Here is a 144,179-nt window from a genome sequence, read left to right as displayed (position 1 = left end):
ACTAATCATAAGCCCAGCTGAGTTACTATGGCAACATATGCAACATATTTTGGACAAATTTGCTCTGTATCCACATGATAGATGTAGGATATCAGAAATCTATCATATGTTTTGAGAAATAGCTTACCATTTTATGCCCCCCACCCCCCACCCCGATTTTAAGAAAATCTTCAATATTTTCCAAATTCAGAGCCAATATTTTGTAAAGGCAATTTAACACCACTGTAACAATATTCTGCCATGCTTCTTCTCAAGATTTGTTATAATTAGTTGTTGTTCAGGTGTAGTGAAAGTATACCTATATCTCCATTCAACTGCTTGTATATTGTGTGCTAGCATGTGAGCCTCCATTGGAAAATTCCGGCTTAAATTAGCGGAAATAAGTTGCACCTGAATTTCATCGATGAAAGGCACTGAGCCCAGGTTGACTTGTTACACTAAATCAAGCAAGGTTGTTCCAAATATGCCCCACTTTCCTTAGCTCAGTTCGTGGAATACCTCCCAGTTGTTGATTAAACAGGTATAGTTGGTTCTCCTTTCAATATCACATTCAAATCATGGAGTTCTACAATAGTTTGGTGTGCCATTCATGCGCTACTGACCAGAAATACTGTATATTAAAGTTTCCTTATGAAACTAACTTTAGAGCACTAAAAGAGACACAGAATGTCACCAGTTTAGCATCAAACCTCTTCATAGCCACACCACACTCTACTCTCTAACAGAAAGAGAGAAAGTTTACCTTAACTTTTAGAAGTTACACTATATACAGTAGCCAAAAGCATGTGAACACCTGACCATCACAACCAGATGTGCTTGATGAACATCCTTTTCCAAAACAATGTGCATTAATATGGAACACGTGGAGAAGTCCAAGCACAAATGCCAGTAAGTCCAAGACAAGTCCAAGTCACATCTCTAAATGAACTCCAGCCCTAGTAATAAATCTCTGGAAGAAATTCTGGCATGTAATCTGAGCTTTGTAGTAAGATCACCATGGCAAGTGTACTATCGTAAGATCCACACAGATCTTGGACCTTAAATAACATCTTTGGTGCAATGGGATTTGCAGTGGTTTGCGTAAGATAGTGAGAGCACATTCAAAAGCGGGTACACACACACTCATAATAAATTTGAAGACTTCAATAAATAAATCAATAATTAAATATGCAATCATATCAGCCACTGAACAAAATGTGAATGAGTAATAAAATACTTTCTAAAACAAGCTATAAATGGACCCTACACCAATTGTTTAATTTGGTCCTTAGACCATTTATGTTTCATTTTATTTCTATAGGGCATTTTATTCATTTATTTAAACCTTCAGCATTTTTTTCTTAGCATGAATATGGATGTAATAAAACGGAAATGTGACATTTGTTAAGTAATTCTGTATTTTATTTTATCAATCACATTTTTGATTTTGCACTTTGCCATCAACGCTTAATTACATTTTCATTGAGGTTCATAATTATCTTTATACACCCACGCATACTTGAAACAAAACTTGGAGCGTTATACACATGACACAAATTTAAAGCATTCATTTTATGAGATGCTAAAGGTATATGAGATGCTTACAAAATGTGAGCTATGCATTTTATGAGTTTAATAAAGTCAGAAATTAAGCACACAGTGATGCTTGTTAGAATGTTAGTTGCTGTTCTCGGAGTTAGCTACTTTCCCTTTTTTGCAGTGTTTTCACTCATTAGACAACTGATGGTGAGGACTTTTAAAAAAAAAAAAAAAAAAAAAAAAAAAGAAGAAAACTGTCAGCCGCACCCTGCACACACTGTCATTTTTGCTTTCTTTAAGTCCACAGCTTGTAAATGCAAAATGATCTGCAGAGAGAACTTCCATTGTGTCTTCTGTTCTCGTCCAACCACAACCTTGACGATGATAAAGCAATTAATAATGAATGAATGATACTGTAAACTATAAATAAAATACACTAACCTAAACCAACAGAAACAAACTTTAATAGTAGGAACTAATGTCAATAGTGCTGGATTTGCCAAATCAAGGTGGAATGAAGAAATAGCTTTTTGATAGAAAGGTCCGTGTAAGAGGTGCACTCACCCACCCATGTCTTGAATAAGTCCTGGAAAACAGCATGTACTCATTTTTCTGCCGGGTCTTGGTTATTCCGGTCCTGTGCCTGTTTCCTGTGCAGATGTTTTGTGTTTGCACTTTCATGTTGTGTTTTGTCTGCTCTGAGGGTGTGTTGATGTGTCTGAGGGTTCACAGAGAAGGCAGTGCAATTGTGGCATTCATATCAATCTGAAAGTATCAAAACACCTTCCAAGAACACCTCGGTCAGAGGTTTAAATGAAGGTAGAGCAAAGGTGATCATTTAGGCTACAGTATTTTGTAAAATATCGTATCGGGGGGAAGAAAGACAGTTTTAACTTTGAGTGAGCAATAAATATTTTTCCTTGATGGCTATCAACTTTTGCCCCTTGAGCTGATGTGTTCCATCTGATAAAAGAAAGCATGTTGGGGTTATAGTTAAGCAGAAGGTTGGTGGGTCACGAGTGTTGAAAGTTTCTCTAAGTGCACTCCAACATCAACAAATTCCATCCCATCACTGATGAAGCCACGGCATGTTACCAGGTTTCCTGTGGTATTTTCTGGATGCTCTTGAGATAGATGAAGTACAAAATAGCACTGGGTAACCCCACAGGGTCACTATTTGAATAAATGAGAAGCAAGCAAAATGGTCAGTTACCACCTTAACTGTGTTTATCATACCATATACATATCACACAAAGACTAGGAGAGACCTAGAGGCCAAGTTCTCTCTTTTGTTATTTTAGTCAGAGATGTTGGACATTAGCCATTTAAACACACTTAACAGCCAAAGAAAATAAAGGATCTGAGTTCAAAGGATCACCACACATATGGAACATTTAGGATACTGGTGTAGGTACAAATATCCCATTTGTACTGTATGTACAGATGCCCCATTAGCCAGCTACCATATGGCAGTTATGCGCTAAAACTGAAGGTCAGTCCAGACAGCTGTATCCCCAGCCACAGATTCCAGCTTCTCCTGGGAGATCCCCAGATGTTCCCAAGACAACTATAAAATATAATCTCAGGGGGATAATCCCACATCTTTAGAGGCATGCCTGATGCAGCTCTAGTGTGAGTCAACCAAGGGGCATATCTGTAAGGTGCCCAAACTACCTCAACCGGCTTCTTTCATTTTCGAGGAGCAGAAACTCTGGTCTGAGGTTCTACTGAATTTTCAATCTAATCAACCTATCACAGGGAGGAAACCAAGCAACCCAAGGGTTAGAAGAGCATAATTTCTACCACCTGGAGTTGCATTCTTAGTCTTTCGGTCACTACCCTCAGCATATGACCATAGGTGAGGATAGAAACGTAGATTGTCTGGTAAACATAAAGGGGAAAGCTACAGTGACTGTAACAATGCTGCTGCAGATGGAATCTATTTGTTAAACCCATGTTCTCTATCACCAAAACCCAAATCCTGGTTCCCCAAAGCCCAAACCCACACTGCAGCCTGCAAGACTAAAAACTTTATTAGACTTATTAAGACCTAAACCAAGACTAGACCCAGACCCTCAGATCCCAGACCACACCCCTCAAGATTCCGGCTTGACCAAAGGCAAAACCCAAAGCAGAACCAGACCAGCCCTTCAAGATCCAGACTATACCCAAACCCAAGAGCCAAAACAGAACAATACCAGAATCAGAACCAGATCCAAAATTAGAGCAAGACAAATCTTACAGGACTCACATTATACCACCCTAGCCCAGATTTATTTAAGTCCTATAGGTGCAGACCTTGAGCAAACTCCTCAGGTTCGGACTTAGTCCCAAGTGCATATCTTCCAAGACTCCAGATGCAGACCAGGTCGCTCTAACACCCTGACCCAGCCTTTGAAGTTTTCAAAGGTAAATTTATCCCAAAGACACAAACTCCTGTATGTCCAGATGACTTGCCAATTCAAACAGAACCTCATTTGACATCTTAGCATCACCGTTTGAAAGAATTGAAGGTCATTTGGTCTCATCTCTTTATCACACACAGGATGAGAGAATTACAATTAATTACAAGAGGTTTGTGTACATAAAATAATTTTTTAAGAGGATTTATTTAAACCTGCACAAACTGTGTTATCAGATGTTCTGTTGAGGATTACATTTCATTGCTTAATTGTAAAGCAAATCTTGTGGTGGCTTCAGTGAGTGTATTTTTCCGTTTCCTATGTGTAAAAAGTTCATCAACACCCGTGATTATATGGCCAACATTAAATGGAAACAAATAGAGGTAGTCTGGGAATTAGAGGCCCAAGTTGGTGATAACAAACTCAGAAATAATGTGGTTGGCTGTGGGTAGTGGTGGTGGTGAGGGTCGAGGGCGTTTTTTTTGTGTGTGTGTGTTTTTGTGTCGTATGCTTCCATGTATGTACAAAGGCATTTAAGATGTTCATCTCTTGTTGTAACATTGTTTTTACTTGTTACAATTCATAAGAGCAACTGGACTGTGACAGCATTTTAATATAGGCTAAATAACAATTGTCTTGGATTCCATCACAAGAAAATGCTATAAAAACTACCCTCGATTCTACGCATAACATCAATCAGTAGTCTTTCTCCATGTGAATTTGCATTTGCGAGTGGCTTTAGTGCACCTGGTAGACATTTAGTTGAAGAAATGTAAAGCATAATTTTACAACATTATTAAACAAGCCATATAAACATTATGGATCATCTTATACATGGAGCAACTTGGTGCAATTCACCAATTGTTACCGTCAAAACAGCAACTAATCCTATTGTGAGAGAAGACTTGTGTAAGACACAAATCATTGAAGGAAGGTGAATATTAAACTTTATGTCCTGTAGTGGAAACACCTGCAAAGAGAGCATTGCTAACACATAGTTGAATGGAAGAATGATAGTGTTGGTGTGTAACAACCTTTAGTAAATCACAACATTCCATCTTGCTTTATGATCTCTATGGAAAAGTCCAAACCCTGAAGAATCTGGGAACAAAACGGCAAAGGCGTAGTTCAAGTTCTCACTGTCATACATGCTTTCGAATGCTGAACTATGGTTTTTATTTGGAAATCATTAATCAGAAGGCCTAGTTTTGTCTGTAGTGGATATACTGTGACTAGTCCTGATGGCTTTAGAAAAACCACTTAGATATTTTTGTCAGTGTGTAGTCTCTCCAAAGGTGATTATGTAAAATGTGTGCTGTTATTCTGACATAACGAGATCATGGAAATTATATGTGCAATGTCTTTGGATAAATTAGATTTTTCAAGACTGCAATTGTTGTTACTATCCTTTATCTGATGTACTAGTCACATTATATATGATCTAAACATAAAGTGAATGCAATAAGGGCTCCATTTATGAAAGTTCATTAACTTTGTGTAAATAGGGTTAACCCTAAATGGAAACACATTGTGGCAGAGTAAAATCTGGATGTCCAAGTTGGCGGACAGACCTAGAGATATAATAATAATAATAATAATAATAATAATAATAATAATAATAATAATAATAATAACCACTAAGACTCTTCTTCATGATTCTGTCTCAATACAGGACGGCTTCAGTACAGGACTGCCTTCAGCAGAAGGCTATTGTTTCTTCTCAACCTTCTCAAGAGGAAAGTCCTTCAGTAATCGGATTGATCCGAGCTTCACTGGGTTCCCAAAGACTGAGTCAAAAGCATAATTGACCAAAGAGGGATCGAGCAGTTCAGTTGAGGCTTTGGGCCTTTTTATGTGATTTGAATTAGTGCTTAACTCGTACATTTTCATTTTAGGTCAGAGGTCAAGAAGCACTTTTAATTCTAGAAGATCAGAATGACATCTTAAAATAGCTGCGTGTCAAATTTTGCACAATTTCAACGGTGTTAAAATTCCAATAATTATTAAAAAATAAATTACATCAAATAAGCAGCATTAACATCGACCCAAATGTGATTTATTTGCTTTTCTTTTAGCAATCTGTGGCTTTCTCTTCTTACATGTTAAATGGGTTTGCCAAATGTAATATACTGTAAGCACACTCGTAAAAGAAGAAAGCATGACTACGGTTCAGCAGTATGTGACAGAATAAAACAAGCCTTTGACAGAATGAACAACCTCCAATGGCTCCAATGCTTAGCCCAAATATTATTGTGCACATTTAAATAATGACATAATAATAATAATAATATAATCTGAAATACTTTGAGAACCCCTGTTTTATAGTACCATTTTTTAAATGAAATATGAAATGGTATGGGATATCATATCATAACATTATCATGTTTTATTTCATGCAGTAAACTACATATTATATTTTGGTGTTTTATTAAAGTATATTAAATATTAATTTGATTTCGCAACAGAAATTTTTTATTAGGTGTACTATATGCTTATAATAACATTCACACAGTAGTTACATCTGATCATGGCTTTAATCACAAGTGGCATGTTTAGATTTTGATGTGAGACAAACCCTGTTTACTGCTGCAAGATCTCTTCGATCATCCAGTCAGCTACTCCTTTCTCTTTCTCTGTAGCAGCTCCCAGGCTCTGGAATAGTCTCCCTTTTCATATTAGATCTCCCCCCTCTATTGCCATGTTTAAATCTTCTCTGAAGGCACTTTTATTCGTTATCGTTTAATTTGGTCCGATGGTGTAGAATTTCCGTTTGTGTATCTGTGTTTGATACTATTAAATATTTGTTTTAAATCTGTTTTATACTAGTTGTACAGCACTTTGATTTCAACCTCAGTTGTTTTTGAGTGTGCTTTATAAATAAATAGGCTAAGCATTTGTAACTATAAAGTGCCATTTAGCTTCCATATCCATCCACAGTACTCATACTTGCAATTCTGCATGACATTTTGCACTATTATATAACTTATTAGAGGAAAGTGATTTTTTATTTATTTATTTTTTTTAAGTGATTTGAATTAGTGGTTAACTCGTACATTTTCATTGTAAATCAGAGGTCAAGAAGCACTTTTAATTCTAGAAAATCAGAGAGACATCTATCTTGAATTAGGAAAGCATGACTACGGTACAGCAGTATGTCACAGAATAAAACCTTTCTTAGCTTATAGTCCAACTTATTTCAACACACACCAACTCATTACAGACATTCTGACACATTGACTGCAGTTGCCTTGGAATGATTTAATAGTCAAATGCCTATAAGGCACAGCTCCATAATATGTATAGGGCAAGGGTAGCTCAGGCTTGTTGTTGTTGTTGTTGTTGTTTTTAGTTCTTTGTGGTGACCAGACTAATAACTTGACTTGTGGTTGAGATACATGCAACAGAAACATACTTCAGTACTGTTTTCAGAATTGTATACTAGTAGAAAATGTCAAATATTTCTAAAATAAAAATGTTTTCTCAGGCCTTCACACACGTGTATACATCTGTATACATTAGCCTTTCAGGAAATATGGCCATGTCGATACATGCAAACACCTTGTTTGTTCTCTATTAATCTGATAATTACGGTGATATTGCACTTAGACATCGCTCATAATCCTTACAGTCTGTCTCTGTCCAAGAAAAATGATTTGTATCAGATAGACAAGCGCACAAATGTCACACATGAGCACACTTGTAATAGTGGAAAGCATGACTCCATACTTGCAGCATTGCCAAGCAGAAACACTGTAATATCAAACACAGTGTAGCTCAAATGATTTTATCAGATCCCACTTTACTGGGCGTCAAGAGTTTTGTCTGCACTAGCACCTAGAGGAACTTTCCCTGAATGTCTGAACAACAGAATTGAACAAATAAATACTGAAGACTTCACTAAGCTTCCCTGAGCTATTTGTAAAAGCATGAGGATTTCTTTTTTATTTAGCCTACAGAGCATTTCTTCAAGTCACACTGGATATGGATTATTCTGTAAATGTATTAATATAAAATGTACTTAAGAAAATATGTGAATACATTTTCTAGGAACTTTCTTGGAAAGTCTCACTTGACATAAAACTTGAGCTTGTTTGTTTTCATTATGTAATCCTGTTAAGCTACTCTAAGACATGAGCAGATACTGCCTCCTTGTGGTATATGGAGGAACATTTGTCTAAAACATTTGACTGTGAATGTCCTGTACTGGTAGAATTTTGGCTGCAACTGTTTGATAGGATTATAAACACAGCTTCTTTTTTTTTTTTTTTTAGTACAGTCTATTAGATTTAGCCATGGCTCTCAGTGTGGGGTCTGGGTACCCCAATGGATCTGTAAAGCATAGCCAAGTGTTCCTCATGTTTCTTTGTTTATTATTGAGTTTTCATAGTCATTATTCTACAAGTAGGCCTGGACTTTTAATTTACAATATATGAAAAATTAACTCGAACCTAATATCAATTTTAATAGAAATGTGTTCTGTGTGGAAAGTTCAGGAGGGGGAAAAAAAACCCTCAATGGCTCTAATGCTTAGACCAAATATTATTGTGCTCATTTAAATAATCACATAATATGAAATAGTTTTATACTATATAGTGCTATATAGTATGATTGATTTTAAGGAAATATCATATAATATTAGGGATATCATATCATTATCATATTTTATGATATTTCAATAGTATATTAAATGTTAATTAGATTTTACAACATGTCAGTCTATAATTAGGAGTAGTACCTTTACTTATAGTAACATTCAAAGTAGTTACTGTACATCTAATCATGTCTGTAATCACAAGTGGCATGTTTAGATTTTGATGTGAGATATTTGTACAGTAAATAATAAAGTGCTGTTTAGCTTCCATATCCAGCTACAGTACTCGCAATTCTGCATGACATTTCACACTGTTATATAAGTCAGTAGGAGAAAGTTTAATAAAAGACTGCGCTTATTTAGTAGTAGGAAAATATAAGCATTCACTCTAATTCATAGGCTTCACTCAATGTCCTCCACCCTGAAAGGAAATGTCACACTGCAACTCTAAACACTCGCCACTTCCTGTGATACAGCAAAAGGGCTGACCTCAAAGGACCATTCCTCTGAGTCTTGAAACAGTCTCCTTTTAACTCTTTCTCTCCTCTCAATATACCATCTTTATATAAGGGGGGGAAAACTATTTTGCAATGTTATAGTTATATATAAGTTACTGTTACCACCATGAAGCTGATTTATTTTCCTATACCATCATGTTCTGAGGTGTTTTATTCCTCTTATACCACAACGATTTGCCATTGTTGATTTTCTTTATATATTATGAATGTACCCTTTATACTTTTTATCTATTTCTAGTTATATTATTATTCTGGAATGTCAGTGAGACAAGTTGGTTACAGCTCTAAACAGTCACTCCATTACAGTCAGCCTCTCTTTTTTCCTCTCTCTTGAAGTTAATAAAACAAAAACAAAAACAAAAAAATGCAGCTTGTTACCCAGAAACTACAAAGTGCAAAGTCCTCTGACCTGAAAACGTCTTCGTTGTGGAAAACTGTTACAAAGTCGCTGACACTCGAGACTCTATGTTAATAAAATACCTCCTTACAGAACATCCATCCATCCATTATTTTTCCATACTGCTTATCCTTCACAGGGTTGCAGGAGGAGCATGGAGCTTATCCCAGAAAACTCAGAGCAAGGGAAGCCTGGAGTACCCGGAGGAAACTCCTGAAGCACAGGGAGAAGATGCAGACTCCGCACACACAGGGCAGAGGTGGGATTCGAATCCCCAACCCCGGAGGTGCGAAGCAAAAGTGCCAACCACCAAGCCAATGTTCCCCATCAACCACCCACACCCCCACAACAGAACATTTCAATGTAAAATAAAAACACATTCTTAAACTGTGTATTACACACACACATGCACTGCAGTTGCTTGGAATGATTAAATTTTTTCTGTGAATTTAAGTCACTCCTCCATAATACACATAGGATAATGGTAGGTTGTGAAAGAATTTACAAATCTGATTCTAGGGCATTTTTTTTTATTTTGTATTTTTGGTTGAAATACGTACTGTACAAAAGTATTGAGATATATTCAAACGCGATGCAGGTCATACAAAAACGCAATTCAGTTCTATGTTTCAGTATTATATATGTAAAAAATATATAATAAATCAAAATTTCACACTGCAAAAGGTTTTCCCAGGTCTTCACACATATGATCTGTATACGTTAACCATTCATGAAATATGGCCATTTGTATACTTGTAAACACCTTGTTTACTGTCTTGTAATCTGATAATTACTGTGATATTGCACTTAGACATTGCTCATAGTCCTTACAGTCTGTCCCTGCACAAGAAACCCAATTTTTATTAGACAGTAGCAGTCTAGAGCAAGCAGACATGAAAGCTTAATAACGTCAATAACAACATGACACATGAATGACTCCTGGATCCAGTCTAGTTTTACGGCTTCTATAAAAACAGGACAGAGTAGTATTTAGAACGGTGATTAGAAGATGAGATGATATGAAAAGGAATGGGTGTGTATTGGTCAGGTTAGGGATTTAAGTGTCTGATAGTAGGATTGTTTACCTGACTGTGCCTGCCCATCCAGTTGAAAAATAACAAAACGGTTTATGTAGGAAGGAAAAAAATTAAAAATACAACTTTCTGCAAGAACTGGGGGAAGTGTTTTAAAATAGAAAGTCCTACAGTAATTACAGACTACATCTTGCATCTATAGTTACTGCAGATTACTGTTACAGTTACTGCTTTTTCCAGTCCCTGCATTGAAAATGTTTGGCTGAAATGAACAGCTAGCCCACTACAAATTCAGCAAAGTGTTTTAAAGAGCTGCAACAAGAAAACCGTCTGTATTTACTGTCTGTAGGTTTATCGTTATTGACTTTTGTCCATTTCTAAAATGTACCTAGTTCAAATGAATCACATGCTTCTGCTCAAGTATTTATTGTAAACTATTAACTTGTTGGAATACGCCTTTAACTCATGGGGAGAAAGTTCAATAGCGTAAATAAACTTTCCCATTCAATATAAAACACAGCCCCCTTGCAATACTACTACTACTACTAATAATAATAATAATAATAAGAGGAAGAAGAAGAAGACGAAGAAGAAGAACAAAAAAAGGTTTAAGCTGAAATGTCTTGGTACAAATATACATACATACATGCATGCATACATACATACATACATACATACATACATACATACATACATACATGCATACATACATACATGCATACATACATGCATACATACATGCATACATACATACATACATACATACATACAAATCTATTATTAATTTCTAAAAGCTCTTCTTTTTAAAGCAATGCTGATCTAGCATCTGGTATACTGTGAAAAGGACGATGACCAAATTACAGGTTTGCCATATAGAAATAGCTTCGCATGATCCAAGACAGCATTTAAAATATTCCATCATATTCTAAACAAAGAAAAACTACCCCACAAAGGAATGGTGGTGAAAAACTGAAGCTCCATGACTAGGTTGTATGGGCATTTAAGTATGATGGCAATTTTAAATAATGTTTTAACTAGTTAAATATATAAAACATTACCAACAAACCAAACTTACCACAAAACATATTTCAGTAACACTTCAGCTAATGTTATGTAATGCATGTGTTAATGTGTGCAAGCATGTACAAGACACAAGTTATTGATATATCTATTAAATATTTCACTAGTCAAAGTAGTCTAGTCCAGTCAATGCTGCATTAGTTAATGTTGTATTCATGTATAACACATTTTAATATAATCATATACAGTATGCAGTAATGTGTGAGGTAAATTAATTATGGTTATGTGTAATTAGTTATACAGACATATTAATACAACATTATTCAATATACCAGAAACTATAGAATGAAAAATCACTTTCTATACAGATTCTGTATAGTAATATTAGCATATTCTAGTAACACAATATGAGGACATTCGTTAAAATACATGTCAGTAATTTTTTCAGTAAGGCGTTAATATTTTATTATTATTACTGAATAATTACTGACATTAAAAAAACTAGATTTTTGTTATTTATAATAAAAATATTTAGAAAACAATGCAACAGGTAATAAAGTAATAGGCCATGTTTCTGATAAAAGCATCATGAATTTGTCTATTATTATTATTATTATATTTATTTATTTAGTTATTTTGCGACCAGAGTCTGCAGCAGGTTCTCCAAGAAACCTGGAAAAACTTACTTATTTCCTCAGACAACCCCATGACAGAGTATTTTAAATGCAAAGACGTAATGCTTCCCTATCTGAAAACTAAGCAAAGAATCTGTTCATTACCCCTTGAATCATTCTTCCTTTCATCATAAAAGAAGTCAAATCCCGTTGAGCCCCATCTTCAACTAAATATAAATTTCAATTGGAGTTCTACAGCAGGCTTTTTTTTTTTGCATTAGAACATTGGTACTGATGGTGGATGTGTATTCTAATGGCATTTAAATCAGAAGTTGCTTAAACAACTTGTTTAACATTGCTGGAGGTAAACTTAAAGTAGCCGGGGGATGACATGCGCAGTTGGAGATGACTCTGCCCGCCTTCTACTCTTTTGACTAACATCTGTGCAGGGGTGTGTGGGGTTATTATGCTATCCTGGCCACGTCATTTGTTCCCAAGCTGTTGCTTGGCCTGAATCATGTTTTAGAGGCCCCTTTACAAAGAGGGAAATAAGCTACGGCTGAATGGAGACTCTGCAGTATGACGGGGGTAGGGCCGGTTCTATTGAATGTCCTTACAGACAGGGGCAGGGCCCGGGGAGCCGAGGGAGGGGATTATGGTAATGGAGCGCACTGAGAGGAAGTGAGCAAAGAGCAGAGGAATGCACTTGGAAGTTGCAAGCTTCAGCTGAGAGCTGAGAGTCCAACGTTATCTTTCCCAAAAGACAAGACAGGCCTAGATAAAGCTGCTGGGCGAATGAAAACATGCCCCATTTTACTGTGGTTCCCGTGGATGATAACTCACAGTCCAACTATGACAGCCTGGAGGGAATTAGCTGTGTGGATTACAGAGACACAGGGCAAGATGGGTACCCTGGACACGGAGACACCGTCAGCTCTGATGGTGAGTTTCAAACAAGCGCACTTCTACAAATCATTTATATAAGACTCTTATGGTGTGCCTATTCTCCAAACTGCTATTAAGTGCTACTTTCTGACAGTTGGGAGTATCCGTGTGGGATTACATCAATTTTCCAGTCATGGAAAATATGGGATTTTTTTGACAGCCAATTTTTCCAAGTCTTTCCGAACTTGCCTGTTGAAAGGAAGCGTGGTATTTTTCAGCAGGAGATATTCCCATCAATTTGCTTCCATACCACACATGACTGTGGTGACAAAGAGAAAACAATTGGAGTGGGGGAGAAAAGGAGATGTAGAAGACAGGGCGAGTAGTGTAGTAGTAATCAGACAGGCCTCAAGTGCTCCCACGCCAAATATGGAGGTCCCAGAGTTTTTCTTTTCCCTAATGCCGCCAATCATGTCTCTCTTTTCTCATGACAACTGTTATAAGTTAGTCTCACACCCTCAATCACTTCATCTGCAGCATTTCTCAGCTGCTTTCTGCCTGTCTTCTGTGTTTTGTTTTGTTTTGTTTTTTGTATGCATAAAGTAAGCTATGGAGGAGTCACCACTAAAGTGAGAAAGAAACCGAGAGAAACATTGCTCTAGGGTATGATTTTTAATTCCAGGTCATACGGACTGGGATAGAGATCAGTATTTGTATGCCATCTGCATGCCTGAACTGGTTTTCTGGATGCCACTGTGAGCAAGCTGCACAGTCTTAGAGCTAGGAAAGGGAATGCTATTTAATACCGAGTGGCACATCTAAGTTTGGTGAAAGGATTTTGGTTACAAGAAATTGTTTTTGAAATCATCATTCAAATAAATCAGGATGATGTGGTTGGATTTTATGGGATTTAACACTGATGTTAAAGTTAAATAAGTAAACCTAATTCTTTGCGTAACCTTTGTATCTTTAAAATGGTTAAAGTCTCAGATGTGATAGAGCCTGATTTTCCATTCAGAAAGTTTTCTTTATATGTCTAATCAAACAAGGAATTAGTCAATAATTTTGCTATTAAATTTCCAGTGCAAAATGAATGTGTGCTATTATTCATTAAATTCTTTAACACATATATTCAGGTGATTGGGTTTGGCTTATCAATCTGATCATTCAGGAGGCTTTTACAGGCCTCGAAATACATTTCTGCACTTTTCACATTGAATATTGTAGTATTAGCATAGTTAATGTATTTGGAAGATTTGACCTGGACTGATGTCATCGATGATCGCTTATGCATCTGCAAAAGTATAAAATATCTTTACCTTATACAAAAGATATCATCTGGACCTATCAACAGTCAGGAGGAATCAGGATAACAATGGAAAAAGAGGAAAGAAGCGAAAGCGAAAAAAAAAAAAAAAGACTAATTTGTGTGTGCACATGCATATTTTTATACCAGGGATAGCTTAATGTATAGATGTTTGAGTTTAATGGTAAGGGTATGTGTTTTATGTGAGCGCTATCTTGAAGCTGCAGGAATGGGTGGGCACAGTGATGACTTTGTTCCTGTGTGAGCTGAATGTTGTGCTGGTCGGCAGTAGACAGTGCACACATTGTGTACTATTAAGGCTGGAATATCTACAGCAGCAGCTCAGAAGCATTTACACTTTCCATAGTAACAGCTAAAGACTTATATCATATCATAAAAAGTTGGTGTGTATACATGTACCTATAGTATGTCGCTCAATGATTTTGTCTCAGAGTATGAACTGACATGGTTGCCAAATCATAACAATTAGCATGATCCAATTTGTTCAAGTTCGGGGGTGGGTATAGGGTCATACCTTTCTTTGTAACTTTTTATATGAAAAAGAAGTTCCACTATCTTATTCCCCTCAAAATTGTACAAAATTTCCATAATATCAGGTTACTATCAATACCAAAAGTCATACCCTTGCCATTAGTGTAGCAACGTTTATTATAATGTATTCTTTACTCTATGTAATCTACGTATCATTTTATTTGGAGCCTTTTTGATTTTCCTCCACATATTCAACAGTTTTTATGACCTTGAACATAAATTCAGATCTGCACAGAACTCCTATCCCTTGCAGAAATTCATAAGAAGAACATTAGCCCAACTAAACATGTATTAAATCCAGTCATGGTCTGAGCATAACACCCTGCTGCATACCTCAAAACCAGCATTAGCCAAGCAGAGATAAACACATACCAGGGAATAGATGAAGGACAGGTATTTTGCGTCCAACAGCTGATTCCCAAAGATAGCAAGTTTCTCAAATGAAAAGATAAAATTGCGTAGTATAGTCATTGAATGTAAAGTCTTCTGTAAGGAGATGTTTATTTAACATTTTGGATGGAGTCTCCAGTGTCAGCGCTTTGTAACAGTCAGAGGTAAACCTGTTCCTTTAAGTTTTCCACCACAGGAACGTCTGAGGATATAGGATGTTGCATTTTGTAGGGTTGTTTTTTTTTAGTTACAAGCTGTTTATAGCTGTTATAACATAAGTGATAACACTAACTAGGCTAATTTGTTTCATGGATGTTCTACCACATGAAATATAAGTAACTATAAATGGATAAAAAGTGAAACTTGGGGCCTTAAAAATAGTAATCGTTGCTGTGGTGTAACAGGACTAAAAAGTGTTTTTAATTGAAAACTTCAGTGTGGAAACAGTAGCTCCACATTGCTTTGGGTTGCGTCACACCATCCCATTGTTGATTATTAAGTGCCTTACATAGTAAGAACTCTCTATATAAAGTACAAATTAAAATAGAAAACGGATACCACCCATATGGGAACATGCTGACAGAACCTTTCTAGAAAGTGCCTTTCATTGGGTTTTGTTAACATAACTATACTGCTGTGTGTAATTTTCAGAATCAGTGTAATGCCTAAATCAGCCCATGGTTTCTACCAGCAGCCAGCCACAGTCTCAACACTAACAGATCCAGTAGGCCTACTGTAACTAGAGAAGCAGGAGGTTGCCTTATTTGACCCAGTGGGATGGGACTTTCTAATAGAAAAGCAACTTTTTATCACTGAGGACTGCCTGGCTGTAGTGAAAACAGGCAATAATGTTGGGCTTTTCACCTCCTTTCTGCTTGAAATGATTAATTTTTGCTGAAAGATAGTAGTCTCTCTCCCGGGCACAGTAACTTGACTATATCCTTGTTCACTAAGCTGTCCCACTGATTAAGTTAAGAAATGGAAGAGGGCCAGAAAACTAGTTCTATAAAAGACAGCTTAATCCCTAAAACACCCTGATATAATCTAACTGCTCTCTAATCTTCCATTTATTAATACAGAGTCAACTTAATCTCAACTTGAGATATGAAGTTCATATTTTGGTGTTATGCAAATTACAGATTTGCAGGCACCTTGATATGAAAATATTAAAATAAAATAAAAAACTCCTTGGTGCAATTTTTACTAGTGTTTTTAAAATGTAAAATGATAATAGCTCAAAGATTTGCCTGTAGATACAGATCTTAGATTGATTCTGTAAAACTTATAGCGATAAGGATAGGATTGTAATGCAGTACTATTATATACAAAGCAAAAAACTAAGTACAAATAAAATGAAGATTAAAAAAAAATCAAGAGTAATAAATCAATACTACATCAGGAAAGTTATAGGTTAACAATTGTCACTGTTATAGATAACAGTAACAATTTCAACATTCAAAGGATGTACAAGATGCTGTTTTACAAAAATGTAGCTATATATATATATATATATATATATATATATGAGAGAGAGAGAGAGAGGACACTGTATAGGTTTGTTTTAATACAATTTTTTTTGTTTTCAAGCTTAAATGTTTATCTAAATAGTGTATTTTTTTCCCCAGCAAAACATTGGTTTTAAAATTACTGCCACATCTACATCAATTTGTGAAGCCTTCCCTACAGATAAGCAGAGCAGGTAACGAGCAATAGTGCACACTTTTTAACTTGCATTATTAGTTATATATATATATATATATATATACAGAAGCTCTGCACCACAAGTTGCATGTATAAAATAAAAAAGTTTAAAAATGAAGTTGCTATTTCTAGATCTTATGTTGCTATTTTGACTAGCAAATTCTGACTATTTTGACTATTAATTCAAAATAAGTTATTCAGTCACAATAATGAGTTAAAGTCAAAATAACGTCACAATTTTCTTTCACAGCTTGCAGTTCAGGGCTTCCCTATGTATAACATATTCATGGTTTCAACAACTTTACAGGAGTATTCACTTTAAAATAAAATAAGAGTCACATTTTTGTAAGCTTGACTCTGTAAATCAGAATTACATTTTGAACTAACATAATAAGGTTGGGGTGAACAAATATTTCCCTGTTGGTCCACTGTTCATATCTTATTTTACTCACCATTGTGGCCAGAGGACGTCTCCCCTCTGTCTCTGAGTGATGAATCACTGTTCCACCTGTGGCGGGAGCAGACAGGATTATAAATGCAGTTTAGTGGTTACTGCAGTTAGAAAACACAGACAGGTGTGCTTGAAATTATAAACAAGAACAAGTAATGGGTTTTGCTTACAGGAACTTAGTCATAAAAATCTACACACCACTGCAGAGAAAGCCTTAAGACACAAACACACATATATACAAGAACACGGTATTCATTACCATGACTATTACGTCAAGCTATGCAGTGTGCAGCCAAAACACAGACCTTTGGTGACATACCTCAGTGGATAATCAGCCTAAGCAGCATGACTTCCTGTCCTAATACAATCTTTAAACGTCCATTAAATGAGAACTTTCTGGAAAATAGGATTTCACACAAAATCCCGTAATACGATTGTACAATGTTTTCTGTGGTTAATCGGTTTAAGTGTTCTCTAATACATACACACAGAAGATTTTGAACCCTTGGGTAGTAAGAGAATTCGGATAATAATGATATATGACTTTAAGTGAATACACTGGTGATACATTGGTGGTGTGAGTATCAGCCGATATCAACACTCATCTGATATTTCTTTAAAAAAAAAAAAACCTACCAAGTTTTTAAATGATTTATTAAACACTTAAAAATACAGTTATATATATATATATATATATATATATATATATATATATATATATATATATATATATATATATATATATATATATACACATGGGTCAAAACATAACGTAAAACCACAGTTGTCCCACAAAAAGAACTTACTTACACTTAAGTGAAATCTCATACACAAATCCAATTACAGTCATTTCCATTTCTCACCGAATCGGATCTAATTCATGAATAATTTTTTTTCTCTGATATCCGATCCACCATTTTTTGTTGGTATTGGACTCATACTGATCCTGGATATTGGCTCATTGCCATGTCTAGAACATACACCTTCTCACAAGCACACATACTGCATGTCACAAGTATTATAACACATAGACCACTCTTAACGTACACATACCCATCCAAACTAACACAATAGGTCCGTGTAGGGCCTGTTCTCCGTGTGGTGAGACCAAAACCGTAGCTTTGTTGCCGTTCTTTGATCTCCAAAGCTGTGTGGAATTTTTTCACGTAGCGTTGTTAATGTGTTCAAACTTGTCAGGTCAGTGTGTTCCTTTCTCAGCTACAGCTGCACAGCGGGGGACACTGTGTGTGCTCTTAAAACATTTCTAAGGCTTTAATCTCTATAATGAGAATTCCAGTACAATGCTCTACACTAATGTTTAACATTTTCAGTTTGTGGCAAGATCAGGTGAGTCAGTTAAAAATTCAGAGTTCAGTGACACTAGTGCCTCGTTAAAACATCCATATTATAGAACTTATATTGTGTACATCATAAATCATGGTTCATTGCATAAATCATTACTGAATTCTCAAATCTAATTGGTCAGAAAGTGTAGATGAATTTTCTATAACAGCAGCCCAGCCAAATCACAGGTTTATATTAATGCTCTCATTCTACTACAATGTTGTTTCCATAGTAACAGGGATTTGTAGAGGATACTGACTTTTGCGGTTTCTCAGTCAACAGCTACATTTTTTCTAATTAACTTCACGAAGAAGTGAGGTAATCACTGTTTATCACTGACGACATAGCAGCTATAGAAATTGTAATCACGGGCAAATTGCTTCCGTAGAAAAATAATAATGGAATTTCAAAATGTCTGGTTTTATTCCTTACTAATAAACCTTTCAATTGAGTACACTGAGGACAACTACGACAAAACTATGAGGTCAGGACATAGGCAATAGTATCACATATTAACATTACTGTAATATTCAATTTATCCTGTTCTATTACAGTTTTTGACTTCTACAATGAACCTTTCTGTAAAATACACTATATGGCCAAAAGTTTGTGGACATCTGACCACAATCAATCCCCCTTTGCTATTATAATAACCTAAGCTATTCTGGTAAGCCTTTCCACTAGATTTTGGAGCGTGGCTTTTGGGAATTTGTGTTCATTCAGGCACAAGAGCATTAGTGAGGTCAGGCACTGATGTTGGGTGAGGAGGCTTGGGGTTCAGTCAGCGTTCCAATTCATGCCGAAGGTGGTCAGTGATGATTAGATCAGAGATCTTTGCAGCCACTCAAGGTCTTCCACTACAACTTTGGCAAACCATGTCCTCACTTTGTCCATTGTCATGCTGGAACAGGTTTGGGCCCCTTAGTGCAAGTGAAAGGAAATTGTAATTCTACAGCTTCCATTCCACAAACAAATGCTTTTCTTAACCACTGGATGGCCAAACCCAAGAATGAGACATTCAGGATCAGTGTATGAAAACATTTTTGTACAATTCTTAAAATACTGTTTATAATCTACAGTCTGATCTACTCATGCTGTCATCACCAATGAGATCAGAAGTTCTGTCATGCTGCTTGACACTAGGTGGTAGTATTAAACCATTTTTTCATTATCTTCTACCTCATCCGTATATCATTAACTGCATAATGGGTGTCTTATTTTCATCTTCCATTTCCAGTGTTTAATTGTGGCTTGTATATAATGTGGCTGAAATCTAAAACCCTTCCTCTGGTTAACGGTAAAAGGGTCAAGTCTGTCTAATGAAGAACTGAGCAGAATTGAAACACAGAAATGCAAAAAAGAAAAGAAAAAAAGACAATATTAAGGTAGAAATCAAGTTTATTGTGAAAGATAGTCCTTAACAATGATGGATGGATGGATGGATGGATGGATAGATAGATAGATAGATAGATAGATAGATAAACATGTGATTGGATCAGTTTGGTTTTCGCTCACTTTCTGATTCACATGATTGTAATGCATCAGTACTTTGTGTGTGTGTGTGTGTGTGTGTGTGTGTGTGTGTGTGTGTGTGTGTCGCCAGTCTGCTGCATTAGTATTAGCTCTCTCTCTCTCAATGTGAGGTAACAGTGGCCTGGCTCGTGGGTGACTATGGCCAGAGCTTATAACATTTCCCACCTCAGAGAGACATGCCGACCCACAGCAATGCTAACACTAACACTAACAGCAAACTAACACAAGACAAAGGTGAGTGTAAGTCAGCCTACAGAATGCAGAATGAAAGAGAGATGGAGTTGGTAGCATGAAATGAGGTTCAGATATGACTGTTTGATTTCTAAGGGCTAAACTCTGGGACATATTAAAGTCTGTTCTGATGCATCAGCTGTTGGGAAGGTGAAGGAGTTAGTGATAGGCTCAAAGTATTGTGTGGAATTGATTTGGCCTGTGAGTGTTTCTTACATTTAGGTGCTGCTTGTTTGTTTGTCTGTGTATGTATATGTGTGTGAGAGAGACTTTTTTTTTTTTTTTTTTTTTTTTTTTTTTTTTTTTTTTTTTTTTTTTTTTACCTTTGCCTTTTTTGGCTTGTTTTCTTGCATGCTGGCAGTTAAATGAATACGAATATGTTTCTCAAAATATTTATTCCGCCTAAATAAGGATATGCATGTTATGTTTTTGAAGTATAACCGGATAGATCCTCATACTTTTACAAATAAGGGAATACGTGTTGCTTTGACAAGGAATCTGGAATTGAAAAAGGGGAAAGTTTAACTGAGAGAAACACATGGCAAGTTTTGTGTATTTGCTAGCATAAAATCATTATCTGATATGATATACAGTGCATATCAGCATATAAATCTTTATTGCATATATGAAATTAAATATACATTTGATACTTTATGTTAAAATTCCCATAGCTAACATTATTTACTGTATTAGTCAGTATAAATTCAGTAATCTTAACAAATTAACAAAGTAAATTGGCACATGTATTACTTGATGTTAGTTTAAATGTTAATGAAACACATTTGCAATGGTGGTTTATTTAATTCCACGTAATTTAACAAAAATTAACTTAAAGCATGTTCCTAAATGCTGATAATTTAATAAACTCTGATCTCAAGTTGTAAATATTATATACAGTCTCAGTTCTGAATATTGCAAGTTAACATACACGAATATTCTCAGTTTCATGTTCATCGTGGGCTTTAATTTACTCACTGGTTAATGCAAGTGTTGATTGTTTGGTTTATTTTCTTTATTATAATAAAAATAGTTAGTGTTAGTTACTTTGTTAAGTATAAGCTGTAATATGTGTATAAAGCTGAAGTACAAATTTTGTTAGCATTAACTTATGTGTTGAATAATGTCAATTAAAGGAACCTTAATGTAAATCATAACCAGTAAATCTTGTAACATATCTTGGAGGACTACCTCATTTATTTTTCATTCTGGATATTCGGACCAACCACTCATAAACACGTCAATAAATACTAATCGTTGATTTTCTACACTGATATAAACTCTCTCTCTCTCACTTTCTTTCTTTCTTTTAGGGCATGGTAATCACAAAGAAGATGTTCCCTTCCTCAACAGTACAGATTCAGCAGCAAAGAGGAATGACTACTATGACAAGAACTTGGCATTGTTTGAGGTTATTGTTTTCATTTTTGATCTATTTAGAGCCAAGGTCCAAGGTCTCACATGATCTGTTCTAAAACCCTGGTGTGTGAGGGCATGGAGGAAGACTCAGTAGACAGGTGGAAGTTTAACTGAGCTCCAGGCTCACATTTATTCAGTCTGCACTTATCAGTGCACTTTCACAACGCAACAAAAGCAACACAATGGCACAAAACAGGTCCCCCGCCGCATACCCCCACTGCCCAACTCAGGCCAAGGAGCCATCCAGCCTGCAGCTGACTCACCCGTGGTGGGAGAGGTAATCCACCACCACCATATGCGTCCCTGTCCTGTGGAACACCATGAATTTGTATGGCTGAAGTGCCAGATACCAACGAATGATCTGTGCGTTGGCATCCTTCATGCAGTGGATGGTAAAAGAGCATGGTAAAAGGGAGCCCTGCTTGACACCCAGGCACTCCTTCTCAATTGTGCTGTGCTTGGTTTCCCTTACCATGAGTTTCTGGTTTTACATGACAGGGCGGTCCTCCCCCTCCACCACCTGGGACTAAACTGTCCCCAGCCCTCTGTCTGACACATCGGTCTGTAGAACAAAAGGGAGAGAAAAGTCAAGTAAATACAACGGTGGGCCCCCACACAAAACTGCTTTTTCCTGGCAGAGATCTGGCACCTCGTTTTTAGGGAGGTCAGTCAGCGGCTGGTGATGGCCAAAAAATTAGGAATAAACCTTTGATAATAACCAGCCAGCCCCTCCCTTTTTGGTCTTGGGTCTCAGGCAGGCTGCAAACACTGCTGTGTTAATTTGGAGACGCACCTGCCCATGGCCCAAGTGGCCCAGATACCATACTTCCACCCACTCAATTGCACATTTCTTTTGGTTTGCTGTGTTTCCTACCTTTCTCAACAATCTTAGGACAGCCCTCAGATGCCAAATGTACCACGGTCAATCATTACTTAAAATAATGATGTCATATAGATAGGCAGTGACATAAGCAGCGTACGGGTGGAGGATTCTATACATGAGTTGTTGAAATGTTGCCAGGGCTCCAAACAACCAAAATATAAGGGTGACAAATTGGTATAACTCAAACTGAGTGGAAAATGTCATCTTTCCCCTGAGATATTGGTGTCAAGGGAACATGCCAATACCCCTTGGTTAAGTCCAATGTCGAATAAAAGTGAGTCGGCCTAATCGATCAAGCAGTTCATCAATGTGAGGCACCAGATATGCTTCAAATCTAGACACCACGTTGACTTTCAAATATCCACACAAAAACGGACTGACCCATCAGTCTTGGGCACCAAGAAGACCAGGCTGCTCCAGTCACTGTGGGACTCCTCAATTACTCCCATGTTGAGCCTAGCCTTGAGTTCATCCCAAACCACTTTTTTTTGTGCTCAGGTAACCAGTATGGGCGTAGAACCACCCCAGGAGGAGTGCTCTATGAGGTCCGTGCGACTGGGTAGAGGCAAAAGCTCCTCCCTCTCAGGAACCATCACTGCGAAAGCCACAGGAACTGCCTCTCTACCCAGTTTCAGGAGATTGACGTGGTATATTAGAAGTGCATCCCCTCTATCCATTCACCTGTCCTCATGGTCGACTTGTATAACTCATAATGTGACCTCCAAGAGTCACTGCCACTTTGAGAGTAATTTAAAGCTCGATGTGGGTAGCAAAATGAGTACTTTATCTCCTGGTACAAATTCCTTTAGCCAAGTACCCATGTCATATAGCTGGGATTGATATCCTTGCGCCTGTAGCAAATTCTCCTGTGTTAACTGCAACAGTTTTGCTCTAAGGTCAAGAACATACTGAATTTCATTTTTGCTCTTAGAAGGTCATTCCTCCCAATTTTACCTAATGACATCTTAGATGCCACAAGGCTTGTATCCATACAATCATTTGAATGGGGGAAAACCCTGTATAGGCTTGCAGGACCTCTTCTACTGCAAATAACAGGGACTCAAGCCACTTATCCCAATTCCACACATCATCGTGAATCAACTTATGAATCATACTTTTTACCATCTGATTAAACCGCTCAACCAGGTCATCTGTTTACGGATGTTAAACACTGGTGCAAATTGATTTTATCTTTAATCTAACTTTAATCTAAATGAATCAAATTCTTATCTAAATTTGATTGAATAATTCATAGCGCTCATATAGCTTCACTGATGTACAGTAAACATAGTGCCTTGGTCAGTCCGGATTTCTTTTGGGATCCCGACTCAGGAGGTAACATGCAACGCTGTGCTGAGATGTTGCACAGAGGCATGGCTTCCAGGTATCACATTGTATAATCCACCAGGACTAACACAAAGCAATATCTCTGCATGCACCTTTCTAATGGCCCGACCAAAAAGGAAACCGGGTTTGGGGGCTGGTTCTGGATCCATTCTGCCATTCCTGTCTGGGGTCAAGTGACGAATTGCTCCAGTACCACTGGCTCAATGATCTGTTCCACATACCACTCCTCCTTCATCAACCACCTGTGACAAGTCCCTCAGCTGCTGTAGGTGAAGGGGAGGCAAACCTCGAAGAGCTGCAGTGACCAGAAGCACCGGTGGTCTCCCAGCGGTGCTGACTTGGGAGACAGGTGGAATTTAAACTCAGCTCCGGGCTTGCATTTATTCGGTCCATGCTTTTCAGTGCACTTTCAAAACTCAACAAAAGCAATACAACAACAGGAAACAGGTCTGTCCTAGAGTCATGGCATCCACTCTTTGAGGTTTAGGTTCAATCTTCTTGGTGTGTACGTGTGTGCAAGTCTCAGAAGCGCACTCGCTCGTGCTCTCCCTCTCTCCCTCTCTCTCTCTCTTTCTCTCTCGTGGCTTACGGAAGTCACTGAAAGCAAAAGTGACGCAAATAAGTAGACTATTGGTAATGAGACAGGTGAGAATCATCATGTGTTACCATGCCCCCACTGCCACATCTATAAATAATAAATCTGAGTATCTATCCTACTATGGATGGAGAAAGATAATCTAGTAGCAGAAATAATTAGAAAAGAAGTTTGGCGTATGTATCAAATTTCTCATGAAATTTCTCGGATGGATTTCTATCTACAGGAGGAATTGGACATCCGGCCCAAGGTCTCTTCCCTCCTCAGCCGTCTGGTCAACTATACAAACATTACTCAAGGGGCAAAGGAGCATGAAGAGGCAGAAAGTGCTGATGCTTCGAAGAAGAAAATGCCAAAGGTTCAAACCACACAACTACACACAACCTTTAGGACAATCATTTATAAAAAATATTTTTTCTAAATGTAAATAATGTAATACTGCTATCAATTGAGACATCTCATACAGTACGTGACTCACAAATGAAGAACATTAGTAAGCAACTACTATGAATTATTTAGCTGCTACAGTGAAACTAATAGGAAAATGATTTGCTTACAAGAGTCCTGGGATTAAATTTAAATGTGTTTAAATTTTTACAGCTCTTTTGAGTAAAAAAACAAACAAACAAACAAACAAAAACAATGACTGAGTCATTATTATTATTAGATATTGAGTCATCCACATTTGCTTAAACATATGGCTTGTGAAGTGAAGTTAGACTTGGTATCAGTGTCCGCTAAAAATTGTGATCCACACTGATCTTGTTTTCTCTTTTCCCTCATTGCTACAGTCTCCAAACATGGGCACACTGATGGGAGTTTACCTGCCGTGTCTGCAGAACATATTTGGCGTTATCCTTTTCCTGCGTCTCACCTGGATTGTCGGCACAGCCGGAGTCGTGCAGTCTTTCCTCATTGTCTTCATGTGCTGCTCTTGTGTAAGTTGCTGGTTGCTGTATATCAAACACCTACACATATACACACCTAGATCTTCAGAGCGTGTGTGTGTGTGTGTGTGTGTGTGTGTGTGTGTGTGTGTGTGTGTGTGTGTGTGTGTATATATATATATATATATATATATATATATATATATATATATATATATATATATAAAAATAAAATAGGGATGGTGTGATGCAGCCTGATATGTAGTTGATTATTTTCATATACAAGCATGTCTTAAAGTGTTTTATTCCTCTTATACTACAATAATTTGCTAACAATTACTTAAGACAATTCAGCTTACAGCTTACATTATAGTACCTACAGCAAATTATATGTCCCTTATCAGCGTCTCTCTGACAAAAAAATAAAATAAAATAAAACTCGTAATGTTACTCAGAAACCAGTGGGGAAAAAACTGTCCTGGGTTAAGGATCATTACAAAGAGCTGTCACTGGAGACTCCTTCCATAAATGTCAGATAAATATCTCCTCACGAAATACTTCAACATTTTTTTTCTTAAATAACAGCACATTTTAAAAATTTGTTAATTATTAATCTATGATTATCTGGAGCATCCATGATACAAGTTCCTCTTAATGAGTCGTTACTATAGAAGCCATAACATATTAGAACAAGTACTTTTAATATAAACCTGTGGTTTGTCAGCCAGCACTACTGTCAGAGCTGCTGTTATAGAAAATTCATCAACATTCAAGAAATCAGTTGCACAGTTTAGTAATTGAGATTAATAATTTTTGTCACTTGTAATATATTATTATTAATAATAATAATAATAATAATAATAATAATAGCCTACTAACAAGACATGTGTCACCAACTGAAAACCTAACCTTGATCAATATTATACAAAACATATAACTATATCAAGGTTATGTGTGCTAGCTTGTATAAAGAATTCATGTCTGTGCCCTTACCTGTATCAAAGAGTCAGAACTAAAATGATTGCAAACTAAAATGATTAACCACTTTCATACTCTTTTACAGACAATGCTCACAGCGATTTCAATGAGTGCCATTGCTACCAATGGCGTTGTCCCAGGTAATGCCTAAAATAACCTGCTGTATACAAGAGTTACCTTTTCTTCGGACAAAAAGACAAGAAAATATTTTCACTCTGTTATTTTTAATGTTCACATATCATGCATGTAGACAATGAGCTCACAATTAGTTTATCTTAGTAAGTATATCGAAGTGTTTGATTATTATGTCCATATCAGTGGTGTGTGGTCTGTTTTCCAGCTGGTGGTGCATACTTTATGATTTCACGCTCTCTGGGTCCTGAGTTTGGGGGTGCAGTGGGGCTTTGTTTCTATCTGGGAACAACCTTCGCTGCTGCCATGTACATCCTGGGTGCCATAGAAATATTTCTTGTAAGTCGAACCCTTGTTATTCTTATTTACATTAGGAACAATTCTAAAAACCTGTCCAGGGTTACATTCATACTACATACATACCTTTCCTCATGGTTGCATTACTGTTATGGAATAATTCATGGAAGTCAATATACCAGTATACAACATTAGGATAATTGTGTTCTAAAATCCACAGAAATATCTGGTGCCGCAAGCAGCCATATTTCATGCCACTGATGTCCATGCGGAAAACAGTGTCATGCTGAACAACATGAGAGTTTATGGCAGCATCTGCCTCAGTCTCATGGCTGTCGTGGTGTTTGTTGGAGTAAAATATGTGAACAAGTTTGCCTCACTTTTCCTCGCCTGTGTCATCATTTCCATTGTTTCCATCTATGGTGGGGCAGTGAAATCCATCTTCCAGCCCCCGGAGTTCCCGTAAGACTAAGTACACTCTAAAAACAGAATATAGCCAGATATATGACCTTATTCATAGCAAACTGTAGTAAAATGTTTTAAAGGAATGGGGGTGTATTGGTGTATTGGGTGTACTGCTTGATGAGATGAACAAATTAGCAGTGCAGTGACTCGTGGTAGTTGCCTAAACATTTATGAATCATCAAATGCACTGGACACTTAATGCTGTGCTTCCTGTTTTTAGTTTTTTGCTGTAAACTCTGATGAACTTTGACCTTTGAAGCCAAAATGCTGTGATAAAAAAAATATTTATTCTTGTTCAGGATTTGTATGCTGGGGAACAGGACGCTGGTGCGTGATCTTTTCGATGTATGTGCAAAGACCGTACTTGTAGGGAATGAGACAACTCCCAGTAAGCTGTGGAATAACTTCTGTAGTTCAGAGAATGGCAGCAGTTTTCACTGCGATGAGTACTTTGCCCAGAACAATGTGACCGAAATTCAGGGAATTCCTGGACTGGCCAGCGGAATTATCCGAGGTAGGAAGATCTACTATGAAAAGTACAATTGGACGTTTGTGCAAATATTAAAAAATGTAAGGAGATGATTTTAAAAATTGCATAAAATTGGTCCTAACGGCTATACTGTTTCCCTGCTATGAAAATGTATTTCCATAAAGTCAATCTTTTATACGGAGTGTGTGTTTGATGCAGAGAACATGTGGGGTGATTACATGGAGAAAGGGCAGATTCTGGAGAAACCCAGTTTGTCCTCTGAAGATGTCCACGGTTCTATGGAATCCTTCAAATATTACGTATCTGCAGACATTGCCACATCCTTCACCCTCCTTGTGGGAATATTTTTTCCTTCAGCCACAGGTACAGCCATTTCAGACAAATGATGATATTCTATATGGTGTACCACAGGGCTCTGTACAAGGCCGACTTTGGGTTTTATTGTAAACGCTCCTACTGTATTTAAACCTATTATTAAATGGAGAATTGAGTCCTTTACCTATGCTTATTCATTTAAATATTATTTTCTAATTGTATACATGTTTTGTTTTCTTTTTGTTTTGTGGTATTTTAGTTACTTTGATCTTCCTTTCACTTTTAAAATTGGTATTAGAAAAGTAATATACTATTGATTTTATGATTTAAAAAAGAGAGAATTAATTGACAAGTCTCTGTTTAGCTCTCACTAAATCATGCTTTCTCTTTCTCAATTTTACTCTTTTAGGCATTATGGCTGGATCAAACAGATCAGGAGATTTGAGGGACGCTCAGAAGTCTATTCCTGTAGGGACAATATTGGCCATTACCACCACCTCCCTTGTCTGTATCCTGCGTGTTGTTAATTAATCTGTTTATTTTCATTTACCCCATATTGAATCTCATAGCATCTGTAGCAAAAGAAAATACCCACAAATATTGGCAGACAAAACATCTTATGCATCCCACTCAATCTAAAACAACCTGCAAAATCTGTTTGTTCCTGAACTATCATTGTCAGATTTCAGTTCAGTGGTCTTGTTCGGGGCCTGTATTGAAGGAGTGGTTCTCAGAGACAAGTAAGAAAGATTGCTTATCCAGCATTTCAGAAAAAAATTTCACAGTTCACATGCATTTAAATGCCTTCACAAGCAAATTTCATATGTGAATGTACAGATTTGGAGATGCAGTTAGTAAAAACCTGGTAGTTGGCACGCTCTCCTGGCCCTCGCCTTGGGTCATTGTGATTGGCTCGTTCTTCTCTACGGTAGGGGCGGGGCTCCAGTCGTTAACTGGAGCGCCCCGTCTCTTGCAAGCTATTGCAAAAGACAACATCATTCCTTTCCTCAGAGTAAGACCTTGACATTTTCTAAACATTTAGTAAACATCCCAAGGCATATGACTAGATTAGACTTGCATGTTCTTTTAATTACGTAGCATTGCATGTACTCTTGGCATATTTTTTTTTACTGTTGTTAATTTACAACTGACTTTTGCAACTACTGTAGCTACTGGATAACACTTAATAGTTTCTGAATAATGTGCTTCAAAATAATTAAACAATAAGTTGGGACTATCTTAGAGGCTATCTGAATAATTATGATGATCTGCTGTTCTGGGAAGTAATAAACAAAGATAGATATATTTGCATGTTACTATGCAAATTACTGTACTTTGTATAATAAGTATTGTGTTTGTGTGTGTATGCGTGTGTAACATCTAGGTGTTTGGACATGGTAAAGCCAATGGGGAGCCTACATGGGCCTTGCTGCTCACTGCACTTATAGCTGAGCTGGGCATTTTAATCGCATCACTGGATTTGGTGGCTCCCATTCTCTCCATGTAAGAACATAACACACAATGCATAGAATCACACATTCACATACATGCCACATTGTACAATGACACTGTAACTGATATCCTTAAACGTCAACAGATCAGCGTGTGTGCACATCTGAATCCTGATCATTTTACCCATTCTTTTTGGCAACATTGTTCAAGCTCTATCAGATTGGATAAAGTCTTTTAGTGAACACCAATTTTCAAGTCTTGTCACAGACTTTGACTGTGTCAGTCGAACTAATTCAAGCTATTGGTTTTGAGCCGCTGCATTGTTGACTTGGCAGCATGCTTATGGCCTTTGTCATGTTGGAAGGTAAATCTCCACCTCAGTCTCAAGTCTCTTGCAGACTGGCACAGATTTTCTTCCAGGATTGCCCTGTATTTGGTTACATGTATCTTCCCCTCAACCCTGACCAGTTTCCAATCCCTGCTGATGAAATTCATTCCCACAACATGATGCTTTCGCCATCATGATTCACAGTAGCGACAGTGTTCTCAAAGTCACAAGTAGTTTTGGGTTTCCACCAAATTTAGCACTTTGTGCCAAACCTAGGGAACCTTTTCCAATGTTTTATGAGTCTCCAAACACGATGCTACCATCTTGTTCATCATGGCAATGGTGTTCTCAGGATTATGACATGTTTTTGGTTTCCACCAAATATAACAGTGTCTCCAAACTGGATTTGTTATGGCTTTTTAAAAGTTTATTCCAGCTTTATGGAGTGTCTGGGCTATGGTTGTTCAGTGAGCAGGATTCCTCACAGATAGAATAATTATCCTAATTGATTTTTGTTTTGTCTGCTTCTCTTGCTCTTGTACTTGCTTGTCTTATTGTTAATAATGTGCCTATGTGCTGGCCTCCTCAGGTTTTTCTTGATGTGCTACCTGTTTGTAAATTTGGCTTGTGCTGTACAAACTCTCCTGAGAACCCCAAACTGGAGGCCACGGTTCAGATACTATCACTGGTGAGTGTGCATGCCGTCTGGAATTGTCTTCAGTTATGACATTTATTTACAACCACAATAGGGTTGGTAAAAAAAAAAAACAACAACAATGCAATAATGAACAGCATTGTAGCTTTTAAATAGAACAGGAATATATATCCAGTGCCCTATTTGTCTATTTCTCAGGGCGCTGTCTTTCCTAGGAATGAGTATGTGTCTGGCTCTAATGTTCATCTCGTCCTGGTATTATGCCATCGTAGCCATGTGCATCGCTGGCATGATCTACAAATACATTGAATACCAGGGGTGAGCGGTGGTTCAAACACTTTGTTTAATTCACTGAGAGAACTGGAGTAGCACCAAGGTATATGCTGTCGTATAGGCGCTTTATCTCACTTTCTATCTGCCTGTGTCTCAGAGCGGAGAAGGAATGGGGAGATGGGATTCGGGGTCTGTCACTCAGTGCTGCTCGATATGCTCTGCTTCGTTTGGAAGCCGGACCACCTCACACCAAAAACTGGAGGTTTGTTCTGTTATTATATCAAACAAGGGCAATCAGCAGGATCAGGATATCGTAATCCTTATGTTGCATGTGAGGTTAAGGGTCATAAAGTTAAGCTGCTTAAAAACTATTATTATTTATTTATTCATTTATTAATTTGTATTTGCAAGCACTCCTGACGGCAAGAGAGTCCGATATTTCTGGTTAAAATATAACATAGCATTGCGTTGAATTAACAGTTTGGTTCTAACCACATTTATAGACCACAGCTGCTTGTGCTGCTGAAGCTGGATGAAGATTTGCATGTCAAATATCCCAGAATGCTGACCTTTGCGTCACAGCTAAAAGCTGGAAAGGGCCTGACGATTGTGGGATCAGTAATCCAGGGCAACTTCCTGGACAGCTATGGTGAAGCTCAGGCCTCGGAACAGGTAATGATATGATTAGTCACTGAATGTAAATTTAATTTCTAAATGAATGCCTGGAAGCATGACACTGACCTGGTGCTTCATGGTCACAGAAAAACTGTTGTGTGTGTTTCAGGCCATAAAGAACATGATGGAAATAGAGAGAGTAAAGGGATTCTGCCAGGTGGTGGTGGCCTCAAAGGTGCGCGAAGGAATTACCCATCTTATTCAGTCATGTGGGTTGGGTGGGATGAAGCACAACACAGTAGTTATGGGTTGGCCTTATGGCTGGAGACAAAGCGAGGATCCTCGAGCATGGAAAACTTTCATTAGTAAGTGCCCTTCTGTTACTCTCACATTCACTCACCACAAACAAAAGCATTTCTACTTCATCACTGAACATCAAACTGCTTATATATAGGCCTAATATAAACTTCTTTTTTGATTATATTAACATTAACTAGATATGAAATATACTACTCTACAAAACTATTTTTCTGTGCAATATATACTACTTTTTTGTCAACTCATCTTCATTTAAAGGTTTCAAGGGTGTACTGGCCCTTGAATTCGACGCGAGCAGCGTGGGAATAGCTGGATATAATCGGCCCTGATCATCTGATGTTTTTAAACTATCGGCCGATAGCAGGAAAAATAGCCTTTTTTGTCCGATAACGATTATCGGCCGATACATCGGTGCATCTCTACTATTTTTATTTACGTCGACTTACGTCAAAACATAAGCTCAGTGTACATCAGGAAAGTTTTTCTGAACACATGGCAATAAAGTTTCTTTTTTCTTTTTATAAGATGGATATAAAGCGTTATGACAGTGCTATAAAATCATAACATGTATGGTTATGTATATTTTCATTTGCACTTGGGTTAAATTAGGTTTAAAAAAGATTTTAAAGAAAACCAATGACAGTGTGGTGGTGCTGATGGTATGAAATAGATTTGATGTCTTTTGACAAAAGGCTGCTTTAGGACAGTTAATGTCTGTTGGAATAGGCTTTTATAGTATAAATGGTTATCTAGGTCTATGCAGGTCAGATTAAATAGTTTGTCAGGGCTTTGTAGATTGTATGTAGCCCTATGAACTCTATACTTAAGTAAATATATCATTAATGGAATTTTCTGGACAATTAAAAAAAACAGTTTGTTTGTTTTGATTTTTAGATACAGTTCGGTGTACCACGGCTGCCCACCTGGCACTGATGGTGCCAAAGAATGTGTCGTTCTACCCCAGCAATCATGAGCGCTTCACTGACGGACACATCGACGTATGGTGGATAGTCCATGATGGGGGAATGCTCATGCTGCTACCCTTCCTTCTCAAACAGCACAAGGTTCAAATTTGGTCTTTTAATACAATACATAAACATTGAACACAAACGCTGAGTATAGTTAATCAATATTGCCAAACTAATGATAAAATGTGGGTCATATTCATTTGCTATTACCAAAAGGTTTGTATAGTTGTCTTAGGTTTATCCCCAGCCTCCTTGTTCATTGGAACATTCCATGTTTATTGTATACATGGAGTTCATTTTCAGCACTATGGCTCATAAATGTAAATAAAATGAAATGCTCTCTTATATTACTTCTATATGCTAAATGCATCTTATGATCTCTGTGTTGTTTAGGTATGGCGCAAGTGTAAGATGCGTATTTTCACTGTAGCCCAGATGGATGATAACAGTATTCAGATGAAGAAGGATCTGGCAACCTTCCTATACCAGCTCAGATTGGAAGCAGAGGTTGAGGTGGTGGAAATGGTAAATAAATCACCTTTAGCTAATGAATTATCCAAAGCTGTTTAAAACCATACAGTTTGAACTGTGTTAGCTTTATGCCATGATTGCTTGGGCTTGGCCTACCTACGTGAAAGCATGCACATCCCTGGAACTATTCTAAAATCATGTTATTTTTGCTGTTATTTGTAGCATGATAGTGACATCTCTGCATACACCTATGAGAGGACACTAATGATGGAGCAGAGGTCTCAGATGCTGAGGCAGATGAGACTCTCCACAGCTGAGAGGAACCGAGAGGTGTGTGCATAATATCTATTCAACAGACTGCCATCTTATTCTATGCATTATATAGCTTATATAGAAATCTCTTGAAAGCATGATGCTTTTTAGAAAATAAACAATGATGGGGTGGTAAGATGTGGCCTGAATGAATGAATTGGATGCAGCCTGACCCTGAAGCTGATTATTTTCAAATAATAGCAGTATTTTATTCCTTTTACACCACAGCAAATTGCCAACAGTTGGAATTTTTTCATTTATTTAAAAATATATACTTGTTTTCTGTTTATAGTTAAACTAACTTGCAATCCGTTACAAGTTCCTGTTATCACATAGACCCTCACCAGTCACGTTTTCTTCTTTTTCACGTCAATTTAAACAAAGTGCAGCTTGTTACGTTGTAAACCACAACGACCTGAAGTCACTCAAAACCCCTTCTATAAATGTTAAACATACGAGTCATCACAGAAAACTTTATATGATTACACATATTTTGTCTCCTATACAAGTCCCTGTGTATGTTGTTACTATCATATTAACAAATGGTTGTCTCTTATAATAAACATGTGCAGATGAGACGTCTCTTACCTCAACATAACATTGATGACTAAAATCTAAAGTAGTGGTTTGGTGCTGATGTCCCAATTGTTCCTAATAGGCCCAGCTAGTGAAAGACAGACACTCATTGGTGCGAATGGGCAGTTTGTACTCTGATGAAGAAGAGGAACCTCTAGATATAATGCCTGAGAAGATCCAGATGACGTGGACCAAAGATAAGCTGGACACAGAGAGACGAAACCGCAACAACGCTCCAGAAAACTTCAGAGAACTCATTAGTCTTAAACCGTGAGTACTGAAGCAAAAGTGCATTCGTTTGTTTCTAGTTTGCTCTGAATCTCTTGTAGGAAACACTACACTTAACTTGAGACAGTATTGGTAATTGTAGCTTTTTAACAAAATGTTAGCAAAAATGCTTATGCTAATTTCCTTATAACATTTTTATCCCTTTGTGCTCACAGAGAATGAGCTTGTATATAAAGTGCATGGCATTATAACTGCATTTATGTGACACTATGAGCTGTTTTATTCGGTCTCTGATTTGTCTCTTGCTTTATCAATGGTTTTCGTCTATCTGCGAGACAGAGATCAGTCTAATGTGAGACGGATGCACACAGCAGTGAAGCTCAACGAAGTCATTGTGAACAAGTCCCATGATGCCAGGCTGGTGCTGCTCAACATGCCTGGGCCTCCTCGCAATCCTGATGGAGATGAGAACTGTATCCTTAACATGCTGCAAAACACTGACTCAACAGTACTGAATAAACGCTCGAACAACTTTACACAGTCGTAATCAGTATCCCGGCTCAAAAAATAGTAAGCCGTAGCAATTTTGATGGTGTGTAATGCATTTGGGAGTACTGGCTTCTCAGCTATTAAAAGCTTGCAATAGTGACCAAAAGTTTCCTCTTCCCAATTTCTTCATGAGAAATTCATACAAATTAGAACGAACAAGGATAATGTGATTGCGTATCCATCCATCCATTTCCTGTACCGCTTATTGTACACAGGATCACGGGGAGCCTGGCGCCTATCCCAGTGGCCTCAGGGCACAAGGCAGGGGACACCCTGGATGGGGTGCCAACTCAACGCAGGGCACAACTGCACACACATCCATTCACACACTACAGACAATTTTGAGATGCCAGTTGGCCAACGATGCATGTCTTAGGACTAAGGGAGGAAACTGGAGTATCCGGAGGAAACCACAGAAGTACAGGAAGAACATGCAATCTTGTGATGCAATGCAATCCTGCATACTGTATGTGTCAGTGTCGAATTGCATATTTCTAGCTGGTAATGTGGCTGTTGTTTAGCCCTGAATTAGTTAGTTTACTGGTTGATGTTTCTACACTATAATGGCTATTATGGACACCTGACCATCACATCTATACGTGATGCATTCCAGATTTAGACCCCGTTTGCTGTTATTTATAATAACCTCCACTCAGAGGCGTATCTACAGGGCAGGCAAGGCATGTGATTGCCTGTCGCCCCGCATACTGAGAGGGCCCCCGAGGGCTGATCATTTAAATAATCAGAAATTTTCAATTTAATGTGCAGCAATGTCTCAGAAGCCCCTTTAAAGTGATCCCCTTTGCAGGGCACTCACGATCTTGTTTTGCTTTGTGTATGCGCTTGAGCTACCCCTTCACTAAGTTCTAAGTTCTTACGCTTGTTTTCCAATAAAGAAATGAAGTCTTTGAAATATGCGTCTAGTGCGATTCCTCCACAGAAGTAAAGGCTCACAATAAAATCATAAGAACAACATAAATCTGTCAGAAGGGCCCCGCACATTTATTTTGCCTGGGGCCCCCACAGAGGTTCACTTCTGCCTCCACTCTTCTGGAAAGGCATTGCACAAGAATTTGGATTGTGGTTGTAGGAATTTGTGCTCATTCAGCCACAAGAGCATTAGTTCCAATTTATCCCAATTTATGGACCTTGCATCATGCACAGGGGCATTGTCATGCTGGAACAGTTTAGGGCTTTGTAGTTCCAGTGAAGGGAAACTGAAGAGACATTCTATACATTTTCTGCTTCCAACAATTTGGGGAAGACCCACATATGGGTGTGATGGTCAGGTGTCCACAAACTTTTGGCCATAGATTGTATATTTCAGTTTAAAGACATTTTTGAGCTGGGGAAACTTCCAGGATGAGTTTCATCTCCATGTTCTCTCTGCAAACTGCAACATGTTTCCATCCATGTTGGGATATGAGATAAAACCCCTTTATTGATCTCTTGGTGAAACAAGGCATTTAATAGTATTAAGATTATTACGGGCATCACTATCAGACTCCGTTGTGTCCGAATCCTGTCTCTTCCCTAACTCAGACTTTTCAGATATGGAGTTCCTGGAGGTGTTGACAGAAGGTCTTGAGAGAGTGCTGCTTGTAAGGGGTGGCGGTCGTGAGGTCATTACCATCTACTCATAACATGCCAGATTTTCCCTTCAAAGACTAATTGGGGGCTATGTAGAATAATAAATGCTATTTAAATTTGAATTTAGATATAAAGTATCAATATTTAGTGAGACATTTATATCTCACAGAGTTTCAGTTGCGATCCATTCTAAATGAATGCCCATATGGCATTCTCTGGCTGCAGACTTGCAAGTATTTAAGCATTAGGAGACATGGCTCATGTTCGGGAATGATCTACATTTGCACTAAAGCATGTTTCAGCTGATAAGAAACCAGCTTTATTTACTTGAAAGACTGAAGTCAGCTCATCTGCTACTCATTGGAAACTCATTAAACTATTTGTAGTTAAATACTGTGGCAAAGAATCCACATTAAACAGGAAGTTCTATCAGTCTGGACAGGGAAATAAAATTGCATCCACATAAGTCTGCTGTTTTGAGAAGTGTTACTGTATATAACGTTACATTAATTCAGAGCATCTGCAGACACATCAGTACATGTGTTTCTGCAGGGTTCTTTCCGACCAGCTTCAGTCCAAACACAAATTCTACTTGTAGTTTGAAAAGTGGTGATTTTTATTTTATTTATTTCCTTATTTATTTGCTTTTACTCCCCATTCGCTTAAGAGCAGCAGGATGTAGATAATGGTCAAAGAAAGAGCATTGAGTTTGTTCATAATTTTGGGTCGAAACATGAAATGATTTTATAACTTATGACTTTTTGTACTGAATTTCAAAGACATTTTAGGTTAAACTTTTGTAAATGAAAAGAAGGCATGTTTTTCATACTTAGGCATCCACACAACTCACAATGACAGCTGTGAAAAAATGAAAATGAAAAAATAAATCAATCAATCTCAAATTCAACCGAGTTAGCATGTGCTAATGCTTGATTTGCTTGTGTTCATGCAAACCTAGTCAAGCCGAATTACTCACAAACTCGAGACTCGTGAGTCACCAACCAACAAGTATATACGAGACATGTTTATACATCATGTACAGGGCCCGCTTTTTACTGTATTAGTCTCAAATCATAAATTAAATCCATCTTATAGATCAATTTTAAAGGAGCAGCCATTAAACGCACACGAAACAATACTACAAGAAAGTCTGCAAAATAAAACATGACAGATTACACTTTTACAAAATAACAAATCAACAGTGGGGTGATGTAATGCTGCCCAGCATGAAGCATAATCACTGTTACCACCCTGAAGTGGACTGTTTTCCTATTGCAGCATGTCCTGTAGTACTTTATCCTTCTTATGCTACAGCAATTTGTCAATGATTACAATTTTAAATGTATTAATGAATGACATATTGTAGGTCATTATACATATATGTTCGTTACACTCAATGCATGACAAGCTGTTACCACATACATTAGAGCAACTATAATCTTTCCATCTAAACTATACTCTGTCCATCACCACCCTCTTTTTTCTGTCTCTTAAAGTTAATAAAACAAACAAACAAATGGAGCTTGTCAAGTTCTCGAGAAACTAGAAGGCGCAAATTCCTCTGTCCTGAAGTCTTTCCTGTGACAGAAAACAATGTCCTGACACTGGAGACTCCTTCCATGAATGTTAAATAAACATCTCATAGAAAACATCATCATACCAATGATTAGATTTTTCTTTGTTAAATAATGACACTTTTCCCCCATTTTATTTGTTTATTATTAGGTTTAGGTTATGTGCTAAAGTGCCTTAAAACTGCCTATTGTTTAATGAGTTATACATGAATAGTAGGAAAAACACAAATGTAATATAAATAATGAAAATAGTATGCATTTAACATAGATATTATATGTAATGTAAATAATAATAATAAAAAAAGTAACAGACAGTGAAATGCTTTAATATGAAATACAAAACATGCAAATATTAAATCATAATAACTGACCAGGCTTTTACCCAATTTTACAACAATTATGGCATTTAATTGTGCCTGTATCACTATGTAGCATTTAAAATTCAAAATGATAAAGTTTTACATTCAAGATACACTTTTACATTCGAGATTCAGCTTCATCATGAATCTAGCCAATGTGGTTTTTACTTACAATAAATAATCAAATACTAGCCTCTCGGCTTAGATAAAATCACAGCTAGGCTTTTTAGAGCATGTTATGTCTACAAATCGCAGGATACATGGAGGCTTCCGAGTGAAATGCTATTAAATGGCATATAACTGATAACTGGGACGTTCAAAAGAAGCATGTTAATCTGAAATCTTGTACGCTACTAGCTTAACAGTTTTTGAATGCTTGGATCATAGAAGTGTTAAATAATAAAAAGCCTACACGTTATTTGGTTACAAACTTATACTATGCATATGGTTATAAAATAAAACTTGATTTTCAAAGAATTTATATATATATAATTATACATGCATAAAAATAATATTGATCACTTATTTTCCTGTAGCAGTAAACTGTAAATAAAAGTAGTGCCAAAAATAATAAGAAGAAATGTATTCGTGTAGTCTTGCAATTTTTCAACTTTTTGAATGTACAGTATAAGAATTAACCGAGCATTACATTAAATGACCAATTTGCAAAAAGTCAAATATATCGTAACATTTTGATTAGTGAAAAATATATTAAACGTGAAATGAGAATTAAGAGCACCTGTCTTCCATTCCTCCTGCAATTTACATAAAACTAAATCTTATTGCATCACCTAAAATAGAATAGTGGAAGATTAATTAGGTAATTAAGTAAATTGCAACAAAAATTCTTAATCCTTAGTAGGATAGTATGCAAAAAAAATAAAATTAAATAAAAACTACATAAGGTGAAAAGCTCACAGTTCTGCTTTTTATGATAAAGACTGTTCAAATAATGACAACAACACAAATCATCATCTGTAAAGCATGCTGGATTCATGGCTCCAATGGATTTATACATATACCCCAATATGTTTGCAGTTATTTATATTTGATTTATCATATGCAAAGTAAGCGGTATAGAAAATGGATGGATGGATGTGCAAAGTGTCTATCATCTGCCCTGAGGTCAATTCCCAGATATAAAAGGATACTTCTGCCTCAACTTAGGTGCCTTTGACACCTGGTCATTTCATGCATGTGATAAGATTTCAAACACATGTATTTACATTTGCAGTCCAATGTGTCTCAGATCAGAGAGCATGAAATCCGATAGCTGTATTGACGCTCATATGCAAATGAGCTAAATACGTTTGCACGCCAATTGCCTGAGTTGTTCCTTGTTTTACTTTCTAATGTTTCATGCTGTTTTTAATCTAGCTAACATTTCAAACGCATCAACGACAGCATTCATGATGCTCAAGCATTACCTACCGGAAGAGTTTCTGGCTCTCAAATATGGCTAGGATAGATGTATATAACAATGTCAGACCACCCCCTGAAGTAGTTGTAAGCCCATAGTTCTGCTATTAACTAATATCAAGGTTGTTATGGCTATTATCATAGTTGTAAGCCTAAGTGACTGGTCACTTGAAATGAAAGGGGTTCTTCTGAAACTCACTAACTATCAAGAACTATACACAAATAATGTAAAGTTTTAAATGCAATTTTAAACCAGGAAGTGCTGGTAATATATTACACAGTGTTTTAAATCTGCATCTGTAGGAGTGGAAATTTGAGGAATAAAAAGCTCTAATCTAATCACATGCATTTATATGATGGCATACAGTTGCCCTGTTCTTAAGTAAATCTGTGTTGTGATGATAAGGGGGTCCATGAAATTCTTTTACTCTAGAGAGAAATGTCTGAGTAATAATACAAGTAATTATTCAAGTCTGGAATTATTTGAGCCTCAGTCGGTAGAGGATCGGACTTTAAATCTTCTTGCCTACAGAACACCCACACCACCTACATTCCTTTAATACATCTTCTATTCATTCATCTTCGGTAACCATTTTATCCTGTATTACACTGTATCTGTAAATATGTATCGTATATTTGGACAATTTCAATACAACTGCCTCAGCTTAATGTTGCACAGCATTATATTGCATAAATAATTGCATATACATAAGCACTGTATACAAATCATAGTCAGACTGCTGCTGCCACCCATCTTAATATCCTTGCATTATATTTGCATAGTTTTAAATAATGCTTTTCCTTTTTCTAACTTTATACAAGTTCTAATCTATGTAAATTCTGTTTTATGTCACAGACAGTCATAAAAAGCATTTCACGACATGTACTGTGCATGGTTGTACGTGCGATAAATTAATTTTGAATTTGAGGATACAGAACTGTTATAAATGCATTTACATATTTAATATAATCCTTATCCAGGTGTATAAAAGATACTCAAATGTAGGATGTAAGTGCATAAACTCCTTATTGTTTATTAGGGATAAGCCAAAAATCATCATCACAATCCCTGGAGGGGGTCAATTCCCATGCAGGCAGTGACAACCAAGGAAAATTCAAAAACAAAAGTGCTGTCAAGGTCACAACTAGGAAACACTGAATCATCGAAGGCAGCGCAGTAATGCACTCTTACAATGAACAAGACTTTTCGATGAAACAAAGGAACATGAGTGTATATAAAGAAAACTAGTCAAGGGATGCACTCGGAACAGGTGCACACATTAGGTAACAGACAAGTAATGAGACAGGGTAGAGACAGAATCGAATACAGAAACACAGGTAAACAGGCAAAGTAAACAAAAAAGCACCTGGACAGAACTCAACAAAACAAAATAGGCAGCATTCATTACACAGGGAAACCCACCACATGCTGAGAAGGGGAATTTGCAACAGCATGAAAACCAGGTATAAACAAGGTCTTCAGTATATATACTGAATATATGGCTTGAATATATGGCTTCACTATAATAGTACTCAAACTTGCGATGCCCTTTTCACAAAGAACTTCTTGAGACTTTTAAATGAACTATTGTCTCAGAATCAATTCAGATATGTCGGTTTATGTAGCAGCATAAAGTGGAAAAAGAGAACAGTCCAAAACAGAGCACCTGAGCCTAAAAGATTACTCGCTTGCATACCAGATGACTTGACCATTTTTGAGCTATTCGGGTGCCTCAGAACCAAACGGCATTCGTTTTGGGCCTCTGCAAGGGGGATTGACACTTCACTGGGAAGAGTGTTGCGTAGTTCATCACGTATCTGTACAGCAGCACAACAAGACAGAAAATGCAGCTATTTTTAGATGTGCAAGACCTTGCAAACACATTCTACAAAAAAGGTTGAATATTGACACAGTCTGGGATTACAGTGGAACAGGAAACTGTGGAAACAGATGGCAATAATGATACATTTGATAGGAATGTGTGGGAAATACTGGAGGGATATCATAAAATGGAGGACTTGATACAATAGCTATTTACATCACATGATGTACTTCGTATAGCAACTGCTTTGAAATGTTATTGCCACAAAAGTAGTTCTTCTGCTTTACAGACATAAAATACAAAAAAACTCTCTTTATTGGGGTGCCATACAAGATACAGTAATGTATTACAATGAGTACGTTATTATAAACCTTTGATTTGCCATACAGCCAGAATTACACTCAGAGCTACTAATAAACACTTAATCAACACGTTCTTACCAATCAGAAACAATGATTCAATGGAGCTATGGTGTATATGTATGTACAAAACTGTTGGGTGGCGACCAAGTGATATGGATTTTCTGCCAATGGATCAGGTCTTCCGTTTCTAGCTCATATATACACACTTTTGCTTACATTCTATTGCTATGAACTTTCATATACTGTATACACTGTGCCCAATTCCTCCTGCAGAGCCAGAACTAATGAAAACTTGGTGATGTTTATGCTCAGAGACACCTGATTCAGCTCATCTATGAAGTACCAGGCTTAGTAGATGTGAGCAGGTATAGGTCATGAGGTTTAAATGAAAGCCCTCTCTCACCTTCTCCACTTTCTCAAAGACTCTGAGAAAGTTGAGCCTCAGCACACCTGCCAGATCCGCCTCACTCCAGTGCCTACGCAATAGTTCTCCAATCAGAGCAGGGTATTTAGACACATCCTCCAGACCCTGAGGGAATCTACAAGTAGACACAGAGACAAACACTTTAGAAGGAAACAATGTTTCATGAGATTAAGGACAAATATTTATTCCAGATGCCAGTCTGAACAGAGTAAACTGGAGATCGGACAAATTAGAAATTTGCAAACAGAAAAGTTCTCTTACCCGCTGGCCCCATCATAGTCACTCCCGATTCCAATGTGCTCTGCTCCGATCACATGCTTAAGATAGTCAAAATGGTCTGAAAGGCACAGGATTAAGATAAAAATTTCAGTGGAGCGGAATATTAAAAAGATGATGCAATATACAGTCTGTATAAGTTTTTTTTTTTTTTTTTCCCCCCAACCATGAAACCTTACTATTAGTATTTGGAGGGAATATCAGAACTGATTACAATCCCTAAGACATTTTTAAGGAGATCTTGGACCCTAAAGCTCATCCTTAGTTGTTTTCACACTGAGCATTTGGCAATCAAACACTGATTTTTTGCAAGCATTTGTATTGTTTGGATGTACCAAGTTTGGAGCATTTTAACCGGCTGCCAGAGGTAAACAGTTTTCGAGCTACATTAAACTTAGCATAAGGAACCAAACTTGTGCGACTCTTTTGCAACGAAAACCTACAGCCACACTGGCGCTGGTAGATTAGACTGGACACCACTGTGCTTACAATTACAAATAATTCAATTAATATTTTACAGTAGCCACCTAAACCACTTGTTTATCAGTTTAATGATTCATCAACATATTTTATAGCTGGTTCGGCTTTTTTCCACCAAAAATGCAAATGTTGTGCATGGGCAAAAAGCTGTCAAAAAGTTATGTATGCTTCAGGTGCAATATTGTGTGGGCTACTTTAAAAAAAAGGCTGTCTTTTGTGTAACTTGTGTCTAGTTGTACCTGTACTTAATGTTAGTTATAAATTCTTATATATTTTACACCTATTTCCTTTCCAAGTTTACCATTGGTTTGTTTTGTGTTGATAGAACCTGATATTTAATCCACAAAAGACAATTATTAGAGACTAAGACATTTTTCATCATGGTAATTCAATTCAATTCAATTCAATTCAATTTTATTTGTATAGCGCTTTTTACAATAGACATTGTCTCAAAGCAGCTTTGCAGAAATATCAACACGGTATACAGATATTAAAGGTGTGAATTTATCCCAACTGAGCAAGCCACTGAGTGGTGACGGTGGCAAGGAAAAACTCCCTAAGATGTTTTAAGAGGAAGAAACCTTGAGAGGAACCCGACTCAGAAGGGAACCCATCCTCATCTGGGTAACAACAGATATTGTGAAAAAGTTCATTATGGATTTATATGAAGTCTGTATGGCGTTAAGAGCAGCCGTAGTCCCAGCAGTCTGGAATTAAAGAAGATTTGAGCTCCATCCAGAGGCAGAAAGGATCTGGATCTCTAGTATCTCCATAAATTCGTGTGGGGTAATTGGTTTGCATATATTTTAAATATTCTTTAGTAAAAGTGCTGAACTCACCAGCTACAAGAGAGACATCTGACTGATCACCACAGGCTATAAAATCACTGTAGAAGTTCACCATGATGAGTCCTCCATTTGCTTTCTAGTGTAGAAATGGAAAGGATTAAATGAATATAAGTATGACATGATGATGATGATGATGATGATGATAATAATAATAATAATAATAATAATAATAATAATAATAATAATAATAATAATGACAGGCCTATTAATACAGATAGATGATGCATAGCACACAAAGTTTCCAGAAAAACAGGACGTTTCAGACAAAAGTCCTTCAGCTATACAATCAAAGTATTCCTGAGATACATCCTATAGCCTTCGGTTTATTTCTTTAAACCCTTAAAATCCAAAAGCTATACGAGCCCCTCAATCTAATATACTCTCTCTCTTCTGGCACATTTGCACAAGGCAGCTTGGAGTCACCAGCATGAGAAGCAGTTTATCAGGGACGTTGCGTGGGTTGTTACAGATTTTGTAGGCGGCGGAGTGGCTGAAGATGACCGGAGCTTTGGAAAGTTGCAGCACGGCTTCCGCTGTAGCCCAGGAAGAATGAGACAGATCAATCAACATTCCCAGTCTGTTCATCTCATGCACTACTGCCTGGAGTAATGAGCAGGATGCATACACATAACAATAGATTACTATTGTTCAAAATAAATGCAGCAAATATGGCTTCACTGTCCAAACAAAGATTTTATCTTTCTTATTGTAGGACAGGAATGACAAGCCTAAAACGACACCATTAAGTCAAGATCAAATTTACACACACACACACACACACACACACATTTGTATTTCACATCTTTGTTTGAAGACCCCTACCAGCATGTGACTCAACGATTAATTTACAGTAACACACACATACACACTAGGCATGTAGTACAATGCAATTTTCATTTAATAATGATAAAGAAAATTCATTTAAGTTTAAAATGAACAAAGATATATATATATATATATATATATATATATATATATATATATATATATATATATATATATATATATATATATATATATATATATAGGTTAAATTAATTATTTAATTATTTTTTGGAGAACCCAGCAGAGAGATAGTGCACCTCCTATTCATATCATGTTAATGCACGTGGCATTAGTCCCTTAAGCAGGGTTGCCAGCGCCATGGTTTTACATGACAAGATGGTAGTCAGTGGAAAAAGCAAGTCCAAACAAAGGGAAAGTGTAAGTACAGACAGTGTACCTATAATGTACAGAACAATTTCTGTTTTAATATATGTTGTAAAGATTGGGAACAGGTTTATGGAGTGGATAATAATTGTAAATACTGTACTGCTAGTCAGAAATGCATCAAGACTTTTTGTGCAGTTTTTAACATGCACTTCAGGTGGGTGAATTTTGCTGAGACCTTCCCACTGCTGCCCTTCAAGCTTTTTTGTTGCATCCTATGGGATCCCTGTCCCAATGCATACCACTAATCTCAACATGGAGCTATCTGCCAAGCTTTTTTGCCATATAAATATACAAAAAATAAATACTGTATGAATAGGAGGTGTACTATGTATACAGAATTTGTATTTCCTGTATTCGTAATCTGTTCAATACTGATAATGTATTCATATCCAGTTACATTATGCACACACACAGACAAATGAAAGTTTTGTGTTAATTTCTAATGTTTTTTGATTACCTTTCCAAATTCTGTCAAGCTTTTGTTTTCTCTCTTGTAGTAAGGGTAATATAGGGAAGAGCTTTCTGCCCTATATAAGAAAATGAGTGAGAAACATCTGCTCAATTATCTTGCTATGCGCACGCACACACACACACAAACATACATTACCCAAATCCAACCAATGAGCAGATGTTATCTGTATGGTGCTCTTTCTCAGAACAGCAGTGACACTGACGTGCCAATGTTGCTATCGTGCAGAGAATGGCCCACCATGCAAATAATAATAATAATAATAATAATAATAATAATAATAATAATAACAATAACAACAACATGGAGGATTGTGTGTCCATGTGTTTACCAAGGTGTGTTGCAGGTGTGTGTGAGTGCCATAGATCTCACTCCAAGTTGGTAGAACATGCGTAAAGCTGGCAGACTGCTATCAATTGCATGGCCTCCTTCCACACTGATCAAACAAGCTATCTTCTTTGTGGCATTCATTTCTTCAAATACACCCACACACACACACACACACACACATCAAAGCAAGTTATGAATGCAATCTTCATTCAAGTATAAATGTGTGGTAATGTGGAAAAATGGCCTCCTGAATGAGCATTATGTTCCGGAAATTGCCCTTTTCCCACATATTATCCCACAATTTCCATTTCTGGGTGTGCCATCGTGTCTGCCTTTAGTGAATATGGAAACTGAGAAAAAGCTGTGCATGCATCCTTTCTGTTATCGGTGAAAAATATCACCAAATGTATGAGATGCAAATGTGCAGTGTCTAAAATATACACAGTGATTATACAATGTAATAAGAAAATATGTTTCTTGTATGAAACACTGCATGTGCAATAATTGTTTATGGTTGACTGAACAAGTATGAAAACATTGTTTAAACCCTTTCCAATAAAGATCTGTAAAGCTTATTTGGATTTGACAAAATTATCTTTAAAATACACATAGTATCCTGAAAAAAGGAACTTTTTTTTTTTTTTTTTGGGGGGGGGGGGGTTTGCAGAGTATATAATACAACAAAATAGAGTAGCTTTAAAGGAAATTAAAAATAGCAGGTTTTTTTAGGTCAGGAAAGTGCCAATATTTTTTTTATCCCCATATACCCCAGGTTCATACCTGCAGCGGTGGTAGCCAACTCCAGCTCTGGGTATTCAGTGCACATACGTCGTATCACATCAATCTGCTCCAATGCCAGTCTAACGGCGTCCTTGTCCTGAGCTGTACATAACACATATGCCGCAAACATCTGACAGAGGAAAAGTTGGTCACAGTTCATTAATATTGGTTATTGAATCAGTAAGATATCGACTCAGTACAGGATATTGAATCAGACTAGAATATTGAATCAGTATAGAGTACTGAATCAGTATAGGAGTATGGAATCATCAGCATCTGTTGGACTTAGCTGTATTAGATAAAGCAATACTACACAATAACAAACAAGCCTTCAATGAGGAAAACTTTTAGATTTATTGAATTGTCTGCTTTGACATTTACATTTTCATCTAGTTTCCTACTATATCACTGTCATTGCTAGGCAACAAGCTAGCTAGGACTTAGTTCATTAATTTATGTTAACAGTTCTCCTAGTATTTTATGCATTCACACCCACCCTTTTTATTTAGTCACCAATAAACTAAATAAAATCATTAAAAAACTCTTTTATATTGTGTACAAATTACATGGTTTAATCATAAACTCATTATATAGACAATAAAAGTGAACGTAATGTAAACAAAATAACTGCTTTTAATTGTTTTGCTTTTTCTGGCTTTTTTGCAAGGTCTGACAGTGGGTGATTGTTAATTCAAGACTTTATATCCCATATTTAAGGGTTTTAGGATGATAAAATATGTATAACTATCAAATGTATTCTTGCTTTTCATGAGGCAGTGAACTAACTTTGAAACATGAATGAGGATATGCACGGTCTCAGGTGGTATGTTGTGTGATGTGTATTTTTAGGTTGTGTACACACAGATCTAACTCTTCTCTGATCAGTAAACTCAAGGAAGCATTTATTTATGCAAAGTGCATGCTGCAGTAACACAGTATACAGTACAAATTGCATTTCTGGCAAATGTCAGGCCTTCACATGTAAACCCAGCACTGGAGACCTGTACAGCTTTACAAACTGGAGTTCTGGATAACTGGTTCTTACATATACAGAAGTTTTCCTAAAAATGTTTGTATGCTGTGAAGGATTTGAATGAAGCTGTAAAGGAGCAGATACAGAGCTTTTTTTATATATATATATATATATATATATATATATATATATATATATAATTTTTTTTTTTTAAACAAAAGATCAAACGTTTTTTTCACAGGCTTCTTTGATCATATTTATCAAGGGTGCCAATATTAGTGGAAGGCATTGCAGGTGTCTAAACATACAAAACATAGTATTTTGCACTCACTGCATTTTGTACGTAGTGCTAAAAATAGTTCATATTTATGTCTTTCAAATTTAAAAAAAATCTATTTAGATTCTGGTGTCAAAACTGCATTTGTAAAATCTACTGCAAAGTGTCATGGTAGGGCATAGAACTACACTACCCATCAGCCCCAGCATGTCACGCGCCTCACTAATTACTAGCACCTGAGTCTTGTTATGGCTTGTTATGCCTTGTTAGCACCACTATTTAAGTTCTGCTTTTTCACCATCTCATTGTCAAGCTTTTGTTGCAGTTGTCCTTGACCACATTATTGCTTATAGTCTGTTCATTATGAGCAGACGAGCTGAACCAGACATGTCAAAACAGGAATAATCATTCTATGGTCACATTGAACACTGACTTTGTCCATTAAAGTAATCCTCTCTTCCAAGGTTTACGGTTGAAAAGCAGAATGCTGGGAAATTAATTCACTTATTTATTTATTGAATTAATTTTAACGGTGCTTTTATCGATCGACACAAAGCATTAAAAGCAGCTTTCCAGGAATGAACAAGCCAGCGGTCACAGTGGAATGGGTAAAACACCCTGAGACAGAATGAGGAAGGAACACTGAGAGGAAACAGACTCAGAAGAGAACCAACCCTTTTCTTTGCAAAACCAGATAGTGGTAGAAATCATGACTCTTCCACAATTGTATATAGTATCATACATACTGCAGGACAGAGCTCAGAAATCGTTCCCTGGTGCTGTGAGACACCAACACTACCTGTTACACCAGTAACGCCACCATACTGGCCATATTTAACTCTTAATCTCAGCAAAAAATCGGAAAATAAATAAAAAATACATTATAGAATATTTCCAAGGAACAGTGTAAAACAGAGACTACCTGTCCTCCAACATGACCAGCTTTGAGTCGGGTAATATCCGTAGCTGTTTTCGGGCTGTTGTACAAATCAAACTGGCTGAGTTTGTTATTCCCGAGCATGCGCAGGTGCAAAGGGAGGTCATTGTGTCTGGAGAAAGAGAGGAAAGGGATTGTGAATGTAAATGTGAGGAAGGGTACACTTTCACACTTCACAGTAAATTTTCTTGGGATTCTAGGCTCCAGTTCTATTCCGTATTTCTGATTTTAAGACACTCTCATCAACTTTGCACAATGCACAAGTGGCCACTTGTAGCACTCCTCTTACCCTGAGACATTCTCTCCAGGATTTTGTGACCAGAGAAATGAATGCAAAATCAAGCAAACTCTGCTATATTCGGAAGAGCTTGCAATTTTTCTAAATTACCACAGATTTTCTGCATATTTGTGCCAAGATGTGTCATGTGATCACAACGGATGTCATCATTACAACGGGCATTCAGCCAAAGCCCTCTTCAGCTAAAAGGTCTCATTTACCAGAAATAATCACAGCAGAAGATGGTACAAACCAATTTTGTGCAAATGTAATTTCGCCAATTCGAGTAGTTTTCCTCAAAAAAAAAAAAAACCCACAAAAAAATTATACTTTCGATTTTCACCAAGAGAGTAAAAATGCTGAAACATTTTGCCCTCCCCCCACAAGAAGTTACCATGTTTCGCTTCAAAGATTATTCAACTACTGTTACCACAACTGTAGCACACCATCCAGGTGCAATCATGCAAACCATGTATGCTTTTTTTCAGCTCAATGTCGTGAAGAAAATTTCCAACTAAAAGGATCAACTTATCAACAAAGCTTTTTCTTCATCTAGTAGATTTCCACATATCCAGTAATGCATTAATGTTTAACATTTCATTAAGGTATCTGAATTTTCAAAAACATAAAAAATTAATTCATTATAATTTAACAAACAAAGAAGAAGAGGAAGAAAGTCTCTTGGTTTCTAGTTTATGGTTTCTGATTTTTGTCCTGAGTGCCATGAATTTTTTCTTCTGGTTCGATCGAGTTTTAGGAAACTTTGGAAGGCAATGATGTTTCCACAACTGGAGATAATAAACTCTGAATTATACCGCCTGTGAATTATCTAAAGCGAGAAAAAGCAGCGGGTATCATTACCCATCTATCAGTCGGTACATAGACATCAGCTCCAAAGTTTTACTGGAATCAGACTGCACTCCACGCAGAAGGAGGAGGAAAGCACAGCACAGGCTCAGCTCACATACGCCCAGTCCTTTGAGGGTTAACATGGTCTGGTTCTCGTTAACAGCTATGAACACATAAAAAATTACTCACACATAATTGCATAACCGTGTGCTGTCAAAACAAAACAACTTTACAATGTACATATATTTATATACATGGTGTTTTGTAAGAAATATAAATATAATAATTTTGATACTGCCGAAATATTTCAATGTTGCTAAAGTGGACATGAGTGAAGTCATCTTCAGTATTGTTTTGTATTTTCTTACCTTTGTATATCAAATGGTCTACCTATTGCATTTAAAAATATTAATTTATGAAAATTAATTCACATATTGTCAACTCCATAATTATTGGCACCTTTCAAGATAATGGTAACAATTACTGCACAAACCAAGGGTGTCAAACATACAGTCCTATTAAGGTTCTAATACAGCCCACCAAATTTATTGACAATCATCCCGTAACTGGACGGGATCGTAAGTGAATGTAACAACTGAAAAATTTGAGAAAAGAGCTATTATTATTACTATTGTTATTCCACTAGGAGGCAAAATAAAGCATTAGCTCAGAGCCGTAAACTCGGCTACTGACAAAGTGTGCTAATGATACAAAATTTAATCACATTTAATCCCCATTATGTCCAGTCTGTTCATCCGTTTTGTATGTGATATATGTTTAATCCATTTATGCATTTTTTTTTTTTTTTTTTAAGATAAATGCTAATAAATGAACACATTTAAAAGGAGTTGATGTGTTACTGGTCTACTAAACTAATCGACTTGACATGGAATTAATTATATTATGAAGATTAACCCCAAATAAAGACCAGCTGTTTCTGTAGGATTTTCTTCACATCATCTTGGTTTCATCTGATTGCTGAAACCAAAGAACTGACAAAGCCTGTATAGGGTCTCACTCGTTGAAAGGTGAGAATATGACAGGGGTATAAAAAAAATTCCAACACATTAGATTCACCGTGGAACACGATGAAGGCAATCATCAACAAATAGAGAAAAAGTAGCAACACAGTGACCACCAAAAACAGGGAGGCTTCCAAGAGACCTATGGCAACATTAAAGGAGTTGCAGGAATATCTGACAAGTACTGATTACTCTCTACATGTAACAACAATCTCTCATTCTTCACATGTCTGGGCTCTGGGGTAGGGAGGGTTAGACAGGAGCTCTTTCTCACAAAAAACATCCAAGCACAACTAAATCACCCCAAACCATGTGGCAAAATGTGTAATGGTCTGATGAGACCAATTCCTAAAGGTATCATAATTCCATAATTCCAAAATGTATGTTTGGCAACAAAAATTGCAGCATCATATTTTAGGTCTGCTTTTCTTCAGCTGGTTTTACCAAAATGGAGGGAATCATTAAAAGCTACAAATGGCAGTTGAATTTAGAGCAAAACCTTCAGGTATCCACTAGTTATCTGAAGATGAGAAGGAATTCACCATGACAGTGACCCAAATCATACATCCAAATCAACAAAGGAATAGCTTAACCAAAATAATATCAATGTTTTTGAATGACCTAGCCAGAACTCAGACCTGAACACAACTGAAAATCTGTTGGATGACCTGAAGCGGGCTGAGCACAGGAGATTCCCCTTAGGATCTGGCGGATCTAGAACGTTTTCGGAAGAACGAGTACAAAAATATCGCCAAGTCTCTCACACAAAAATACTGTGTGGTATAATAAAATCAAAAGGTGTTTCCACAAAGTACTGATGTGCACACTCATGGAACTAGGTTATTGTGCATACTTATGCAACTAGGTCATTGTATGTTTTTTATTTTTCCTCCGTTTTTCCCCCTAAAATGTTTATGACTGTCTTTCACTGTATTTATTTACTTTATTTATCTTCGTGTCATTCTTTTACTTCACAATAACCTACCATATTAACAATGTGTGGAAACCAGAGGAGAGCATGCAAACTCTGCACACACAGGACCACGGTGGGAATCGAACCCCCAACCCTGGATATAATATAATATATAATTATTCAGGTATTGCTCATTATCATGATCCTGAAGGATGTCAATAATTCTGGAGTCGACTCAATCTTAATTAATTTCCTCGTGTGAAATCAAGCAGAGCACTGTTTAGCAACTTACACTTCCCAAATTTGCTACCATTTACCAAGTCCATCATTATCTACTAACTTTACACGGTGTACTGTTTTTGTTTGTTTTTCCAAAAATATTTTCATAGTCAGATAAAGAGAAAGTGTCTGTGGGTCCATTGTTTTATACTGAGTTAGGATCAGAAACATGTACGGAGTGAAGATTATAAGCTTACTTAAGTGAAAAGACTGATTATTTATTTATTTGTTTGTTTGTTTGTTTACAAATGAACACAAAACAACTTGTTAATTTACCAAAGCAGGAGATAATTCATTAGGGAATGTGATATGTGTCATGTATCTGATGATTATCACATCCCACATACTGTATAGAAAATCTGACAAGTTTAGGCATAATCATGTATTGCTGAGAACACACAGCAAAACCGGTTAAACTGAAACAGACTGATTTTTTAATAGCACCTAGAAGGCAATCCTATTTTTATTTATTTATTTAATAATTGCTTACATAATACATATCTCACCCTAAAACGACCAAAGTATTGTAATTTTTTTTTTTTTTTTAAATTTTTAAAGTACTCACCGGGTTATAGAAGTTTAAGAGCGCTGTTGTGCTGTGGATCCTCTTTTCACCACCCAAATGTGCTGTTCTAGGTCTCCATTAACTGCTGAAGCTTAAAAGTGGAGTTGAAATGACGCCCTCTGGTGGACATTTAAAAAAAAATACACGTGTGCGTTTTATGCTACATTCGTGGTTCCTTGTATTTGCTCATTTGCAAGTTAACTAGATAGGTAAAGTTTGTCACGACAACCTTTCAAGTTGGCTTGACAAAGCCAGTCTGGAAGTATGAAACTGTTTCATAAACTTGAAGATAGTTTGAAGGTGAAAGTCCCTCAGTGGTGGAAGGAAATTCCAAACTCATTCCGGACAGCATAATCTGTCACTATCTTCAAAAAACAACTAAAGACCCACCTCTTCCGTGAACACCCAACTAACCCCTAAATTGCCAACCCCACATTATCATTAAAAAAAAAAAATCCACAAAAAAAAAAAAAAAAAAAAAAAAAAAAAAAAACCTACTCTGGGACTTACACCTCTACTCTGCACACTTTGCTTTTCTAGAACTCAATTAAAGATATTGTATAGTAGTACTACTTGTATTGTTCACCGCTTGATATATCGCTTTGTTTGTAAATTAGATTAGATAGATAGATAGATAGATAGATAGATAGATAGATAGATAGATAGATAGATAGATAGATAGTGTTATAAATAAACCGTAATTCCGATCAGTTAGAAAAGTCATAGCACACTATAAACATCATAACATACTCCTCTTTCCTTCAGCTGTCCAAAGACATGCGATGCCTGATCCGCATTCCCAAATTGTGTAAATGGTTGTGCGATTGTGCCCTGCGATGAGTTGACACCCATTCAGGGTTTTCCAACAATGTTTGTGTGTGTACAATTCAGACTTCCTGCAGACTGTCTCACTTTATTTGTTTTAAATAAAGTTTCATTTATTTTGACATCCATAACTCCAGGTGTCTGGAAGTTTGTTGTTGTAATTGTTGTTGTTGTTGTTGTTTTACCGTGGGCATCCTTTTGGGAGAGACGTTTAAATATTTTGATAATAAATATAACATCTCATTAACGTCCCGCACTGTAAATAATGATCTTATTTCACATCTCGCCTTGTTCCGTCACTTCCATTCAGCTGATGGAGAACTCCTTTAGGTTATTTACACACGGGTTATTCTGATTCTCAGCGTGTGCCGGTAGTAACGGGTCAACCCGGTACTGACGCGCTGCCTGACATGTAGTCAGTCGGGAATATTTCATGGGTGCACCGTGCAACAAGAAGAGCCAAAGCAGTAGCAGCTCCCCTGGTTACCATGGCTGCGTCCGAAACCGCATACTTACCTACTATATAGTAGGCGAAATACATGTGTTTATCGCAGACGCTCGTTTTCCGCTTTTGGTGCTATTACCGCTAAGTGTGTAAAAGCTGCTCCAAAAAAAAAAAATTATGTGCGGATAGATTAAATGTGTTTTCAGGAAGAGCTGCTGCTTAACCGCAGTATTTATGCAAGGAGTTCAAACAGATGAGTTTAAAATGATGGCAGCGGTTGCATTGTGAATGTTGTAGCATAGTTTAATTAGAGTGTATTATTGCAAGAAAACATCGCGCGTTTAACGTTAATACGGTCAGGAGGGGGTTTATTAATTGTACACACGAGAGGAAAATTTATTTGTTAGAAAATAATAGGTGTGTGGCTAGCACTTTTTTATGTCTTTAATATCAGTCAGTCAGAAAAAAAAAAAACATTTCTACTCTTGTCCGGATAACTCCTAGTAGCTTTAATAATGATATACTTGAAGTATACAGAATGCCATTTTTAAAAACACATTTTATATTGATATTTAACTTGGTTAATAAAAATAGTATGTTTAATTAGCATGTTTTTGTGTTTTGCTTTGGTACCGAAATTGGTACAGAGTACCGTGGAATTTTACTGGTATTAGTACCGACTACTGAAATGTTGGTACCGTGACAACCGTAACACACACACACACACCACCCCACACATCAACAAAATGAAGTGGATGAAGATCGTCTACACATCTCTACAAGCTTGTTAGTGATTACAGAAAGGAACTTGGTGCTGTTTCGCTCTCCAGGACCTGTCAGGCTTAATTAATTAATTACCGTGGTGCCAATCATTTTGAAGTCAATGTTTTGTGGGGAAACATGTAGCACTAAAACTATAGAACATCACTGTAAGTTTAAACTCAATATATTGCTCATTGTTCATTATTGGGTTTTTTTTTTTTTTTGTCTGGTTATTTTCATGAACGGTTCCATTATATATGGAAGTGTGTGTGTTTATTTAGGACTCAAATCAGGAATATAAGCAATAAAATATATTTAAACTCATTAAAAACAGAAATAGAGAGTGTTTGAGGAGGGAATGAGCAGCTAAAAAGCTATAAAGTGGGTGAAAATAACAATGAAAATTAAAATAAAATAGATACTTGGTAAGTATGATTTCACTGGATATGTTTAACATTCAGCTGATCAGTGGATGAGCTCTGAAATTTCTGCCACCAGATGGCACTATGGCTTTGAGAAAAAAGGTAAGATGGAGGGGTTCAACTATATGAACTGCTATAACTTGCAGATTGGTTCTCAACAACAACTATATATATATATGACAGATTATCTGATGAGAAAACTCAGACCTCGATGGGGCCGCAGTTTAAAAGTAGATAGAAGAGAATGACATCCACTCTGGTTTCTCTTGTAAAACAGCAATACTGTTGAAATGTGATATCACTTAAGATGCAATTGGCACAAACTGAATGCTTGCCTTTTTAAAAGGATATTACCATATATGGTGATGCTAAAGGCATGGCTTAAACCATTATTATTATTATTATTATTATTATTATTTCATGCTCGGCATGTTCGTGCACCAAAGTGAGAAAAGCATGAAACCCTCCATGAAAGTGTGTGTTTTGTTAGAAACAAGCTAGCCAGCTAAAATGAGTGATCATGAGTTTGTGATTTATTTACTTTATTGGACAGCAATTGGTCACTGTTAAAGATTTAACCAACTAATATGTCTATGCTGATTGAGAGTCATTCGGTGAGTCAGGAAGGTCGGGGTTGAAGGGACTTTTCTTCGTTTTTTTCCTAGTCAGAGATCAGAAATTCCTTGTTATAAGCGTTAGCTGAATGCACCTTTAGACTCAGGTCTATAAGGTAGTGTTTTGTTGATCAGTACCGCCATCTGCTGGTGGTCTAATGTTACGAATTTTACGTACGAACGCGTATGTTTGAAGTCTTTGGTCATGGTCTCCATATTTCTTGTGCTCATACAGGAAATACACATTCATAGAAATGATCACATAATTATGATCTATCATAGATCAGTTTATCAAAGAGGCATGCTCTGTTGTAGGGTTCTACGTGGAGCGTTCATAAACCCCACATAAACACTTCAGATGTATTTTTTTTAAGATAACTATTTATTGTTTATTGTAAAGATGGTTATTCCAATTTAATCGTCACTCACTGTAATGGTACCTGCTTTAATATATTTATATACACAGAGGAATTAGAGAACAGTAGCACCTTTACTATTTTAAATCATTTAGGCATATAAGACATACTATAACAAAGAAGAAATGCATTTAAAGTTCAGACTTTAAAAACATATACAGTTAAATATACAAACTGTTCATTTTACCAATATTGATTCAGTACATTTATAATGTTTTACTGCATTTTGCTGGTTCTTTTGATCAAATTCTGCAGCAAGTCATTACGGGATACCAAGGATCTAGAAAAAAAAAAAAGCATATATTACTACATCAGGAAATAAAAATACTGTTAAATAAATACCATTTATATTACTTTGTCAAAGGATTAGGTTAAAGGGATTTTTGTATTTACAGGCCTGGATTTTGATTCAAGTCTAATTTTAATTGGATCTATAATTAAACAATGATCAAATGATTCAATATGACCTAATATTTATAAACTAGTAGAGACTAATGGTAAAGGACTTTACCTGTGATTGTCCTGTAGAAGATGCAGTGTTCGTTCCAACTGCTTTAAGAGTTTGTCTTGCTGTTGAAGAACTTTTGTTTCTCTGTCCAGATGTACTCCCAAGTCCAACAGTGTAGTGTCTTAACACACACACACACACACACACACACACACACACATACACACACACAGAGAGAAGACACATGCAGTATGTAGGTCATGGTAAGTCTACATATTCACAGGTTCTACCTTATATAAATGCTCACCATTTTCCAAAGTTGTGATTATCTTCATTTTCTCTGCTCGCAAAACGAAGTTCTCTTTTAAAGCCAAGATCAGTCTCGTCTTCAATGATTCCTTCAACACAGAAGTATTTAAAGTTTATTCGGAAACACAGAAAGTAAGTCTTAAAAATGTGATTTGGAAAAAAAAACAAAAAACACAAGCAATACAAAGACCTGTTCATGTTGAGTTTTGGCAAGTTGTCTCTTCAGCTGTCTAACTTTGGAGACATCGATTGCTGATCGGTGTTCTCCGCAGCTTTCGCACTCCTCGTTTCCACCCTGTTCATTCCCCAACATGCTCTTTACCTGCCTTGATTTCTCCACATCCCACCATTCTCTGCTCTCCCGCTTTCCTTTCTGCTCATCCTTACGTCCTCTTATATACTTGTCCTCAGATTGGGATGGTGGAACCGGGTTAGTTAGAGGTAATAGAAGGAGGATGGCTTTTGCTGTGAGCAACCATACAAGTTTTTCGACAATTATTTAAGAATTTAAATTAAGAAAAAAAAACATAATTGGTGTCTAGGTTAATACGTTTTTAAAGATTTTTTTCTCACCCTGTATATGTCACATGTGGACACGGGTAATATTACAGCATGAGTTCATTCAAAGTTATTTATTTAACAGCATCTAAAGCTGTCAAAACATACAATGACATTTTGTACATCAACATTAGCTTAGCATGTAGCTTAGCATGCATGTTCTGTGTCTAAAAGTTTCCTGGAACCATATGTTTCATTAATATCATGTGTTTGGTTTATTGGGCTGTTTATCATTCATGTGAGTTTTTCTACCATTTTGTACAATCAGTATCAGCCATTCAAGTATTTTGGGGTTAGGGGGTATTTGAACATATTCTAAATATTCTAACAATTCATAATTTAATATCTTGACTGCAACTTCTGGAACATATGTCACTTATTGTCATCCTATTTGAAAATGGGAGGTTTCCGTTATGAAACCAAAACCATGATATGTGCTATATGTTTATCAGATCATGATTTTTTGCGCTGTTCTTCCTCTGGTCCAACTTCTGTTGTTAATATTCGGATGCTACTGAAGGCCTTGTTTGAGGTTAAATTAGGTAGATGAACTCCAAAGGCTGTTAAAACTCCAGTAACATGACTGGTCCTGTCATCTACTGTACACTGTAGCCAAAAGATTGTGGACACCTGACCATAACACTCATACATACTTTTTGAACATCCCAATCCAGATTTAGTCCCCTTTCCTGTTATAATAAGCTCCACTCTTCTGGGAAGGCTTTCCACTAGATTTTGGAGCGTGGCTGTGGGGATTTGTGCTCATTCATACACAAGAGCATTAGTGAGGTCAGGCACTGATGTTGGGTGAGTAGGCCTGGGGTCAAAGGTGTTCAGTAGAACTCTCTTTGCAGGATACTCCAAGTCTTCCACTCCAATCTCAGCGAACCTTGTTTTCATGGAGCTCGCTTAGCACATAAGAGCATTGTCATGCAGCAACAGGTCTGGGCCCCTGTGAAGGGAAATTGTAACGCTACAAAGCATACAAATACGTCTTATACATTGGTGTGCTTCTAACTTTCTGGCAACAGTTTGGGGAAGAACCACATACAGTACGAGTGTGATGGTCAGGTGTACACAAATTTTTGGCCATGTATGGTGTGTATGGTAATAATCTTGGAGACCATTGTCACTCCAAAAAAATAAAATTTCAAGTTTAAAGGCCGAGTAAAAATTTCACATCACCTAAAGCTCACTTCGTAATGGATGCATACCCATAAAGTTGAGATTGAGGTGGAGAGAGTTTTGTCCATTCCAGTGCTCGTCCACCAGGTCCAGCAGAGTCCTCAACACAGCGCACACATCAGGACCACAGGGCTGGACAGCTGGACCAGACAAAGAGCTTCCCTGGGCTTCTGGAACGATCAACTGAAGACATACAGTATCAAGCACAACTCAGGTGAGATTGCTGGTAACACTGTTTATTTTATACAATAAAAAGAAAAGAAAAGAAAAAGGGCAGTGATCATGAGGCTATATGACATCTACTGTGTATATACGCTCTTCAGGACAACTGACATAAACTTACATAAACATTTATAAGGACTTATTCCAAAAGACATCATTTGTCATCCAAACCGCAATAGCTTTTATCAGTTTTGATGGTGTTTACATAGCACTTGTGTTGACAGAAGCCATGGGACTTTCTGAGTTGAATTAATGTTAACTACCATGTGTCAAGTACCTATTGAAAGTGTCACTAATAAAGCTCTCAAAAAGTTATGCCACATCATCACTGTGTCTTTGAACTACAAAGTCAGTTGTTCTTACATTCTAATATAACTCAGCTCCAAAAGTGACATAACACAAACTTATGTCAACAAAAAAATTGACTTTCAGCTTGACATTTAACCTGATAGAAGTACTCTTTGTGACAGTTAACATTTTTTGAAAAATGTTTATGTAGGTTTATGTCAGACTTACAGTATGTAGGTGTCATACTGTATATCCTTGGGTCCAAACCCATAAACAAAGGGTTTTTTTTGTTTGTTTGTTTGTTTTTTTTAATTCTCTGCTAATTGTAAATGTAATTTATTCCCCATGAAATTCTCAAAACAAACAAACAAACTAACAAAAAAATTTTCCAGTGGTTCTTCGTGGTTTTGTAATAGTTAGTGGTGGTATTTTGTGTGTACCATGTTGATCTGAATGGTTTTTGATGACTTTCTAATAGGATTCTTTATAGTAGTCTAGTGCTCTCTGGTGGCATTGTTATGTTATGCCATGGTTTATTGATCAGTGAGAGTAATGGACTTTTTTGATATTCAGATCTATAATTATGCTTCATTTTAGAATATTTGCCAGAAAACTGATATATACACTGATATATACACTGATATATACACTGTCCATGTTTATCTAGATAGGGCTAACAGATATTCTATCAGGATCCAAGAATATGAGTCGTTATACACCAAATATATCCTATATCTGAAACAAGAATGAATAGGCTTAATGAATGGAAGCCATTTATTTCCTGATGGGGAAACGTTTAAATAGAAACCATTTGGACAATTTCTGTTAGGAAGTGAAAGAGTATTTCTCTTTTTGCAGCTGTAATAAATGACAGTAAAATTCTTTCCATATGAAGAGGATGGGTTCTCTGTTGAGTCTGATTCCTCATGTCATCCCGGGGAGTTTTTCCTAGTCACCGTCGCGTCTGGCTTGCTTTAAACCAATATCTGGATTTCTGTAAAGTGGCTTTGTGACACTGTCCACTGTAAAAAGTGCTACAATAATAAAATTAATTGAAATGAATGCATTACCAATCTTGTGGTCTAAATTAGGGGGACTGAAGTCATGGAGAATACTCAGAATTTATATAACATTTATAATCTTATCAATGTAAAAAAAATAATAATATATATATATATTTTTTTTAAAGCCAACCTGTTCCTTGGTTTTTAGCCGTTGTTTAGAAGTCTGCTCGGTCTCCTGTTTGTCTGGCTGTAAAAAGGAATTCATGCAGAGTCTATGAACTGGTGATCTTTCCTCTTGCCTCATCTCGAAAAATTGTATGGCAGCATCAGGTAGGTGGGTCGATTCATACAAGTCTATAGAATAACAATATGGATACATTTATTCAGGTTATAGGAAAACTCCACTCTAAAGCACATTAAATAAGATCAGATAAGATAATACTTTATTAATCCCCAGATGGAGAAATTAGGGATATGTTTATATTGAAATATTAAAATGCATTAAGATGGTGCCGTATTTTCTTGTTCCTGTGAGAAGTTAGAGGTGTGTCACGCTGATGTCACAGCATTGCTAGTGCAGTTACAATGGCATTTAATGGAAGGAAAATTTAAACAATTTCAAATACAAGGGATAACAATAAGGCTTCACTGTTGGCACCAAAAAAAACAAAGGAGTAAGAGTTTCTTTTACTCAATCAATATTTCCATGTCATATTAACATGAAATTCAGTGTAGAAGTTAGACGGAAAGACAGAAAGTTCCAGAATGCAATGCAGCTATGTGATCCAGTTATATGACGCAGCAGAGACTTGGCTCGGCTAGTTAGCAAGTTACATCATCATGAGCACGATGGGGTTGATGGTGATATTAGCATTAAAGTTGAAGCTGTTTGAGAAGAGTGTACCAATGAGGAGGTGAGAGAGCTTAGACTAAAGGACTAAATGCCACTGCATTGCTCAGGTCAGGAAGTCGGGGGTTCAAGCCCCAGCACTGCCAAGCTGCCACTGTTGGGCTCTTGAGTAAGGCCCTTAACCCTCTCTGCTCCATGGGCACGGTATCATGGCTGACCATGTGGTCTGACCCCAGCTTCCTAACATGCTGGGGTATGCGAAGAAAATAATTTCTGTGTGCATATGTATATGTGACCAATAAAGACTCATTATCAAACTGTTAACCAAAGTGAATGTGGACTTGTTATGAAAAATTTTGGCTGCAATTGAACGTTAGAAACATTAATATACAAGTTCTTCAGGGTGGATTTCTCCTTTAAATGCTTACATTTGACACGTTTCATATTGCCACAGCAAGATTTTTAAGAGATTTTATGATATCATTTATAAGGGTTTCTATAAAATGAATGTAAAATGAGAATAATACTTTAGTACCCCTGGTAAGGCGAAGCAGTCTGTCAGTATGTGATTCCAGCTCTGTGTGTGTTTCAGCCAAAGGGTGATTCATTGAGGTCCATGACAACACAGCATCCCTAAAATTCTTATCCCAGTGTTTATTAGTTCCTTCTGTAGGCTCAGAGTCCAAATATAAAGATCTGATCTCTGGTGTACTCTGTGTACGAGTGAGTACTGACTGCTGATCAGTTCTCGATAATAAAGGAGATGCATTTTGTTTTATAATCCTACAGAAAGGCATTGTCTTTGGAAAGCTGTTTGAACGTTCCTGTTGAAAAGTCACTCTGAGATCTTTTGATCGTGGAGGAGGAGAAGAAGGGGAACGGAGAACAGAGTGAGAAGGACCAGGAGATAACTTGTCATCTGAAAGATTCAAAATGGCACTGTTATTGTTTAATCGTTTGTAGTTATTCGCTTGTTTGAACGTTGCATGTTCTGCGTCTCTTACATTCATCAAGGCTGGAGTTGTGCAATTCCATAACTCCAAACTGCCTTAACTCCTTATCTGCAGATACCAGAGTGTTGCTGTTCAAGAGTAAATAGTACACATAATAGAATTATGTCTTCACATTCAATAATGAATCATTCAAAATATTAATATATTTAAATAATTAAGCACAATTAAGTATAATATCTGGTGTATAGTGCTCACCTCATAAGATCCCGTTGATCACTTTGCGTTTTCTTTTTCTCTTTCGCCGCTTTCCCAGAGTTCATCCCTCACTCGTTAATGCATCATCTTATCCAAGCTTTTCACTTCTTTACAGTTCTAATTCAGAGTCGATTGTTTTTGCACCAGCTGAAAGACATTTCAAGTTCACTGAAAGTGGTGAGGGCAGAAAAGATTCTCTGTGCAGCCATAGAGACATAAAGACTTGGTTCAACAATGTTACAGCTGAAGGCGTGGAGACTTGAAAGGTCAGATATCACCATAGCAGCACAATGTAGTAACATTTAAAAGCAGAGCTGGTTATCCATTACAGCTCATTGCTCAGAGGTCTTTTCAAGTTCCTCACAACAGGTCGCGTAGTTAAGTAATGACTGAAAAAATGACTGAAAAATTTCTGAATTCATTCTGCTGCTTCCATCATGAGTTATATCATCAATAAAGATTAGTGACATTGGATTGTGATGCCTTCACCCCTGCCCTCTGAAGGTTGTTTGTGATGTCACTGACTGTTGTTTTTGGGGGTTTTCTTCACAGCTCTCACAATGTTTCTGTCATCAGCTGTTGTTTTCCATGGTTGACCCATTTTGTGTCTGTTGCTCAGTACACAAGTGGTTTCTTTCTTTTTAGGACGTTCCAAATTGTTATATTGGCTATTCCCAGTGCTTGTGCAATGCCTCTGATTTTCCCTCTTTGATCAGCTTCTAAATGGCTTGCTTTTCTCCCATAGACAGCTCTCTGATCTTAATGTTGGCTTATCCTTTTTAATAACAAATTGCAATCTTCACCAGTGAAACTGGTGAAGGCTAAAACCAAGAGTAGATGTTAAGACCTATTTATTGTTTAAACAAGAGCTATTTATTGTTTAAACAAGAGCTATTTATCATTTAAACAATAAGCAATCTAACAGGACATGACCTCAAAGCCAAACGTCTTCAGTCTACAGCAAAAACAAATTAATTGGCCTTGCCATTCTAATAGTACGTACATTGACTGTCTGAATTTGAGTGAATTTCATGCTTCCAAAAGGAATTTTACAATTGCAAAAATTGTTTGATTTCAGACAACACTTTTTGCTTTTCCATGTAATTTAATCCACAGCAGTGCTAGCCATTATTAAGCACAATAAACCAAGGATGAACGTGTCCTTTTTTGGTCTGCAGGCTTCATATCTGACCGACCACCTAAACAAAAATAAAAACCAACCACTCGTATAATATTGTAGTCCTTATCCACATGTAAACATTTTAACTGGAAACTTGGTGTTTTGCATAAGCAGGATTTTACAAAGACATATTTGGAAATCGGGTCTATTTCAAAGGCATTATGATAAGAAAATGAAAAAAAAAAAAAAAAGATGTTCTGAAATCCTGAGAGATGAAGTATGGCAACAGAGGCGAGTTTGATCATAGCTTTTAGTATGACCTCATTTATATGAAAAAGACTGAAATCTCTGCTTTCTCTGAGAGAAGGTTAAATATATAGCTTGCTATTGGGTTTTCTTTCAGATCAATACCTTTTTAAAAAAAAACAAAAACATATTATTAACCTGTTATGGTTGTAATCTGAACAGAAATCAATCGAATATGTGTAATGGATGTGAGAAACAAAAGTTTGTCAAAAATGCATTCAATCAGCTGCACAACTTCTACACAGAACATATAAATAGATCAAACTAATACATTTCATGAAGTTATCCCTTTAAGATTTCATTTGAATTCAGACTTGATATACAGTATGCCCTGTGTGGCATATCAGTTCGTGTTTTTCTTGCCTGTATATTATCATATAATAGCTACGGCAATATGACTCCGGTCTTCATGTAGTAATATACAGCACTTCCACATCATACTCCAAGACTGCAAACTAAGTTTGACAAGCAATTCATCAGGCAATTTATTATAAATTGAGGAGGAAGCAGCAGCAGAGCTCGCCTAAGGAAGGGTTCAAGGAATTCATCAAGTCGTGGCTTAAGGCAAAAAGGGGCCACATTTGAACAGATCCTGTCTGAGATATGGTTTTGATTAAAGACTTCCAAGGAGATGTCCCAAACAAACGTTGCCATGAACCAGCGTGTTTAGTTACAAACACACGAGGCAGGCGAGAAGTGCTGGAGCCAGGTGCCGAGCTGTTATTTTGTGTACGTTTCTGCTGCCATGGTGACGGAAGGACCCACTTCGGCATCCTGTTCCTCTCAAACAGCAGTGGAGGGGCGGTGGACACTTCACATCATTCTGTCCACTGTCCACATAAATGAGTAGCTTGGGCCTGGCTGTGTGTGTCTGGATGAGACAGGACATTAAGATCTTTTTTTTTTTCTAATCCAGGCTTGACATTTCCAGCCACACACACACATACACCATAAACTGTTATTAAAGCAGGCTTACATGGTTCACCACAGAGAAGAAACTGTATTATGTCAATACCAGGCTACAAGGAATGGTACAACACATGCACAGACTTTATAACTATGCTATGCATACATTTTAATACTTTTTTTTTCATATTCTGATCTACAGCACATTTGAGTAGCTATATTTGCTTCAATGTATGAATCACATTATTATATTGCTCATATATGCTATATTGCTTAAATAAATATGTTTGTCATTTTTATATCAGCCTTCAGTATGAAGAGGAGAAATTGTTAATGTATGGAATAATAAACGATGTAAGAAATATAAAAACAGTCTAAAATGAAACTCCCACCACATTTTCTGCAACTTAATGTATTTTATACTCTAACGTTTAATCTTGACAAAACAACATTAATCATAGGACCAAAGTCAAGGAAAATGTAAAAGTCATTCTTTGGATATCTGAAACATAGATGTTCATTATAGGGCACACTTAGTGGTTAGCACGTTCGCCCCACACCTCCAGGGTCGGGGGTTCGATTCCTGCCGCGACCCTGCGTGTGCAGAGTTTCCATCTTCTCCCCGTGCTGTGGAGGTTTCCTCCGGGTATTCTGGTTTCCTCCTCCAATCCAAAGACATGCATGGTAGGCTGATTGGCATGTCAAAGTGTCCGTAGTGTATGAATGGGTATGTGAATGTCTATGTGATTGTGCCCTGCGATGGATTGGCACCCTGTCCACGGTGTACCCCTCCTTGTGCCCGGTGCTCCCTGGGCTAGGCTGCAGGTTCCTCATGACCCTATAGGATAAGCGGTATAGAAAATGGATGGATGGATGGATGGATGTTGATTATAATATAATGATGGCACATTCTTATACTGTCCAGAAATATGTTTACAGATAAAAGACAGTATTCTAATACTAGAAGACTAATTATAACTAGTTTGTTGCTTCTTATCATCGAAGTGTCCATCAGCTTTATCGTTCATATGCATCCATCCAAGTGCAACAAGAAGGCATGCCTGCATATTTTATACTTAAAGACCAGAGAAGACTGAGGATGATGAGATTGTAATTAAACCCGCTGTAACTTAAATGGACACATCTAGCACTGTTGTCTGTAAACATATAGTGACTAATAGAGGTGAAAGGAAGGTCATCCTCACTAGTCCCTTCGCTCTGTGTTTCATAAAAAATTCAGACCTCAGTAGTCAAGAAAATGTCTTAATCATGAAGTTCCTCTCAGTCATTCGGAAGAGTTATGAACTATTTGTCTGTGGCCAGACAAAACCGTCTGAACAGAATTTTATATTTGCATAACGTCCAAACCCCACTGACAAATGAATAATGGTTGATCATTTCACATTAGTCTATGTAGAGTACACTCTTTAATGATACTTCAGGGGATTCTTTGGATAGTTAAGGGTTCTTAGCTTCTTACAAAGCTTATAATAGAACGTTGTTTTTTTTAAAAAAAAAAACTTAAATAAACTTTTTTTTTGTCAAAGGTTGTATAGTAGAAACAAAATCAGCAATGGTGTAGCTAGAGTTTTAGGTTGGAACCTCCCTGAATTATTTTTATAACAGTTCCAAATGCTTATTAGCATGTGTTTAACTTAACACACATAGAGTGGCGCTAATTACATAAATGCCATGTAACACATTAAATGTGCTATAATGATTTTCATAAAATGTCAGTGAGGTTACCATTATATTTAACCACCCCAGATGTCAAATGAATGCATTACTTCTTGGTTTTAATCATATTTTATAATCTACCAGCTACTATGATGGAGAAATGGGATTAACCAATGAGGATCATGCATTTTTCCGATTTATGTTTGAAAGGCCCTAGCTAGCTATATAAACTCTGAGCAAAGGGATGTCAAGGTGACAGGTGAAGTCTGGGTATATGTGGTTTTATAATGTAAAATTTCATTTCATTACTATCGTAGAACTGTCATAAGGGTATTTATTAATCTTGTTAATATGGAAAGACTGGTATATCATGCCTTAAATAATGAATATACAATACCATCACTGATTCTACTACTGCCTCCCACCCACCCAAACTGTATGAACATGTCGCAGTTATCAATTAAATTACATGCAGTCATTTTATTTAGCATATTTCCTTATTCCCTGGAAATTAATTCTTGACTACGCCACTGCTCATCAGTACCGAATTTGTCTGTAATCCTTTTTCATATATAGAAGACGATGTTAAAATGGCGTATTTTTTCTTTACTGCTTGAGTTCTAACCTAAGAAAATAAAAAGAGCCCAGAAATTAAATCTGCTATAATTAATGAATGAACAATTCATCATCCAGTTCTTTGTGACCAGGCAGTTCACCTTCATTAACAGAGTAGAAACTTAAAATTGTGACATCAAAATGTTTTGACATTTATTTATTTTATTTTATTTACTTTAATTAGTTAATTAGCTTTGGTATGAATGTTAAAATTGACCAGATTTAGAAAGATGCGTTAACATTTGAAGACACATTGTACAGAAACATCATAAAACGACAAAACAGTAACATTGATGCATTTAAATAACTGCATCCGGAGACCCCAGACACAGCTGTTTACATAATTTCCTGACATTCACTGGCTTCCACCATGACAAAGTTCAGGTCTGCCTTTGGTCCAGATGTAAGTGCTGATGGAAATGGAGCTCTTCCTGATTCCTCACACGTTCCACCAGCCTTGCGACCTTCACTTGGATTTGGTCTTCTCATCGTAAGACCCAGCATTCTTGTATGATGCTACATAGCCAGTGTTCTCTACAAGCTCCTCGCGGCCGCTTTTCCCTTTGCCTTTGCCACTCTCGTCAAAGCGTTCCTTGTGAGAGCCTGTGTACTTAGTGGTGTCTGTTAGTCTGTCCACTGCTCCGCTCTTCGCCACTTTCTGAAAAGCAAGTAAAACACATGATAATCTTAGAGGACGTGACAAATTACTGTGAATCATATTACATAATGCTGGATGTCCAAAAACACACTGAAAACTACAAGGTTTTTAGTTTAGGTTTTGGTGGGTTTTTTAGGTTAAAAAAGGAGTTTTATCCTGCATACTGCCAGGTTTGGGTGTGTGAGAGGTTATATATAAATCTTCATGAACACTTGCTCTCTAAGCTAAATGTAAATACAGGTGACATGAACTACTCGATCATCACTTAGTACACAGAAAGAACTGGGAATGGAGAAGCCTAAATCGAATGATTCTGCATGATGCAATATGGAAGTAATATTGACAGGAGTGCCGGTTATAAGACACGTTACAAGTTTATATTTCTTAGTAGTACTTCACAGGGACTTATATGGCAGATACTCCTCATAATCTAAACCGAATATTAAACAGAATAAAAAACTTTACAGTTATTTAATAAAGGAAAGAAATGTATAATTATGGCTGTTTTTATGCACATTCATCTTGAAAGTTCATTTTCAAGTGTACATTCAGTTTCAAACATTCATATGTAGCAGCTTGGGCTACAAGCTTATTCAGTCATTGTTTTCTTCAAAATTGTCATATACATGTATGTAGGAATTTTATACAGATTAGTGGCCTCACCGTAACACCAACATTGGTAGGTTCCTTGCCCTCAATCAGCTTGTGTATGGCCTGCAATGCTTCTTCCTTGCTTTGACCTTTGAACCTCTTCAGGGCCAGTTCTTCCAGAGCTTTCTGAAACTCCTCATAAGTGATGACCCGAGATGACTTTGCCCTAAAGTCCCATGCACAATATATATATATATATATGTGTATATAACTGGCATGTTTCAAACAGTGTTTCATTGGGGTAAGGCAAAATCTAATATTTGATTTCAAGTGAAATGTTTGTTGTTCCATTATAACAATTACAATTCAAGACACGTTTTGTAACCTTAAGAAGGTTCATCAAGGATGACTAATGGTTTGAGCTTTCTAAAGGAGTTCCACTTGAAGGAAATCCTCTGTGGTGCAGTTTACATAAGAACATGTAATGGTTTCCTCCAAGGAACAAATAGAAGAACCTTTAGGGTGCTTTACTATATTATTATCTTCTTACATACTGTATAATATATATATATATATATATATATATATATATATATATATATATATATATATATATATATATATATATATATATATATATATATATATATATACATTTTTTTAAAAATTACAGTATAACAGTAACTGTTCCAGAATTTTCTATTAACTCACTTGACTTTAGTGAAGACAATATCTGCATCGGTGGACGTGACATTTTTGCCGTCAATAACTTTGCAGTCTTTACAGAGTTTGACCCAGTTTTTGCCGTTCATCTCCTTCCCTGTGGCTTTGGTGTCTCCATGGATAGCAAACTTCTTAAAGGCACTTAGCAGCTGGTCCACATCTGTGCTCTCTGCCATCCTGCCTATGCTGGAGGAAAGAAAATCATGGTTTGATTTTTAAAACTGCAAACATGGGTTTTACATTAAAACCTTAACTAACATAATTACTATAATTGAGTGTTCTGCAGTGGTTACAAAGCAGCCCAGAAGTCATGCTTCTTTGTTTGTGACTAGAAAATCAAATCTCAGGACTATCATAAAGAAGAGTGACTTGTGCAACAGTGCTCACTTTTAGCAGTTCTATCATTGACTTGATATCAACATGATACCACAGATTTAATTTTTGTTATTGCTGCTTATGATTATAATTGGATTTTATTAACATTACAAATTGATTAAAAGTGAAAATCAAATGAAAAGACTTGTTTGACTATCTTAATGTAAGTAATGTGGCTTACTATATCTAGACAAAGAACCTTCTTAGACATTGCGTTCATTTTTAACTTTATTTTTATATTTTGCAGTGGATTTTGTGGAATGTTTGTTGTTTTGTTTCCTCCCCATTTGTATCAGGACAAAATGTAAAATTCTGCCAGCATATAAATGCAATGTTAGAGTAATATAAATTCTTTAAATCCTTTGAGCTCATGTTATATCATACATAAAAAAGGTTCTCTTGGGTTCTTTAAAGAGTTAAGGGTTCTAGTTTCTGGAGTTGACTTCTGGAGAGAAACACTGTGTTTTACATAGAGCGTTTAGGGTTCTACATGTAGGGTTCTACAGAGACCTTTTCCCCTAATGCCAAACAGAAGAACCCATTAGTCTCTATGAAGTGAAGGATGATGGACATTAGCAAAGAATGGAGTAGAGATGATGACCAGTATAGGGAGTGTATCAATTAAATCCTAGACTTCAATCAATGTTTCATCAATGGTTCTCTAGATGGTTCATGGTTCTGACCTTCTAAAGGAGTTCTTTGTGGATTGTATCAATTTACATAAAACATTCAATGGTTCCCTAAAAACAACAAACCAATGTACCTGTCTTTCAGTTAAAGTTCTTTAGTTCAATTTCAGGATCTTAATATGAGTTAAATTAACATCAACACCAGTTAAACTGAAATATCTATTTCTACAACCCAAGAGATGTAAATCCTAATTGTGGGAAGCAGTATAAGTATGTAAGGAGGCCTCTTCGAATGATCCTATGAGCCCTGAGCGGAGTGTGTGTGACTGTGGAATTTTTCAGATGGATGTCAGAAGTTTGGCAGGGGACGGCTCTACACAGAGCTGATGGACGGACAATGTGGTGGGTGGGCTTGGCCTGATTTCAACACAGCTTCCACGACCATCTGTAGATTGTTTTTAGTTCTAATACAGAAAACTACATGTACACAGGCACGTACACAATACAAGCATCGATGCAGATACACAAACTGTAATGCTGGCCATTACATTCAGAGCTGTTTTGAATTAGTGGGTGTGTATTGAGTTTGAACACGTCACTTATTTAACAAGAACAGGATAGTAGGTTTGTTTTGTACAGGTTACGGTCGATTTGATCTCCATAGTGTGATGTGTCTAAATATAGAAGTGACCACTAATCTGTGTGTTACTGCTTTTGGTGGAATAGTGAAATAAATCCCATATCACACACATACACATCCACAGCCTAAGAGATTCCCTCAGTCTGACACTACTGCTTGTGGACTCTCAGGAAGTGTCCATGGAAACCTTTACACAAACCTGGGAAACACCTACACACACAAACACACACACACACACACACACACACACACACACACACACACACACGTTTGTCTTGCTGTCCTTGAGTGCACCTTCCCTTCCATTGACATAATTATTAATGCAGCTGCTACACCTAAACCTAACCATAACCTTAACCTCACTAAGCTATTTTAGATTTTTAAATAAAAGCTGCAGTTTTTAAACAAAATATAAATTTTCCTTGTGGGGACCAGCCAAAATACCCACAAGGTCAAAACAATCAGATATTCTGATTCATGTGAGGACATTTCATGCCTATTAGATTTTTTTTTTCTTATATTATTTTTTTAAGAGTCAAAAGCTTTCCTTTCAGTTACTTAACTTAAGGAGAGCATTATACAGCCATATAAAAGTACACATGTGTAAATACGTATGTGTGTGTGTGTGTGTAGGGTGGAGGGAGGTTTTCATTTTTATATATCTTGGTGGGGACCAAATGTCCCCACGTATTCCTGGGTCCCCATAAAGTATAAACATGTCCAAACATACAACATACCTCTGCACAAAATAAATAAATAAATAAATAAATAAATAAATAAATAAATAATTTTTTTTTTTTTTTTAAATTAAAAATACATAAATTATATATATAATATTAAAATATAGGCAAAATATTCTGTGAATCCACACGTCCTGCATCTCATGAAAATTTCATATAAATGCAAAAATACAAAAAAAAAAACGTATAAATGCACACTCGAACCCTAAGCCTAACCTCACCCTATATAAGCTATCGAGCAGATTGAATCACATAAACCGTTCTGAATTTGGAAGTGTGAAAAGATTTTTGACTGTTTAAAAAGTTCTAACCTGTCATATAATGCAGATTTAAACCCGATACTTAGCCCTATTCATGACTAAATGATGTGGAACTGCACCAACCTGAAAGGTAGCACAGGTATGATTGCACTTAATCATGCGCTGATTCACTTCAGTGCACCTCATTTGTCATTACCTTCACACTATGCTCATGATATCATCTCTGGCATTTGACAGCTCTTTGGACACCAGATCATGATTGTTGATGTATTTATAGACAGGTTTAACACTGTTCTGTTTTAATAAAGCATTATTTTTCCCAGGCTTTCCTACTGACAGCCATCTGGAATCTTTAATAAACAGATAAATCTGAATATTTTATAATGATCATTGCTGAAAAGTCTAATTGGACAGAATAAAGGGACCCAACATGATCAGGTTCAATATTGTTGAAGTAGAGTTTAATGTTTAATAACACATTTACAATATCATACCAAGAAATCAGGTATCATCTCATTCAGAGTGATAGCAAAAAAAAAAACAAAAAAAAAAGTGCATCACTACAGTCTTATCATCTGTAATAAAGAAATACAGGAAGTACTTACAGGGTTTGAGCGTGCATGCAAAAATAAAGCAAATAATCAATCCATGAGTGGTGTTTGTGAAAGTATTCTGCAGCCTCGTGCATGTAGGTGTGTGTATCAGAATGTGTTTGAGTAGTGACTGCTATAAAGCTCTTACCTGTGGCACCCTGCTCCTTCCTATACTGCTACTCCAGACGCATATACACACACACATGAACTTACACCCATGCACAAAAAAACCTCTCTATATACAGGGCTACGGTCTACAGCACCACCTGCTTGCTCGCTCTCTCTCTCTCTCTCTCTCTTTCTCGTCTACCCTTTTACTCTCTTTTCAATAGAGCTTTAAAGGGCTGGGGGCTTGTTATCATCTGTTTATCCTTGTATCCATAGAGACATCCTGTTTAACATCGAGGGAGGGCAATAAAAAGAAAGTGTGTGTGAGTGAGTGAGTGAGAGAGAGAGAGAGAGAGAGAGGGAGAGAGTTAAACAATGTCACAGGGTGGAGCAGGAGTGTGTTTGTGTGTGTGTTTGTGAGTGTGTGATTGCTGATGATCGGATTTAAACATGCAGACAGTAATAGTATGTTGTCTGGAAGTAAGAATGTGAATGGGTGTGAGGTTTGGCATCTGGCTGAGATGTGTGCTTCCATACACTCATGCATTAATGCACTTCACCACATGTGCAGATTATATATATATATATACAGGTGTGTCTGTATTTGGACAGATTATGAATATGTATGAATATGAATTGTATGCATTTTCTTATGATTAGGTAACACTATAACGCATACACATACCCAACCATAGATCCATATTTACTTTCCTCACTCTCGCTCTCATATGCGTTTCTTCTTAGTTTCACCATAATTAATCATGAAATAATATGTTGAGAAATAATAAGCGAAGACGTTAAGGGGTTAACAGTAAAGCTCTGCTTAAACCGCATTCTGGCCTTCCTCTATATTTCTCTCGCTTTCTTTCTCCGCACACCGTCTGCTGCAATGGCATTACAATTTCCAGTATTGCCCACCCTACCACCTCCATTTTGTCTGGCTGGGATGAATAAACAGACGGGTGCGAGACTTTGTAATAGCCTCGAGTGAGCCAAATATGATCTAGCGCTGTCTGATGTCATTCAGAAATATATTTTTAATTATCGCAGGCTTCGGATTAAGAAGGCGAAGGAAACACGGTCTGGACCCGTTCCTACTAGTTAATGCAAGGTTTTAAACAAAACCATCGATTTCACATATTTTCTTCTACTACTTGTTTTCCTTCATGTTTTACCCTATAAATGTCTTCTTTTTCCCTCCTATTGCTGGTACGGAATGCAGTAATAATGCAAAACATCAGCATTTCATAGACAACCTTATTGTATTAATTGTTTAACAATTATATAAATGTACATTGTCTCCAACACTGAAGGAGAGCTTTTTTTCTTCTTCTTCTTTTTTTTTTTGCAGTGCTGCCAAAAGTGCTGGTGTGTCTGTGACAAACCCATGGCAGAGACAGAAACAATCGAAGAAAATCGCTCTGTTCTAGCCATGCCTCATATTTCCAAAAATCCCAAACCTCTTGAAGCATGTGTGCAAATTCGAACAACAGATTTAGTTTGATTTGTGGTTAGATTTCACTTAAATTCATCACAAAAGGTATAAACAAAAAAACCCCACCCTTAAACCTAACCGTAACCATAGTAACGTGTGAGCTGTTTTGAATCCTAGTAGTTTCCTTTAAAACTATTGTGTTCCATGTTTGTAAAATGTCCGTGCTGTATGCTGATGCTCAGCGTGTAGCTTTGTTAAACAAGTTGTAATCTGCTGTTATTTATTGAGTTAATATCTGTTGGAATGTTGAACTGTTAAGCAATCTGATACTTTACCTGTCTGATCTCATCTCCCCATCATTAATATTTGCATGGATACAGTTCAATCAGTACAACACCACCAATGGGTGTGTTTATAAGTACAAACACTCATTATGGTGTGTGTGTGTGTGTGTGTGTGTGTGTGTGTGTGTGTGTGTGTGTGTGTGTGTGTGTGCCCTTTGTGAGGACCAAAAAGAACTAAGTGTCATCATAATAATAGCTTAATGTCAGTCCACTCCCAAACGACTGGAACAGCGAGGCCAATTCAATTCTTTTTACTGTAGACATTTGGGTTTGAGATCAAAAGATGGATACAAGACGAGGATTTAGGATTTCAGCTTTTATTTCCTCTTATTTACATCTACATGTGTTAAACAACATAAAATAGAACCTTTTGTATCAGACCACCCAATTTGTAAGTGAGCAAAATTATTGGAACATGGAAAGGGTAGATGAGAGAAAGAGGGAGAACAAAAACAATTGAATTGGCCTTGCCGTTCCAATAACTTCCGAGGGGACTGTATAATTACATGGTCCTTACATAATAAATAGTGTTTTTTTACAAAAATGGCAACTTTTATGTGAAAATTCTATGAAAATATCTAGGTTATGTGGTTTAGGTGTAGGTATAACATTATTTATTTTATTTTTTTTGACAAAGCACTTTCTGCTTTTAACATACTGTATGCTCACAACACTTTACGAATCCATCAAAATATTTCACCAAAACAATTTTTTTTTACTCTTGCCTAGGATATATTCCTGCAAAGATTATGTTGTGTAAAGAGACCATTTAATAAACACAGCAGTAGAGACGTCTGCCAATTTCTAAAAAAAATAAATAAAAAAAAAATTAAAAATAGTGATTTCCTTACACGATGAATGATCAGTTTACTGGAGAGCTACACGCCATAGCGAAATGGACATATCGTTACAATTTTAAATCAAGATAATCGTTTCAGATGAAGTCTGTCAAAATGTGATGCTCCGGTACTGTCACATCATCATCAAAACAGAGAAGAGCACTTACACACACTGCACAGATGACTGTGGATACAGTTTTAACTGATAATCCAACCTGATATAAATTCTAACTGATATTATATAGAGAGGACATCAAAGTTATAGTGAACAACATGTAATAGAAAATTTCAGCATGTGAAAGATTTTCTCAGCCTGCTACACAATTAAAGATCTCCCAAAAATAGTAAAACCAAAGTGGGTGGGCGTGCATAATAGACCAGTCAGAGACTAACACCGCTATGTGATACAGCTGTGTTTGTTATGTTGCCATTGAAAGTAGGGACTTAATACTGTGATCAGTCTCAATCCACTCCCCTAACCAGATTCTATTACTGTGGCTGGGACAAAGTGATATGGACACCGTATACAAACGCCACTGAAAAACTGTATTGTGTGTGTGTGTGTGTGTGTGTGTGTGTGTGTGTGTGTGTGTGAGAACGAGAGAGAGAGAGAGAGAGAGAGAGAGAGAGAGAGAGAGAGAGAGAGAGAGAGAGAGAGAGAGAGAGAGAGAGAGAGAGAGAGAGAGAGAGATTGACCAGTGAATGTGGAGAGACAGAAAGGGACACAAACTATATATATATACACAGAAATCCATATAAATGAGTTTTACACATTTCTCTGAGAGTTTATGGAATTTGTTCCTTAGTGTAGACTCACAATGTCTATTGCCTAGCAGCACAGGCAGTCCTCAAAACTTTCATCCAAAACAAAAAGCATGCAGGATAGCTTTTTTTCAGACGTCAAGGACAATTCTGGAAGTCTGGAAATGAGACATGTATGCAAACACTTATACACATTGTCTCAGTCCTGGCTTTTAGCTTTCACTAATGTACCATACACGTCAGGGCCATACGATAGAGTCCCATAGCAGTACGCCTAGGCCGCTGTACTTGTGTTATTATCTTAAAGACATTTTGCCACTTCTTCTTCAGTTGTGTTTATGATTAGAGAATTTTTCTGAACTTTATGTAAATTTATTAAGATTATGCTCTAAGTCCAGTCACACCAATACCCAGTTTTTCAAAAGCTCTGAGGGGACAACTAGGGAAGAATTTTTCTTTTTTAAATTGCTTTCTATTTCACAATTCAGACTTTTTCCCCCCTCACAATTATGAGTTAACATCTCGCAATTCTGACATTTTTTCCTCACAATTGTGAGTTCATATCGCATAATGTTTTTCGTTTATTTCTCACAGTTACGAGTCTATAGCTTACAATTCGGACTATTTTCACTTGACATTTAGCAAGCTACAAAGAATGCACCGACAAAGCATCGGTCATTTCTCTATGAATAGACTATATGAAAACAACACTTATCAGATCGTCAAGACAAGGAAACTACACGCTAGCATGTGCTCGTTACCTGAGGCCACATTTCAGGTACTACGACAAGTAGATGTCTAAATTGTTAGAAAAATGTCAGAATTGTGAGAAAAATGTCAGAATTGCGAGATGGTAACTCAAAATTGTGAGGAAATAAAGTCACAATTTTGAGATATAAAGTCACAATGACCTTTTTTTTTTTTTTTTTTTTTTTAATAAAATAAAAAAAATCTCCATGGCAGAAACAGGCTTCCATCAAAAACGGTAATATGAAAGGAAAAAAATTAAACTCTAAATAAACTCCAAACTCCTTCTTTCTGTCATAGTCATAGTGTATGTGGAATTACCAGTGTTGGGGAGTAGCTAGAAACAAGAAGTGATCCTACTAGCTTAACTAGATCTTTTGCTAGCTGAACTATTTTCAAAATAGCATTAACTGTAACAGTAACTATCTACTTTTTTCACCAAGAAGATACAAGTCTATAACGCACTTTCCCTTTTCTCCTTATTTGTAAGTGAATCTCTAAATCTGTACATGTCTTCCTTTAAAAGAAGGGATTCCTAACTCAGAGGCCAGAATTCGATAGTTTTACTCATTTTCCACAAATCTTTAAGTAACTTGAATTGATATTTGAGTTTTGTTTTTAATGTTTTGAAGTGTTTGACAGCTGGATACAACTCCATTACAGCTTTGTTAACTGATTGTAGATTTGAATACGGCTGGACGATAAGATCACCGTTTATTATCGATATTGCGATCAATTCCAACGCATGCAGTGGCAAAGTTTTTCCACACTTGAAGCTCCACCTACATATTTCATAGTTAATGTTCTATAAATTCCCATCTGTCTCTTTCTCTATTAGTAACGTTTCCACACCCGTCCCCTCCCGACTATTCATCAACTCTTACTCAAGAGACTTTAGTGTGAGAACTAGCTGTCTTGAGTAAAGCAGAAGCTGCCCAGAACGCCAGCCCAAGTTCTCAGTGTTGTACCTCCTTTTCACAGCTCCATTTAGTTGATGGTGTGTTCCTCACTCATACAAACTCTGATTGTAAACAGGTAATTACTTGTTAAAATTCTGTACTGACTCAAAAATGATAAAAATGGTAAAATTGTACTTTGCCCCACATTTTCAATATTATTTATTTTTTTTGGAGACATTTAATTATTATTCACAGCAATTACAAAAAATGCGATAGTACATAGAAATGGTAAACTATATAGTATCATGATCCAGATTATGTATTGTGTATATCTTTAAATATCGCGATATGATCTTTTTTTCTTATACCCTGGCACTACCGAGTTCTCAATTCCAATTGGTCAGCAGCTCTGACAGTACATCTTGTTAATATTAATGAGCTCGTTCAAATCCGTTATTGTTTCTATAGTAACAAATCATTCACAGAGACTTGTATGAGCGATGGTCAAAAAAATCTAAGCCTAATAATTATTTTTTTATTTGTGTTATTTAACAAAGAAAATCATACAGTCAGAGATATGTCAAAGCTGTCTATAAGGAATTGTTATTTATTATGGAACTACAGTTATGGAAGGAGTCTCCAGAGTCAGCGCTTTGTAAGTTTTCCAACTCTGTAGGTCAGAGCATATTGTGCTTTTCTGTCTCCTTGGAAACATGACAAGTTGTGATTTATTTTGATCGTATTAACTTCAAGATAATTAAAAATAGAGATGCTAGTGAGGGAACAACTATAACAGAAGCGATAACAAGAAGTAACTTGTCTCATGGATGTTCTACAACATTAAATGTAACTATGAATGGTTAAAAAAGTATGGTGTGTCATTCGTTAATAAGTAAATGGTAATCGCAGACAAATTGCTGTGGTATAAGAGGAATAAAGCACTTCAAGACCTGCTGTTATTGGGGTGGTAACAGTATCAATGCTTCGTGTTGGGCTGCAACACACCCCCAAGTATTTTATTCCTTACATACTGTCCTGCCATTTATCGAACAAATATAACAACTGCATTTTTTTTTTTTCAATTGTTGTTCTTTTCTCATTACGGGGAATTTATTTCGATATCATTGTCTGTGTTACACATATACCACACTATACTGCTATAGTAATAGGTGAAGTATTAATTACTAAAGCGAGTATTCAAGGTGATACCTGCTCTACCACACTGCTGTGCTACAATGTTTTACACCCTTTGTTGCATGTTTTCCCCGCTTCTAAACAACATTTAAAAAGTATATAGATGTGGCCTTTGAACCGGGTTTCCTTGTTAGACTGCATTGCATGCGAACTGTGCACATGCATAGCTGCTCTGATGCTGTGATCTGGAATGACCTCTGCATGACTGATCTTCTAATGTTTAGAAAGTGTGTTTATGTTGCCATGGATACACTTTGTTATACTATCAGCCTCAGCCTGGCGAGATGCTTTGAAGGAAGCAGAAGTAAAGCGTCGTCTTTGCCCTTGTGCTTGGCATTTGAAAAACATGTCAAAATGTGATTGAACGCTGGCTCCGTGGCATATTGTGATTAACGAGTATTTGGTGTGGTCTATTCTTCAGAAGTCGGTTAAAAACGTCAGTGCACTTTTGAACTTCCGTGAAATAAAACGAAGGGTGTGTGATGCATTATACTACCGATTATATTATACTGTTTTACCATCTGCTTTTCTTTCATCTGTCTTTCATTGTTGTTTTCATAAGTAACCTTTAGGACTATGACATGAATCTATAATCTAAGTGGAGTGGTAACTATACTTTCTTTATTCAGCAGACTCATCCAGCTAACCTGGGAAACTTGACCTGTTAAGAAAGGGCATACCACAAGTGCTATTTCCTGCCGATGTTTTTGTTTAAGCCTACTTATTTAAATAGATCTAACCTGTACATGTGCGTGTCTGTGTTTGTTAGTCTGGGAAAAGTCGTCAGATGTCAACTAGGGTTTTGAAAAACTTTTTTTTTCCTGTAACATACATAATCACACTGGGTAAGGGATTCTAGGGAATGGCACACTTTGACCAATATAGTGATGTACTGTAGAGTGCTGTTTTGTGCATATCTCATACGAAATGATTTCAGAAATTAAAACAAAATCTAAGATAAAAAAAAATACAGCTTTTAACAGAGTTCAGCTGGACTAGACACAACCAGGCCTGATTACTGCAAACCCTGTTCAATCAAATCAACACTTAAATAGAACTTTTTCAACAGCATGAAGTTGGTTAAAAGGTCTTACTCAGTAACACACTATACCAAAGCTGAAATAAATTCCAGAAATAATGAGGAAGAAGGTGATTGAGATGCATCAGTCTGGGAAGAGTTACAAAGTTATTTCAAAGGCTCTGGGACTCCAAAGAACCACAGTGAGAGCCATTACCTGCAAATGGAAAAAAAAAAACTCTACACAGTAGTGAACCTTCCCAGAAGGGGCTGACCTTACAAAATTCCTCCAAGAGCACAGCAACTCATTCAGGAAGTCAAAAAGGACCCAAGGACTGCATCAAAGGACCTACAGGCCTCTCTTGCATCAATAAAAGTCACTGTTCATGACTCCACTATCAGAAAGACACTGGGCAAAAATGGCATCCATGGAAGAGTGGCGAGGTGAAAACCACTGCTAACCCAGAAGAACATTAACTCTTGTCTGAATTTTACCAAAACACAGCTTGATGATCCTCAAAACTTTTGGGAGAATGTTCTGTGGACTGATGAGTTGAAAATGGAACTGTTTGGAAGAAAGGGGTCCCGTTACATCTGGTATCAACCAAACATAGAATTCCCCAAAATAACTTCATACCTAAGCTCAGGCATGGTGGTGGAAGTGTGATGGTGTGGGGATGCTTTGCTGTTTCAGGGCCTGGGCAACTTGCAATAATCGAGGGAAACATGAATTCTGCTCTCTACCAGAAAATCCTAAAAGGAGAATGTCCAGTCTTCAGTCCGTAATATATATATATATATATATATATATATATATATATATATATATATATATATATATATATATATATATATATATATATATATATATATATATACACACACACACACACACACACACAAATATATATATATAATTTTCACATCTCTGTATTATTGTCAGCATTTATCTCTAGAAAAAAGTTAAAGTATCTGCCAATAGAAAAAGACCAAATTAGTAAATTTATATAGAAATAGGCTCAATGGTCTTATTTATGTAATAAGTTCATAATGAGATGTATTAAATACTGTAACTTTTCCATTCTTATCTTCACTTGCTAAGATACTTTTGCAGTATATTTTTTTATAATTTTATCATTTTTTTGAATATTTTTTTCTGATTCAATACTTCTGTTACTATAAATTGTGTGTGTGTGTGTGTGTGTGTGTGTGTGTGTGTGTGTGTGTGTGTGTGTGTGTGTGTGTGTGTGTGTTTTCCTGCCAATGTACTACTACATAGATCCTTCATGTTTGAGTGAGGAAGTGGTTGCCCATAATTGGTTGATGAGTCAATGTCATTTTAAACATCCTTTAGCTAGTGCTTAATCTACTTTCCTTTCTTCCTCCCACTTTCTCTAGACCTTGTGGGAATATTAACGGACACTCTTTAGCTCATTTGAAGGTGTGTGAGAAATTAGGACTCAGTAGCTAACAGGAAACAGATGTCAACTCTAGAGGAGCTGAATGCTTAGACCTGTTTGAGTAGGTTTCTACTTCCCTTCAGTCCAAAAGTCCAGCATGAGCCATCAGGACAGCTCATGTGCACATGTGAGGGACATAGTGTGTGTGTGTGTGTGTGTGTGTGTGTGTGTGTGTGTGTGTGTGTGTGTGTGTGTGTGTTTCAAGGCCACCAGAGCTGGGGCGGAAGCGGGTCAGTGGAAAATTGCTCTCCGTTCCCTCCTACTGTTGCCCCGTGGCAGGCGCTTGTGTCCACAACACTGCTATGTTTTGATGAGTAGTGGGATGGAGAGTGGGCTGCAGGCCAAAGGGTCACAAAATGGCATCACAAAACCGCGTGTATGATTTCAGCCTTTTGTTTTTCGTACAGCCGTCGCCATGGGGACAACTCCTGACAACCGAGCCTGTTTGAGGAAAGGCAGATGGAGGAGGTTTCTATGGCAACATGGATGTAAACAGAGGGAGGCATTGATAAGCATAGAGATTTGGTTGGGACATATTCCTACAAAATCAAATGCCATACTCGCGTGTGTGTGTGTGTGTGTGTGTGTGTGTGTGTGTGTGTGTTTACTTTTCCATGTTTGACATTTAATAAAAGTTCAAGAAATGGCCAGGATCAGATCTACTAAAGCGGTAAAAGACATGGTTAGAAGTATAAAGTGCCTGTACTGTTGACATCTCCATTCTTCTAGGATCAATTTTCTGTTGTGTCATTCCAAATGCTACTTGAGGGTGATTGTGTTACAGTATGTTCCTGGGTGTATTCTGGTTTTCTGCATGTGCCTCCCTCTCTCTCCACTACTCGTTTAGGAGAGAACCATGTCAATGTGGGGATTGACAGATGACCTCATCGCATTAGAAGAATATGAAGGAAGACTGTTGGCAAAATGACTGCACATGTTCACACATTACTTCAGACCTAGTTAACAACTGACACCCTTCGTATATTCAAGTTCTATACTCATTTTATGCTTTGTTAATACCTTAAAACTATTTTAGTCTTTTGACTTAATAATACAGGGTTATTCTCGCTTTTGTATTCTCAACTTAACTCCGCTATATTCAAGCTTGAGCTTCGTATATAGCAGTTTTATGCTAGTTTAGTAAATTATGCATAAAAAAAACTACATGCTTGCATGTACTTGACTTATATTAACATTTTATCAGCTGGTGGACTAGTGGCTAGCATGCGGTGCTTTCATGGCCATGGCCCGGGTTCAGTTCCTGGTCAGGGAACCTACCCCAGCCACTGGAGGGTTGCATCAGGAAGGGCATATGGCGTAAAATTGTGAAAATGGACCAGCTATAAGAGTGGGGGTTGGGTTGGGGTTCGGGTCATTGCAGGAAGTTGTACATATAGTGAGCCCTGCGGGTACAGAAGGACGATCAGGGAAGATTTATTTGCTAATTGCAATATTAAATATCATTAGCATTAGAAGGAGTTAGAATTTAACGATGCATTTCAGTCATTTACATCTCGCAGGTTGTTTGTGTGTGTGTGTTTTCTTGGGGGTAATATATATATATATATATATATATATATATATATATATATATATATATATATATATATATATATATATATATATATATATATATACACACATATACATACACACAGTGGACCGGCATATAGTTATAGAATTTTACTTTATGGCTGTCTGGATACTCTAGAAGTACCATTTATTATGTCTTTTTTTTTTTTTTTTTGGTTAGGCAGGGAGAGTAAACTACGCAAGAAGAGACACTATATTTTTCTTTAATTTTTGTTTTGAATACAGAAGGTATTTGTCAAAGGTATTTGTCAATAAACTTGCGTCAGAATAACCAATCTTCACGTCCCACTGGCACAACAAGCCTGATGTTAAATTGACTCTAGATTTTTTTTTTAAAATAATAAAATGGTATTGTAATCGTAGCAAGTGCTCTAACCAGACTACTAACTTGGAATCCGAAGAAATTAGACCCAGGCCCTACCTTCTTATGGGGAAAAAAATAAATTCCCCCCTCTGGGAAGCTTTGAAGTGTTTGAAATATAAACGGTTAAGTGTGTAAAGGGTGTAGCATTAATTTACAGACAAGGACAAGGTGGGACTGAATTCAGAACTGAGAAAATTTCAGATTTTAAAGTAAAAACAGAAACCAAAACACACTCCATAGTACATAGCCTCAGTATGAAATTGGCGGACGCTTGCTCCTGGCAAGCAGCACAAAGCACATTCAAAGCCAAATGACCTCACAATAATTAATTGATGAAATAAGACTCCTTCTTAGTCCATAATTCAGGGACTCTGAGAGGTGTACCAAAACCCTTGTTACCTCTGGGAATAAACATCAGTCAACAAACCCCAGCCAGAGCCACTGAGGTCTGCCATAAATCACATAAAATGAGTAGACGCCTGTCTTCAGCCGAGGCTGAGCCTCAGGGTTGTCATAATCCCCTGCTCGGGCTTCACCATGCCAATAATAGAGCTACTGCACAGGTCTTTAAACTCCCTTTCAATGTCAGTCACGGTGTCACTGCTAGAGGGAGGAACGTGCTGACACTGTTATGATGTCGTCATGTTTCGCTGCCATGGCTACCACGGGTGACCATGCGAGATGGATGCTGCCAGAATAAACTATCTGTCCCAACAACACAATACAACCCTATAAACAGCAACCAAAGGGATCAGGCAGAGTGTGAGAGACAGAGAGAATGTGCAACATACCCAACACCCTTGTGAAGCACTAAAAAAGCTCTGTATTTAATTACCAAAATGATCCAAATGGGTTTGGGGGAAATCGAGACCGTGATATTTTCAGACTTAGCCATCTGGATTGAGTGGGACTTTACAGGGACGGGTGTCTATAACCGATTTTATAGCTCGATCTGAGAACTTGATCCATCAGCTAAACGCCAAATGGCTTTAATTGCAAATTTAAATAAAAAACATGCTAATGTGATCCTGTAAAGGAAACAAGGGTTATTGATGTTGGCTCAGGTTCTGAAAAGACAGGAAATGCATTAGAGTAGCCTTAAGAACTTGTATAAATAGAGTAATATTCATAGCCATGTTTATCCATATATGGCAATTCGATATGCAATCACCTGTTACTGAGGATATATATGTGCTTTAATATACGAGTGTGAAGGAAATCTGTCATCAGACCTGTAGCGTTTTTGAGCTCCAACACCGCTGCAGAATCAAGAATGCATGTAAATACTAGCATAGCACCTGTCAGACTAGAGATAAACCCTATGACCTAGCGCAATGAAGACATTTTAAGGCATGCCATCCAACACAAAACAGGTGTAACACTCAACACTCGTCAGTAGACTGATGGCCGTTTTTACGGGTGGAACGTTGAGTCAGCGTGAAGTGCCACCCAAAGATAGTCTGGACTAGTTTGTGCTTGTCTTAGAAACATTCAACGTTCATATTTAAACATACTGAATACTAAGTGCTATAGTCAACTCCAAAATGATTAGCAACCTTTAAGAAAAACTCTTGTAGAAATTGTTTTTCACTAAAACACTTGGAGAAACTACATACCATTCTGTTAATAGAAGTTCTCATAAAACATTTTTTTTTAAAAGGCTTGTGACAAAATATTCACATAGATAATATTAGGGTGAATGCAAACACACTAAATCCTAGAAAATAAACTTTAGTGTTACCATTTATTTACTATTTTAGCCTAAAACCTTATTGCTTCTGGCATGTGGTTAATATTCTGTCATAGATTATCAATGCTAAATAATGATTTTGTGTCCTGGAACCATATTGGCATTGATTTGGATGCATGTTCTGCAAAATAATGTAAAAATAAATAAATAAATAAATAAATTCATTTACTAGTTTGAACCCCATTGAAACTAGTAATTTAAAAGACCTTGAAGTGTTGCATATGGAGGAGTCCAAGATCCTCTACAACTGCCTCTACCCCAATAAGAGACACTTGTGTTCTTGTTGTTGTCTCCAGGAAAAGCTTTACCAAATATCAATTTCAGGATTATGATCATTTTAAACTTTTTTTTTTTTTGGCACGAAATGATTTAGTTCTAAGAAAACTTTTGCTTAAAGAACAATATTGTTCTGGGGGGGAAAAAAATCACTATCACTAATGTCGTATTGTCTAATGTCTTAAGTATTTACCTCCCCTTAAACTTTTCACATGTTGTAGTGTTACAAGCTAGAATTGAGATGGACTGGGACTGTAATCATTAAATTACATGAACTGTCCTACACTTGATGGGGCACCCCCCCCCAAAAAAAAACAACAAAAAAAACAAAACAAAAACAAAACAAAAAAACATAAATAAATACATATCTCTTTTTTTTATTTAAGCTGCCAATAATTGTAAGTGGTTCAGTTTGTAATAGAACGAAAATTTTGTAGTTTGAATTCTGAACTCCAACAGATTTGAAATTTAACAATATGATGAAATTGTGATTAATTTGACAGAATTTACTTTTGCATTGAGGAAGCTAAATAAGAATTATAGCATTTTACCAGTATATCTTTTTTTTCTTTTTCAGCTGGTATACTCTTGCTTCTATATACCAGTATACCAGCTTTATTTCTATACACTTCGTTCAGCTGGGAGTAAATACGTGTTTGTTTGTTTTTTTTCACCTTAAGTGACAATGACACTGATTAGCTCATACAGAGACAAAGCAATACATTATTCCATATATAAAATCCACAATCAACTCATGAAGTGTTAAACAATACAGCCCACAAAACTGTCAAATTGGAAAGATTGCAAGGATTACACATAGGAAGTCCTCTGATTCCTATGTGTTTCTTCCAATATGAAGCCAATTACACTGAAACTGAAGCAGCCCCAGCAAAAGAGCTGAACTGTGTCCATTTAGAAAGCAGCCTCACGGTTCATGTATCTGTGACATTGGGCTAAAGGCTAATTTCCTCTTTAGTCCTGCATCATTACCTCATTATGAAGAATGGAACAGTTACAACAGTTTTGTTTCAGGCCATGAGAACAAACTCAATGGAGGCTTGCAGGATGAATAGGGTTTTACATCAGCTCTTGTTTGTTTCCCATTAACCTTCCATGCTTCCACATTTCTGGACTAGTGTGTTGGTGTGTTGCCATGGATACCACTTTGGAAGGACAGATGGTTTGAAAAAAAAAAGCAACCAAAAATAAAACCCCACAAAAAAACCCCACCTACAGCATGTGTGCTCACCTCTGTGAATATATTCAGGAATTTGTCCACACGTGGGACTATTATATATGACAGAAGCTCCTGATTTATCATGTCCAGAGATGTTGTGTAGAAAACTGACCAGGTGTTGAGGCTAGAATAACCTCCAGGGTGAGAGAAGTAGAAAACAGGAAGTGGATAAAAAAAAAAAAGATTTAATGTGTCACATTGCTGTACAAGAGAATAGATTTTGCAACAAATTGTTTTATGCCTGGGCCAAAGTATAAATTAAACAATCGTAACAGATGATAAAAATGTGAGAGACCCCAGATATGACAGATTTCACGGGTTTTTACACTGGATCATCCTTCAGTTATCAGACCCCATACATTACATTCAGTGGGTATAAAAAAGTCTACACACTCCGGTTAAAATGGCAGGTTTTTGTGAAGTACAATAATGAAACAAATCACTTTTTCCTACCTTCAGTGTGAAATTGTAAAGTAAACAAATAAAAGTGAAAACAATCAAACTTTTATATGGAAAAAAAATAAAAACTTAAATAAAAACCTAGTTGCATAAGTGTGCACACGCCTAAACTGATACTTTGTTGAAGCACCTTTTGATTTTTATTACTATAAGCGTGCTACATCTTGGCAATATTTATCCACTCTTTCTTCCAAAAAACGTTCTAGATCCACCAGATCCAGCAGAAGCGCTTCAGAGCGCTCTCATTATTCTATCCTGCTTTATTAATTCCTGTAATAACTATCTTTCTGTAATAAACCTTTTTTTTTACCTTCAGAGGATGAGTTTGCGAGTGTTGTCTATTTTCCACGACAATTTGGCATCCCTGGGTGGGCTGCGCGAGTCTTTTCAGCTTTTCTGGACAACAAGCAAACCGGAGGACGCTCGTGGAAAAGTTTCACTCTGAAGTCTGTGTTGACGCGAAGGCGATTTACCCTTTGTTGTGCAGAGCGAAAGAAGGATGCAGCCTTAACAGTGACTGGTATGAATCATCAAGAATTTAGAATTAGAATTAGAATTTTATGAAGTCACTGTGTACTGCTGTCTCTAGGGAAGGGAGTCAATGATATAAGAAATGCGTATATTACATTGAGAGAAGTATTACATGAAGTGAATTCTTATAAGAAGTTCCAGGAACTTCGCCTCTGCGACGGCAGAGATATTGGTGTTTCTTAGATCACCGCTTCAAAACTAAGATATATACTGACGGGTATATATTAGGGCTGCACGATTATGGCCAAAATGTTAATCCCGATTATTTATCACGATTATTCATTGATTTTAGTGACGACATATTTTTATTGCACTTTCACATTTAAATAAACAGACCGCTGCTTTCACCTCCATGTTTTGCTACATTCCTGCTAATGTACAGCAAGATATATACAGCAAGAAGTGAGAGTCTTGGGTCATGACATTTCTGCAAAGGGAAATAAACTCTCCGCAGACAGAGTATCTGCAATCTAGAAGATTCCAAAGCCTCTGATGAAGAAACAGGTTCTATCTTTCCCAGGTATATGTTCGTATTGCAGAACTTTCATTCTAAACTATTCCATTGTAGAAGCAACACTTAGAGAGATGGCAAATGTGACAGGTTGGACAGCTCATTCTCAGGTAAGTTGGATCCAGTCACTGCAGAGTTTCCCCTGTGTGTACGTGCAGTAGCAGCAGCTGAGAAAGCTGTGTTGGCATCCAGAGACCTGGTAGGTTACTCAGAATTGAACCTCTTGGTTCCACATGAGGTGTTGTTACTTCTACTTGAACAGAAAACCAACGGTGGCTGCACCATAACACTATACTACTACACATGCCGAATGTCACTATAAAACGATGTACTGTCCTTAACCCTGCTACTCTTCTTCCAACAGAGGGAGACGGGGAAACAACATGATTGTGTTGTACTGACTAATGATCTTTGCTACCCTAGAGTCGACCTGAAGGATGTTCCATTGGAAAACCCAGATCTGATCCTTTTGTGGACGGGTCTGCATCACGTGACCCAGAGACAGGTAAAAATCGAGTGGGCTATGCAGTAGTAATCACACACGAGACGGTCTGCCAGGAAGTCTCCCCTCAAACCTTTCAGCACAAGCAACTGAACTATATGCCCTCATAGAGGCATGAAGACATGCTGAGGGATGGTCAGTAAATATCTACACAGACCGTAGATATGTCTTTGAGGTAGTAAATGATTTGGGGAAACACAAGAACTTCCTCATGAGTTCAGGAACACATACAGCCCACCACAAACTAGTATCTGAGCTGCTGGATGCAGTCCAACAGAGTTTGGCGGTGCCCCCAAGGTTGTCCTTGTCTTCAAAATCGACGCATGGCAGCGACCATGCGTCAAAAGGGTGAATGGTAGCTGCGGTAAAGAATTCATTTCTCTAATGAATGTTCTCTACTCTAAAAAAAAAAAAAATTTTACGCTGTTTGCACAACTCATAATGTGGGTTGAGGTTTGAAGGTAGAGAAGGCCACGTTCCCTATGTCCAAATAGGACTCAGATGTGGTAGCAAAGGTATTGCTTAGAGAAGTAATTCCTAGATGGTAAACTCCCACAAAAAATCTCCAGTGATAATGGCACACCTTTTGTGAGCCATGCCCTTAAGTAGGTGGGTGAATATTTGGGTATTGACTTAAAGCAGCACGGTGCATATCATCCAGCTAGTGATGGGGTGGTAGAGAGAGAACAGACTGAGCAAATCCTGTTCTGAAACAGGATTAGGATGGGCTTAGTTCTTTAGTAGACTATTGCTGCAGATTGGACGAGAATTAGTAGTTAAAAGCCCGTATGACAAGATATTGGCCACCTCTGTAAACCGTTGTTTCACATTTGGTCATAAGAATCATTGCCAACAGTGCTACCCACACAACGTCACACGTCCCCTCGTTACGCAGGCACATAATGGTTATTCTATCATTTGAACGCGTGCGGTCTGCGATACGCAACCCTCCGCAGACTAGCGAGACGGGGTTTGATTGGCTGAACTCAGTACTCGGGGGATGGGGCTCGTGGATATTAACCATCTGTCTACCAATAGGTGCAATGATTCTTCGTCTTGTTCATTTTGCCTTGTATCGTTTCTCTCGTTCGGAGCAGTCTCTCACGCTCGTTGAAATCACTAATGACCAAACGCTGATGTTGACAAAGACTGAGTACAATCCCTATGATGACCAACCTGACTTGTATCCTAAACCTGACTGGGTATCAGATCCTCCCAGCGACACTGACGATGATGACCCATTGACATCCATTTCACGTCTATTGTAAATATTCCATGGACCATGACGAGTCTCATTTCACCCTAAATGAGCTTGCTTGACTACAGGATACTTTATATCTGCAAAATCAGCCTTAGCGCCTTCATTATGTCTGTTTCATGATGAATTCAGTTGAACCGTGAAAGGATTCTGAAGTTCTGATGTATTCACAGCATAATAATTTCTCTGTTAATTTTGGGTTTCATATTTTGTAATGATAAAATGGGGGAAATGTGAGGGAAATTACTCATTTTTACTTTGTAATAACTTTGTTTCTGTTCATGTTCATCTGAGGATAACGCCATGTTAAGAAGGCCATGTCATGTCGCTGAGATCAGTACAGAATGTTTATCTGCTTACAGAGACACAAACATGTTCTTCTGTTCAAGGTTCATCTGCACATCTTCTAAGATCCTGAAACAAAGCCTGTATGAACTGCCTCAAACCGCCTCTTATCGGTACACGGAAGTGTGTCATGCTCTGCGTCATATCTATAGTAGTGGTTCAGCAAAAGCGCTTTAGAGCACGCTCATTATTCCATCCTGCTTTATTCTATCCTACTTTATTCTATTCTGTATCAACCATCTTTCTGTAATTGACCTTTTTACCGTCAGCGGACGAGTCTGCGAGTGTTGTCTAATTTCCACAACAGTGTCTTGGCAGCCTCCGTGGTAAGTCTTTGTATTTATTGACCTTTTATAAATTTTGGAGGGACGTCCTGTTATTGGTGATGTCACCATTGTGCTCCATTTTCTCCACTTGTTGATGACGGCCTTCACGGTGTTCCACGGTACATCTTATGTTTTTTTTTTTGGGGGGGGGGATTGTATACCTCTCTCCTGATCGATTACTTTCGACAGTGGAATCTGTGTGTACAGGCTTTGTCAGCTCTTTGGCTTCAACAGTCAGATAAAACCAAGATGTGAAGAAAATCCCACAAAAACAGCTGGTCTTTATTTGGGGTTAATCTGAATAATTTCATTGATGACAGCTGTACGATCATTACTTTTGAACGTCAGATTGAATGCTATTGGTTCATTCTGAACACAGCCTCATCCCCAATTATAAAAAGGTTCGCAGACTTATGCAACAAGGTTAGTGTTAGTGTAACTTTTGTATTTTCTGCTAAAATGTTTCTGTTTAGCAAGTTCTGACATGATTTACCTTCGTTTAATTTTTTTTCATCACAAAAACTTGCCATTTTTACAGGGGTGTGTAGACTTATATCCACTGTATTTTGCCCAATGCCACACACTTTCTGATACCAGTCTTCCACACATTCCATCAAGAGTGCGTTTCTACACAAGATATTCGGGATAATCCAGGAAAATAACTGTTTAACAGCCTAGAAACAGGACGCTTTTTGTGTTCATCCGAAACAAGCCTCAAAACTGGCCTGATCTATCCATTAGTGTTACCAAGACGTAAGACGACACAAAACAAGCAACACGTTGTTTTTTTTCCCCCCAATAGTATACCACAGAAAATATATAGTACCCGGGCCTTTTTAAAAAGAAAATACTGCAAATTTCCTATGAATTAGCATACAAGAAAACGCTTGTGCAGATATAGTCCTTGTCCCAAATGGCGCATTTGCAGGTTCACGGTCCTCACTTGGGCGCAAGGTGTCGCATTTCTTATTTATGGCTTTAAAACAGTATTCACTTTGTACACTTACTGGGCCCATTAACAAAGCCATGAAAGTGAACTCGGCAGTGGTCTCTTACTTAAAACACAGCGGATGAGTTTTCTTAAGAGCGAGGCAAAGCTCATACAGCGACGTCAAAGCCAACAACAGCAATAAAGATATGAAGAAAGGCCACGTTTATTAACATTGTAGCATACTGGATGCTTGAACACCACTGTGCGATGTGTTTACCGTGTTCATTCGTTCTTCGGCAGTACAAACTTTATCCTAGTCGGTGTCACAGTGGTTTAATCACTCATTTGTTAAATAGAACTGGCTCGTTTTATTAGAAAATATTACGTCCAGGTGCAAACAGAAAAAAAAAATGTGCGAGAAGGTGGGATTGATTAAACTTCCTGCGGGGGCATGTGGGATTGGTCAGAATGAACAGAAATCCTCAGAAAGTCAGAAATCCTTTGGATGTGGGATATAAATTCCTGCACACACCTCTATCAGTTATTAAACATCCTCTTTAAGTAATAACTGTGCAGTTTTGTGACCCTCACCTGGCGTCACTGAACGGCGAGCCATCGTTAACCAACACACCTGGAACTTAATGAAGTTTTAAGGACCGCCCGGAAATGCTTGCTTTTACATCTTTGTGCCTGAATCGCATACATCTCAACTACATCACCAGCGTGTGGACATGGAGGAGGACTGTAGGATTAGGGCTCCATTTGGGACATTTAGGACTTGGCTCATGCTCAAGGGAATGAGTGACATTTCTGCAAGTATAAGAACGAAACATTAAAGTAGGTAGGTCGTAATATACGAAAATGTGCCATTGTAAAAACAACTAACATTAATGATAACATTACAACTAAACATATAGGAATTATGAAGAGGAAGAAAAAAACCCACTGATGTTTATGTTTAGAGCAACAGTCAACAGATATTTCAATCTGCTATAGACTGTACACAATATACAAGCTTTGGCATTCAATATGAATTAATAGTTGATAAAACCGTGTTATGATAAATAAAAAAAAAAACGTACAAATACAATTGTGCAATGCTACGAGAGAAGTGATTAGGAAAATGTATTGAATTAATGAAATGCCAAATGAAACTGCAATGATCATTTCTGAAAAGACTGATCAGAATCCAGTTTGAAAATCCTCCACTCAGTGGTGGTTGCATAGGTGGACTGAGACTTTTGTTGCTACATCTGAGATTGTAGTGCCCGTGGATTCGTATGATTATGATAGAGCTTATCTCTGGGAAGTTTTGCTAGCATTTTGCTCAGCCAGGTAAGTCATGGCAATTATATTCCTATGCTAGCGGTGTGTTCGTTCTGGAGCCGAGTCTCGGCTCATCTACGCCTCTTCTCTTGCTTGTGTGCTTGCGTTTTCCGACGTAACCGAGTCCGTCCTCCGCTCTGGCGCCGTCTAGAGTTAATGTAGTCTCTTCACTTCCTCTACTGACGAATACGAAAGGATTATGGGATGCCATCTCGAATCTCTCTTCTGCAACCTTGCGAGCCACAGTCTTCTTTTTGGTCCGGGGCTGTGGAGAGGGTAATGGCTGAAGTAAAACACGCTGTGTAGAGGACGCATGGCCAACGGTAGTGATGGGCACCCGCGCTGGTGTGGCAGTCCCCAGGCGTGCCAGAGCTACAGGGATCTCCTCCAGAGACTCTGCGGAATCAGAGTGGTACTCAGCAGGGGGGCCGGCAGCTTGCACAGGGGCCAGAGGGGGGAGGGTCACCCGCACAGGGAATGCTGGGAAAGCGAGGCGCTGGCTTAAGGATGAGGACAGAGTGGCAGCAGCTACGGAGAACTCTAGGGATTGGGATGCACAAGGTCACAAAAAATGCACACAAACCACTGTACAGAAATATGGCACACTCACACAATGAATGCTACCACATTGCTGAGGAATGTACTATTCACTAAAATAATGTGTGTTATGTTAATAATTTGGCAGTGCAGGTTGTAATTAGTAATCCTGATGCAGTGGATCACCACATGAGTCCACAGCACTGAAGATAACACACACTGCTTACACTCAAACAAAGCAAACACGATTAGGAGTAACGGTGCATAAAATTCACAAAGAACACAGCAACCACCGCAATGCAAACAGTCCAACATAACGAGCAAATAGAATCTAAAAAATAAAAACATAAACTGCTAGGTGTCAGGACGGAGCAGTACCAGATACAGCACTATTGCAATTTTCTCTAAATTGCTCTAAAGTAGAGGTTCTCAACCTTTTGCAACTATAGCACCCCCTAAGCCTCCCCAATATCATGTGCCCCCCCCAAATTGGAGGAGACCTGGTATAATGATTATCTGTTCTATATTAAATCTATCTATATATAACCTAATCTCTTTTTGATAGATAGATTGATTTTTTTCGCTTTTGTTTTTTTTTTAAAGTACTTTCCATAACTTTTATAAAACTATATAACGGACAGACAGGTATGAAACATGAATGATCAAAAATGTTTCTGAACTATAACTACTTTGAACAAGAGAACTAGGCTGTAATAACGTGGACTATTTTACATGTAAAACATGTTGGATTACATTCGTATCACATTCTAAAAACATTCGCATATGAATGATGTAAATTGGGATGAAGGGTACGTCTCGTTATCCATGACATTGTTAAATCTCCGCCTCTCAGCCCCTCACTGTTCAGAGCGGACGCAGAGAGAGGTGTGAGTGCAGAGGGAAAGCAAGACCTCGCGCTTGCAGGACAGTACCTGCGACATTTGGAAAGTTGCTAAGGTTTGTCCAAAAAGTCACTAGATTTGTCGCTAGGCGCTTTTTTTTTTGGCAGAAAAAAAAAAAAAAAAGTCACTAAGTTGGCAACACTGGACTGCACTGACAGCTAGATAAAAGGCCGGCTAAGCTCCGTCTCTCCCCAGCAAAATGAAAATACAGACTGAGAGGGATCGCGGGGTTTTTCATTTACGCACATTCTATTTGAAAAGCAATAAAATACACCGAGCACCCAAATGATGCCCTGTCTGAACCCCCCTTCTGATCTCTCGCCATGGTTGAGAACCACTGCTCTTAAGCAAATACTACACTGGACAATCGTAAACTTCTTCCTAACACTACAGCTACGTAACTACCGATTTATGAGATTCAACATAAGGTGAACGCATAATATGTCCACCTTTTAAAGTCTTGAGAATGCAGTTACTAGGAAACGTGCGAATATAAGGTTAAGGTATATGAGGTTAACCATTTAGCTAGCAGGGAGCTGTTATGTCTTTTCTACAGACAACATGAGAGTGGTGGTGGCAACGAAAGAAAACCATGAGGAACGCCAACATTTCCTTACGTCTTTGCGTGATAAAACTGGCAGTGTAATTCCAATTAGCATCGACTACTAACCAAACTTCCATTTTTCTGCAGATACAGTACTCACGAACTATAATGCAAACTGGAATATGGCCGTGTGTTCGGTGTGTATATGAAAAGGTTCCACATGAATGGCCCACTCTCTGATATTTTCTACTTCAGGAGTCAAATTTCGCAGTATGGCAGAACCCATGGAAGGTCGGTTAGAGGTCGCTAACTTGATGCTCTGCTTATACACAGTCTTTTTTTTAGTAAGTTACAAACATGAGAGGAAACATTGATATTTTCACTGTCACAGCCTTTGCTTGGAACATGAACACAATTAAAACATGGATGGACAGTGAAAACAAAAATGCAGAACATAAAATAAAGAACTCCATTTTAGTTGAAATGTGGCTATGGAGTACAGACTATTAGCCATATTACGTAATATAAAATGCAATAATCAGTTAGAAAACACTGTATTAAGTAGTGTATTAAGTAAAAGTATGCATCAGTGTGTTTAAAATGCTATAATTCTACCCAATATGTATATGACAGTTCGGTGTTAGACCCTGGAGGAACAAACCAGGCATTTAGGAGGCCACACTGATGACTATCAAATAAGCATGATGGCTGATTGTGTGTGTGTGTGTTACCTTGCTCAGCTGAATGATGTGCCAGGCCTCTACTCGTACTCATCTCTGTGCCTCGGTCATTGATCACTTCTGCTGGTATTTTACGCACTTTTTTCTTTTTCTTCTAAAAAAGAAAAAAAAAGAAAAAAAAAACAAGAAACCAAGGAAGAACGATTCAAAATACGACAGGGATCAGAAGTGTATTTTACTGTTCAAGAAACACTTCAATCCAATATATGGAGATAACCAACACAAAGCGTGTGTGTAATGAGTTTACAGATCGTAACCAAGATCTATTTCCAGTGTTAGTCATAGCTCCAGAACTGGACGAAGTGGTGTTGTGCCTGAGCTTGTATCTCAGCTTGCTTCTATCTAACCAGTATCTTGACACAGGGTGAGGTGAGGTTCAGAGCGTATTAGAGATTTCCAAAGCATTTAAAATGGCATTCAAATTGTATTTACTTTACATGTAGTATTTGAAAGCATTTCGTAAACCGCAAAATGGGGAAAAAAAAAAACGTCACTTTCTTAAGCAAAGAAAACTAAAAGGAGGTGCTACCAAAGCCCCTACAAATCCATTAGACCGAGTCCCAAATGGCTTTCTATTCACTATACAGTATATTCTCACTACACAGGGAATAACAAAATACATACAGGTGCACTTCACAGTAAATGAGAAGCCCTTTGAGATTCAACCTTCAATAAGCGCATGCTGGAACTTAATTAACAGATTATATATTTATATCCTTTTTGTAAAAATGTTCAGGATATGTGTTGTCCAGTTCAGTTGGCTTACACTGCATGACCGTGGAACATGGGGATCATACAAAACAGCAAATATGGATTAGTTTGTTTTTTTTTTATGGCCTTTAATTTACTTTACAGTATGTAAATATTACTGAACAATTACAGTACTCAATGCCTTGTCATTTTTGCCTATTTTGAATATATACTGTACATATTATGAAAATGTGACTAATATTTGAACAGTAATACTCGTTCTGAAAGCCCTGGAATGTTTGGGAAGCCCTGACGGCCCACGTCATTGCCTAACCCTAAAATATGCACTGTCTGGGTTCCCTATGAAGTAGTGTCCACGACACTGCTATAGCGTGTGTGTGTGTGTGTGTGTGTGTGTGTGTCGAACCTGAGTGTTTTTAGAAGGACGAGGTGCTGGTTTCTGCTCCGTGGAAACGGTAGGGAGTAGCTCCTCGTCGGCCGTTCTTTCTTGCGAGCTCCTGATCCTGCCGTTACCGTACAACCTTTATACGAAGACGCAGCGTCGGATTAGTACAGCACGTAACTGCGTGAATTCAACCAGTATATTCGCTTTAGTCACAAATCTTTGTTAAGAGGCTTTTTCATATCGGGTTTAACAATAGCATGACAGGATAAGATAAAAGACTAGCCAACTGACTTTAATTCCCACTCAAATGTTACAGCTATCCATCACAAATGATAGCAACAGTGTTGACAGTTTCTGAGCTCCTGACTAAAACATTCCACTGTGAGCAACAGCATTTGGGGGGGGGGGCACCAAGAGGTCAAACACACACGTACACACCTTTATTTGCGCATATCACTACAAACCCTGTGTCCTTTGCAGTTGCCGAGCGATCGAATCTTCTTAGCGATTCGCATTAGATGATAAAGCTCGCTCTTTCTCACCATCTCTTGATTTACATTACAAGATGGTTTTAAGATCAACAACATGTTTAAAAATGATCCCTGGTACGAGGAAAGGACTTTTTTCCCCAAAAAAGTTGTAACAAAGCCTAAGCTAGAATTTATACTGAAATGGCAGTTTAACAGCGTGTAACTCATTACTGCTGCCTAACTGTTCTGACCTTCTACATTTAATGAAAGTGACAGCTGAGATCAGTGACACTGCTCGAAATGTTTTTCTTCTTCTTCTCCAATTTGCTAAGTGCCATTAAAGTCATGGGAAAGCAAACTGAATTTACGCTTTGTTTGTGTATTTTGAAATGCTCACCATGACAACACAATGAATGCCTACTATTAAGAAATGACATTCGGTTTCATTCTTATGAAACGTGCACATAGCAGCTTCAACACGTGGTTACCGAACGGCACATCGAGTCACAGGTCGAACTTAAGAGCTTCGCCACACTTTGTCCCATTGGGCTAATAATATAAATAAACAGGCGCTAAATGCAGGAGGCTTAGAGAGTCTTGGATGTGATATAAATTAAGAATACAGACACCACAACCACTTAAAATGTTTTCCTTTTTTCTATCCTGGCAAATGCGAAAACTGGCACGAAGGTAAAGTTAAAAAGCCAGTCACCATGACAATTTAGTTTCTGGCTCATACCCACAAGTTTTCACTGCCTAATAAACTGCATTTATTTCTCTTCTACCGAACTTCAGTGAGCTAGTGCAGGACTTGCTCTTTACAATAAAATAACATTTTACTGTAATGTTTTTATGTAAAATTTTTTACTTTTATGAGTGATCATAAAAAGAAAAGAAAAAAAACACCAATAAGCCACTAAGCGGTTATTCTTTCAGCAGGCTAGATGATTGATTTGAGCCAACCATGCTGAATTTAACGGATTTAAGAATACATAGTCAGCGGCTGAGCAGTGGTGCCTGTTGGAAATGTTATGGCACCCACAGCATGTACATGTTGGTCTTCAAAGATCTTTTTAAAGCAAAGATATGTAGAACATGATCAGACAATCAGGACAATAAAGAAATGCCTCAGAATCGGCTGCCAGAGCTAATAATAATACATATGTAATTGTATAATAAATATTGTGTAATAATTTAATGATGTGTAATGTTCTTCTGCTTGCATATTTAATAGCACAATTGCAAGCACTGAATTTAAAATAGTCGCTAAACCTCTTTATAAAACAAATCAAGGATTAGACTGGTATCAGAATTTCCTCCCTGATGCTTTCTATGGGTCATTTTAAGATGAATTTTGGCTGACTTGTTGGTCACATGGTACACATCAGCAATATATGCGTTCTGTCATCTTACTCGGGATTTCCATGCGAGCTCCTGGTGGCGGGATCCTCTACCTCCATCTCGGGATTGGTGTAGCCTAGAGTACCTGAATAGCTCACGTCCTAAATGTAAAGAAAGGAAAAGAGAATCGATATATTTCTCAGAGAATGTAAATCCTATTAGAAATTCATCTTCAGCAAGCACTTTATCTTGGTCAGATCCATCTTGCAGATCCAGAGAATGATGGGTACGAGGCAGGAATAGACATTAGATGGGGTGGCAGCTCATCACAGAGCACCATGGACAATCATTCAAACCTAGGGGCGATTTAATGTAGCCAATCCACCTCCTAGAACATACCAGCCCACTATAGTCCAAGATGGTAGAGCTTCCTGAAATGGCACCATGTGCACCATTTTCATAGAGGCTTTACCACCAGGACGTAGCTGCAAGGCAGGAAGTGAACATGTGTGAAGCTCATGACAAATCCAAGTAAATGGACTTTTATGCAACTGTACACAAACCTCCATGCAGTGCTTTTAAACAGTGACACGATGAGCTTTTTGAAATTATAGCGCCCCAGTGAGGTGGCAAGCTGGCATTGCATGAGCTCTTGCATAAGAGCCTATAAACTGCATTTCTATTTAAAAAAATTTCATCCAGCAATCACAAGAAAGATCAGTTGCCCATTTCATCTTCAAATAGGTCACTGTTTATCAAAATTTGCATGAATGCACATCACGATTTATTGTGAAAGATAAAACTTCACTGTTACTGTGAATGTAGAATTGGGTACCGAGTTGGTGAGGATTATGTCTATTGTGAGTAAGCCACAGAACATAGGAAGCATGCATTTGGCATGATAGAGAGCCATATGGATCTGTAGGAGTCGGTGTCCACATGGTCTGTTGCACCATTGAGCCAAGCCATTATACACCATTCACGCTGCTGGTGAAAGGTGATCAAAAATCCTATCCTAAAGTCCTATGGGAATTGTAGGGTTTATATGCATTACCATGCTTGTTGCCAGTGTATACCCTAACTCTAACCCGTCCGCTTTTCTGCAGTAGCTAACAAATAACACATTGTTTCCACGCTATCTACTCCACTGGAAACTTTCCAGTAGTCATACTGTCCTTCAAACATAACTACCCTTTAAAACAGGAAGTAACCCAACAGTGTGGATGCTCGTTTCCCATGGCTTTGCAAGACTTCAACGTGGCATCCAAGTGAGATTTTCACCGACGGCTAGCAGAGACGTTTCTCCAAAAATTACACGATGGAGTGAAGCAACCATGACAATTCTAAACAACCTGGTTGCCATGAACTAAACTGCATCCATGTGTAAAACATGAGAGCTAATACGGCATGCAATATTTTTTATATATTTGCAACCTAATGAACAGAGTCCTGTATTAGTTTCATTCAGATGAATGATTTAAATGACTAATCTAATAAAAACATCCTGTTATGAGAGCAGTCCACAAACCTGGCATGGCTCAGTTTACAGACAGGAGCCTCAGATCACAACCAGAGAAGACTTAATCTGGACCTGTGTGCGCAAACAGGCCTTGAATATCTAAACATCATACCTGGACGTCATTTCAGACCTGAGTGTTTGGATGTTCACCTTGATGAGGTTCATCTTGGGAACTCCAGGCTCGTTCCCTGAAGGTCCTCTGTTAGTGTCTCTTGCCTCCTGTCGATGTCTCTGTCGAACGATGTAGTCATATGTACTCAGCCTGTTCCACACTGAGAGAAGACAGAGGTCATAAACCACCTATCTTATGAACCATCTATAAGAACCACCTATTCTAATGTAATAAAATGAACTTCATCTGTACCATTATATCCTCAGGGCAGTTATTTAATTATCATGAATAATGGAATACAGATGTGTAGATGGGTATAGTTAATATTAATATTAAGGTAGTATGGACAGCCAATGCAAATACACAGACTTAATATTAACTATACCCAAAACAGCTGTATTCCATTACTCATGGTAATTAAATAACTGCCCTGAGGATATAATAGTGCAGATGAAGTTCAGTTTATTATATAAGAATAGGAAGCAGATGCTCTTCTGAGCTGTACGCCACACCATGATCATCGGACTCAGCACCGGCAAGATCAGTATAAGATCAGAATCCTGCTGTATTTAACCACCAAATAACCGGCATCAGTTCACTTTCCCGTCTCGTCTCTCTCGCAGAAGCAGATGCTGAAAGGCTCGTCTTTGCAAAAGTACTGTAATAAAATGGATCTGTTATATACAACTATCCAATTGCAAGACAGCAGTGTCGTGATACACCTTTATTTATGTCTAAAATGAATTCTCATAAATTAATATGGAAAATCATAAAACATAACTAAGTAATTTAATGCCCAATCAGCTACAGGGATGAGAAATGCTTTGATAATATATTACTATACTGATAAATGATGTCACTTTTAGGGCTAGGAGATATAACAATATATTATAGTGATATCACAATAAATTATAGGATTTTTTATAAAAAAAAATTTTTATTACATTTTTAATAACAAACTAGGGGGGCATGGTGGCTTAGAGGTTAGCACGTGTGCATATTCTCCCCGTGCTTCAGGGATTCCCCCACCTTGTGCCCCGAGTTCCCTGGGATATACTCCAGGCTCCCCACAACCCAATGTAGGAGAAGCATTATAGAAAATGGATGGATGGATGGATGGATGGATGGATGGATGGATGGATAGAAAACTGACTAGAAGCAGCTGATTTGATGTGAAAGTTTTGTACTTAAACTGCAAAATGTTTTCTGCTTTCAGAGTTAACAAGTTTTTATTTATTTTACATATTATTTTTAAATATAAAAAAATAAATATACTACATTTTTAGACATTAAATAAAGTATTGAAAAGTCTTCAACAATGGTGATATATTATTTTTGTCTTATCACCCACATCCACGCACAATATACTTTTCTGAGATATCGTGGTATCAAAATATCATTATATAGTCATTTTATAACTTGTCATTTTATAACTTGTCATTTTTTTGTAATCAGCAGGACGTCCTCAATATTTCCTCCTTTATCATTATTTTATTTTACTTATTAATCAGGGTTTTTTTTCTTTGTTATTATTTTACTATTAATCAGGACTCGCTAATTAGAACCTTTTTTTCCCCAGTCTTTTGCCTCCTATTAATTCAGAGTAGCTTAATAGAGCACTCTAAAACGAAACATATTATTAAAATTATTATTATAATTAGTACTATCATGACTAAATAGAATCATCTCCATTTTAGCAGTGTGGTTCTGGCCTGTATTGTGCCTCACGATGAGCAATTAACCAGCAGGCATCCTTGGAAACACGGTCTAAATATAAAACTGGTGAATCATCGGGTTTAAGCAACATCACTGACTGCGGTGCTGATGATCGTGACTGAGCGAACACTTGTGTTTCAAGTCAGCGTGAACATGTTAACATCGTAACATATTCTCAAGCATCGCACTAGAGCGGTGTTTGTATTGTTGTTGCTGTTGTTTTTAATAACAACTAAAATATGGCAGTGGCCGATAGGAAGTCTTGCAGCTTGCATACATAAATCACAACCTCTTTATGCTCTAGCTAGCAATTCACGTAAAGACATAATATTAGTAATGTTTACACCACAGCACTGATGAATTCTCAATTGTGATTGGTAGCAGGTGGTGATCGTTTTTCTAACACAGCAGCTCTTACAATAGTTACAAAATCACAGCTTTAGAATATTCTAATGCGTTATTATTTCTCTAGGAACAACTTATTCACAGGGGCCTTTATCTACGACTAATAATACACAGGGTTTTCAAAAACGATGTTATTTAACAAGGGAAAATGTATGATCATTGATATGGTGCAGGTTTCTGTAAGAAGAGGTTTATTTAACATTTTCTAGAAGGAGTCTCCAGTGTTAGCGCTTTGTAACAACCAGAGGTAAAGCTGGTTTTCCACCAAAGGACAGACTGTCTTTAGGAAGGAGGTATTTGTGCTTTACAGTTTCACAGTTTAACAAACTGCATTTATTATTAACTTACAAAGCAAGTGAGGGAATAACAGTTAGAGCGTAAGCGGTGAACAGTAACTAACTTGTCTCGCGGACGTTCCACGAAAGCACGCAGAGTAGCAGAAATGTGTGTAAAGACTACATGGTGATGTATGTAGTGCACTCACTGAGGTAGATGTGGAAGCAGAGTAAATGGCCGAGCAGTAGTGAGGAAAGAAGCCCCATCGTGATGGTTACTCCTGCCAGTGCAGGGATGGCTGGTCCTGCTGTAGATACAGGAGCCACAGGCAAGAACACAAACCACACCACAGATTCATTCTTCACTGAAGGTAGGCAGAATGAAGGGGAAGGAGGGTGTGGGCACGAAAAAGAAAGCAGAGGGAAATATGAGTCAGAGAAACCTGAATTCGTTTATCTGATTTGGGCGGTTACTAAACCACCCAAATCATACTAAATCATACTAAACCCTTTACGGCATTAAAGCTGTTTTAAAGCTCAGATTACACGAAATCTAATAAGGATGGCAGGGTTTTTGCCAAAAAATAGGATTATTCAGCACATATTGTTAATCTGATCTTTACTGAACAAGTACACAAATATAATCAAAAAGCCAGAAACAGCTAGAGGAATAGCATTACGTGCAATCTGCAATAAATAAATAAATAAATAAATAAAAATGATCATCTCTATCATTCAGAGATGATGTGTAATGTGAGCACCCTATAAACATGAGCCCATGCTTTCGATCGAAAAGAAATACATAACATGATGGCATTTAAAATGCAGCATATTGTGTTATACAAGAAAAGTATTTATCAGCACTAAGCACTATATGTTTTTGTTTTTTTTAAACATTTTTTAACGCTACCACTGTGCTAATGGAAAATGAATGAAATTTGTTGTAGTTAAATAGTGACGATAGGCTATAATCAGATTATTTAAGTGCATGTAAACAAATTGAATGAATCATCGCCAAAGGGTTTTGTTGTTGTTGTTGTCAGATCAGAGCATATCAGAGCACCCTACCTTGCTGGAAGTGTTTATCAGATCGCAGCTTCGACGGGTCCAAAAAGAACTCGATGAAAACGTATGTGGCGATGATCACAATTAAAAATATGCCCAGCAGAGCGGATATGACACTGGTCAGGAAAACACTGCAATGGAGAAAGGATGTGGAAAGATGTGAAAACTGACAAGAACAACTGCAGAACAATATACTGACACTAGACCTTGTTATAGAAGTACACGATTCTATAACACGCTATTATAGGAATTTATTTGGCTGTGGCTCAGGCTGTGGTTCAGGTGGTAGAGCGGGTTGTCCACTAATCGTAGGGTTGGCGGTTCGATTCCCGGCCCACGTGACTCCACATACCGAAGCGTCCTTGGACAAGACACTGAACCCCAAGTAGCACCCGATGGCAAGTTAGCGCCTTGCATGGCAGCTCTGCTACCATTCGTGTGAGTGTGTGTGTGAATAGGTGAATGAAACACAGTGTAACGCGCTTTGGATAAAAGCGTTATATAAGTGCAGACCATTTACCATATTCAGTGATGGGGTGGTGTAATGGAGCCTGATGTAAAGTCAGTACATACAGGATTTTGCAGATTTTTTTTTTTGTGATTTGTTGTGGCCAAAAAATGCTTGATTTTGATTTCTTCAAAATAGTTTTTTTTGTGTGTGTGCTTTTTGTTTGTTTTGCAGAAAACTACTTTTTACAATTACAAAATTGCAATTGTTTCGCACACTCTTTCACAGTGATGTTTGTTGGTAAATGAGACCTTTTAGCTGTACTCGTGTTCGACGCACCTGAATCGAAGAGGGCTTTTACTGAATGTGTCGTGTGATGCGTCTTGGCCCAGATTTGCGCAAAATCTGAGGTAATTCTGAAAAGTACTGCAAGTTCCTGCGTATATTGTGGAGCTTGCTTGACTTCACGTTCATTTCTGCGATTGCAAAATCGTGAAATCCTGGAGGGACTGTAAAGCAGAATCACTGAAACGACCCCAAAGTTGATTATTTTACTCAACTAGGCAGTTTGCAGGGTTTCGTTGGATTTGATCAAATGGCTTCAATTCTGTAAGAAATGCAGTAATTTCAGTCTTAGGCATGTACATGGTTTGTTTTGGGTGCCATTCTGAATGTGCTCCAGGTTAACAAGACTCTAATTTTGGCTTTGCTTAACAGAAATGTGACAAGTGCCAAGCTAACAAGGCATCATGGGAATGCCATCTGTTCTGTCCTGCTTTAAACAATCACAACATATTGCATATTCATTATTCAGAAGGTCTCACCAGTAGTTTCTGCTGCCCACACAGTTGTTGAGCCATCTGCAGTGGTGATCGAAACTGGCCACACACTTATTACAGGCGCTGCAGTGTTTGGATTTCGGCCCTCTGAAAACAACAGGGAAACACCACGGTTAATTCCTGACGATAAAACAGACTCGAGATGAAGCTCTAAGCAGGGCTGAGTAGGGATGTAAAACCTGCTGGTTACCCACAGCTTACACCATATGCTCATGCACTATTCCTTCCTTTCAGTGCGTAATTACAGTTCAGCGATCATGTACAAGCGTGATCAAACCCTCATCTAGCATCTTTCTAGCGGGTTTTATTTGCTGAACCGACTGCTTGATTAACTACAGGATTTCACTATACAATATCTCTTAGTGTTTCACTGCTTCAGGCAGGCCAAGAAATGTTCCTTCCACCCTCTAGCCACACTTACACATCCACCTCACAGAGGTAACAGTGGCAGTTCTCGATGACGTGTGCGTGTTTTGTGCGGTCGAACACAGGCAGTGGTCCCTTGTAGCTCTTTGATCTGACGTTATAGTCCGCAGGGTCGATGGAGACAGCGGTCAGGTGCACGAGCAGGTGACAAACGAACGTAATGCCCGTACACTGATCACTGGGTTAAAGTCAAATAACCGTAGAAGAGTGTAAATCTGAATCAAAAATTTTTTTAAAAATTATGCTTGGGAAAAATAATACATACTGTATAAGATGAAGAGATTGTTAAGTACCATAGTTGTCACTGCCATCATGCTGAAAATTGCTCAAATCAGATCTGAGCTTCCTGTGTGAACGCAGCCTATATGCACTATTCCGGATCATTTTCCCACCTCTACATTTTAACCCAAGTGTCCAACTTCATCACAAAGGATACAATATAGCCAGCCGGGATCCAGTGTGACGGCAGCAGAGGGATGAAAACTCCAAAGCCTGTGACTGCGAAGTAAAGGTAGAGAAGCCACGCGAACAGCTGGAAGGGGTGAGGAGGCCAGCTCCACCCATTCGTTCTGGAGCACAGGGGTACGTCGGCTCGTCTGGGCACACCGTCGCTCACAGGCACCGTGCGGTTCGGGTTCCTGCTGCACAGGTCCATGAGAGAACGGACCCGAGTTCTCCTGTCTCTGCGGCACTGCTGCAATAAACACAAGCACAAACATAAAAAAATTCAGACTCAAACACACTCTACCATGCTTTTAGCTAAGCCACTAAAGCAATTATAAGCACTCATGCTGCATTATGAAGCCCAATTTTTGGACAGGACCTACTGAGCACCAAAAATGTGGCAGATGCTATATGCAATAATCTCCGGATGAGTCCTAACAACAAAAACTAAGCTTATAAGTGTGATGCATTCAACCTCAAATACACAATACCACAAGTCTTAAATAAATCAAAGTCTGTTCATGGGGGGGAATAATTTCAATAATATAGAAAAAGAATATAAGCTATAAATTTACTATATTATTATGACAGTAATGATTTTATGACACTCACCTATTTTTGCTTATTTCCTAGTGGCTGTCCATCAAAGTGTCAGTAAATTATTCCACCTCATTTCAGTCGTCGTCATCTTCGACCGTTAACAGTGATTCCAATCTGTCCATGTCCATCACCGGCTCATGACCTTCTCCATTGACGCTTTGGGTTTTTTTCTTCCTGAAGTAACGATTGCTGACAAGCACCGCCTCCATGCTCAGAAGTTACACAGGCATGTCATGAACACGCAACATGCTCAGCTTGGAGAACTGTCTATAACGAGACATGAATTACCATTCATATTACATAGTAACAAATTATCTGTCAAGTATTTACTTATTTAACACTGACTGTGTTTTCCACCCTGGGAGGGTCTTCAGGACAGAGGACTTCTCTATGACATGTTTATATCTTTGCTAATGCACGTAATAACAGGAGCTAACTTGTTTCACGAAGGTCCTACAACATTAACTATAAATTAATACAGTATGATGTGTTGTTGTTAAGTTTAAAATATCATTGGCAAATAAACAGACAAAAACTAACATTTTAGGACGTTTGTTTGTATACTCAGTGTTCATTTATAAAAAGGAATTGTTTTAAAGACAAATATTAATACAGTTCATTTCGTCTCCTTTGGCACAGCATACACATTCAGTTTAAAAGCAAATAGGTGTGTTTAACTTCATATAAGTTTAGAAAGGTTGATTGTCACCTGCCTTGCTACAATTTATGAGCCGGAAATATCGAGATCATTTGATCTAGATGTGTATACCTAATCTCTAACACGCATGCTGAGAAAAAATACCCCAAATGGCCTTTATTGTAACATTCTCTTCACAACTAAAGACAGTTTTTTTTTAATATAATATTTGTTTGGAAAATAATAATTAAGAAAAGTATCAGGCGTTTCTTTACCTCTAAATAAATATGTCAGTAGCATGTATAACACATGCAATAACAGGTAGTGTGGTAATAAATTTATACATGTACATGTATACTACTACTACTACTACTACTAGTACTATTATTGTTACTATTACTATTATTATTATTACTACTACTACTTCTATTATTATTATTATTATTATTACTACTACTACTATTACTATTATTTACTAGAATTATTACACATGTAACAACAGGTAGTGTGGTAATAAATTTATACATGTACACTACTACTACCACTACTGCTATTATTATTATTATTATTATTATTATTACTACTACTACTACTACTACTACTACTATTATTATTATTATTATTATTATTATTATTACTACTACAACTACTACTACTATTATTATTATCATGACTACTAATTGTACAACTACTATTATTATTATTATTATTATTATTATTATTATTTTATTACTACTACTACTACTATTACACATGTAATAACAGGTAGTGTGGTAATAAATTTATACATGTACATGTATACCACTACTACTACTACCACTACTGCTATTATTATTATTATTATTATTATTAAGAACTGCATAAACATGCTGCAATCTCCAGTGCTCACAGTTCAGCTCGGGGTGGTAATATTACTTAGCTAGCAGCATTCAAGTTTTAATAAAGGATCCAAACAGTACAACAAAACGAGATAGTCTTATAAAAGTAAGAGACTGTAAGAGAAACTCAGACAGATACCTTCCTCCGTTTCACCCTGCAGCTGATGGCAGATAAAGCAGCCGTTATTATTACAGGAGTGAACTGAAATCCTAACAATTCACAGCGGCAGCTAATATCAACAAACTTAACGCGAATGCAAATATTTATAGAGTTTTCCCTCCCAGCTAAACCTGTATTTTACCCGTTCGACATGTAAACTCAGCTGAAAAGGAGATTCACTCCAACACAAATAACCCGGACAGGAATAATTAGCGTGAATGGGATGTGAGGAGGATGCTGAAGTGACGTACTTCCGGGAAGAGCAGGCGCGCGGGTGGGTTTCAAAATAAAAGTGTGTTTTATACGCTAGTCAGCGATGCATTGATTTATCCTTTAAACTAACGAGTTAACCAACTAACTAACTAAGCTGTTCAAAATAAGACGTGTTTTTGCAACACATAGTGCTACCGAGTGTTTTAGTGGTTTAATAGGAAAGATGAGTTAATTTAAAGACAGAAAGAAAAGATAAAGTGATCAACTTGGTGGTATAATGTTAAAATCTCTCGTGCAGTTTAGTGTTAAAAGAACAAAATAATGTTTGTTCATATTATTTAACTCAGGAGATTTACTACAGTTATATATATATATATATATATATATATATATATATATATATATATATATATATATATATATATATATATTATATTATATATATATAAAATACCACAGCATCGTTGTGTTCTTGAATGTGAATAGTCAGAAGGCATTGTTTTCTATAAAAGCGGCTCTGACAGCGGTGGCTGAAAATCAAAATCACAGGTTTATACCTTATACACGTTTACACTATATGACCAAATGTACATATGGACACCTGACCATCACACCCATATGTGGTTCATCCCCAAACAGCTGTCACACAATTGAATCGAATGACTTTGTATGCTGTAGCATTACAATTTCCCTTCACTGGAACTAAGAGACCCAAACCTGTTCCAGCATGACAGTGCACAAAGGGAGCTCCATGAAGACATGCTTTGCCAACGTTGAAGTGAAAGAACTTGAGTGTCCTGCACAGAGCCCTGACCTCAACCCCACTGAACACCTTTGAGATGAATTGAAACACTGACTGAACCCCAGGCCTCCTCACCCGACATCAGTACCTGATCTCACTAATGCTCTTGTGGCTGAATGAACACAAATCCCCACAGCTACGCTCCAAACTCTAATGGAAAGCCTTCACAGAAGAGTGGAGGTTATTATAACAGCAAATAGCAGATGGGTGTGATTGTCAGATGTCCACAAACTTTTGTCCATATAGCGTACTTTATGTTTCTATATTAAAAGCTTATTCACAGGGACTTACGTGACGGCACTTTACATAATCTAAGGCTATTAATAAACAGACGCGTTGTTATTTAACAAAGAAACATATATATATAATTGTTGGTATGGAGAAATTTTCTTTAAGAAGATGTTTATGGAAGAAGTGTCCTTCCATAGTTCAGTGCTTTGTAACAGTCTGAAATTTTTCCCCGATGGGAAAGTCTTCAGGACAGCACTCACACCACCCCAAGGTTGTTTATTTTCCTAATTCCCTCAATTGTTCCTCACTTAACATTTTATGCCAGTGTGGTCAGAACCAAATTTGAGCAAATGCCATAGTTACTATCACCTGTAAAAGAGTTACTTTTAGTGCTTTGCTATCGCGGCTGTATTAGAAGTGTGAGCCCAGCAGATAGCAGCAGAGTGATGTTCATCCACCTAACCACACCAGCACAGGGAAGCGGTGGCTTTGTGGTTAAGGCATTGGGCTGCTGTTTGGGAAGGTTGTGAATTCAAATCTAACACCACCAAGCTATCATACTTGGGCCCTTGAACAAGACCCTTAACCCTGAAATACTACTGTCTCATGTTTAAGTTACTGGATAACTGGTTAAGTCACTTGGATAAAAGCATCAGCCAAATTAACTGATTGCAATGCATGTACATAATATACCATAATTATGCCAAAGACCTGGAATGTGGAAACTGAGATTTAAGGCACACAAGATGACATTTTCTGCTACATTATACGGCCAAAAGTATGTGGACCCCGAAAATACATGCTTTTAGAACATCCCATTCCAGATTTAGTCAAATTTTGCTATGACAGTAACCTCTACATTTCTGGGAAGGCTTTTCACTAGATTTTAGAGCATGGCTAGAGGGATTTCCCCTTTCAGCTACAAGAGCATTAGTGGGGTCAAGCAGTGATTTCGGCCAAGCCAGTCTGGCATGTAGTCAGCATTCCAGTTCATCCCAACGGTGTTCAGTGGGGTTGAGGTCAGGGTTCTGTGCAGGACACTCGAGTTCTTACACACCAATCTTGGCAAACCATGTCAATTTTGTGCTTTCATGGAGCTTGATTTGTGCTCAGGGGCATTGTCATGCTGGAACAAGTTTGGGTGTCTTAGTTCCAGTGAAGGAAAACGGTTATGCTACAGCATACAAAGGCATCCCATACAACTGTGTGCTTCCAAGTTTGTGGCAACCATTTGGGGATGAACTACATACAAGTGTGATTGGCAGATGTCCACATACTTTTGCTTATAATGTATTTTGAACATTTTTTAAACATAATTAATAGACGAACCAAAAATTTTTTTTGTACAATTGTACAATTTAAAAATAACCAACACCCCTACCACTGTAACTGACTACTTAAGGTGCTGTATCCTGATTCCTCATGCTGGAAATCTAAGTTTTGAACCTAAGTTCATAACCCGGGAAAGGTCCTCACCTTATGGGGAAAAAAAAACTTATAAGCAGTCTTCTTCTTTGTTTTTGTTTGTTTGGTTGGTTGTTTAGCCTTATACGATAAGCCTTTGCAGAAGGTGGTCAATGAATTCTGCTTTAAAAACTTTTCCAGAAGTCTTATGAAAAACTAATGCTTTTCTGAAAGACATCAAAATACAGACATTGCACTTGTTTGTTTTGGAGTTGTTTGTTCCCAACTTGAGGAAACTGCCATAATACGTATGCACTTTTAGCTAAATTGCCCCAAATGAGAATGCATGCTAATGGTCTGTGTTCCTAAATATACAACATTACTACTTGGGCAAACACATTCAGTTAGATCTAATTTCATATCAGGACAGCTTCAGAAAGGATCGTGGGTAATTAGGACAGTTTCCTCAGCAGGGGCTCGGGTCTCACCGGAAGGTGAGGTTTGTTTTCATTTTACAGAATAGTGCAATTAGTGTGTAGTTGTAGATGGTTGGTAATTACTCTGGTATTTAGGGCAGGATCAAATTTTGTTTACTTGTACGGTACATCATGGATGAGTAACCTGGAAGCTCACAGATTTAAAAATTTTTATTATTGCATTGCTCTGGCATGCTTGTTCAAGGACGTTGAGAGCTTCACAGTATACTGAGAAGCACAAGTGTTCTGGGGGCAGGAAATTACATTAAGTGTAAAACTCTGGCCATTAATGCGTGGATGACTGTGTATCACATGAATAAAGGGAAGTGTGCACAGTGCCTTGCAAAAGTTTTCACCCCCATTTTTTACACCCCTACATTTTTTCATACATAAGTGTAGATTAATGGAAACCCCTCCATCATTTGAACACTTTAGAAACGATTTTGGTAAGTTTAGAGAATCTCTACTCCTAACTTCTATTACTCTAGCAGAACTGCTAAATGGTATGGGTGATTGGGATATATTGTAATATCATCTTACCCCCAATATAATTACTCCTCTTTTTTATGTTCAGAACTAAAATTAAGTGATGTTAACTTTGTTCAACCATGGTTTGTTAATGTTTAAATCTACCTTTTTGCTACAATTGGATATACATTTGCTTTTCACACCAAACATCAGAATGGGGGCAAAAAATTGTGATCTCAGGCTAACCGAAACTGGACAGTTGAAGATTAGGGGGGAAAAAATCACCTGGTCTTTTTCCAGTCTTCAGCTGTCCAGTATGGGTGAGTCTGTGCCCATGATAACCTCAGAGTCTTGTTCTTGGCTGACAGAAGTGAAACCTGATATGGTCTTCTGCTGTTGTAACCCATCCACCTGAAGGTCTGATCTGTTGTGCATTCAGTGATGCTTTTTTGCTCACCATGATTGAAAATAATGGTTATTTGAGTTACTATAGACTTCCTGTCAGCTTAGATCAATCAGATGTTTTGCATTGCGCTTCTGCCACATGATTGACTGATTAGATGACTGCATGAATGCACTGTACAGGTGTTCCTATTAAAGTGGACCGTGTGTGTATGTTTTCAGACTAAATTAATTTTGAAGATGGATGTTTCCTTCAGCCATGGGTCAGATTTGGAAAAGGACATTGCAAGTTGGAGGTTGTTGGGGCAACTTCTGAGTAGCTGTAGAAATATTGGTGTCACTTGGAAAGAGACTTTCGGGCACCATACTGACACGAGGGGCATTGCTAGGGTACTGTTCTTGGGTTCACTGTTGTTATATTCTTACATTTCTAAAACAAACAAACAAACGAAATGTTACTGTTGCACTATTACAATAAACTCACTTATCCATCTATGAACACTTACAACTTAAACGAGACTGAAACTGTTGATCAAATTTATTCATCCTCATACAGTTAAATAGGAAAGGCACCGATATACTAATACACAAAAATATCCCATTTGTTCTGGAATACCAGGAACAGGACCCTGAGGGTAGATACATCCTGGTGACTGGTACAATATTTGTACAACATGTTACAATTTTAAACATATACACACACACCAAATGAGGATAATAGACATTTTATTTCTGAATTATATTAGAAACATCCACAGACCCCACTCCTACACCTCTAACAGGGGATGAGAATTCAGAGACATCCACAGTCCCAACTCCTACACTTTTCACTTGGGCCGATGTTGTGAAACAGAATCAGACTGAGAAGGTTAAGCAGAAGAAGAAAACGAAGACCAAGAAGATGCAGGCTCAAGTCGACCAGCAGCTGCCGAGACCAAGAAGTTCCCTGTGGACAAGTCTCACCACAGCAAGAACACCAAGGTACAGCAGTAAAGTCTGTCTGCAGATCACAGGCCTGAGAGGACATACCTTTGTGTCCATATTTCTATTTGAACTCATGACCTTCTGGTCAGAAGTCCAATGTCTTAACTATTGAGCTATCTCTGCCCCAATTAATTAATTTTTAACTTTTATATTTATGCTTTTGGACCAGGTCTTGTACAGCTGTGTTGTGCTTTCTCACATTTTTAGCTTTTTGAATGGCTTACTTAACACACTGGAGTTTGCACTCTGTTCTGTAGAGAGTCGAGCTGTTCATAAGGAACATGGACTACACCGTGGATAACAAGCGCCTGTACGAGGAGTTCCTCCCATTTGGAGTCGTCGTCAGTGCAAAGGTGAACTACTAATCCCTACATTTTCTTCCTTTCCCCAATGTTTATTTCATATTCTGTACTTTGTACAGCTGCTGCCTGAAATTATCTTTAACATAGAAGACGTACATATAGCCTATTCGGAGGTGTGTGTAATGCTCATTCTTTGCTTTCTGTATCTCTGCGCTGTCTTCTATAGGTGATGATGGAAAATGGCCACTCCAAAGGATATGGCAATGTTACTTTTTCATCCACAACGGAAGCCATGGTGGCCATTAAAGGAATGGATGAGAAGATTTTGGGCGAGAGGCCGGTGCATGTAGCTCCCTCTGAGAAGAGAGGAGCGTGGGCCTTAGGGTTAGGGGTGGGCAGCAATGTTATTGAATGGATCTATTCTTAATAAACAAAGCACACGTGAAGACAGTACTTTTGAATGCAATAATATGATCTAGAATAGTGCAATGATAATACATTTTTGCAATAATATTATATACCAAGATAAAAGATTTGACAAATCGCACACACACAAGAAAATTAAGTCGTGATCATGAGAAAACAACAGAAAAAAATTTATAATGCATGGCCGCTAAGGCTTCTGTACTGAAATGATTCATGACAATCTATCATTGACTGGCTGACTGCAGAGCCACACAGGCCTCTCAGAGAGCTTTTTCCTCTCTTTTATGTGATAGGGGTTTTTTTCACTGTGAAAAGAGGCTGATTGAGAAAATTGAGTCAGAGAGAAAAAAAAGAGCAAGTGTGAGTGAGGGAGTGAGTGAGGGAGGAATGTGACAGTGATCCCTGTCCAGGATGTCGATCTGTCCCTGAGACCAGGGAAAACATCTGCCTTTGCTCAGCACATCCCTTTTGTCAGGGAATGCTTCGTTTGCCTTTTTTGTTTGGCAGAAGAATTTAATCTGCATTTGGACTTGCTTTTTAATAGCAATGCGCCTGTTTTACCCGAAAATCTGACATCAGCATTTTCAGCATTTTCGGAAAGGTCGCAGTGAGGGCCTACAGAGTTCAAGCGGGGACGATTGATGGCCGTTTTGCATAGCACGTTTGCATTACCGAGTGAGACATTCCATGAAAGCGTTATACAATGTTTGGAAGCAGCACAGAGCTTGTTGCATGCAATGAAGTGATTTACCCTCATTGACAAGACCTGACAATATCCTACAGGGTGTCCTCTAAAACAATGAGCTATTTCCATCTCCATTCTCCCTGAGAGAGGAAGCGGATTTCACTAGGATTCTTTTCAATTGGAGGACCAAGGCAGACTTGGCACAAAGCCTTGGAAGAACAGGATATTACACTAGCTTTCACACACTGTAACTCAGTTTAAACACAGAAACTTAAATTATACATTTTATTATAATTATACATTTATTATACATAAAAAGGACTTTTATGATGATGCATTGTAAAAGAATTGCTCATGAGTTGAGATCTGCAGTCTCATAACGGATAATGCGTCTAGCAATTTAATGTCAGTGCGACCAAAAAACGGCCAATGACAAAATTCTGGTACTGTCAGAAATTTTTAATTAAAACCTCAGAGTCTGAGCGTTGCACCAGTGCTCGTCTAAAAACCCTCAATATTAGGATGTCATAGGATTATGCAAAACTCACGGGACAGCTACATATGGAAGTGGCAATGGAGAAACCTCAGTAAAAACAAATCAGCTCTCTTTAATGATTGTTTGTTTGTCCCAGCCCATTTTTCTGCATGAGCTCATATACTATTGATGAACATTTAATCACAGATCTATTGTTAGAGGATCTTCATCGTATAATCTGAATTGGCATACACATGTACTGTAATTACACAGACTGTTATACAGGGTGTCTGAAAAGTCATGGGAATATGTTGAGCAAATATGAACATGTTGAATATGTTGAGCAAAATCCACAAAAACATGATACAGAGGCTGAGAAAATGCATAGAGCATTGGCGTGAACATGTAAAATTCACACGGTGTGACAAGTAATGATCTTAAAAGTAAACACACTGTCTAAAAGCGGATTAATTCAGAGCACTGAGGGGATTACAGGAATACCGGTGTCCTCGGTAGGCCTGAGGTCAATGTCATTGTGTTATATCTGTGTATGTGGAGGCGTGTAAGGATTTCAGTTATAGGGAAGTTGAAGGGAATGTACAGATACATGTACGCAAATACACACTTACACGGAACTCCTTGTCCTTTCTCCTCTGCTTTCCCTCACTCTCACACTCACACATTTTGCTCACTCACATTAACACATGCACACCAAAGCCTTTTGTCCGGTCACCGCAAACTGGTTGGTCTGCACTCTAGCTATATTTAGAGCTGAGAGAAACATGAAGCATTCAGCACGGGTTCTTAAACCTTCTACAGCAATTGGATGTGGCACAAAAGTTCATGCTTTTATTGCTCAGAGGATAAAGAAAGAGAAGCAACGAGTCCCTGGCTGCAGATGGACTGAAACAGAACACTGCGTTTATTTACAGAGCTCAATGAGAGTCATCTCATTAGGCCATCAGGCCATTAGTTCAAAAGGACTCATGGGTCATGTAGGACAGTTGTACTATAATGGTAATAATCCAAATAATGTGAGCACATTTTACAATGTTTTACAATGAGCCTGCTATACACATGATCTAGCTGAGAAATATGGAGATTTTAGTATTTTAAATTCAGACATTTTTCACTTTTAGGTTTTATATTCAGAAATTTGACCCAAATAGAAATGCAGAATGTTACAAGAGCTCTTCTGTTAGTAATTTAAGGATTTTATAACTCTAGGAACACTAGTCCGAGAAACTGGATAGGCCTACACATGCTCCATTTCTCCTTGGCAGATTTATACTCTTCTGGTATTCATTCAACTTAATTGCACTACTGAGATGTCTGCCTGGAAATCTGGAAATTAAATCATTGTCGATCTTGTCCTGCGAAGGTCTTCTCGGGATGTCCGTTTTGTATCTTAGACCACTATAAAGTGCACTATTTTGGAGTCTTTCGGAGCCATGTCATAAAGAATGGTTGCGTTTATTCAGCACATTTATGAAATCCCAGTAAAGCGTGAGTGTTTCTCATTTCTTTAACTGCACTTCCCAAATTCCTTTCCTTGCTTGCTTGGCTGCAGGGTGACTGGATCAAACATCACTGGAGCTTCTATTAAAAGTGACATCATATATGGATGATCTGCTGAACATCTCCTGTTACTGGCCAAGTCCACAATGTATTGTGATTTCACATTAAATAAATCACTCTGTCATGTTGTGTAATTTTGCGCATGTACAGAATTAAGTGCTGATGTTTTTAGCCTTATATGTCAAACATGTTTTAATGAAACTTCTACTATTTGATTCCTACTTACTTCATGTAACAACTACCTGTGTTTATCGTGTAAAATACGATTATTTCGTATTAGTGAGAGGGACGGACATTGGTTTTTATCAATGTTGGAATTGATCTCCAGAGATTTTTCCCAACAAAAACTCTCTCATTGATAAGGCTGAGATCAGATATGCTGTCTTGGGGATGTAAGCTTTTGGAGCACAAAGGTAAAAGACTCAGTGACACTTTTCGAATCTCCAGTTTTGTTGAACTAGTGCCCAGTGTAGCCTCAGAGTCCTATTCTCAGCTAACTGAAGGGTAACCTGGTGTGGTTTTTGCTGTTGTAGCTCATCCACCTCAAGGTTCAATATATATTTGTATATTTTGAGATGCTTTCTTTTTGCTCACAACGGTTGTAAAGAGCGGTTATTTGAGTTACCCTAGCCTTAATGTCAGCTTGTATCAATCAGGGGATTCTCCTCTGACCTCTCTCATCAATATAATGTGTTTCCATTCACAAAAAAAAAAAAAAAAAAACCCTGCTGACATTTGGTTGGTTTTTTGGTGTTGTTGGTGGTGTTGTTGGTGGTGTTGTTGTTTTTCAAACCAATCTGTATAGACTCTAGAGGCTGTTGCGTGCGTGAAAATCCCAGGAGACCAGCAGTTTCTGAAATAGTCAAACCAGCCTATCTGGTGCCAACATCTACACCACAGTCAAAATCACTAAGATCACATTCCTCCCCATTCTGATGTTAGCTGCGAACATTAACTGAAGTGCTTGCCCTGCATGATTTGTTTTTTGCAGTGTACTGCTGCCACATGATTGGCTGATTGGATAATTACATCAACGTGCAGGTGTACAGGTGTTCCTAATAAGTGGCCGGTGATCATATAAAGCCAATCCAATGATACCAAAGGCAATTTAATTTAGTCCAACTTGGTTAATGTTGTAATTCTTTAAGCCAAATATGCGTGACCTAAACATTTCTAAACCACAGAACTATAATGTTTAAATAATGCCTCTCTACATAGGTCTAAAATGAAGTTAAATGTCATGTTGATACAAATGATTACTTAGTTATTTAGCTGAAAATTCACATTTGCATTCACTAGTAGTTGTTTCTCTCCCACACAATCCTACTCACCAAATATGATTACTTCCTCTGCTTAGGGGACCCTTGTGTAAGAGTGTGCTCTAATTTTGAAGTGACAAACACAAGTAGTTCTTGGCATCAAAACAGAACCCAATTAGAAATAAGAAAAAAAAAATGGCTTGATGTGTCTGTTCTGAGAATTTAACAACAAATTCAACTCTGTCCAGGCCTTAATGAGTAGTTATCACATATTCATTATAGTTGATATGCTGTTTTTTCAAGGTTGTACAGTGATTGTGTTCCCCCATTCACCCACATCCTTCACCCACGCTCTGGAAGAACAGTTACTGCAACAATGGCATTTTTATGTGGTGATAAATTTGTTTATCTGATATTGCCAGGGAAATCCCTCTCTAGTGCTGTTAGCTCACAGTAAGATCTCTGTGGGGAATGTTGATTATGCATCAATGTGCTCTGATTTACTACAAAAGACAGATTTACACCCTGTAGAGCAAAAGGAAGTCTACATAAGTGGAGGAAGTGTACCACATATGAATTAGGACAATGGCAAGTCAAAATAGGGTCACTTGCCTTTTATTTTTGTGCAAATTTTAAAAGATTTTTTTTTAGTACAGTCACTTGTTCCAGTTTTTCTTGGGGACTATGTTGCCAGATGGGAGAATGATGCAAGTATGAAAATGATAAGGATTTAGGGTTGTTTGTTTGTTTTTTTTCTACAGCACAGGTGAATTTAGCAAGGGAATGAAGTAATGATGCAAGGGAAAAATGTGACTAGAAATTTTCCAAATGTAAAGAATGAATAATTCCCTTTATGACTTAAAACCAAGGGGGGCATGGTGGCATGGTGGCTTAGTGGTTAGCATGTTTCCCTTGCATCTCCGGGGTTGGAGGAGTTTGCGGAGTTGCGGAGTTTGCACATTCTCATCGTGATTTTGAGGGGTTCCTCCAGGTATTCTGGTTTCCTCCCCCAGTCCATTGGCATTTCCAAATTGTCCATAGTGAGAGAATATGTGTGAGATTGTGACCTGTGATGGGTTGGCACCCCTCACCCCTGTGGGCAGCTGTGGCTTAGGTGGTAAGCCACTAATCGGGTTGTCCACTAATCGTAGGGTTGACGGTTTGATTGCTGGCCCACATGACTCCACAAGTGTCCTTGGGCAAGACACTGAACCCCAAGTTGCTCCCGATGGCAAACTAGCACCTTGCATGGCAGCTCTGCTACCATAGGTATGTGAGTGTATGAGTGTGTGTGTGAGAATGGGCAAATGAGAACCAGTGTAAAGTGCTTTGTAGAACCGCTAAGGTTAAAAAAAATGCCCTATATAAGTACAGAGCGTTTACCATCACCATATCAATTACCAGGGTTTCGCCTACCCTGAGCTCCCTGGAATAGGCTCCAGGCTCCCCCGAGACCCTGTGTTGGATAAGCAGCATGCAAATGGATGGCCGGACTTAAAAACAAGCATAGCACAAAATAGGACTAACACAAAGTAAATAGGAAGATCTGAAATGCATTGCAAATCATTCATTCATCTTCAGTAAGTGTTTTATCCAGGGTAGTGTATCGATGGAATACTAGGTGTAAGGTAGGACTACACCCTGGACTGGACTGGACTTAGCCAATCTATTTTCTGGCATGTTTTTGGGAAGCAGAAGGAAACTAGAGAACCCGGAGGAAACACACAGGGAGATCATGCAACTTCACACAGACAGTAACCCAAGCTCAGGGTTGAACCGTGGGCCATGGAGCTATGAGACAGCAATGCTACTCATCACGTCTTATCCTTGAATGCTGGCATAAAACTAGAACACTTTGCTCTCAACATTACATTAGCATGTTATTTAGCATGTTATTTATCATTTATCAGGTGAGGTGTGAGGGCATTTTCATCACCTGAAGTAACCTAAAACTGAATCTGTGCATGTTAGCCAGCTTTAACCACATACTTTACAGTTGAAGCGCCGTTTTAGTTAGCTCACGTCAAAAGGTTGCATATTCTGGCAAGGTTTGTGTGTCCCTACTGTAATCCATGTAATATATTTACTCCTACCTTATTTAAATGGTGCAGCAAAGGTCAAATATTTTCACTATGCAAGTGTGAGACAGATATAAAAGCTTAGTGCTGATTCATATTTGGGAAGCTTCCAAGGAACCACTTGCTGAAACCACACTCACTGTGGGATGAATTCGCTCCCACTAAATTGTTCCTTTGTACCACATTTTAAAGCAAGACTGTTCAGCAAGGAGCTGTGGTTATGGAAAACAGGCCTGGATTGAATGTGTGTTCTTTGGGTAAATTGCATAACACTTCTGTTACGACAGGCATCCCTAGAGAGCCCAATGGAAAATATTCTTTGTGCAAATAAATTAACTCCAGCTTTCCGTGTAGTCTGGGAAGTTACAAGCGCTCACCTTAGAGTGGAGAATCTCAGGGTCAAACTAGGCTTCTGGTGATAATGTTGAAAGATGCTGTTATGTGGGTGTTATCTTTCAGTCTAATGTGGACTCCAAATGAAAACCATTTCTTCAGTCTTGCACAGGAAACAAAGAGAAACACAAATGCACACGGTCTAGATGACATAACTTGAATGTCAATATTTATCAATAACGTAATCTTCAATGGTCAAGATTGATTTTGTAATGATATTCTGAGGAGTTTTATTTTTAATTATTATTTTATTTTAGTATAGCTTCTTTCATCAGTACGATGGGCTATTTTTGCTTTGGTTAATGGCTTCCTACATTACCCACAATGCTTTTTGACTTCCTGCTGATAGTGGTGCCAGTGGGATTTAACCCTTGTTTCATCTTCACCTAAAGAAACCAATGAAGCAGCAGTTTAGTCTATCCAGCGCTTTCACCTTCTCATCTGTACACTCTGCTCAAACGGATCGGCTTCCAAAGCGTCAACTCTCATACTACCACATCCAGCAACACCATCACTTTTTTTGAGCCATTTGCCATTTCATAGACTGCTAACTATCCAGGCCAAATCTCTGCCGTAACTCAGCACAACCTGGTCCTATTGTTGCGTTGCTTCCTGTTTGTTATCTCCCCATTTGTTTGTAGATGCTAACAGCAAAGCCTGACCATTATCGCTATTTTATCACATTATTTTCTCCTATTAAGCGCCATTGTACTGTAACTGCACCACATCTGTTCAACAAGGACATATGGGTTTGATGGTCAGAAGTCCACAAACCTTTGGCTATATACAGTAATGTAGCTGATTATGGTGTATATCAGTTAGCCTATCTAGCTTTCTAGCAATTCTGGGTACTGGTTGTAGCCAATAGACTAGGTAGCAAATATGTAACAGTTGCTTCATAATATTGTTCTCTTCTTATCTTTATTCACTCTTTACCTCTTGGCCCATTTAGTCCCTCTCCCTCCTGCAGACCAGAAGAAGCAGCAGGCGAGCTGACACATTTTGTCCAGATGCGGGGACAAGGTTAGTTTTCCGCATAATGATGTTTTTAGCAGCATGAGACGCTCTTCATGGCCTGATGTCCAAACTCTGCACGTGCTGTTATTATTATACTATTATTATACTAAGAACTCTCTCTTTCACAGATATTTTTTGTAGTAGTAGTAGTAGTAGTAGATAAAATGTAAAACAGCACTGTATTTTCCTTTTTCATCTAGAAACCGTTGAACATGCAAACTGTTGCACTTTTGTTTGGCTTTAGTGTTGTGCAGTCCTCCAAAACACACACACACATGTCAATATACCTATGTTTATTCACATGAATACAGGCTATTTCAGGCACTGGAGGGATTTCAGGGAGGGCATTAATCTTATAGAATAACTTTTTATAACTGAAACTGTGCCCTGTAGGTAAAATCACAGAAGCTAAAAGGCCTCTACACTTTCCATGAAAGAGTGGGAAACATAAGTATATCCAAATGTATAATCCTAATTATGTTCTTCCTTACTTGGTATTGGTATTATAAATGATTACCAAGTAGATATTTAGTTTATGCACTGCTCAGCAACCTTCATATTGCTCCACTTCCACTTTTTAATTCATTTAAAAAAAACGTTTTGCTTACATGCTTTTATAATTTTATATTATGACTGTGTTTTCATACACAACATATATCATATATTGTGTATATAACATATATCAGAATCGCTGCACTTTTTGCACTACAAACCGAAGAATTGTTATCAAACACACATTTACAGAATGTACCAAACCTGCTAATGACAAAATTCAGTATACTGCCTTTATTAGAGTTGTTGTTTTTTTTCTCTCTCTAATGGTCAGAAATATCAAACACACTAAGATCCATCAAACAACATCTGTACACAATTAAATATATATATATGTATGTATATATATATATATATATATATATATATATATATATATATATATATATATATATACGTGTGTGTGTGTGTGTGTGTGTGTGTATACACTCGTCGTTCAGTCAGCGAGCAAAAAAGGTGTCACACAAGCTCATTTGTGGTATAAAGCAAAACCCAGACTTTTTCTACGTTGTCAAACTGACCCCGTCAGTGCAGCTTGTTCTTCTCGAGGTAGTATCAAAGGCCATTTTAGTGCTGATAACAGAAATACGGATGTTATTTCAGGTATATTTTTCTAAATGTTCAGGAAAACAACTTAAGAACAAAATGCATTACTGGATAAGCGTATGCTTGTTAGAAACCACACAAAAAGGTGAAACTAAGTGAATAGCGTTCTGCAATCTACTAACAAACTCTTGTTTGTACTCCCCTCAGGGCAGTAATTACTTTTGGTTTAGAAAAGGGGTCTGGACTTTGCAATTTACACTTCCATCTAGGAAAATACCATTATTACCCTGCCATATACAGGATATCCGTCATATGTGGGATTGAGGTAAATGCTTCTTGTAAAGTTAAATATCAGGTAAAATAGGTCTCTGGTTTCTTGAGGCCATTTGTGGCTTTTAGTTGGAATCAGAAACTAAGACCATCTCAGTCTGATGCCCTACTTTTGGTTGGAGTTCTCATCAATTGGAAGTTACATGCTGCTGCTGAGGATAGCCCCATGTGGTGCAGCCGAAAGATCATTCAGATTAATGAGGATGGTTCCACTTAAAAACCATAAGCTGGCTTTGGACCTCAATTCATATGAACAGTTATGCTGTGATGGCTAGGACTACAATTGCTATTATAGCCTTAGCACTGCAAATACCACAAACAGTTTTGTGCTCAAGTCTCCATCAGTGAACAGTGGAGAAGTTCATCAAATCAGACTTCATGTAAAAACTGTAATGAATTTTTCCTGGTTATACAACTGCACTATTTGAAAATGTAGTATTAGCGCATTTATAGAAGGGACTTATACTATCCGGTGTCACCCAGATGAGGACGGGTTCCCTTTTGAGTCTGGTTCCTCTCAAGGTTTCTTCCTCATATCGTCTCAGGGAGTTTTTCCTTGCCACCGTCGCCTCCAGCTTGTTCATTAGGGACAAATTCATACATTTAAAATGTATATTCTGAATGCATATATTTCTGTAAAGCTGCTTTGGGACAATTTCCATTATTAAAAGTGCTATAGAAATAAAACTGAACTGAATTGAGTTGAAGTTTAATGATGGTTCAATATTCATACAGGCCTGGATATTAAACCAAAGTGTAACTCAATGTGAATTTACTCTATTTTTTCCTTAATGTAAACAATCACAAAGTCCATTCCTGCCAATTGGCTAGTGATTTCCTATCACGACACAGTTTTTATAGGGTGGAGGCAAACTTGTGCATGTTCAACATCACAGAACAGCTAAACATGCTTGGAGGAGAGCACTAACAGCCCTTATTCTGTATATATCCATAAACACATTGGGATTCAAACTCATATCCTGCAGAGGAGCCTAGAAGCAGAAAGGTGTAAATGTTGAAAGTATGTGTACATGATCAGAGGGTGTCATTATATCCGCATATACATACATCCATACTTTCCATAGTACATTTCATAATATGTGAAAACATTAGTTAAAATGAACACTTCTCTTAGGACTGGATCAGAAGCTATGTATTCGGGTAATGCTTCTGTGAGAAATTCTTGATTTGAAAAAAAAAAAAAAAAGTCTATTCTAGAATGTCCTTCCATTCACTCTTAGAAAAACATTCAATCTGGAGGTCTTGAGGGCTCTTTGGTCATCCCTTAAAGGGTCTGTGTAGAACCCTACAACAGAATGTTTTCCTATCAGAAAGTCAGTTATCCAGACTTTCTACTGTTTTTTTTTTTTAATTATATTTTATTTAATTTATTTTTTGCACACTGTAAAACCACTTCTCTTCCTGATTTGAATTATTCCAGGTGTCATGGTCATGCCACCTCACAAATCCTCGGCTCACGAGTCCTCGGCTCACCCTGTACTTGGATTACTCTCGGAGTTTCTCATGTTCTCCCTGCGTTTGTGTGGGATTTCTCCGGTTTCTTCCCACCTCCCAAAACATTCTGGTAAATGGATGGGTACACTAAATTGCAACTATGTGTGAATACGTGCATGAATGTGCATGGGCATAGTGCCTTGCAATGAACTGGCACCTCATCAAGGGTAAGAGTGTGTTCTCAGGATAAGATCCAGATCCACTACGACACTGACCAGGATAAGGCAGTTACTGAAGATGAATTCGTCCTCATATTTTGACTTTCCTACATTACAGGCAGATGTAGAAATAAGTGTTTATAGTACTTGTAAATTAAATATGAGTTGATATTGATTTGGGTTTATTTGTGTATCTGGTTTGTCTTTTCTCAATAGAACCCTTGTGATTTGTAACACCAGTTGTGCTGTATGAAGTGTTCTGCAATGAGTGCTTAGGGAATAAGGGTCAACACCAGTGAAATGTGCATATGTTGCAAGAGCTTTCATCTTCCAACAGTTAGAGTCATGTGAAGGTTTTTAGCAACAGTATGTAATTGATTAAGCAAGATCCTAGTGCCATTAAATCATCCTGGACTTCAGGCACAGCCTAAAAGAAAGAAAGGCTAGGCACATACTTATTAACTATCCTGAAAACATTGTTATGTGATAAATATCCATCCATCCATCCATCCATCTTCAACCACTTACTCCTTTTCAGGGTCACGGGGAACCTGGAGCCTATCCCAGGCAGCATCAGGCACAATGCTATGTGATAAATATAAACATGATAAATATGAATAAATAGAATAAATTGGGCACCTACAGAAAATCTCTACTGTCAGTGGAAGATTAATTTCTGGTTTTTATCCTTTTAATTTCTTTAATTGGTAGCATGGGGCAGCTGAGGTAGTGGAAAAGTATAAGGGCAGGAAGACATCTGCTTCTAGTTATTATTGTATTACACTGTGTGTGTTCCTCTCTGAAGAGGTCAGTGTATTTTTCATTATGCTTTAATATATTGTGAAATTTTGGTTTCAGCAGGTGAACATTTTGCTGCACAGATTCTGTGTGCATGTGTAAACATGAGCTAGTATTTAATAACTTGTGTGTGTGTGTGTGTGTGTGTGTGTGTGAGAGAGAGAGAGAGAGAGAGAGAGAGAGAGAGAGAGAGAGAGAGAAGGAAAGAAAGAAAGAAAGAAAGTATGTGTGAAGAGTTCATTGAGTATATGGTGACAGATATGGGCATGGCTTCCAGCACACACACACACAGGCACGATAACATGACTTATGAGTTGTTCACAAGGTAGAATTTGTAAATCAGGCAAAGCAGAGATGAATTAGCTTGATTAAATCTGCACTGGTTGTTATAATAATGAACACAGGCGATGCGTATGATGAGTAGGCAGACACGCTGGATGCTGACCTTGTCGCATTTGCAGTGCAGACACCAGCAATAAAAACTGCATATCATGGCACATCTCACTGGTGTGCAGTACACTTATTCAATTCAATTCAATTCAGTTCAGTTTTATTTGTATAGTGTATTTTACAATGGACGTTGTCTCAAAGCAGCTTTACAGAAATGTATAAACACAGGATACAGATTTTAAGTGTATGGATTAATCCCAATTGAGTGAGCCAGTGGGGACGGTGGTGAGGAAAAACTCTCAGAGATAATATGAGGAAAAAGCCTTGAGAGGAACCAGACTCAGAAGGGAACCCGTCCTCATCTGGGTAACAACATGTGATAGTGTGAAAGCAAAGGAAAAATCATTATGGTTTTTATATGAAGTCTGTTTGTTGAACTATACAAGAGGAATATTGATATGGTGAGGACGGACAGTATTATCCATCCCTCGCCAGCCTTAATGCGTCTTTCTATCACTGTTGTTGTTCTTGTTGCGAATGCCAGACATCAGAAAGCTCTAAACAAAGAAGAAAAGAGAAAAAGGAAAATTAGATATGACAAACGAATACAAATGTCCAGAAATCAGATTTGAAAGCACGAATTGGAAACAGTCTTATTTGATCATCAGTTTTTTGGCATTCCCGTTGCTGAAAACCATTTCTGCTCAAGTTAGATATGTTGAAAATGGACTTCTTGCTTCAAGCATTATAGGAAAAGGATTATTAGTTAGATAGATCTGACAGGAAAGAAAAACAGGAGCAGGGCGATAAGTAAGGCCATTTTTGAAGATGTTTGATAGTTTTACATATGATGTTGTTTTCGCAGCTAGAGGAAGAGGATAAAATGACGAAGGAGAGAGATAAAAAAATCAAAGGGTTTGAGATGATCAAGCAACAAGAGAGAGACATGACTAAAGATGAACAGCAGCAAAAGAGAAAAATAGAAAGACTAATAGGATCTTTTGGTAATAAATGTCTTAATAAAATCTTCTCCATCCCTCCTGTACTGCTTATCCTGCACACGGTTGCGAGGGAGCCTGGAACCTATCCCAGGAAACTCGGGGCACAAGGTGGGGAAGTGGTTATGGAAAAAGAATGAGTGATATGTTATTTTAACATACTGCCCTTCAAATGTTTGGGGAGAGTGGACTAGCTACATGTTGTTCATTATTTTAAGGACGTTTTGGTTTTTTAGACTTTAGAAATTGCATAATGAAGTTGAAGCAAAACTAAGTTTTAATCTGCTTAGCAATTTTTGTCAATGAAGAACTCTCTATATGTGTTATTTCATACGTTTAACGTTTGCACTGTTATTCTAAAATATAGTAAAGAGTCAAATATATTTCAAAATGCTTTTGAATGGGAAGTGGATGTTTAACATTTCCAACGTCTGATGAAGATTGCAAAATGAATGAACATGGCGAGAATTTCAATCAGGTTTGCTATGTTGAAATGCATTAATGCTTTTGAAGCCACTAGTCCAAGCCTGTATGTGTGATTATCACTTGCTATTCTTATTCAGCATCGCCTTTCAATAAGGACTGTTGTTTTTGGATGGAAGTAGACGTGGTGTTCAGCGCTGCAAGAACAAAACCCAAATCACTCATCCGAATGTTTACTTCTGTTTTCGTATGCTTTGTACACTCACCCCTGCCTTTCTCATTGGGTTGTGCAGGACGTTAAGAGGTATAAAAAGGGGTATTCACAAATCTGAGCCAATAGCTGTAACATGTTATACTGAAAAGCTTAAACTCAGTGTTTTAGATCGTCGTAGATAATGTTGTTTTGAGTCGTGTTTTGAGGCAAGCTTATAGCTACATTCTGGCAAAGAGACAAATAGGTTGAAAATAGCTCTTATCTTGTTCATCTTTTGCCCAGGCATAAAGATCTGGTACAGGTCCAAGAGTTTCCGATTAGTCCAGTCAAGACAAGAGGGGAGAAAGAATGTGGAAGTCACACTTCACAGAAGATCTTTCAATCTGTGTTGTGCTTCACCATCATAAACATGCATAAGCTGCCTTCATGGGATATAAAGCACATATGACATCTCGTGAGACTGAGAACAAGAAAAACTGGAAAAATGAGGACAAAGAAGTTATTTTTAACAAAAAGTGAGCCCCCTATTCCAGTAATCTGTCAGTATTTACAATAAAATATGAGTGATAAGAGACAGGCAAGAGACAAGGGTTTTTATTTCATTTTATTTTATTTTTTGTTCTGTATTTAATAATAATCATTGAGCTGTCCTGATTCATGCAGGTAAGACTACTGGTGACTAAAATGTCCTAATTTTAGATTAACCATATGCATCATCTCCTTAAATTGTAGATGGAGTTTGTGTACACTTATATTTTGGCATTTGGCAGATGCCCTTATCCAGAGCCACTTGCAGAAGTGTAAAATGTGAAGAAAGCCAATTATTACAGTTTTCAAAAAGAAAAAAAAATCTAGAATTCTAGAAATTCTTTAAAGGTTATTTGGTTTCTCCCTCTAGATGAGTCATTATGGGTTCTTACAGAGGGGGAGGGTTTCCCCAGAACCCCTTTAGGAAACAAGCCTAGGAACCCTTAACTATCCCAAAGGACCTTTGAGGAACCCGTTTTTTGTTGTTGTTGTTGTTGTTGTTGTTGTTGTTGTTTGTTTTTTTTGTTGTTGTTGTTGCTTTTTTGTATAGCAGTTCTGTTCTTCAGAATTGCTGAAATTCTGTTTGTCGAGGCTAGACTAGACAAATGGTTCAACTATATGAAATATCAGCAAGGCTTCGTAATGATTGAAAGGCCATGAAGTGCTTATGAACCAGAAAGTATCCAGGAAGTTGGGGCAAATATCAGAGATCATGAGCACAGCATACTGGCAGGGAGGGGAAATGTCCACTTCCTTGTCACAGTAATAAATTGATAAGATTTATGGACCTGTCTGCTTATGAAATGTCCAGTGACATTTCTCTGAGTACTAGGATGGCCTGAACACATCTGCAAGGAACCAGTTTGATTAGAACCAAAAAGAGCCAGTGTCGAGCAGCTCAGAAAAAAAGTCTTCACCTACCACCAACAGTTTGTGTCTCTTAAGGAATTCTTAAGTGTAGAACCCTGCAACAGAGGGTTTCCTTTTAGGAAATGATTCCAAGAAAATGCCCTTTTAAAAAAAAGCTAGCGCTATTAACCATCCAAGGAACCTTGAGTGTAGTTGTGAATCTAGGAAAATGGCTCATCAAGCTTTCTTCACATAGTTAAGGGACTTTGCTTCATAATGAATAGATTTGTGAAGGTGTTTTAAGTGTCTAATTATGACCCATAAGATTCCCTTGGAGGGACAAGTCAGAGGAACTTTTCGAGTTTTAGATTTTTCCATCTTAAATGCTGATGAAGCTTCCAGAAAGTGTCTGAATGTGCCAGTAACCATCGTGTACAGGACATCAGCCACTACAACAGTTGAACGATCCAATGGTTATTTAATCTGTCTCATGTCCTCTGTGGCAGTTTGAACCCATTTAACATCTCCCAGCAATATGACATCATATTAATATGTACTTTACTCTAAACGAATGGAGACATTTCAATTTACACTTTGAAAATAAATCAACCTTTGCCTTTTCCCACAAGTGGTCAGTTGGCAAAGCAGGGACAGGATAAACTATTCACTCTGCGTCTGTTTTTAATTTGATTTTTCCCCTCTGTCCCACTCAGCAAAATATCACTGTAAATTATATCTGTCTCTGTATTTCACACGTTAACCGATCAAGGCCTGGTTTTTATTATTTGCTGTAAAATGATTGTGGAAAATTACAAGAATTTGATCCTTGTTTGCAACCTTTAATTTGCCTGTACAGGATTTATATTCTATTTTTACTGTAACGTAAGATTGTTGTGTGTTGGGGGCTCAAATTTTCTTGCTTTTCTTGTTCCTTTGAGCATGTGTGTCATGTCACGGCAAACTAGCGACTCCATTTCCCGGAATGCACTGCAAACTACAAACATGGCCGATGACTACAACTCCCTAACAACACTCAGACACGTTCACCTTCTCCTACAGACTAATCACACACACCTGCTCCCAATTACACTCTCAATCACACCACACTACTTAAGAGACTCTCACATACAGAGCATTTGTGAAGTTTTATGCTCAGTTGGCTTGTCTCTGTCATTTATTAAATATTGATGTAGTCTGGTTTTGTTTACTTTGTTATTCCCTCCACTTTGATTCTCTGCCTTGCCTAGTTTGGGTTGTTTGCATGATCGTTTGACCCTTGCCTGTTTATGGTTATTGATTTCTGCCTAAACTTGTGGGTTTGTCTTCTCATTAAACTGCCTTACCTGCGCTTGCTTCCGTCTCAACCCTCCATGACGTGACGGTGTGCTATTTCAGGAGTTAATGCCATCTAATCTATCTCTTGTTGACGCTATTAGATACGTCAGGTGTGGCTAAAAACAGACGAAAATTGAGAACACCAAAAACCTGAACATAACCTCCCAAATCTCTTAATGCTCATTTACATTCAGAGGATTACAAATGTCTTCTGAGAGTGTGGGAAAGTCAGGCTTTACCTTTGTACCCATGTCATGAAATATATGTCAAAAACACGTGAGGTAGATTGGATTTGAACTGAACGATTTGATTAGCAGTGGCGTGCCAGCGAGGGCAAGAAAACTATTCAGGCTTATCTATGCCAAAAAAGAGAACGTCTTAGCCATTGTATAAATGTTTTCTAAAACAAGGTTGGTACGACCTGCAGTATAGAACTCCATTAGTATTATGGGATATTTATGCATGGAGTTTTTGCTGTTTGTTTACTGACATGTTTTCGTTTTCCTACTGTAGTGATAGTAACCGAATACGAATGCATTATTTGGATTGAAAAGATAGCACGTTCTATATGGATACAAATACATATATGAAGAGACACACCTTTTGTCCATCTTTTCGTTAACGCAAACATGTGATCCGTTCCTCTGATAATTATTCTTATTATATGCTAGTAATGAGGGGAAATACATATTTTATATAATAAAACTAGATCTATACTTGTCTTTCTTCTTCCTGCAAAAATGATATTTTGAGAAAATATTATAAGCAGGTACAAAAAAAAAACAAAAAAAACAAATGTGCAATTTAAAAAACAGTCACACACACACACACACACATGTCTAGAGACCAATTAAGAACTCGAGTGATGCAGCTGAGGTTGAGGAATTGTCAGATCCAGAATTCACACACCATGTTAACAGTGCTGGTATTTTTACCTCTGAGTTCTTCCCCCACTTTTTAGGAATTCATATTTTATTATAATATTTTTTTAACGTGTTTAGACCACGGCCATTTGGGGTTTAAATCTGAATACAGATATGAATATTTTGAGCACTAAACAGATGCAGATACAGATTGTGTCATAGTGTCATCACACCCCAAGTATAGAAGTTCAGTATCCAGGCCATACATAAGCTTGGATGAAAAACTAGAAATAAAAAAAATCTATTCATTTTCCCTCCGTTTTGGATAAAAGACCAGAATTCTGTTTCAGCTAATTGTTCGCTTATCCCTTATCTAATTGTCCAATTTGAAATTGTTTGCATAACTATTTGGAATTGCTCTATGCAAATGGCTGATCATGTCTAATCCTGTTTGAGCAGCCAAAATGCCTGACTTGCAAAATCCACACTATCATTACAGTGACAAATAGCTAGCTGGGAGGAAATACATGGCAGTGCCAGCATTTTTCTTTTCTTCTCTTTTAAACCAGATTTTTTATTTTTTTATTTTTTTTCAATCCTGGCACACAATGAATCCCATTTGCCGTTCTAGTGCCTCACCATATTTTACTGAAATTATGCCATTCCATTCAAGTCTTTGGCTTTATTACAACTCTTTTTTTTATTATTATTTATTTTATTTTTTTTAAAAGCTAGCCTACGCAACATCAAACAGCTATTATTCCTATTCTTAGTTCCTAAGCACGTTTCCTCATTTACAACAGGCATGTTTAAGGAGTGTATTTATTGTTTTGCTAAGAGTGCCTCCAGATGTCAGATAAATACAGTGGGACATTTGAACATCCAGTTGGGTATCAGTCAGGCATGTTTTACACAAATATTCCACAGCCTGTAAAGCAGGGTAAAGAGCTCCTGTGCATTCAAACTACTACAAACTATCTAACAGTCAATCTCCTTTTAGCTACATCTTCAAAGGTATCTTTGAGGTAAAAAGAATGACAGAATCAATAATCTACCTCATTCATGTTCATTACACCCATGACTATAGTCTTTTTCTTTTCACTTCATAACTCACCAAAATGGATTAAACGTAAATGGCCTCGATCAACAAATCACAAAGCAGGGGACAGATGCCAGGTGCGTGCGATTCGAGATCTTCCAGTGACAAACCAGCTGCCAGAACATGATGCATTGCAGGGGGCTGGGCCTGAAAGGGGAGCAGATAAAATGCCATGTCAGGGAGCAGATAAAATGCCACCCATGCCTCCACCGACTCAGACACACAGATACACACTGAATGGATAGAAATACAAGTGCGGGCTTAACAGTGTCATACAAAATATCAGTTTAATATGTGTTACAACCTTACATGACTGTAACTGATAGCCTGAATAAATCTACATTCTGGGCTATAAAGAATTCAGCCCCAGCCTCACTTTTTTATTCATACGGTGCTGTCCATTTTTCTTGCAACCACTGGTGGTGCTGTTGTGCTTGTTTCCACAAAAAAAACTTCCAATACACCTTAAGTTATTTGACCATATATTGATGTCTTTTTACCTTTAAAAGACAGGAGGCTTTTAGCCCTGATAGCACGTTTATACTGTGCGCCCCTTTCCATACACAAGATTCCAGAGTTTAGCGTGAGAATGAGAGTTAATCCCAAAATTCTGCACATAAACCTTTCCTTTAGCACTGCTTGTTTGAAGTCGGATTTCTCAAAAACATGGGCGTGTCTCATGCTTCAGATGTAAATCAGCTTTAAGCGCTTATTTTAACTCTCAGATTTATATTTTGGACACACAAAATCTTTAAAGCCAATGCTTGATTTAAATGGTGTGATTGGATAACTCCTGGCCTGAGAAATCTACTCGTGAAAAATGTGACATGAAGGTGTAAACTGTTTTTTTTTTCTTCAGGTAACTGAAATAATAGAAATCATCTTAAGTACCTTCTTAGAAGCCTGAATAGTGAGAAATTTCCATTGTACTGTATGTATTAGCATAGCTATCTTGTGAACTGATGATGGCTCATAGTAACGAATAAACTGGTGATTCAGTCTATCTCTGTCCGTGTGAGAGAAAATGACCTTTTTAGTAACTTCTGACATACCCTACAGTTTTGCGTGACAAACGATGATAAGATTTAGTTCTGGCATTTTGTTAAATTGTGATTATTCAACTGTTCGACCCATTGCAACATGTGTCTCTTTCAGTTTTACAACCATCATAAATGAAACAGTAACATAAAAAACGTCCGAATGGAGGTAGGAGAGAAGAATAGTATGTGGTGGCCATGGTGGTGTGGGATTATTGTTATTTTTTTTCATGATTATATGATGAAAGATACATGATTTAATAATTTGAGATCAATTCAATGTGATTGAATCAACCCACAGTGTGGGTGGGCAGAATGGGATAAGAGAAGGTCGGTTGTTATTTTACAGCTGACCTGGCACTCTTTATGCCCCACTGCAGCCGGAACCAAAAATCCAGTCCAGATCCAAAGGGGCTTCCAGGAAAAGTCCAATTTAGTCTGTTTTTAGTTTTGCATGGAGCGAAGTGATCATTACTATTCAAGTAGAGACAGATGTGCACGATATGTCATACTATTGTACTATATGAATATAGTAAGTGCTTGTGTGTGTGTGTGTGTGAGAGAGAGAGAGAGAGAGAGAGAGAGAGAGAGAGAACACTGCACGCATTGTAATGTAATAATAGTTTTTACATTATGTTTGAAATGTGATTCAGCTTCAAATGTCACTTAACCGCGCATAATTTAAGGAAACCCCAAGAGAATTTTAAGGAAGGGGCCTGGGTGGTATCTAGGTCTAACCATTAACCTTCATCCTACTGACCTAAAAAAAAAAAAAAACATTTCCACAAAGAGGAAAGCTGTAACCGAACAAAATGTGCTAACTCTGCTACAATTTAATCTTATTAGAGGGCCTCCAACAGATTGAGACATTTTTCTTGGAAAAAAAGAGTGATGACTGAATATTATTCAGTACAAATAGTATAATAATTAATACAGATTCATATATAAATCCGTTCAATGCAAGAAAGCAAGATTTCCCAAATGTCCGCCAAATGGCGGCGCAGATTAAACGAACCATGCCTGAGTCGCCCCTGTTGTGGAGCTAAATAAAGCGTCCCCTGATTCATCTTCACTTCATGTCCATTTTACACTGGCTCATTCGATTATAATAACGCACTCAAGCATCTTCACAATGCAAAGTCACATCTCTCTGGGTCACAGTGGCGTGAGAATGAGGCTTCAGGCTTGATTCACTTGTTTGTCAGGGGGGGCAGAAGATGCAGGGGCGTTCATGTTGGAAGTTGTGCCACATTTTCCTTTTTGTTTGGTTTGATCACTCTACCAGGAATCGGATTACGCCGTGCTACGTGGATGATGATAGTAGCTCACGTGAGACTCATAGGGCCTGATAAAGAGCAATAGTGTTCATTCTTTATGTGACTTCTAATCTACTATTGATGCAGCAGACAAAGCAGATTCATTCATTCATTTATGTAACTGTGGCACCATTTTTCTCTCTTTTTGTCTGTGAACTGTAGCAAAAGAAGCATCAAATCATCAAACATATGCAGGAACCGCAATTCTTTCTTTCTTTCTTTCTTTCTTTCTTCTCTCAGTTTTCGTTATGCTTTCTTTCTTTCCTTCCTTCTTTGTTAATCCCCCATCCCTTTCAGCTCCTTAATGCTACTGTACGTTTCTCTTCAGGATACACAAGATTGGATTGCGGTAAAGAATAGTACGCGTAGTTTGGGCGTCTGTAAAGAATATTTAACAGGTTGTTATAAGGTGACCTGCTTCATGAAACTGCGAGTTCATCTTTTGTGATCCTGCTTTGTTTATACACAAATGTGCATCTTTATGTTGAGGGAAAAAAGAAAAAGAAAAAAACCCTGAACCTCTGCAGTGATTATGAAATACAGAACTGTTTGTACTCTTCAGATTCATCCTCAAAGCTATGACCCCCTGCTGCCAATAAAACCAAACTAAACACATGCATCATGGCCGTTTTTCATGCTGCTTGATGTAATCTGGAGCCTGTGAGCAGGTTGTGTTTCCGACACACATTCTCACACTAAATCATTTGTGTGTCATTGCTGGAGTCCTCTCTCCAGAAGTGTGTGTGTGTGTGCGAGTGTGTGTGTGTGTGTGGACGTGTTCCCAGCCTAGCCGTGAGCAAAAGCTGCACAGATTGCAGAAATCCCAATCAGCCACAGGGTGCCAGGGCTCGCAGAGTCTCGTTACAGAACACTTTAACTGGACTGAGCCCAGTGTTCTGCTCTGCGAGCCAAGAAAGCCAGCACATGGCACACATTGTGTGAAAAGTTGCTCTTTACACTCTTATAAGCACATTTTAAATCCCGCAAACGAGCAGTTCTGCCAGAGACGTAAGAATGGAAAACTAAACGTGTCTTACCTCACCGGTCAGAGAGCACGACCTGAGCAAGGCTAAAAATACAAACAAATAAAAAGTCACAAAAATGCCACGCATTGGCGGAATTTCTAGTGTGAAAATAACATTCTCATGAGCCATAACATTAAAACCACCTGCCTGATATTGTGTTGGTCTCCATCGTGCTTCCAGAACACCTCGGACCCGTCGAGGCATGGACTCCACAAGACCTCTGAAGATGTGCTGGGGTATCTGGCACCAAGACGTTAGCAGCAGATCCTTTAAGTCCTGTAAGTCGCGAAGTGGGGCCTCCATGGATCGGACTTGTTTCTCCAGCACGTCCCACAGATGCAGGATCGGATTGAGATCTTATGAATTGAGGCCAAGTCAACACTTCGAACTCTTTGTCATGTTCCTCAAACTGTTCCTGAACAATTTCTGCAGTGTGTCAGGGCGCATTATCACTTATTGTTCACTTTCTGACTAATATATCCCACCCCATGACATATACCACTGTAACAAGATAATCAGCGTTATTCACTTCACCTGTCAGTGGTCTTAATGTTATGGCTGATCGGCGTATACATCACCGCACTGCAATGTTGAACTTGAGCATGAATGCCTCTGGCCCTGCCTCAGTAAAAAGCTTCAATAGGCAGGCGTAAGCAAAAACTTGTATAAAAGGAACAATCACCTTTGCCTCTCTATAAAGCATGGACTCCACATAAGTAAGTTTTGTAGATTGTATTATTTTGTTAACATTAACTTGCTGTTTAATGTTTAACTAAGTCGGTGTGTCTTCTTTGCTAATGTCAAGGTAGACTAGCATCGATTTCAGCAGCTAACATAATTACCTAGGCAACAAGTCAAATTCTAGCTAATGATAAATATATAAGTTAAACTGCGAATAGGTGTTGCTTTACAACAAAGATCTTCAAACAGTTATAGATGTGTACTAAAAGTTACTTTTCACAAGAAAACATGGCATTCGCTTAATTACATCAGTTCAAAATATTTACTTTTTTTTTAATACTTGAGTATATAGTAATGTTCTGACTTTTTAATCTTAGGAAGGTATTAAGCTGCGTTCACACATACAGCGATTCACAGCGACAAAGCGGCCGGAGACCGTTCATTTTCAGTGTGAGCTGGTGACTTCGGATGCCCCCAAAAAAGTTTAGCTTTATGTAAATTCGGAGCGACTTGGTGCAGCGACTACCAATGGGAGAGAAGAAAGTAGAGCGCACGTGATCTGTGATTCTGAATTGTTTTTCGTGGACCCAGACAGTCCGGCGCTTGCGGTTTTGCTTCAGATAGACGCTCGCAATGGCAAAAAGCACACACTGCTTCTCCTTCATCTTGTAGGATATGATGCATATATACACTGGTGAATTTTATATACAAACACTCTCCCTCCAGAATGTTTTTCATTTTAGAGGCAAGAAAATTGGTTTCTTGTCAAAAGTGGAACGCTAGTTGTGCCACCCACTGATAAATGTTACTATGGTAACGTCATAGTACAGCGACTTGCAGCGAAAAAATCACTGTATGTTTGAACGTACCTTTAAACTTGCATTTTTTTTTCTCTTACAAATGGAAATAATGTGAAAAATATGTAGACCAGCAAGGTTTAATATTGTTCAGCTCCAGTTTTATGGCAGTAACACAGAGCAGAATGTTGGCAAGGTGAATGAGGTAAGTACCACATTGTGTAGAATACTTGGAAACACTAAGATTCTGTAATCTGCAATAGCTGAGCTGACTGAGGACCATACATCTGCACGTAGACATAATCTGAACATACTCAACGTACTGCTGCAGTTTAAAGTTTAGCAGTCTTGTGACACATGCCGCAACCAGATTAGCTTACTTAGCTTACTAAGTCAGCCCAGACAGGGGGAGAAAAATGCCTGCTTGTGAAAAGATTTCTAGGAATTCAATGCACGTGTGCAATTTCTAGGAATTCAGTGCACATGTGTTGGAATGAGACAACTGGTGCTAACCAAGGAACATTCATTTGTTTTTAATGTCTCTTGGCATCAGAGTAGCGGTACATGTGCACTTGCATGTGTTAAACATTTCAGGTATGCTACAGGGGTGCTTGAAAGTTTGTGAACTCTTTAGAATTTTCTATATATCTGCATAAATATGACCTAAAACCACATCAGATTTTCACACAAAGTCCTAAAAGTAAACAAAGAGAACCCAGACAAAAATATTATACTTGGTCATTTATTTATTGAGGAAAATGATCCAATATTACATATCTGTGAATGGAAAAAGTATGTGAACCTCTAGGATTGGTAGTTAATTTGAAGGTGAAACCAGAGTCAGGTGTTTTCAATCGATGGGATGATGATGATTAAGTATGAGTGAGTGACTTTTTTATTTAAAGAACAGGGATCTATCAGAGTCTGATCTTTACAACACATGTTGGAAATTCAAGACCATAGGTTACCCTCCCCAGGAGTGGTCAACCGGCAAAGATCACTCCAAGAGCAAGACATGTAATAGTCTAAGGCTAATGTTAATGCTCCACCATGAGTCCACCATCAGGAGAACACTGAACAACAATGGTGTGCATGGCAGGGTTGCAAGGAGAAAACCACTGCTCTCCAAAAAGAACATTGCTGCCCCAGAAGGCTATTGGAAAACTGTTTTGTGGATTGATGAGACCAAAATAGAATTTTTGGTTTAAATGAGAAATGTTATAATTGGGGAAAAAAGGGAAAACACTGCATTCCAGCGTAAGAACCTTATCCAATCTTTGAAACATGGTGGTGGAAGTATCATGGTTTGGCCTGTTTGCTGCATCTGGGCCAGGACGGCTTGTTATCATGGAACAAAGAATTCAGAATTATATCAGCAAATTCTAAAGGAAAATGCCAGAACATCTGTCTATGAACTGAATCTCAAGAGAAAGTGGGTCATGCAGCAAGACAATGACCCTAAGTACTCGAGTCGTTAGTGTTTTGTTATTGCTTTGGAATGGCCAAGTCAAAGTCCTGACCTTAATCCAATAGAAATATTGTGGAAGGACCTGAAGCAAGCAGTTCATGTGAGGAAAACCACCAACATCCCAGAGCTGAAGCTGTTCTGTACTGAGGAACGGGATAAAACTCCTCCAAGCCGATGTGCAGGACTGATCAACAGTTACCCCAAACGTTTAGTTGCAGTTATTGTTGCACAAGGGGGTCACACCAAATACTTAAAGCAAAGGCTCACATACTTTTGCCACTCACAGACATGTAATATTGGATCATTTACCTCAATAAATAAACAACCAAGTATAATATTTTTGTCTCGTCTGTTGAATTAGTTTCTCTTTATCTACTTTTATGACTTGTGAAAATCTGATGATGTTTTAGGTCATATTTATGCAGAAATCTAGAAAATTCTCATTCTGTCAAGCACTGCTGTAAATAAATGGACGAGGAGCAGATTGTCTTCTGCTCATAATGATGTGAATGTGGATGAGGGCTCTCTTCCCAGCATAAACACTCTGTTCCTTGGTCTTTGGTGCTAAGCTTCGCAGCTTAGCTTAGTGTGAGTTCACACGTACACACTTTCTGAGTGTGTACGTGAAAAACAAAAAACGTTTAGCTAGTGAAATGTGCACTTCAGAAAGATTTTGCATGTTTGGCACAGGTGGGGTCATGTGGTGTTTAGAAGGCTTGCAGTATTTATTCTGAGTTAAACTACAGCATTGCTGGATGCTTGTTTCTGATTGGAAAGGCTTTGATTAATTGTATGAAATAGCAGCTCACAGGTTTATCACAGGTTTATATTAAATCACAGGTTTATATTAACGTGCTTGTTCCAATACGTAGTCAATTATACATGAGTAACAACTCGTTCAGAGGGACGTGTATGGTGGACACATGAACGGATTTTTTTCAAATGTGGAATCACTGATAAAGTTTTACTGTGAGATGTTTATTTAACACTTTTGAGTGTCCACTGTCGGTGCATTGTAACGCTCAGACGTAAAGCTGTAGCATTTTGCGAAAATCCTCAGGATGGAGGTGAAACATGACAAATTGCAAAAACTCAACTAAAAATGTAAATAAAAGGATAGCTTTCATTATTTAAAAAAAAAAATTTAAGTATAATGGTTGCTATAAAAACAGGAATAAAAGACTTCAGAATGTGCGTTTTTATTACTATCAACTTTGGAGTGGTAAAAGTAACACCATTTCTCATCAGTTTGCTATACACCACCTTGTTATTGAGTATTTTCCTATAACAGCACATCCTGCCTTGTTCAGTATATCTGGCACAGACTCAAACAACACACACACACATACACACCAAATCTGACACAGTGTGGACGTGGTCTCACCATCTCACTTTTGACCTCCCTAAGCCTCATTGCTGGAAAGAGCTTCACTCCTTGGCCTATTGTCTCTGGCCACAGGTTTTCTAGCACGTTCCCAGGCTCTGTTTTACATCCAGGGCCAAGTCTCACATGTTTCTCTTCTCTGCATGAGCTCAGTGTAGTGCAAAAGCTATGCCTTTCAGCCACTTCATGCAGCATGTGGTTCCAGAACTTTCTGAGGAAATCATGTGGTGTCATGGATGTCACCGTTCTTATACGTTCCCCTCAATCCACTGCACTAATCATCTGAAATCAAGGACGTATTACAGTCTTGAGGTACATTACGAAAGCAGAACCAGAAGCTCTAATGCTGTGTTATTTAGCTGCATTTGCATCTACACTTTGAATGGAAGTAGTAGAAAATGAACTAAAACCACCAAAACAATGGGACATTGGACAGTTTTTTTGCACTTAGCGAACACCGCTAGCTCTACATAGCAAAAGTTATGGCGCCACCAGATGATGCTATGGTTTGCATACAGCAGAAAGCAACCCCGCTGCTACACTGTAGATGGAAATTAAAAGCAAAAAGTTTAAACCAGGCATTATTTTTTTTAAAAATCAGTAGTAGTTATATGAGCAGAGTTCTGTAACACGAGGTCCAGCAGGTTTATTTATGTTTAGTCCAATATCTTAGTGTTCGAGTTGAGATGTTAAAAAATTTTCCATTACATATTCAAGAACATAGTGTATAGTACTTATTACAAATCACACTAACAATAACCTAGCACTTATCTGGCTCCTGTATTGAAGCCAAATAACATTTTCAAGAAGCGTTTGAAGATTGTGCTATTCAAATTCCCTTATATTTGACTAGGGGGGGGGGCCTTGCGCAATACAAATGAATTGGTAAAATATCCAAATATCTTCCTCTGTTTAATGATCATAAACTATTAACTTATCATTAATAAATGTTTAATCCTGTTCAGGCTTGCGGTGAATCCAAGAATGCTAGGCATGGGGTAGGAATACACCCTGGATGGGATGGCAGCACTAGATTTGAAATGGATATATTTTTTTTATTTTTTATTTTTTTTTTGACTTGGTCAGAAACATCCCAGTTCCCATCATAAACACAAGCAAATCATCCTGGCACTCTTCATCCTACAGTGTACACAAACACACCCACACACTCCTACACACGTAAAATGGTAAATAGAATTACTCAGCTCCATTTATCACACTTGACACACAGGGCTTGTGTTAATCCCTGCATACTATACACAGTCAAAAACACTTGATTAAGTCTTGAACGTCTAATGGTTGCAATTATTTTGAAGATAAAACTTGCTCTTATTATTCAAACGTGATCCAACAGTTATGAAAAGCTACAATCTGCTCACCACGTACGGAAGTTTGGTCTAAAAAGCATTCTAAAGTTAAGCTCAACTTAACTGGTAGAGAAAGTGTTTCATGATGCTGGTTCAAGGATGTATTAGTACAGTAGTTTGTTTAATAGAGGTAGTTGTAAATTTCCATTGCTATATTCCTACGCTAGTGCACCATCCCAGGATTGTGAAAGGACTTGTAAGATGTACACACATGCTAACAACGCAGTAATAACACAACATGCTAACAATGCAGTAATAACACAGTAATAACACGACAACATGCTAATAACGCAGTAATAACATAACATGCTAACAACGCCATAATAATGCAGTAATAACATGGCAACATGCTAACAACACAGAAATAACACGACAACATGCTAATAACACATTAATGGATATGTGAATGTGTGTGCCAGTGTAGGATGAGTGATACAGAAAATGGATGGATGAATTAAATGAAAAAGGAGACTGTGAGATTCTCTAGTGAATCCATTTACAGTATAAGTCAAACAACATCATGTGGGCTTGCTAGTTTGGGAAGCCCTGGATTAGTAAATTAGGGCCCTTGGGCATACATTATTGCATTACACATCCATTATGAGCATCTGAGTACCCTCAGTGCTATGCAGAAGGCATTCTCACCTTCTTTCTTGCTTTTCACCTCGCAAGCCCATCCACCAAATTCACCAAGGTCCAATTCAGAGATCATGAGTGACAGCTAATGGGGTCCCGTTTTGATCCATTTTAATTTGGAGGTGTTTTTTTTTAATCCAACCCATTTGGGAAAACAGCCATCCCCTGGATTCACTTAGGGTTAGGGTTTTCATCGACACACTTTGTGTATGTTAATTTTTTTTTTTTCCCATCCACTGATCTAGCTTCAGTTAAAACCAGATAGGACCTGCTCACTGATTACAAATTCAGACCAAAACATCAAGAATATTTCCACATTTATTTCAGATCCTGTCACTTTACATTCTTTGGCTTGTGATATGTTGTGTATTAGGTTGTGTGTGACGGCACTATGGCACTTCAAATCTATGCTCATCGAGGACCCTCTAGTTTCTGGGCACATGCCAAGTAGGCCTCGTAAATAACCCGTTCCAGCAATGAAACCAATGAATACCATTGAAACACAAGCCCAGATCATCATCTTTAAATATGCCGCTTAAATTTTGTTACCTGCATTTAAGAAAGATACAATACAACCCCCAATCTGAGCACACACTTCATTCCCAGGTAACCCCAGATTCTCCATTTGCAGGTTGCCACCAAGAGGGGGCAGAGCTGATGCAAAAAGATTTGATCGCAGATTAAAAACTCCAGTTTTGGCATCTTTGACCATGTATCCTTAAATCTGCTTGACCATGCTCCAGACATAAGTGGAACCATTTCTTCTGAAGACTTCCTCCAGTTTTAATATCTCAATATTTAACAGGATTTTAATAGTCTGTTATATTTCTCAGGCCTGAAGTCATCATAAAATTGTCCAAAGCAATTTCTCGTGATGCACAAAGACTGCTCTGAGGCACAGAACTGTGGTTTATTTGCCTTTCCTCACAGTACTCGTAGCCCTGACCCACTGGAATATTATACATACTTGTCAAAAATACTATCCCCCTTATGGATAGTTAAGCTGTGCTTTACACAGTTCCATGAGAGGACTTCTCTGCAGTGTGGGGGGTCAGGGATGACTGGTTTGGCGTGCAGGAAAGATGGAGATTGCAGACTGGAATATTAAAATATTTTCAGATCTTACCATTATTTTAGCATCTTTCTTCATTGTTAAAATGTGAGGTGCCCTTGATGTTTTAACATCCAAACATTTTACAACCTTCCATTATCTATCCATTCTACATCATGCACAATCAAAACATAATTAAATAAGAGAACGCAGACAACATATTCACATTTGCCAATCTTTTACTAAACTTTTACTGCTTTCCCATATGGGCTCTAAAAAATATATATAGCCTGTAGTTGCACAGAAATCAAGACTATTAGAACAGGACTGTAACTCACTGTACATTTAAAAAACCAGTGGAGGTTTTATAAATATACATGGCCTCTCTCTGGAGTCTGGAACAGTGAATGTAGGGGGCCAGTTTGAAGTTCACTATAAAAGGGTTTTTTTTTTGTTGTTTTTTTTTGGCATTGAACCCTTATTAATTCCTGGAGTTTCAGATTACAAATTATTCATGCAGCAGAAAGATGACAATGACACTGGATACTGGTCAAAAAAAGCAAGGCTGCCTTCTGCAGAGGACTGTGTGCTGGATGCCTTCCAGTTATTGTCATATTTAAAGAACGTTATGGATACATCAGACAAGTTTAACAGCTGTGGGATCCAGTGTTCAAAGAAATAATGTTGAATGATGTGAGTGACGTTCTGTTATGGTGGGCTGAAAGGGAGTGTGGTTATAGTAATAGATCTCAGTATGATGGATTGTATAAAAGTAAATGAAGGACTAAGCTTTATGAAAAAGGACTGTGGTTATAGACGGAACATAGGTTTGGGGAGTGTACTGTAAATTCTGTTGTTTAAAAACAAAGACAAATCAAGTTCATCCATGATTAAATCCGACTCGAAATTTACAATAAAAGTTTAATGGATGATTCTCGACGAATGAAACATGACAAAAATGTCAGTTTTTTTGTTCTAGTCTTGTCTCGTTTCCTGTCCTGTCTCTTGTCATTGAGCTGTTGACTAATTGTGTTCACCTATTCTGTGTTCGATTATTTTATTTATGTTTACCCTGCATTCTCTTTGTGGTGCAAAATGTTTTGAGCATAATTAATGGCACTCTACCAAAGTCACAATCATGCTTACTAGCAGAACATTTATTAAATACACCCCTAAAGGAATATTTTATTTCTTGGCCAAAGGTTTTGGGAAGCCAAATGGCAATGTGATCTAGCGTTCCTCATAAGATTTGAACTAAAACTGAATCAAGATTCCTGGTTCTCTTGTCACTCTATGTGTAGAGTGACAAGATCTAACTCTGTCCATATGGGTTTCCTGTGTGTTCTTCAGTTTCCTCCCACCTCCCAAAAACATGTATAGGATTGGATATTTGTCAAAAATAAATTACCCCTGGGTGTGAATGAGTGTGTGTGTGCCCTGTGATGGACTGCCATCATATTCAGGATGTATTCCCGCTTCCCATTGTTCCTGGGATAGGTTCTAGATCTATCATGACCCTGGCCATGATAAAGCAGTTCATGGAGATAAATAAATTCATTAAACTTCTTTGAAAGGTTTCGCTATAACTGTTCAGTGTTAGAAACACTGGACATATAGTAGAATGAGCAAAAGTAATGTGGAAAAAACAAACAAACAAACCCAAAAACTATGACTAAAACTAAACCCACGTTACATACCAAAATTAGCACAATGCTTAAGGTGGGCGTCTGTTCAAACACAGTGTAGACCAGTGGTTGGTGTTCTGTGGTTTCCTAAAGCCAAAGCTAAGCAGC

General features: G+C 37.7%; 6 protein-coding genes and 2 long non-coding RNA genes across 13 annotated transcripts; 3 read left to right on the top strand and 5 right to left on the bottom strand.

Moving 5' to 3' along the window:
* Positions 1–12,773: 12,773 nt before the first annotated feature.
* On the top strand, positions 12,774–37,534 carry slc12a4 (solute carrier family 12 member 4). The gene is made up of 24 exons (XM_017458687.3): positions 12,774–13,036; positions 21,798–21,895; positions 24,955–25,086; positions 25,520–25,666; positions 26,679–26,733; positions 26,934–27,064; positions 27,243–27,484; positions 27,787–28,001; positions 28,176–28,340; positions 28,702–28,800; positions 28,975–29,032; positions 29,130–29,304; positions 29,677–29,795; positions 30,662–30,760; positions 30,926–31,045; positions 31,158–31,262; positions 31,504–31,672; positions 31,785–31,980; positions 32,828–32,997; positions 33,295–33,426; positions 33,595–33,702; positions 34,343–34,530; positions 34,828–34,961; positions 36,589–37,534. The coding sequence occupies exons 1-24, from the start codon at positions 12,898–12,900 to the stop codon at positions 36,678–36,680; spliced, it is 3,288 nt and encodes a 1,095-aa protein (XP_017314176.1). The 5' UTR covers positions 12,774–12,897; the 3' UTR covers positions 36,681–37,534.
* Positions 37,535–40,987: 3,453 nt separating this feature from the next.
* On the bottom strand, positions 40,988–53,974 carry dpep2 (dipeptidase 2). 3 transcript variants are annotated; one of them, XM_017458692.3, is made up of 12 exons: positions 53,826–53,974; positions 53,076–53,194; positions 50,309–50,459; positions 49,156–49,282; positions 46,984–47,113; positions 46,205–46,346; positions 45,862–45,931; positions 44,616–44,792; positions 44,184–44,268; positions 42,850–42,925; positions 42,568–42,703; positions 40,988–41,797 (listed from the first exon to the last, which is right to left on the bottom strand). In XM_017458692.3, exons 3-12 carry the CDS (start codon positions 50,437–50,439, stop codon positions 41,579–41,581), a joined length of 1,293 nt encoding a protein of 430 aa, XP_017314181.1. In that variant the 5' UTR covers positions 50,440–50,459; positions 53,076–53,194; positions 53,826–53,974; the 3' UTR covers positions 40,988–41,578. The 3 variants fall into 3 exon arrangements, with proteins under 3 accessions (XP_017314181.1, XP_017314182.1, XP_053532456.1); XM_017458693.3 differs by lacking the exon at positions 53,826–53,974 and adding an exon at positions 53,305–53,443; XM_053676481.1 differs by lacking the exons at positions 45,862–45,931; positions 46,205–46,346; positions 53,826–53,974 and having other exon boundaries at positions 44,616–44,725; positions 53,076–53,437.
* A 1,091-nt stretch (positions 53,975–55,065) lies between these two features.
* Positions 55,066–60,865, top strand: LOC108259141 (uncharacterized). The gene is made up of 3 exons (XR_001810824.3): positions 55,066–55,274; positions 59,147–59,273; positions 60,782–60,865. It is a non-coding gene; the product is annotated as an uncharacterized LOC108259141 (long non-coding RNA).
* Positions 56,082–63,131, bottom strand: LOC108259140 (leucine-rich repeat-containing protein 36). The gene is made up of 9 exons (XM_017458364.3): positions 62,632–63,131; positions 62,428–62,504; positions 61,959–62,342; positions 60,764–60,927; positions 59,089–59,242; positions 57,507–57,781; positions 57,315–57,405; positions 57,071–57,188; positions 56,082–56,839 (listed from the first exon to the last, which is right to left on the bottom strand). The coding sequence occupies exons 1-9, from the start codon at positions 62,694–62,696 to the stop codon at positions 56,776–56,778; spliced, it is 1,392 nt and encodes a 463-aa protein (XP_017313853.1). The 5' UTR covers positions 62,697–63,131; the 3' UTR covers positions 56,082–56,775.
* Positions 63,132–67,397: 4,266 nt separating this feature from the next.
* On the bottom strand, positions 67,398–88,188 carry tppp3 (tubulin polymerization-promoting protein family member 3). Of its 3 annotated transcripts, none has more exons than XM_053676424.1 (4): positions 87,260–88,188; positions 69,216–69,413; positions 68,577–68,730; positions 67,398–67,913 (listed from the first exon to the last, which is right to left on the bottom strand). In XM_053676424.1, the coding sequence occupies exons 2-4, from the start codon at positions 69,401–69,403 to the stop codon at positions 67,722–67,724; spliced, it is 534 nt and encodes a 177-aa protein (XP_053532399.1). In that variant the 5' UTR covers positions 69,404–69,413; positions 87,260–88,188; the 3' UTR covers positions 67,398–67,721.
* A 3,372-nt stretch (positions 88,189–91,560) lies between these two features.
* On the bottom strand, positions 91,561–108,082 carry zdhhc1 (zinc finger DHHC-type containing 1). Of its 2 annotated transcripts, none has more exons than XM_017459215.3 (12): positions 107,813–108,082; positions 106,171–106,425; positions 105,551–105,808; positions 105,110–105,285; positions 104,674–104,775; positions 103,405–103,532; positions 102,546–102,701; positions 99,979–100,100; positions 98,382–98,470; positions 96,520–96,634; positions 95,394–95,496; positions 91,561–93,219 (listed from the first exon to the last, which is right to left on the bottom strand). In XM_017459215.3, the coding sequence occupies exons 3-12, from the start codon at positions 105,767–105,769 to the stop codon at positions 92,711–92,713; spliced, it is 1,719 nt and encodes a 572-aa protein (XP_017314704.1). In that variant the 5' UTR covers positions 105,770–105,808; positions 106,171–106,425; positions 107,813–108,082; the 3' UTR covers positions 91,561–92,710. The 2 variants fall into 2 exon arrangements, with proteins under 2 accessions (XP_017314704.1, XP_017314706.1); XM_017459217.3 differs by having other exon boundaries at positions 106,171–106,421.
* A 4,624-nt stretch (positions 108,083–112,706) lies between these two features.
* LOC108259187 (polyadenylate-binding protein 1-like) lies at positions 112,707–114,022 on the top strand. The gene is made up of 2 exons (XM_047151682.2): positions 112,707–113,166; positions 113,342–114,022. Exons 1-2 carry the CDS (start codon positions 113,095–113,097, stop codon positions 113,540–113,542), a joined length of 273 nt encoding a protein of 90 aa, XP_047007638.1. The 5' UTR covers positions 112,707–113,094; the 3' UTR covers positions 113,543–114,022.
* An 11,452-nt stretch (positions 114,023–125,474) lies between these two features.
* On the bottom strand, positions 125,475–135,050 carry LOC108259189 (uncharacterized). Its single transcript, XR_006981274.2, has 3 exons — positions 135,015–135,050; positions 131,640–131,771; positions 125,475–125,872 (listed from the first exon to the last, which is right to left on the bottom strand). It is a non-coding gene; the product is annotated as an uncharacterized LOC108259189 (long non-coding RNA).
* Positions 135,051–144,179: the final 9,129 nt, after the last annotated feature.

Source organism: Ictalurus punctatus, chromosome 27 (assembly GCF_001660625.3).
Source record: "Ictalurus punctatus breed USDA103 chromosome 27, Coco_2.0, whole genome shotgun sequence".
NCBI lineage: Eukaryota > Metazoa > Chordata > Actinopteri > Siluriformes > Ictaluridae > Ictalurus > Ictalurus punctatus.
This window is presented reverse-complemented; position numbering and strand designations above follow the sequence as displayed.

What these genes read in the sequence shown, in the direction of transcription:
- slc12a4 (XM_017458687.3), top strand. Translation starts at nt 12,898, where the DNA reads ATGCCCCATTTTACTGTGGTTCCCGTGGATGATAACTCACAGTCCAAC. An exon ending in AGAACTTGGCATTGTTTGAG is followed by an intron (nt 21,896 to 24,954) that starts GTTATTGTTTTC and finishes TTCTATCTACAG; the next exon opens with GAGGAATTGGACATCCGGCC. An exon ending in TCCTTCTCAAACAGCACAAG is followed by an intron (nt 32,998 to 33,294) that starts GTTCAAATTTGG and finishes TGTGTTGTTTAG; the next exon opens with GTATGGCGCAAGTGTAAGAT.
- dpep2 (XM_017458692.3), bottom strand. Translation starts at nt 50,439, where the DNA reads ATGTTAACCCTCAAAGGACTGGGCGTATGTGAGCTGAGCCTGTGCTGT. An exon ending in CACACCTGCAACACACCTTG is followed by an intron (nt 45,932 to 46,204) that starts GTAAACACATGG and finishes TTTCTTATATAG; the next exon opens with GGCAGAAAGCTCTTCCCTAT. An exon ending in GCTTGACAGAATTTGGAAAG is followed by an intron (nt 44,793 to 45,861) that starts GTAATCAAAAAA and finishes TCATTACTCCAG; the next exon opens with GCAGTAGTGCATGAGATGAA.
- LOC108259140 (XM_017458364.3), bottom strand. Translation starts at nt 62,696, where the DNA reads ATGAACTCTGGGAAAGCGGCGAAAGAGAAAAAGAAAACGCAAAGTGAT. An exon ending in CAACTCCAGCCTTGATGAAT is followed by an intron (nt 62,343 to 62,427) that starts GTAAGAGACGCA and finishes TGAATCTTTCAG; the next exon opens with ATGACAAGTTATCTCCTGGT. An exon ending in CCTCAATCTCAACTTTATGG is followed by an intron (nt 57,782 to 59,088) that starts GTATGCATCCAT and finishes GGTTGCTCACAG; the next exon opens with CAAAAGCCATCCTCCTTCTA.
- tppp3 (XM_017458296.3), bottom strand. Translation starts at nt 72,559, where the DNA reads ATGCACGAGGCTGCAGAATACTTTCACAAACACCACTCATGGATTGAT. An exon ending in TGCATGCACGCTCAAACCCT is followed by an intron (nt 69,414 to 72,476) that starts GTAAGTACTTCC and finishes TCTTTCCTCCAG; the next exon opens with CATAGGCAGGATGGCAGAGA. An exon ending in ATTGTCTTCACTAAAGTCAA is followed by an intron (nt 68,731 to 69,215) that starts GTGAGTTAATAG and finishes ATGGGACTTTAG; the next exon opens with GGCAAAGTCATCTCGGGTCA.
- zdhhc1 (XM_017459215.3), bottom strand. Translation starts at nt 105,769, where the DNA reads ATGGACCTGTGCAGCAGGAACCCGAACCGCACGGTGCCTGTGAGCGAC. An exon ending in GTGGGCAGCAGAAACTACTG is followed by an intron (nt 103,533 to 104,673) that starts GTGAGACCTTCT and finishes TCTCCATTGCAG; the next exon opens with TGTTTTCCTGACCAGTGTCA. An exon ending in CTGCTTCCACATCTACCTCA is followed by an intron (nt 100,101 to 102,545) that starts GTGAGTGCACTA and finishes GTCTTCTCTCAG; the next exon opens with TGTGGAACAGGCTGAGTACA.
- LOC108259187 (XM_047151682.2), top strand. Translation starts at nt 113,095, where the DNA reads ATGGACTACACCGTGGATAACAAGCGCCTGTACGAGGAGTTCCTCCCA. An exon ending in GAGTCGTCGTCAGTGCAAAG is followed by an intron (nt 113,167 to 113,341) that starts GTGAACTACTAA and finishes TGTCTTCTATAG; the next exon opens with GTGATGATGGAAAATGGCCA.